The sequence below is a fragment of the Dipodomys merriami genome, unplaced genomic scaffold (genome assembly GCF_024711535.1).
Source record: "Dipodomys merriami isolate MVZ:Mamm:240054 unplaced genomic scaffold, mDipMer1.0.p SCAF_35, whole genome shotgun sequence".
Classification (NCBI taxonomy): Eukaryota; Metazoa; Chordata; class Mammalia; order Rodentia; family Heteromyidae; genus Dipodomys; species Dipodomys merriami.
The window spans coordinates 4,248,418-4,392,596 of record NW_027205048.1 but is presented as its reverse complement, the minus strand read 5'-3'; the positions used below and the strand labels follow the sequence as shown (position 1 = coordinate 4,392,596).

The window sequence follows — 144,179 nt, the reverse complement described above, 5'->3', positions numbered from 1 at the left end:
GGAAGCAACATTTGAGCTGTCTTACAGCCTCACCAAAAATAAAGTTGGCATTTTCTCACTCTCCTTGTTGCTTTTAGATGCTTTCCAGGAAGGAAGGGGAGAACAACTGATGTGCTGCTAAAATCTTTAGAGCAGGGGTTACCTATATTCTATGACCTTCAGACTTCTCTGTAAAATGGGATGCCATGAGCAGGCTAATGCATGTGAAGCACCTGGCTGGAGATCTAGCACAGCACTCACAGTTACTGAGTAATATCTATCACTACTACACAGCCAGATGACATAAATTGGAGGCCTGAGATTGGAGACTCAGAGGCAAAGAGAAAACCCCAGCCTAGGTCTGGAGGAGGTGCACTTCCCACAACCGAATGTGAAAATGCCAAGTACTTACTTTCCCAGAATCCTTTGCAGCTTGAACATGAACATGTGACCATAATGGTGATACCCTCAATTCTAATTCACTAATAAGGAATGACATCAGCAGTCACCGCCACTCTAGGACTGTCCAGTGTCCGCCAGTGGTGTTAGCTCTTCAAACGGTGCTCACATAGCCCTTGCAAAGATGGTTTGGAAACAGGATGGAAGGTATTGCTCCTAGCCGTGGTACACACAACCCAAACCATCATATTCCTTCTGCTTATTCTGTGAGGAACTTCTCTCCTTTTCAGTAAAATCCATAATGCCAAAAATAAAGCTTCTTACAATGATCAATAGGAGAAGCTTTCCAGCTCAGATTCATTTGCCTTATGGTTTTTCTTTAATTAATGAATTAAAATTGCATCAATTTATGCTGTAAAACATATTTTGATACATGTATATCTAGTGGAATGGCTGAGTCCAGCTAATTAAAATATACATTACCTCACATATTTATCTTTTATTTGTAGCGAGAACACTTAAAACCTGTTTACCTTTCTGGGCAATTTTCAAATCTCTACTACATTGATTTTATTTATTGTAGCCACGTGGCATAATAGAACTCTAGAACCTATTCGTTATGGTTGAAATTCTGTATCCTTTGACCAATATCTGCCCAATCCCATCTCTTCTCATCCTGGATATCCACCAATCCACTCTTCTGAAGTTCAACATCTTTTACATTTGCTATAGAAGTCAGAACATGAAGTATTTGTCTTTCTCTAGCTGATATTCTATTCAGTCCTATCCCTTCAAAAATATTTCTTTTCAGTTAAATCATCCAAACTCAGCTTCTAAGTCTTGCAAATAAGGAACCTGAAAGTAGATTCCATTTGTAAGAAAAATTACTGTGTCCCAAATATCATGTCAAATATTTGACTTGTCTTATTTAATCTTTCCATCAACCTGAAGGACGACACTCCTGTGTCTGTTTTACAAAAGCCAACCTTTGGGAATAGAAGGTAGAGTCGATTAGCCCATACTTAGACACACGTGGGGATGATCCTCTGCCTCTCTAAAAATCAGCCCTGATTTGAGCATAGAAAACAAAGCCAGGGATACTCACTGCCCACTTACCATAGACTTCTGATTCCACTAAGAAATCAACCAGAACAACCTGGAAACAGAAAATGTGAAGGTGCAGAGCAGAGTAGCCAAAAAGGCATAAAACCAACATAATCATTTTCTTTTCACACATCAAAGTACCTCATCATCAAAAGAACAGCCAACAGCCATAAGTCTAAACACACAGAACATTAAAAGTTAAACAACATTGACAAGTACTGATGAATACCAGTGCAGACACTGCTACACGTCCATTCTAAGCTGTTTACTTCCCCTGCTGGGTACAAAGCTAGACTACAAATCTTCCATCTCAAATAGGAGGGACCACCAGATTGAAGATTAACTCATAAAATATAGCATAAATTATCGATACAATCTATGTCTGTTCTAGTTCAGACTCCCAAAATCCATTGATTGCCCTTCCCTTTGCTTTCTCCTAAAAGGACACACTACTAAGGAGGAAGAGATGGTAGATAGAGTTGCAGGTAGGCACAGTCCAGAAGCCTAAATTGTCATTCAAACTAAACTTTTTTTTGGGGGGGGAACCTCTAACAAAAAATATTTAGTTGATGTTAGGTAAAATGAACCCCAAGATAAGGACTCAAATGGTTTTTCTTTCTTGCTATTATTTCTAACATATTTATAAGGTAATTCTTTGTTGCCTTATATGTACCTCCCCCATAGTATAACCCCTGTTTTCACTGTATTTGATGTTGGTATAATTTGGGGAGGGGAAGGGAAAAAACAAATTGTTTAAATAGGGATACAGGTATACCCATTGCAACAATGAGATGTATAAGTCGTTATGTTGAAAAACTAACTTTACAACTTTGGCTGGGGGCGGGGGAGAGGGGGGAATGGGAGGGCAGGGATGGTAAGGGGAAACAAAGGAGGAGGCAATAATGCTTGATAAGAAATGTACTCATTATCTTGCCCATGTAATTGTAACCCCTCTGTACAGTATTTTCACAATAAAAAAACTTATTTAAAGTATTTGTTTCAAACTATTGTATAAATAAGAAGCTTTTCTGTGTATTAATCCATTGAAACCAGTTATTTATTTTGTAACAGTGGTTAACCTACCTTACTTGATGCAACCATTGGGTCCAATGTTTACCTTTAAAGGAGTAGTTCCCTTCTCTTAGATCTAAGGACTCCTTACTCCAGAAAGTTTAAGAACCAAGGAACTCATGTTTGAGAGTTCCATTCCACAGAATATTAAAATATACTACCACCTTACATAAAAATCATTTTGCTTCCAAAAGTTATACAATATATTCAAGAGTTTAGTGGAATTTGGAGTTGCTTATACTGTAATATTTTAGTATTTGAATGGTTATTATTGATTTTGCAGGAATTTTTTTCTTATTTTGTATATAATAATTTTGCCATTATTCTTTCCTTCTGGATATAATACCAAAGGTCTGGAGAGGTAAGCAGGGTCTAAATCAAACTGTCTTTCCCTGCTTGTGGCACATACAATCACTTGCCTTGGTTCAGAAACTATTTCAAGAGGTCAGCTACTTCCAGTACAGTCTCTTAGGAGATGCTCTAGCAACTTGTTTGACAAATACTGAGTTTTAAACCACAGAGCTTCTCAGAGATTGCCTCTGTCTGGTTTGCTGTAATAGAAATACTGTAGATTAAGTGACCTGTAAACACGGAGATTGGATTCTCACGGCCCTGGAGTCTAGAAAGTCCAAATCAATGCACTGGCAGATTTTATTTCTGGTGACGAGAACACAGCCAATAGCGTACTATAGAGCAACAGCTATATATAAGGAGATCTGCATTAGGAACTGCTTCCGGTGACACCATCAATGTAGGCATATCATGCTGTCTACAAGCTAAATGGCCAGGGAAAACAGTAGAGTAATTCAGCATAGCATTTGTGTCCTGAGAACCAGAGGATCGGAAGGTTCAGGTCTCAGTTCAAGGCCAACTCTCAGAACCTGGTATGACTCTAGAGTCCAAAGAACCAATAACCTCCAAGTTCAGTTGTCTGAGTACAGAAAACTTCACTCTCCCTCCAAGCCCATAATACTGATCCCACATCTCCTGAGTGAAAATAATCTACAAAAGGCACAGTTTAGCTTGCCCAGCAATGGAGGAACTTCCTCTCCATCTTTGAGGTCTTCCTTTTTAACCTCTAGTAATTTGCCTTTCTTCATTGTATAAACAATGCATATTCATTGAAGTAAAACAAAACAAGACAAATAAGCAAAAAATGTAGAAAGGAGTACATAAAACTATACAAAGCAATGTAGTCAAAATCCCAATGGACACATTAACATGAAATACTAAAACATATTTAAATAATACAGAGGGGAAACAAGAAAGGGCAAAGAGAGAGAACCAAAATGATAGAAAAAAAAACAGAAACAAATATTAAACAATAGACCTAAATGTATACACAGTGATCATTACATTAAATCAAAAGGCTTAGCCACCAAGATTAAATGGCAAATACAAGGCTGAATTGCATGAAGGTTTCATAAATTCACCATTAATACATTAATATAAAGACATAGGTAGGATATATGTAAAAAGATAGGAAAAGCAAGCATTGCACAAACACAAATTGGGCTACTAATAGCTGACAAAGAAGACTTCAATAAAAGGAAAAAAAGTCACCAAAGATAGGGATAAATTACAAAATAATAAAAGCGTTGATTAAACAAGAGGACAATCTTAGATACGTATGATGCACCTAAAGTCAAAACTTCAAAATATGTGAACCAAAGCAAATAAACTGAAAGGAACAAATCCACAAATACAGTTGGAGATTTCAACAATTCTGCCACAGTAAGCACTAGAACAGGATAAAAGATAGTTAGCAAGGATAGAGAACTTAACACCATCAATCATTGGTATTATAATTCACTTTACATCAGCAAAATACATATTATTTTCAAGTATAGGTAGAAAGTTTGCTGTAGCAAACATTCTGGAGCATACAACAAACTTTAATAAGCTTAAAACAATTTAAAAATGCAAAGCATACCAGAAACCAGTGGCTCACACCTGTAATCCTAGCTACTTAGGAGGCTGAGACCTGAAGGATTATGATTTGAAACTAGCCAAAGTAGGAAAGTTTGCAAAGACTTCATCTCTGATTGACTAGCATAAAGCCAAACTAGAGGCATGACTCAAGTGGTAGAACACCAGCCATGAGTTAAGAAGGTTCAAGTCAAAGTACAAGGTCCTGAATTCAAGAACCCAGTATCAGCAATAGGTATATGTATGAAATATAAGTAAAACAGTGTTTGAGAGTATTTTATGATATTAAATGTGTATATTACAGAAGAAAGAAAAGACATTAATCTCTTATTATAGCTTCCACCTTAAGAAACAAGAACAAAATAAAGCAAATCGAAGAGGGGAAAGAACAGACAAGAGCAGGAATCAATAAACTAGAAAACAGAGAAGCAAAACAAAATTTAAAAACTATTTAAGATAAATTAAATGTAGTAAACTTCAACGTATGTGACAAAGTAGAAAAAAAAAGAAGACACAAAGTATAATATAAGGGCTGAGTACACTGTATTGGTACAAACACCACACATGGCAGAAGTTTGACAAAGGAATGTTACAAACAACTCTGTACACATACATTTGAAAACTTATTATTATTATTAAAACCCCCAAACTACCAAAAATCATCCAAAGGAAATGCACAACACACTGAATAGTTCTATAGCTATTAAAGAAATTGAATTCATAGTTTTACAAACATTTAAAAACAAAACTTCAAACCCAAATAGTTTCAGTGGAAAAAAATACCAAATACTTAAGGAAGCATTAGCACAACCTACACAATGTCTTATAAAAAATGGAAGAAGAAGGAGAAATCCCTAATATAGTTTATAAGCCCACATCACTACAACCAAACAATACAGAAAGCAAAGCTCTAGATGGATATACCTCAATGCAAGAATTCCCCAAGAAAATACTATCAGATTCAATCCAGCAACATATGGAAAGAAAAATAAATCAACGCCCACGACTATCAGTGTGTTCCAGAAATGTATGTCTCACTTGAAACTTAAAAATCAATTCATGTGGGGCTGGGAAGGTGGCTCAGTGGTAGAGCGCTTGCCTTGCATGCCTGAGGCTCTGGGTTCGATTCCTAAGCACCACATAAGCAAAAAGGAAAAAGCCGGGAGTGGCGTTGTGGCTCAAGTGGTAGAGCGCTAGCCTTGAGCTGAAGAGCTGAGGGACAGTGCCCAGGCCCAGAGTTCAGGCCCCACGACCGGACCAAAAAAAAAAAAAAATCAATTCATGTAATTCATCATGTTAACAAAATAAAACAAATCACATGATGAGAACCATTCCCAGGTGACCAACAGGCAAACCAAAGGTTTTTTGTTTGTTTTGTTTTTAAGTCAGCATTCGTTCACCATTTGAAAGAAGAAATAACTCTTGGGCTCACAGTGTATAGGTTAGTGATAAAATGCTTACCTAACAGGCACAAGGCCTTGAGTTTGATCTCCAACTCCACAGGGTGATAAACTAGGAATAGAAGAAAATGTCCTTATCCTCAAATAAGGTATCTCTAAAGATACACAGCCAACACCATATGAAAGGGTGAAAGACTTAACACTTTTCCTCCTGGGACTAGGGACTTTCTTCCTCACCTTCTCCATCCAACAGCATGTGGGAAGTCTTATCCAGGGTTAGAAGGCAACAGATATAAAGATTCAAAAAGAAGAAGCACATTGATTGGTCCCACTTACAATTCCAAAACTTTGTATTTAAAAAAAATTAAAAGTTTCTAGAAAAGCTCCAAAAAACATCAGTTTACAAGTAGTAATTGTATTTCTGGATACTAATCATGTACAAATAGAAACAGAAATTTAAATTTTTCAAGAAAATAATTTAATAAGTAGAAAAACTCAACAAAATAGTATTAGTTTCAAAGCAAAGTGCTTTGATATAAATCTAACACATTCGTGGTTTGTTTACTGAAGACTACATAGTACCAATGAAAGATGGCAAAGAAGGCTTGAATAGAGATACATATCAAATTCTGGGTCAAATATTTAATATAATTGTCAGTTTTCTCTAAATCTATCTTTAAATGTGTGCAATGCCAATTAAATTTCCCAGCAGAAAATGTTTGTAGATACAGACAGGCTTGACCTGCATGCAAAGGAAAAGGAGCTACCATGGGCAAACAATTTTGATGGAGGGGAACAGAATTGAAGGCCTGACACTATTGGCTTACGGGGCTTACTGTAAAGGCACAGTAATCAGTGTGAGATGCAGTCCAAGGACACATATGAAGGTCCAATGCAATGGAATAAGACAGTCTAGAAACAAACCCACAAAGACTTGTGAGTTTTTTGTTGGGGTTTTTGGTACCTTTTTATTGTAAAAAAAAATGCTGTACAGAGGGGTTACAGTTACATGAGCAAGGTAATGAGTATATTTCCTATTAAGCATTGTTACCTCCTCCTTTGTTTTCCACCTACCATCCCTTCCCTCCCACCTCCACAATTACCCCCGCCTCCTCCTGCTGAAGTTGTAAAGTTCTTTTTCAACATAGTGTTTTGTACATCTCATTGTTACAATTGTGAACCTGTATCCTTATTTAAACATTTTGTTTTTTCCCTTCCTCTCCCCAAATTAGAGAAGTGTATATACAAGATGCAGGGCACTGATATCAAATACAGTGACAACAGGCCCAAGATATGGACACAAATATCTTTTTTCTTTCTTGCTATTGTTTCTAACAAATTTTAATGTACCATGTGACCTGTGAGTTTCTTGAAAAAGGTATCAAGAAAACTCAGAGGAGAAAGGATAATACTTTAACATATGACATTAGGACAACTAGATATCAACATGTGAAACATAATCCTCACCTTCCACAAAAATGGATTATTATATAATTATATAATGTAAAATTATAACATTTTTAGAAAAAACTAAAAACAGGAGAAAAGTTTCCATGACTTTGGGCTTATGACACCAAAAAAAACTATCCATAAAGAAATGAATAAAGTAGACTTTATCAACACTGAAGCTTTCTACTTTTTGAAAGATAATTTAAATACAAAAATAATCCACAGACCAGAAAAAACTGCACATCATACGTAAGTTACATGCAGACTATCTAAAGTAATCCTATGATTCAAAGATATACACATACAGAAAGAGAGAAAGAGAGAGAATAATGAAGTAGGAGAGAATGCAGTCATAATATTCAATGTATATCCTTTGAAACTAAGAAAACTGAAGGGAGGAGTTGGGTTGGGAGAGATGAGGGAGAATATTGAAAGAGGTGACTTCAATTCAGCGGTATTGTACTTATAAACTGACATAATGAATGGTAACTCCTTTGTACAACTACTTAAAGATAATTTAAAAATACATAATTTGGGGGGTTAAAAGTTTTAATGTATATCTGGTTTTTTTTGTCAAATTTTTTACTGTGATTAAGTGGTTACATAATTTCCCAAATTTCACAGTATTGTGGGATAGTGAAGCTTAGTTAAAGTCACAAACACATTCTAACTTTCATGGGACAAATTGTCTATCACAGTCTATAACATTTATGAGTTCTATGAGCTTTGCAATACAGTTATTTCTTCCACATTGGGTGATGTGTACATTTCTTTTGTTTTGCATAGCATCAGCTGTTCCCTCTTTCCCACTTGTTCCCTCCCTCCCATCGCGGCCATTGAGTTGCTTAGTTCATTTTGGTCAATGTCTAGTGCAGCTGATGGGTCCTGCTGTTGTATGTTTTTCCCTGATTCCCTCTAGTTCTGTGTCATCCTCCTGGTTTCCCTCCGGTGTGCACATATATACCATACACGTGATCAGCAGCATGGAGGTTATTTAGTAGTGATTCGACCAGATGAGTGGAAGTCCTTTGTTTCTTAAATCCTGTTAATTTTGTCATATCACCTAACATTTTGGATTTAACACCCACTTATCAGGGAGACCATGTGCCATTTGTCTCTTTGCACCTGGTTTACCTCACTCAACATGATTTCTTCTAGCAAATGCCATTATTTTGTTGTTTCTAATGGCTGCATAATATTCCATTGTGTATAGATACCACAGTTTTTGGATCCATTCATCTGTGGTGGGACATCTGGGTTGTTTCCATATCCTGGCTATTGTGAACAGTGCTGCAATAAACATGAAGGTCATGTGTCCTCGTAAACTGGTTCCTGTTGTTGAGGATAGATGCCTAGAAGTGATATGACTGGGTCATAAAGGAGGTCAATATTTAGCTTTCTGAGGACCCTCCAGACTGCTTTCCAAAGTGGTTGTATAAGTGTACATTCCACCAGCAGTGTAATAGGATTCCTCTTTCTCCGCATCCCCTCCAAATTGGCTGACTTGAGGATGTGGGACATTCTGACTGGGGTAAGGTGTATCTCAGGGTTGTCTTTATTTGCATTATCTTCACAACCAGGGATGGTGAACATTTCCTTATGTGTTTCTTTGCCATTTTTATCTCTTCTTCTGAGAAGTCTCTCTTTAGTTCCCTTGCCCATTTAGTAATTGGTTTGTTAGGTTTGGGAGGGATTAGTTTCTTGAGTTCCCTGTATATACTAGATATTAACCCCTTGTCTGATATACTGCTGGTAAATATTTTTTCCCAATTAGTTGGTTGTCTTTCTAGCTTGGTTGCTGTAGCTTTAGCTGTGCAGAAACTTTTTATTTTAAGGTAGTCCCATTTGTCAAGTCTCTCTCCAATTTGTTGTGACCCTGGGATTCTGTTCAGGAAGTTCCTTCCTGTGTCTTTAAGTTCAAGTGTCTCTCCTATCTTTCCTGCAGTAGTTTCAGAGATTCAGGTTTGATGTTAAGGTTTTTAATCCATTTTGAATTGATGTTGGTGCATGGTGATAGGCTGGTGTCCACTTTTAGTCTTCTGCATGTGGCCACCCAGTTTTCCCAGCACCAGTGGTTGAAGAGGCTGTGTTTCTTCCACTGTATGTCTTTGGCTCCTTTGTCAAATATCAGCTGACTGTAGGCATGTGGTTTTATTTCTGGATATTCTATTCTATTACATTGGTCTTTGGGTCTGTTTTTGTGCCAGTACCATTATGGCTCTATAGTAGAGTTTGAAGTTTGACATCGAGATCCTTCCCATGTTGTCTTTTTTTCCTAGAATCGTTTTGGCTATTCTAGGTCTTTTGTTGTTCCATATAAATTTCTGGACTGTTTTCTGATTTCAGAAATGTACATCATTGGGATTTTAATAGGAATTGCATTGAATTTGTATAGTAATTTTGGCAGTATTGCCATTTTCACTATATTAAGTCTGCCTACCCAAGAGCATGGAAGGTCTTTCCATTTCCTAGTGTCTTCTGCAATTTCTTTCTTTAAGTTTCTATAGTTTTCGCTAAATAGTTCTTTTACATCTTTGGTTAGGTTAATTCCTAAATATTTTATTTTGGGGAGGTTATTGTGAATGGGGTAGCTTCCTTTATTTCCCTCTCTGCTTGTACATTGTCAGTGTACAGAAAGGCAACTGATTTTTGTGAGTTTATTTTGTATCCTGCTACTTTGCCGAAGTGATTTATGATTTCTAAGAGTTTGGGGGATGGAGTTTTTGGGATCATGAAGGTATAGTATCATGTCATCTGCAAAAAGGGATAGTTTAACTTCTTTCCCTATGCGGATCCCTTTAATGTCTTTTTCTTGCCTTAATGCCCTGGCTAAGGGTTCCAGGACTATATTGAAGAGGTAACAGTGGGCATCCTTGCTTTGTTACTGATTTGGGGAGAATTGGTTGTAGATTTTCCACATTAAGTATAATATTGGCTATTAGTCTGTCATATATGGCTTTTATTGTTTTAAGGAATGTTCCTTCTATTCCTATTTTCTCCAGAGCTTTTAACATGAATGAATGTTGAAAAATACATAATTTTTTAAAAAGAAAAAAATACTTAACTTTTTAAAGTGGGTAAACAAATTAAGCAGTCACTTCACCAAAGAAGATATACAGGTGGACAGATATGCACAGGGAAAGATGTTCATCATTCACTATTAGATTAGACAAATTAAAATCACGCTAATATCAAAAGTCAAATTGAAAGCACAAAATGATGACAATTCCAAGTGCTGTACAGGCTGTGGAGCGACAGGAACTCATGCATTGCTTCCTCAATGAATGAAAACCCACTTGGTAGTTTCTTGTAAAGCAAGGCATACACTTAACATGTGAAAAAGAGAATCCTGGCCCTAGATAAGTCCCCTAGAGGAATAGAATTATGTTCACACAAAAGCCCATGTAGGAAGGTTTATAGCAGAGATGTTCATGATTGACATCAACTTGAAACAATATGTCATTTGAATGAAGGACAATGCAAATGTCCTTCAATGGATAACTAGACTAAATCTGGTATACTTACAAATAAATATTACTTGGAAATAAAAAGAAATATATACAGCAGACGTGAATGTTCAAAGCACTCTTCTGAGTGAAAGTAATCTGTCTACTAATGTGATAACTGCTAAGATTTATAAAATAACATTAATTTTATCATGTGTTAATAGAAAAAATATAGAGCTGATATGGTATTCTTGAGATAATAGATATATATATGTGTATATATATACACACATATATATTATATATATACACACATACCCACAACTTCAAATACAGGAACATTTTTCTCTTATTTTTAAAAGTGAACATCAATATTTTATCTTGAGATTTTTAGAACACCAACTCTCAGAACTGGATGTTTCTATGAGGCCAAGATACTCTCCAATTTTTTTAATCTTTTTTTGGAACATACACTTCATTCTACTAGAGTTACCTGAGTATTCTGACTCACCACACAGAACCAAAAGACACACTGGGCTAGAACACCGTTATGTAGTATGAACCCCTAAGCCATGTGCTAGGTACTTGGCTAAATAGTCAAAAGCAGCATTTCTTCACTTTCTACTTTCTATCCAAATCCCAATTTTGTCCAAGGTAGGATTAAACTTCCAAAATTCTGGTTCTATTAGCAAAAAAAGCGAGAGAGACTTCTAAAACTTGATGTTAGAAAGAGTAACAAAATTAGTTTCGTGGCATTTTGCAAATACTAGTCATTTAACAAAACTATTAGACCACTGCTGAAAAATCCACTGAGAGGAGGCAGTAGTTACGGGCTCAAGCCTGTAATTCTCACTACTTGAGAGGCAGAAATAAGGAATCACAGTTTGAAGCCAGTCCAGGCAAAACTTTCATGAGACGTCAACTCAACAAAAAGCTGGGTGTGGAGCTCACACCTACTAGCCCAGCTATGGAAGAAGCACAGTGGCTGAGCACACTAGAACATACCTGCCATCCCGGTGACAGGCTGAAACTCGAGTCGGAGGAGTGCAGCCTAGGACAGCTGGGGCATAATTGAGCACCTACTTTGAAAATAACCAGTACAAAAGTCTAGAGACATGGTTCAAATGGTAGAGTACCTGCCTATCAAGTGCCCTAAGTTTAAGACCCACTATTGACAGAAAGGAAGCAAGAAAATAAAATCCATTAAGGGGATATAATAGCAGATTTAAGCTATATCATCTACATCATCCTTTTTCATACATTTAAAAGCCTTCCTTTTAGTAAATGACAGTTTTATAATGGATTTATCTCCTTGATAAATTTTCTAATTCCACTTTATTCTAACACATTAGCTTACAGATCTTAATGTTCATGACACTGATATTTTCTTACACTGGGGACTTACAAAGTCTCCCAGATTTTGAGTTCAAGCTGTTATTGTTCATTATTACTCTATAAGAGAAGAAATATTAAACGCTGTCGGAGCATCTTCTCATCATATGGAATCAGGACTTGTCAATCAATAGTTCCTTAGGTCACTGTCCTAAGGGATTGATTTCTACTTCCTTTTGACTCATGAGATTTGCTTCCCATCATTTTGTCTGGTGACCGGGCCTCCTGTCTTGGCTTCCTCTGAGATGGATGGAAGACAATGTAGATATTCAGGCCTCTCAAAGCAAATGCCAGGAGAAGGAAGATTGCATATATTCTCCCCAAGGATCTTAGGCTGCCCCAAGGGGCCAACCTCACCTGTGTCCCACTGACAGAGATTGGCGCCTGCCTGCCCCCAGCCATCTGATTTTCTCTGAACACTGGAAAGAGGAAAAGAGTAAGCCTCTAGATGGTTATCTGTTCTTCTTTTACCCTGGCTTGTTCACATCTGAATTATCCTGTTGGGTTTTCTTCCATGTTGAAAATTAGAACATGGAGGCCTCCTCCCTAGGCCTAATTTCTGCTTTAACATTCACCAAGATCATGTCTTGAGGCAAACATGTCTCCCTTCGTGGACCTCAGTCTCCCCATTGTAAATCAGGCACAAGCCAGCAGGACCCTAACTCCCTGTAGCTCTGAATTCATGAGCACTTTCCTTGTAATGCTCAAGGAAGTTACTACCTTATGGGACTCACAACAAATATATTCTTCCTCCTTCCATCTTCCACCTGTCAATCTTCCTTCCTTTTCTTTACCTTTCCTTTTTCTCCTATCCAGTCTGTCTCTCTTCTTCCCATTTTCTCCTCCTCTATCCCTTCCTTTTTCTTTTCCCTCTTCCTTCTATTACTTCATTGATTCATTATTCAACATACACCATATAAACCTAGTTAGTATTCTGTTCATAGGACCCTTGGATGCAGGATAAGAAGCCTCACTAAACTGGGTCCCTTGGAGAAGAGATGGGCTGATCTACAAAAGTCTAATCTCTAAGTGGTGTGTGGTCGGGCAGAAGGAGGAGAAAACCCATTCCACTAGGAATAACAAGGCTTGTGGGGTGACATAACTGGCATCAGGAAAGTCTCGGTTCCATTCAAAGCCAAAGTAAGCAATGAGGGGGATTGATAGTAAATCCCAAATCCAATATTAATCAGCTATGTGACTCAAGACATCAATTCTTTGAGGCTCCTTTCCTCATTTCTAAAACAGGGCAAAAGATATACTCTCTTGCTGCCTTATTAAAAAAGCTCAACTTTTATTTATTGGTATTTTTAATGCCAGTCACTGAGGTTGAACTCAGAGCCTTCTACTCTCATTCAGGTTTTTCTTTCATGGTTGATGCTCTATCCCTTGAGCTATGCTTCTAGTTCTGTCTTTTTACTGATTAGACATAGAGTTCTATGGGTTTCTATTCCTGGGCTGGCATCAATCTATGACTCTCAGACCTCAGCCTCCTGAGTAGGTAGAGCTATTGGAGTGAGCCACTGGCACTCAGCTAGATGAGTTAATCTTTCTAAAACCGCCAAGCACAGGGCTGGGCACACCCAATGGTAGTTTACAGTGCCAGAATACTCAAGGGACATGTAAACCAGCTGAAGACACAATACAAATACATACAATAAGAGGAGAGGGTTAAAGCCAAGATGCACAGGAGCCACACACAGGAGCCCCAAGAGTTCAGAGTGGGCTGGTGGATGAGAAGAAACTTGTAGGAAGGACACTGGAGCTGTGGAAATCATCATGACCAGTCTTCATGACTTCTTACCTGGAACATGTTTATTAGGATTCTGTTCACTGACAATCTCTGGACCACCTGTTCTCAATTAGGTATGTCATTTTTTAACTTAGGAAAATGAATATTGCTGTTTTATTATCATCTCTGATTCTGAGCTCTAGTCATTATTCAATAGATATCCTGAGCACAGAATACACATGATGTATCGTTCTGGGTCTATAGTCTTCAAAGAACATCATTGATACAAATCTGTTCTGCATATATTAGAATAGAGAAAGATGAAGCCCATAGAAAGGGGAGGGAGGGAGAAAGAAGGAGAAACCAAAGGAAACAAAAATTTAAAACAGAAAATACTACAATGAAAGGAAAAAGAGCCCTAATAAAGAAGAAAGTAAAAGGCTTTTAAAAGGAAGAAACTCTTTCTAGTTGATGGAAGGAAGAGAAGTATCATTTGAACTGAAATTTAAGGGAAAGAATATAAATCTGGAACCTTGATCTGAAAAGAGAAGGTTGTCTAGACAAAGGAAATAAGGCCTAAAGGCAAGAAGTAAATATGGAGAACAAATAGTTCAACTAGGTCATAACAAAAATGTGCTCAATAATAAAGATAAATGTGTGGGGTTGAACCAGACTATTGTAAGTGGAGCTTACAACTTGCATCCTTGAGTTAAATAACATTTCTCAATGCTTAAATTCCAAGACAATGCAGATTTTGTGTTACAGACTAGATTAGATCTGTTCTATAGCTGTAGAAAAAGAAAAAAGTTAGAAAGCCCCTAATAGCAGAGCTTTAAATGTATATACACAATGTTCATCCCCCAAAACTGACTGTGCTGAACTCAGAGTACAGTAGATTTTAACTAGTTCTAAAGCAGGCATAATTCAGCATCTCATCAGCAAGAAGAGAGCCATTCCTGAGTTATGAGCTACACACAGGATAGAAGCATATCCTACAATGTGAAAGTTCAAAGGAACTTTACAGTAATAAAGAATATAAACACACACATTCAAAAAAAGAAATAGCAACAATTAAAGACAAGCTTTAAAAACCTACCAGTCAATCACCATTGCTCATGCCTGTAATCCTACTTAGGAGGCTGAGATGTGAGGATTACAGTTAGAAGCCAGCCCAGGCAAGCTGGATGGAGACTCTTATCTCCAATTAACCACAAAAAAGCCAGAAGTGGAACTGTAGCTCAAATGGTATATCACTAGCCTACCACTAGTAACATAAAGCTCAGGAACAGAACCCATGCCTAAGTTCAAGCCCTAGTATTGGCACAAATAAAATAAAAGTCTCCACAACTCATTTTCTGGTCAGACAAACTCTAATTACAGAACCTGACAAAGACATTCTATTAAGAGAAAAGTATAGGCAAATAGCTCTCATAGTCACAGACAAGCCTCTAAATAAAATAGAAGCAAATGAAATTTAGCAATATCTAGAAGTGTTATATCATAATGTAGCAAAAATATCACAGGAAGGCATATTTACTTTACTATTTGAAAAAATCTATCACTGTATGTCACCCCAATAACAGAACAAAGGCGAACAACCAAATAATCTTTCAACAGAGGCAGAAACAGCATTTGATAAAATCCAACAATTATTCATGATAAAGGATAAAAACTCTTGCTATTTAGAAGAGAATTATTTAGTCTCTTAAAGAATATCTACAAAAATCTATAGTCAATATAATACTTCATGGTGAAACATGAAAAACATCTCTCCCTGAGGTTAAGAACAAGAGGAGGAGTCTTATTATGACCATGTCTTTGACATTATGTACGAGATTCCCTACAGTGCTGAAAAACAAGGGGAAAAAAGCACAAAGATAGAAAGTTAGAAGAAATATTGTTCACACATGATATGACTGTACACATACGAGCTATTGTTAACTGGATTTTCCAAAACTGCAAAACTCAAGGTCAATAACAAAAATAAATTATATACGTTAGCTTTGAAACCCTAGATAATAGTATTTAACATGTACTAATAGTATTTAAAACCAAATACATTGAAATAATTATGATTATAAAGGTGAATGTTCTCTAGAATGAAAATCCAACTAACCATAGTAAGAGAAATTTATAAAAACTTAAATAAATGGGAAATATCACATCTTAGTGGATTTATATTCTCAACAGGGATTGGAAAGTACAAATTCTCTCATATTGATCTGTAATTTAGTTTAACCCAAATCAAAAGCATATTACCATGTGCATGGGAAAGTGTAGCAATGTCTATTGAAGAGTCGATTATGAAATGTTTAGAGGGAAATTTGAAGGATGTATATGTAAAACAATCTTGAAGAAGAACAAAATGAGGGGAATTCCATTACCAAATATTAAGATTACTATAAAGTTGCCCTGGTGAAAGACAATGTCATATGGGTGCAAAGATGGGGCGGAATAGGAGGCCAGACACACCTTCACATATATACATATATATACATACATACATACATATATACATATATACACATACATACATACATACATATATACGTATGTATGCACGTACTATGTACATCCCATCACACTGATTGCATCTGAAAAAATTGCAAGAACAGGATACATTAATCTTTGATAACAGTAGTCAAAATAGTGGTTATGTCTTGGGGAAGAAAGAATTAAGTGGAAGAGAGCCAGGGATCCATTGCATGTGGAAAGACCCCAGGTTTCACGTAGATTATGCTGACCCGGGTCTTTCATATTCATTAGGAACAGTAAGTAAGAGGGTTAATCCAATCATAATACTGAGGATTCCTGTGTGAAATACCTCCATGAAAAGCTTTCTGAACTAAAACAACAACAAAAGACAGGAATGTAAAACGGGTCTTGTCTGTGATTGGGTACTAGTGGGAAGTGGAGGGAAAACAGAGAAGGTAAAGGAAAATGAATACACTCAAAATAGTTTTTATACATGTGTAAAATGGAACAAATGAATCTTGTTGAGAGTGGTTTGGGAAGAGGAGAAGGTAATGAGGAAGAGTGACAGAAGAGGTGCAACTGTGTACCAAATGAAACCCTCAGCTAGGCACAGGTGGCTCACACCTGTAACCCTAACTACTCAGAAGGCTAAGACCTAAGGATTTCAGTTTGAAGCCAGCCCAGACAGGAAAGTCCATGAGACTCTCCAATAAACTACTCAGAAAAAGGCAGTAGTGCTGTGGCTCAAGTGGTAGAGTGCTAGCCTTGAGAAAAAGAATCTCTGGAACAGTACCCAGTCCCTGAGTTCAAGCCCCAGGAATATTCCGCACCCCCCAAAAAAAGAAAGAAAGAAAAGAGAAAGAAAAAAGAAAAGCAACCATTTTGTACAACTAATTGATGGTATTCATATGCTATAGGTAGGATTTGTACACATAAACACTATGACAAAATTAAAATAACATAAATCAAGTACAACTCCATATTCTGATGCTGGCATCATAATTCTAACTAGATATAGTTCTCTTTGAATATAGTCCATGCCTCCTATGGCACACATTTAACTTAGGAAAGTTTAATTTTTTAGTTTCAAAGTGTATATTGAGATTTCTACCTAAATTCACCCATCTATCCTTCTGACAATCCAAGTGATTTATTTTCTAATCCTGTGCTTACAAAATAGTTCTCAACGCTTCTATGCCTCAGCCCTCCTTCTCTTCTGCTCCACACCTGGGAACGCTGATGAGAAAGTACAGGTGCTGGGGAGACATTCAAATCACACAGCTCTGCCCAAGTCTAGGACTTTCCCACAGCTCCACCCACTAGCCACCAGAAGAAATGCAAGGCAGTTTCCTTTCCCAGTGTTCTCCAGTGATTTTTTTGGAGCTGCTTGGGAATTTCACTGCTATTTCCAGAAAGTCTCTTTATGTGACTAACAAACCCCTTCAGATCGTTGCCCATATCCAATGCCATCACATGAAACCAACCTTCCACTGAGAGTCCAGGCCCCTTCTGCAAGTGGCCACAACATAAGATTGTCTTTGTCTTTGTTTTCTTGGTTTCTTTTTTTTTTTTTTTGCTGAATTCTTCTTATTTAAACCATGCCTGGTACTGTTAATAAAAATGTGTCAGATAAACAGAGCTATTTGGCAAGCAGAAGAATAGATGAGAAGATGTGGGTAGAAATCTCAATGTGCATCACTGCACTAAAAGTGAAGACACCTCACAAATCAAGCATGCACCCTAAAAGATATCAACCACAATGGAATTATACCGAAGGTCAAAGAAACTTACTAGTTAAGGGGGGTGAAAAGAGGAGCCATGTGGTAAAAGAATAAAATTGCACACATTCTAGGATAAAAATATCAGGTATTCCATTTCTCATTACACTAGCAGCAGGCAAGCAGGTCTCAGTGGAACTATCCCTCTCTCCAGTGAGCACAATGTGCCTTGTGCATGAAAGAGAAAACCAAAAAAAGTACCAAGCCCTCTGTCATCATTGCTACTGCCCAGCTATGAGATGTTTTAGTCTGGAACCTGAGGAGTAGAAGCTTGGGCAGCAGCATGGCCAAAAACACTATGAAGATGGGTGAACACATCTTTGATTGGGAATATCTTGTCAGAACTAGGGTTTCCTTGGGTTGCCCACCAATCCATTTGTGGTCTAGCATCAAAGCTTCTCTGTAAAAGCTTCTTCTTCATGTGCTCCAAGATTCAAAAGCTCAACCCACCCTGTGTTTGCCTGCACTTCCTCACCTGTGAATCATCACTCTCTATAGCTCTGTTTTCTTGGAACACTTTAGCCTTTTCTATGTCTAAGCAGTGTACATCTCTCTGCTAGTGCAAGTCACAAAGAATGTCCAGAGTCCCTAAGATCTGGCTGGCTATGAGCAGGGACAAAGTCCAGATCAACTGGCTTTGTGACATTGTCTTTGTATTTCTAGAAATCTGCCCCTGTGAGTTAAAAGTGCCCAAACTCACTGGGAGGTGTTCTTGAGAGGCATCTTACCTGGGACCCATGGAAACAGATAGGTCACAGATAACTATATTTGGCCACATATATAACTGTGGACTATTTTTAACAGTTAAAAATGAGGGTAAGGCTGGGCACCAGTGGCTCATGCCTGTAATCCTAGCTACTCGGGAAGCTGAGACCTGAAGACCATGGTTTAAAGCCAGCCCAGGCAGGAAAGTCCATGAAACTCTTATCTCCAGTGAACCACTAGAAAACCAGAAGTGGTGTTGTGGCCCAAGTGATAGAGCACTAGCCTTGAGCTGAAGAGCTCAGGAATGGTACCCAGGCCCAGAGTTCAAGACCCATTACTAACCAAAACAAAGTAGAGTAAGAACTTTTCCAACCTGGAGAAGGAAGGGGTTCCACTGTGACTTGTTCTTATTATCTTGGTTCCCATCTAAAGCTACGAGAAAGATTAGAACAAACAACCTCAGAACAATGGAGAATCATGTAGTAAGAAGGATCCCCAGAATGTATGCCACTCTTCTCAGGGTTTTCAATTTTGAACATTTTGTTTCAAGGTGGGACAAAAATTTAAAGATACCAGCTTCCAACATAAGTAATATGTAAGATGTGGGAGGAGGAGAATACACAAATGACATGGGCCCCATAAAAGTTTGCTTTCTGAGAAAAAACAAGCATTTCCTAAGATCCTCTTAATTAACAAGCACTGTGGAAAGCTCAGACTGCTGTGAGAGTCACTTCCTGAATGGGGCTTCTGGGATGTGAGAGAGTTCGCAGCGCTGGAGCTTTTCAGGATTTGCAATGATCTGAGTGAAGGTTTTCTTCATTAACTCTTAACTGGTCCACCAGAAAACAAGGGTTGGTATTGTCAGTCTGCATTGACTAGGCACTGAGCGTATATAGCACTATGTTAAGTATGCTGCATGCCTTCCCTTAGCTAAACCTCACAATCATCCTGTGTGCTAGACACAGAGGCACAGAAAGGGAGATGACCCGGTGAATAAGTTATGTCCCTGAGATATGAACACGGGACCCAGTGTCCTTACCACTCCTGAATCTCACAGGACCATCCTCCCATTACTTATGGCCACATTGTATAATACACACGTGCCACGTTGTGAAGGTGAGCTGAGGTTTCTGATCCTCACTATGAATAGTTCCCTAATCAATTGGCAATAGAGACCAATCTAGCCTGTAGAGAATGCAGGTTGGGAAAGATAAGGTGTATTTGCCAAGAATGTGTTGTCCCTAATCAAATTCATTTGTGATGTTTTACAAGCAATAAAATGAAGGCCACAGGAGGTAAGATGAACTACCTACAACCACATGAATAGGATATAGCCAAGCTCAACCACTGCTCAGATGTTCTTCAACTCAGGATGCATTCCATAAAGTGCCTCTGCCTTCTGCTCATAAAACAGCATGCTAAAACCCCATCACCACCCTTCCTTGACAGTGTTACTGGGAAGAACCAAAGGGCTAATGTTCTCAAGTCATCTTTCAAATCCATAAAGCCTGATTTCTAGCAAGGGGTTTTAAAGATCAGTAGAAACACCCCCAAGCCATTCCTTACTCACAAGTTTTATCTTTTAAGAACATTCGTTTTCAAGAGAATTATATAGCGAGAACATCCCAGGCCTTAGTCACCCCAGAGATCCTTGGTAATTATTCATATCAAGAGGCATCACTTGAAGTCATATGAACATTCAAGTGTCTACTTAGCAATGATGTCTTGGTGGCCAAAAGTTCATAATACAGCTTCCTGCGGTGTAAAAATCATCACAAGGAAACAGTTTGAACATTAGGAAAATCACCTCACTCAGAGAACCATCTAGCAATTCGAGTAAGGAAATCTATCAACTCTTCGGGTACCCAGGCATTTTTTTTTGTAATTTACCATTTGGGGCAGCAGCTAGCACTTGAATGCATCAAAAGAAAATGAGTATAATTTTGTTGTGTGTCCCATTTCTTTCTCCATCACCTAATGCAAGTTCAATTTCATCCCAAAGGATCGTATTAGAGGAAATATTTCCAAGAAAAGGACAGACAGGCACAAGAAAGAAGGAAACACATGTACCTTTGAATGGGAATTGGGAGTAGAGCTTCACAGCACCAAAAATAAATCATTGCAACACTGAAATTAGCCACTTGGAAGGACATCCAAGGAATAGTCAATGAACTCAGAACTTCCACAGACACTGGAGAAACTGCTCATATAGAGTTCTTCAGTCACAGTTTTAGTTTGAATTTATTATAACTATTAGAACTCTTTTCTCTGGCTTCCTGCTTCCTCAACAGAACAAGACAATAGTAGTAGCAAAAAACCTGGCATTATTTTTTCCAGGATAGACTCTGAAGCCCTATAGAAGTTAGTTTTGTGCACTATATAGTAGGTATTTAATAATTACTTGTTCGATTTCAATTGACATTGATTCTGTGCTAAGCATGGAATTAAGTCCTCACCCAAACTGTCTTACCTAACAACAGTGCCCATCCCGTGAGTGGCTAGGAAGATTGTAGTCATTTTGCAGAGAGCTTGTTGATGGTGAAGGCAAAACACCAAACCAATCTTGCCTGGTACCAGAGCATCGTAAGCTCCATGGTGTACTTCCAAAGTTTGACCAGAAGACTTAAAGAGAAACTTCTCTGAAGAGGAAAGGATGGCCAATATACACATGAAGAAATGCTCAACCTCTCTAGCCATAAAAGAAATGCAAATCAAAACAACATTAAGATACCACCTCACCCCAGTTAGAATGGCTAAAATCAAGAACTCTCATAACAACAGATGCTGGAGGGGATGTGGACAGAAGGGAACCTTACTACATTGTTGGTGGGAGTGTAAACTTGTTCAACCACTTTTTAAACAGTATGGAGGTTCCTCAAAAGACTCCACATAGAGCTCCCCCATGACCCAGCAATCCCACTTTTGGGCATTTACCCAAATGATCACAAACAAGACCATACTAAAGCTACCAGCACAACTATATTTATTTCAGCATTATTTACCATAGCTAAGATATGGAACCAACCCAGATGCCCCTCAGTAGATGAATGGATCAAGAAAATGTGGTATATATACACAATGGAATTCTATGCCTCCATCAGAAAAAATGACATTGCCCCATTTGTTAGGAAATGGAAAGACTTGGAAAAAATTATATTAAGTGAAGTAAGCCAGGTCCAAAGAAACATAGGTCCCATGGTTTCCCTTATTTGCAATAACCAGTGTATGTCTGAGTCAAGCAGAAAAGGTCAGATATGTTGATGTTAGCGAAATAAACCCCAAGATAAGTATTCAAATGTTTTTTCTTTCATGCAATTGTTTCTAACATATTTATAAGATGATTTCTTTGTTGTTTTGTATGTCCCTCCCCCATGGTATAACCCCTGCTTTTACTGTATTTGATGTTGGTATAATTTGTGGAAAGGAAGGGAAAAAACAAATCGTTTAACTAGGGATACAGTTGGACCCATTGCAACAATGAGATGTACAAGTCGTTATGTCAAAAAACGAACTTTACAAACCAGTTGTTTAAGGATACAGGTGGACCTGTTGCAACAATGAGAAGTACAAGTTGTCATGTCCAAAACGAGCTTTACAACGTCGGTGAGGCCGGGGGGGGGGGGGGGGGGGGGAGGATTGGGATTGTGGGGGAGGGGGGAGGCTGGGAAGGGATGTGAAGGGTAAACCAAAGGAGGAGGGTGCAATGCTTGGTAAGAAATGTACGCATTATCCTGCCCATGTAATTGTAACCCCTCTGTACAGTATGTTCACAAATAAAATTAAATTAAATTTTTAAAAAAACGAACTTTACAACTTTGCGGGGGGAGGGGGAGGATCGGGTGGGGGGGTGAGGGGGTATGGGAAAGGATGGGAAGGGGAAACAAAGGAGGAGGCAACAATGCTTGATAAGAAATGTACTCATTATCTTGCCCATGTAATTGTAACCCCTCTGTATGGTATTTTCACAATAAAAAAAAAAATGTTTGACCAATTCAGACAGTCTAATACTGGAGAAGACTTCATGAGAACTATGTCTAGTGAGATATGAAGGCTAGATGTAACACAACTAATGAATGATGTGTTTTTGCCTTGACATTTGAAACCAGCTTTATAAAGGAATATATGTTCTTTATTTTATAATTTTTCTCTTTTAATTTTATTTCTTTTACTTTTTGTTTATGTGGTACTGAGGAATGGAACCCAGGATTTCATGCATGCTAGGCAAGCACTCTATCACTAAGCCATATTCCAAGCCTATAACATGTTCTTGAAACATAATTTCTGCTCTTATTTGTGTCACATGAGAACCTGTACCTCTCAGACTACTCTGTGCTTTGGGGAGGGGAAAATAAGATTGAACATTTGAAACTAAACAGAGGATAAAATTAAAGAGACATAGATAGATAGATAGATAGATAGATAGATAGATAGATAGATAGATAGATAGATAGATAGATAGATAGATAGATAGATAGATCTCAACAGCTCTTCCAGGAGAGACATTCAGAAAACATTATCCTGGCCCAATAAATATGCATCTTTGGACTAGAGGGTTTCCTATATGTACTATGTTCTCCTTTCTTCCCATATCTGCTCACTTTGTGCTATGACTAAAATACCCAAGAGAATTTAAGGTTGAAGGCGTAATGACTGCTCAGATCTCTTCATCCCTACCAAAGCAGCAATTTCTTTCATTTTATCAGAGGTAATCAGGCCAATTTAATATGAGAATAGTGCTTCTGGAGAAAGACATTGAAGGGAAACCCATCTATTTCTCAATCATGTTCAGATTAGGTCAACCACCAGTGGATATGTTCACAAGAGACAGAAGGAGGCTGCCAACACCTCAGCCACCAATTGGTGCTAATAAAGGTATTTATAATCTTCAAATTAATAAGTGCCTAGGTAAAAATTAAGAATTTTAGATTCAGCTCAATACAAGAGTAAAATCCTAATCCAAGGTATTTGAAGGACATTAATAATACCATATCCTCTAAACACTGCTGACTAATATAAATCCTGAGAAACAAGCTGACAACTCTTTGCCAAAAGCAATGGAAGAGCTAGTTTTTTTTTTTCTCCAGAGGACTTTGACATGCTCTCTGCCTAGCATTATAAATAAAAACAAAAAAGAATAAAAAATTGCCTTGTAGCTTGGGTTCCTACTTATCTAAATCTCCATCCCTGGCATAAATGAATAAATAGCATTTTTAAGTCAAGCTAAAGAAGGGTAGAGGAGAAAATACAGCAATCATCCCTGACGTTATTAGGCCTCTGTTACCAATTTGTATCCTACTGGCTAAGACACACTTAACTCTGTGCTTAGAAATGAAAATAACTTAAAGATGATGATGAATATGTATATATATATATATATATATACATACACACAAACATATATATATATATATATATATATATATATATACATATATATATCCAAGCAGGTGATGTTGAGTCTCACACCTGTAACATGTTCCAGAAAAAAATTATTCAAGCCCCAAAACACTCATAAAGACAGAACCCATTCCAGAATCAATACTGTGCCACCCCATCCAGAACTAGTCACAAATGATAGGACAAATTATTTCTCCCATTACCCCTGAGAACCACTTCTCTTGGCCTCTCTCCAGCCTTTCCCTGCTGGAGCCAGAAATCACAAAACCCACAGTGTCTAGACTGCTTACCATTCAGAACAAACTACAGTCATACAGCTTACAGGAGGCCTGCAGATATAACACAAGGAAGTCAGTAGTTCTTCAACTTGCTATAAGTAAGCAAGAGAGTTTACAGAAGTCTTAAAACACGTGTTCAAGGGGAGACTTGTGGGCTATGTGTGTGTGTATACACACACACACACACACACACACACACACACACACACACACACACACACACACACACACACACACACATATATTACAGAGAGAGGGAGAGAGAGAGATGTAATATTTCTCCTGATGTTCAATCTTATGACCTTGCTTGTTAGAGCTAATCCAATTACAAAGGACCAAGCTTTCCTCAAGTTCATTTTAGCAGGGTCTGACTTGATCTCTACTCTTGGTCCTAAAGCTAAGGGACTCCTTCATGCCATTTCATCAGAACTGAAAGAAAGCACTGCCTATGACTCCATTTTTGTCAAACCTCCTCCTTTTTTTGTTATATCTATGTGACTGTGAACAACAAGTCCAGAAACTTCTTGCCTCAGAGCATACTCCTTGTCTTCTGCCTTGCTCTGTTAAAACAATGCCAAGCAAGATTTCCACCTTTCAACTCTTAACTGGAAATCAGCCAGTGAAGGCCATTGGGGATATCAAATGTTGGTGTTTGGCAATACCCTTTGCATATCCGGTCAATTTGTTTTGTGTCAGGAGGACATTTAATCGATATCTGTCTTACTCGTTTACACATGTATCATCCAAAAGTCATTCTGAAAGAACCACTTTGCTCCCAAGAAGAATTCATACATCTGGTTCTAGAGATATATCAGACACATCATAAATCTTGTTCTAAGACAACAAACATTCAAATTCCCATGTCGAAAGCTCCAGGAAACAGGTCTTAAGAGTGCTCTAAACGTAAAGCATCACAAAGATTCCCACAGCTCTAAAATGCATAAGTAATGGCCCACCTTTTCATGTTAATATAATGAAGGGAGGCCATTAGAAGGAGACAATGAGGGCAGGGACTAATTTCTAGCAACTTCACAAGCCCCAATACACAGAACTTTACAGTTGTCTCCTATCCCAAAGGAGGAACGATTCAGAGTATAAATAGATAGGAACAACCTCATTCCATTCCCCAAGACTATCTTAATTTTAAAGCTCTACAATTTTAGCACATTTTGCCCCAAATCAATCTACAAATATATCTGTCATGAAAAACTATGTATTCAGTGTGTGAAATGAAAGACATTAAAACTTAAAACAAAAAAGGCCCTTCAATATCATTTACTTCATCTTTTTCTAGTCATTAATGTGTGTTCATATAGTTAAATTCCTTATTTAAAAAGATAGTAATTAATATCTGTTGACAGAGTTCAATTAATCTATAACTGTAAGATTACTCTCTACCCATTATCTTATCTTTATAGTCATCTTATAAAATATAACCAATTGTCCCTTGTGGTCACAGAGGTCACACTACCATCACAGGGTCTCTAAGTGTCAATCTGGGATGCAAATACAGTTTCTGACACTCGGTCCTGACTCTTCCCATTTATACTGCCTCCAAACAGTAAGTTATTTCACCAATTTCAAAAATACAGAACAAAACACAACCTACAAATTCACCTGATCGTAATACTTTTGACATTTGATTCCTTTCTCCTATGAAGCTCTCATATGATTTGAAGATGATCAATGTTTTCTCTTTTTAAAATTAACATCATTTTCCATAATACTATAAATGTAGTCATTTTCTTTATCTGCTGCATAACATTTCACTGTGTAGGCAGATCATAATTTATTTCATTATTGTCCATTTAACAGTGAGGATTTTTTCATGCGTCAACTAATATTCAAAGTATCATTGAACATGTTCATGTATATAGTTTGTTTTGTTTTCTGAGACTATGCCTACTTAGAATTGACTTCCAGAAATTGACTCACTAGGTCACTTTGACTGTCCAGAATTGTATCCAAATATCTATTTGGATATGTCCTCATTAGCGTCAGAGGCATTATCTCCTAATGTGATTTTGTTGTTCCAATGAATAAAAGCAAAATCAGTGATCCAGTCATCTGTAAAGTTACATTTCTATTATTATGAATGAGATCCAAATCCTCTCCATAGTTAAATTTGTTGATGTGTTCTAATAGTCTCAAAAAAGTAAAGTTTTTCCAAGTTTAAATTAGTACATGTGTTTCTGTGAGGAAACAAAGTTCGATATAAGAAATACAACTAGCAATAAGGCAGGTTCTATAATCACTATATCTACTTGATATTTCTTAAGTGAATAGGTAAATGATGAATGAAGAAATAACCAGAAACCTCATCCCACTAGCCACATTGCCTTCCATATACTACTCTAGCTCTTCTAGATACTACATTTTTTCAAAAGCTGTCACAGTGAGCATCCCTCCCACTTCAGAGGAGCAATATATCCAACATTGTAAAGACAGTGTTACAATGAGCCAAATAAGCCAGACCAGGTCTGGCCCATATAGGGCTTTATGATACTGGTCAGGCACACACCACTGTTTCCCCCAGCTATGGGAAATGAGTGCTTGAGTGAATGGCTTCACATACTTTTTTCAACTTCAACTGCTAGTGTTGTAATGTAGAGAGCCAATTAGGCATCATCCCAGGTTACAGTTCTCCCTGAATCTGAATGACATGAAGCCATATCCAAGAACAGGAAACACTAAAACATTAACGAAGCCCAGGAAGATTCTACATCATGTCACTGTGGTGGACTGGAAAGTTTCTATCAATTGCCATTGTCAAACACAAAGTTCTTAACTATGTCAGGGCCCAGTAACACCTCTCCTTGAAGCTTTATATACTGGAGCCATGGCTTCCCTTTTGTGTAAAAGGAAAGGTTATAACTTAGAGAACATGGACTGGGTACTAGACAGGCCTGAGGTTGAATCCTTCCTTCCCATCTTCCCACCTCCAAAGCCCTGAGCAGGTGTCACTCCACATAAGCCTCAGTGCAAGGGCTACCATGTTACAAACACCTTCAACAAACACGTAACTACACCTTCACATACAGTGTTTTTCAAAGATTCAGGGAAATTGTGTATATAAAGTTCTTGGTACATGCAAAGTACTTTGTAGCATGCCCAATAAAGTTTAGTAATAACTTTCATCTTCCTCATCACTTCCATTAATGCATTCTCAGGAAGGAATTTCTGAGAATCACAAAAGGGAGCACCTCAGCTAATCTATTCAGAGGTGATTCAAATGTGCTGCTCACCCCACAATCTCTAGACAGTTTAGGAACAGCCAGTTATCTTGCCCTTTCGGAGGACTATATTTGAAAAACCCCGAGACTCTGTAGATTTAACTGACTTCCTGGAGCATGTTTTCTGGGGCTGAGGTGGCTGTTCTCTTTCCTACGACAAATGTGCAGTGTAAACGATGGAATATGAATCCCCGTGGCCCTTATGACTTTAAACAGAGCCCTGGGCCCTGAAGCCAATGTTGGCTCATTCACCTAAGCTAGAATCAGCCACTTAAACAGTCCTAGTCCTTACCGATCTATATAGACTCCACAAAGTAGCTGAAGAGATTGTCAGGTAAAAGTGAATTCTTCTGAGATCAACTGAGAAATCAAACCCAGAGTCAACTGAGGCTGATTCTAGATGTCCACAGCATAATTAAACACCAGAGATTCACAGAGAACCAGAGAAGCTTCAGGTCATAAATTGCCACAGGGACTATTTACATGGCATTTCACAGAATCTTCATTTCTATTTCAAGGAGGCAGCAGAATCTCTTTGTTAGCAAACATCCCTCAGCCACATTATTTCTTTGGATAATTGGATGACAGAATCGGAGAGAAACTTGAAGGTATGTACTGATTCATGATTAGCTACAGAGAACAGAAGGTCTTCAGCTCAATGGCAGAGGGCAAAGGAGGATTACAGCAGGAATCGTCCTCATTGGTCTCAGGATAATAGATGGCTGCAAAGGGACCAGTCAACAAGTGCTTTGTTTTTGTTTGTTTGGGTTTGTTTTAATTTGGTTTAGATTGACAAGAGTTGGTTTGACCTTTTGTTTTCTTTTCCTCTTGCCCATATGTAAGTACAGTGTCTACTTCAATTAGTCTCCTCGCTGCCTTTCTTCAAACATAGCTTAAGCACCACTACTTTGGGCCCTATGTCAGGCACATTTGCTCGTGTTAACTCTCAGCCTCGGCTTTTCTGATGGTGTTAAATGCAATATAACACCTGCCTGACAGGTTGCAGGGAAGGGGAAAGTAACTTGCCAAAGCAAGAAGGAACTTAAGATTCATATATACCTGGTGCCTCTTTTAACCACAACAGAATGGATGTTCTCACAGAAAAAGAAAAGGAATAAGAACACATTTCTACACTGCGAATATCCAAGTCATAGGACTCACATATCTGAAGCTAGTTAAGCAGGAGATTCTGCAAAGCCCCTGAGCAAAGACCAGATGTGATATGGGAAAATGTATAGTAGTCTAAAAGAGGATTTGTGAATCACCTGAAGTCCTCCAGCGAGGCTACCACAGAGTCTGTGCCCATGGATCCGTAGTCAAACCATTGGTAATGGTTTCTAGTAGAGAAGAGATTTATTCATGTCTGGCATGGGAAAAGGATGAGAAGACAGAAACAATTGGCCATCCATGGGAACCATTGCTATATGATGCTTCTAAAATGTTCTTAAGACACTATCAAGAGTGCTGAGAGACACCAATTCCCTCTTCTCTCTAATAAAACAGTCAACTCTTCTGGAAAACCTGCATCTACTTCTCAGCCTTATTCCTTCAATAAATTTCAACCTTTCTGGCCTTTCAACAAGTCCTTCAAGAATTTCACACACACACATCAAACAAAAAATCCCCATAATCTGTTCTTGTAGCTGAATTTCTAGAATGTTACCTGAAAATGGTAAACATCCTGGAAATGTGGAGAAGAAAATAGGAATTTTTTTTGAAATGTAATACACATAAAATATGACATTATATATAAAGTCCACTGTTAATTTTTTATGATTATAGCAACTCAAAGAGACTTGGTCCCTTAAATCAAATCATATAGATTGGATCATTGTGTGACAGGCATTCCTTCATTTAACAAACATCCACTGAAACTCTGTGTTTGCCTAATATTGATCTAGGAACTCAGGACTCAGAGATAGATATTGACTTGACAGTCCCTTTGCTTAAGGCACTCATGTCTTGTGATAAGGCAGCAATCACCAAAACAAATTCAATAAAACAAATGCACTGTGTAAAAGAATATAGTATGAAGCCGGGCACTGGTGGCTCATGCCTGTAATCCTAGCTATTCAGGAGGCTGAGATCTGAAGATCATGGTTCAAAGCCAGCCCAGGCAGGAAAGTCCATGAAACTCTATCTCCAATAAACCACCAGAAAACCGGAAGTGGTACTGTGGCTCAAGTGGTAGAGCGCTCGCCTTAAGCTGAAGAGCTGAGGGACAGCACCCAAGCCCAGATTTCAGGCCCCATGACCGACAAAAATAAAAAAGAATATACTGTGAAATATGCAACTTAGTCTGATGATTGAGTACACAGCAAGTTCCACAGAAAAAGAGGGAAAGATCTTAAGACTCAGGAGATAGAGCTTAAAAGATCCTCTACATTTTCTGAAAGAAGTAGAAGGGTAAACACCCTAAGAGAAAGAAATAGGACATATTCAGGCATGGAAAGAAGAAAGGACAGGATGGAAAAAAAGGTTGTGTGCACCATATATGATCTCACAAATCTGTAATTCTAGCAGTTGGAAGACTGAAGCAGGAGAATCTCAAGATCCTGTTTCAAAAAGGAAAAAGAAAGAAAGAAGAGAAGATGGGGAATTGGGAAAGAAGATATTCTTTTTCTGTATGATTGTACTCTGAGGAAAGGCAGGGGCAAGGAATCAAACTGGATTACTTTGGATGGCACTTAATGATCAATGAGCGAGAAAAATGCCAGCATGGATGGCTAAGTGCTCCATCATGAGCCCTCCTTCCTGGTTGCCCATTAGTAGAATCTAGAAATAAAAGTAAAATAGACAGATAGATAAACCTTTACACTCAGAGCAGATTCCTCAGGGAAATGATTGAGTGTTCTTTTCTAGCAACAGAAGTTGGAATAGGAACAGCCCAAAAAATGGAGCTAAAGAGAAGCATGAGAAATCAGGAAGGTGCTAGACCTCCCACACAAGAATGTGGAATTTCACCCGCTCTCGAAGCAGCACAGGGTGTCAGCTGACATCTGAGACACAGGCCTTACGCTGTGAAGCATGGAAAATATAATAAAGGTAGAAGCAGGACATTAAATCCGCATTCCTATTTCTCTCCAAAACCTTGCAAAAGGTCAGCTGCTCTAATGGACAAATGTCTATGGAATTGGGGCAGGCATCAACAAGTATCTTAAACAGCTGAGTGATTTCTACCCCAGTACTGTAGATGAATACAGGGGATAGTAGATGTCAGAAATAGTGATCACCTAAACAGTGTTACCAGAGATGTGTATCTGAGACAGTAAATAGTGCTTTAAAACAAGGACATTGGGCTGGGAAGGTGGCTCAGTGGTAGAGTGCTTGCCTTGCATGCATGAGGCCCTGGGTTCGATTCCTCAGTACCACATAAACAAAAAGAAAAAAGCCGGAAGTGGCACTGTAGCTCAAGTGCTAGAGCACTAGCCTTGAGCTGAGGGGCTGAGGGACAGCGCCCAGGCCCAGAGTTCAGGCCCCACGACCGGACCCAAAAAAGAAAAAAAAAAAAAAAAAACAAGGACATTTATGGTAAATTCCTACAGACAAGGTCCTATCAGGCTCCAGCCTGAGACACCTTTTCTTTCCCACAGAAGTGGGCTGATGTGTCCAGCCCACCTCACCAGTGTCAACTATAAGAACAAGTTCATTAAAAAGCAATAAAACAAACAACCACAAAGGCTGTCGTGATTAAAAGGTCTGCTGAGTTCTCTGGGTTGGCCCTGGCGTACGCTCGGGAGGCATGACCTAGAAGTAATGAGGATTTTTAAAGTCCTTTGCAAATTGCATCTGATCAAAGTACTTTATCTTAATCACCCTCAGTGCCAATTTGGGAACTTGGAATGACAAAGTGCTCTTTAAATGTTTTCTAAAAGTAAGAGCTGGTGGATGTCCGTGGCTCACATCTGTAATCCTAGCTACTCAGGAGGTTGAGAGTTGACCGTAGAGATTAGAAGCCAGAAAAGTCTATAAGCTCTTAACTCCAATTAAATAGCAAAAAGCCAGAGGTAGAGCTGTGGCTCAAGTGGTAGTGTAGCCTTGAGCAAAAAAGCTTAAAGTGACCTCCCTGCCCAAGTACTAATGCACACACACACACACACACACACACACACACACACACACACACACACACACACTCAAACACATATACACACACACACTGCAAAGGAAGTATTGCTTAAGGCAAATTACATATTTCTTAAAGCCATAGGCCATTATTTGGTGTTAGATTTCTGAAAGGACTATGAGGTGTTAGATTTTAGCCTTCACCCAGAAGATACATATTTTTCTTTTATCACCTTCCAGCTCAGCATAGACTGCCAGATTCATCCTCTTGCATACAAGTCTGTGTTCAGCAACCTCTGTGACTTCATCTCAAAGACCCATGATGAGATTAGTAAACATTCCTTGCCTGCCCTGTTTTATAGGAAACATACCCTTCCAAGGTACTTAGACTTGGGCCATGATTACTGGTTGCTACAGCTGTAATTTCACAGGCTAAAAAGGAAAAAGAAAAAGAAGAGTAAAAAGGTTGCTAGGAAAAGGAAGAGTAGTACAGGAAGGACTCATTAAAAAGCCTTAAGGGAATTGTGGTAAGATTCTACTGTGTTGGACAATATGATCCTCCTCCATATCCTCCCAAAAGTTCTTGACAGAAATCTCCATTTCTCACCACATATTTTTAATGATCACTCTGGAGCACCAGACAGATCTGCTTCAATGCAGGAATGGGCAGAAAAGAAAACCACTGACCCCATTGGGGGGCAGAAGAGGGGGATTCCTCACACATATATGCATCTCATCCACTGTAGACATATTATTTAAGGTAAAGCTCAGACCCTTCAAGTGCAATCAAATCTAGTCGCTACTCAGAGCCATTTGTACATGACCCAGAGGCAAAATTCTAAGCCCTTGTTATGATTTGGACATAAAATAGCCCCAAAGGATCATAGGTAAAATGCTTTGTCTCCAGGTGGTAGTGCCCCTGTTAAGTGTTTGGATCCTGAGGATTCTAATTTCATAATCTTCAGTAATCCACTGGTGAATCTGTGGATGAGTGGTTGGGTTAGAGGCAATAGGTCACTGGGAATGTGTCTTTGAATAGTACATACTCTCCCTCACTCTCTCTCTCTCTCTCGCTCGCTCTCTCTTGCCTCTTGCTTCTCATACCACTTGGCTCCACCACATGCTTCTCCACAATGTTCAGCTCCTTCTTGGCATGAGCCAAGCAGCAAAGGAGCCAAGTGACTATGGACTGAAACCTTTGAAACATCAGCCCAAATACATCTTCTCTCCCTTAGGTTGTTTATGTGAGGTGTTTGCCACCTTGATGGAAAGTGACTAACACAGATCTCTGTGAATGGCAGCCCTGAGCTGAAAGAGTCTCAGAGACCTCCCCTGTGCTGCTTCCTGCTTACCCTTCCAAAGGGACACCCTCAATCAAATCCTCTACTCCCTGACCTCAGCCATGCCTCTTACTCTTCTCTACCTTGCTTCAGGACCAGATTCCTTCCTTCCAGCTAAGATCAGACGTCTGTGTCTCATCTGTATGAGTAAAGCCTGTATTAGAAATCATATGATCACATCTTTTTCTATACCAACTTCTCTTCTTTGCTTCTGCTTGTGATACATCTTGGGTTATCCTCTGCTATATGTTGTTACCATGAATCATCTCCAACTTTTTAGACAAGCCTCAGCTCCAATCTTAGCCCCTAAGTCTTCTACTTACTAAGAAGGACAATAGCAAATCCTCAATAACCCTCTCCAACTCTACCTCCTGCTTCTCATTATCACTAAAAACGTGCACTCCTAGCCCCACTTTCCTTCCAATAAATCACAATCTTTTACTCTATCTATTCTATCTCACCAGCTGAAAAACACCCCTTTCCTTTCCTTTATCTATCAAAATCCTGTTTGTCCTCTGCAGTGCAGCTTAATCTTGACCTCCATCACAAATCATTTCACAATCACTCCATGTTCAGCCTACCGATGCTGACTTCTTAGGAAATGCATCCAAAACATGTCGCTTCCCATTAAGAAGCCAGTGGCTTCTAGACCTGGCACAGTGTTGGATTCCAGTCTACAGCAAACATTGCCCCCTTGAGTGGCTCATTGCCTACCCAAAGCAAGAAATGTGCATGTGCACAAAAGAACAAAAGATTTAAATAGCATCTGACACAGAACTGTGCAAAGCTTCTGTGATTTATTGATAAGGAGAAATATTTAGTCAGCATAAGAGCAAGGAATCACATCCTAGAGTGATGATTGCTTTTGGCAGATTTTTATCAAAAACTCACAGATAAGATAGATCCCAAACTTGGCTTCATTCAACCATTTTCTTCCCACTCCATGCCATGCAAGATTAAATCCCCTTTCTTGGATAGCTACACCGTTGGTAACGGCCTATTGAGCACTTCCTGATCATCTGCCCTCCTTACCAACTTGAGCTGAGCAGAGAAGTAATTCTAGACAGAGTTATGAGTCTGTCTTCCTCTCACATACCTCATATAAAAATGAAGTACTATGAGCTGGGTTCCATGGCTCAAGCCTATAATTTTAGCTACTTATGAAGGAGACAGAGATTTGGGAATCATGTTTTAAGAGCAGTCCTTGGCCAAAAAAACAAAAAAAAGTTCATAAGATGCTATCTCAATCAATGGCTAGGCACAGTGGTACATGCCTGTCATCCCTAGCAAAGAGAAGAAGCAAAAAAGGCCAGGCCAGCTTAGTATAAGGCAAGACCTACCTTGAAAGCAACCAGTGCAAGGAAAGGGGTTGAAAGTATGGCTAAAGAGGTAGAATACCTGCTAGTAAACGTGAGGCCCTGAGTTCTATCCCCAGTACCACTAAAAAAAAAAAAAAAAGAGAGAGGACCATAAGCAAAATTGTGCATCTATTCCAACAAGTGAACCTCTGTTTTCTTCAAAACTGGGTATCCGTGGCTCATGCCATAGCAATGCTGTCTAGTTGGAAGACTGAGATCAGGAAGATGGATGTTCCAGCAAGGGCAAAAAGTTTGTGGGACTCCCATCTCCACAGAAAAACCCTGGCATGGTGGCACTTACCTGTCATCCTAGCTCCGCAAGACATATAGATAAGAAGATTACACTGAAGGCCAGATCTAGCAAATAGGGATGTCTTAAAAGTAACCAGAGCAAAAATTCTGATAGAGTCAGTAGATCTCCCACCTAGTAAATATGAAGCCCTAAGTCCAAACCCTGATCCCACAAACAAAAAACCTTGTACCAATCCATGTGACAGTAGTTGGATTAATCATGTGGCACAAGAGTATTTCCAGCTTCTTTGGGGTTCATTGGGGATGAGAGTTTCATGCACTTTCCTACCCAGGCTGCCTTTGAACTGCAATCCTCATATCTTGGTCTCCTGAGTAGCTAGAATTACAGGTAAGAGTCACCTGTAATCATAGTCATTTTTACTTAATACTATCCTCTGAATCTTTGAGAATAATTCCTTCTCCGGAGTCTCTGTATCAGCCCCACCACCTTTCTTACAGCCTCTCAAACAAGCCAGGCACTGGAGTCTCAGAATAATTGAAGATGCTCTCTCTGCCTGGATGGAGCTAGCTCACTCATGACCTGTGCTGAGTATTTTCTGTTCTTGTCACTTCACATCTACCATACAGTTCCAAAAGGTTCACCTCCTTGGAGATACTTCTCTGCCTTCTGGTTTCTTGTAAGTTCTACCGATGGGAAACATTGGCAAGGATTAGAGCCAGGGGATGAAAAGAGTTGGGGCATTCTTTCCCAGTTCCCTTCCTTCAAATCACAGTTCAGCAGTGGCTATGGTCCTTCACAGAAGGTTATAGCCACTGCCGAGCAAATTCTGGCCCATAGTTACAACTATCATTGAGTACATCTTGAGATGTAGTTCTGTCCTACCAGTTATGATCTTTGATAGCTTCCCCATTACTGCTATGTTCCCTTTTCTGTATTCCCATTTTTATCAACTGTCATTCATTAAACTTTCTTCAGATACCCCAAGAGCTAGTCAACTGATTCATATAGCATCCCAGACTAATATAATATGTTCCAATAGTCATACAAATGTGACTTGTTCAAAATCTTCCCTTACCATTCTTTATAGTTAGTTCTTCTAGTTCTATAAGCTTTAGTCCTCCTATGAAATAGATGATAGAACCAGACTAAAAATTTGGGCTGGTATCTGCTGATGGAATAGTATCTACCCTAAGTCCTAAAATCAATTATTCCTGAACTGCCTAGTTACTTAAGTCAATTTGCCTTCTTGAATAGTTTACGAACTTCAGTATCCCTATGGCCAATCCTGTTTAAAGGAAGCAGAACAGGTTGCTAAGAGAAAACTACAGTTAGGGGTAGAGGATACATTATTTTAAGCAGCAGAAGCAAATCGCTGAAGGAAGGCTCTTAACATTGATTAGATGCCAGATAAAAGTTGTATCATGTCTCTAAACAATCACAGTTAAATTAAAATCAACTTTTCTGTTTTGTTTTCTTAGTCAGGGTCTCTTCCCTGTACCTGCCAATCTGCTATAATTTATTGGTTAATGGCTCTTTCTTATTTTCCTGCCATCTTTTCAGTTCACCAAATAGCAAGACTCAACACTCAACACTCTCCCTGGGTCATAAAGTTTATCACTTCAAGTGACCAGAAAAATGACCATGAAGCTGCCATGATGCCTGGGTGTTTACTTTCAGTTTAAGAGTCTCCAAGGAGATGGCTCTCAGCAGCTAGATAAGTTTTCAGAATCTTAAGAAAAGAAGAGTAAAGGAGAGAATGTCTGACCACTTCTATAGGTAGTAGTTGGCAAATGGAACACAGAGCTCCACCCCATGGCACCCTCTTAAAGCTACGAACATCTGGACCACAAGCATGTAGATGTTTCGTCTGCATCTATCCCAGATTTTCTCCAGGCAAAAGATGGATGGGTGGATGGATGTCCTCTTTATGTGTGTATACATACCTCCATCTTGCTCTTCTTCCTCCCATCTCCCTGCCTCTTATCTTCTTCCTCTTTCTTTTCCTACATTCACACACACACACACACACACACACACATACACACACACACACACACACACACACACACACACACACACACACACACACACACACACACACACACAAAACCCGATCCTTTACTTATCAGAGGAAATTTTCTATTAGAAAGCAAAGAAACTAGTTCCTGGCTCCCTTTATCAGTTGAAAAGCACCAAAATCAACTTAAATCAGAAAACCAATTCTGAACTAGTGGAAGGAGGCCCTTGCAGGATTTAGCACTTGCAAGACAAAGGATGCTGTCTCTTGCAGATCATCTACATGGTAGAGGTCTACACAGAGGCAGCTTTTTCCAGCTCAAAGACCCATTCTTGTTCTACTCAGAAACATGATCTCCTTTTCTTCTTATAAGGACTGCCAAGAAGCTGAATTCAGTTACAGACCAGGTGCTCAAGGCCCGAGTTCAACGTCAATTGGGGATGATGAGATTGCTCAGCTCAAGAAATTGCTCCCAAGTACCACTGGGATTCCTACGTGGCCCTTCTTCTTGGCAGAAACCCAATTCTCAGAGCACAGTGGTTACACCTGACTATCGATGGCTAGATGGAACTGCTCAGAGAAGAGTAAATAAAAGCTATTTTTAGTGGAAATTACCTCCTTTAAACATTTGTTTTCTGGCCAATCAAGGGTCAATTCCAGTATATTAATCTGCGCATTGCCAATACAGTATTACTCCCCCCTATCCGAGAAATAAAGATAAATGTCTCATTGGCACAGGTGGCAAATGAATCTTGCCAATGCCAGAGGTTTTGCCACCATCTAAGTTTCTTTCCAAACTGCTTTGGTCACAGCATCCCAAAAGGAACTGTCTTTTGCTTTCATCGTACATGTTCCTGATGAGCCTGACCTGTGACAAAAACCCCATTCTACTGTCTCTGACTTCAGGTATAGAATGGAGTTGAAAGGGCCTGCTTTGTGGATTGCTATGTGACTTAAATGACACATGCAGGCAACTGACAGAATCTGGCATGCATCAAGGATCCAATTAATGTTAGGCCTTCCCTCCACCTGTCTTCTCACAACAGACAATTGATGGGTCCACCAGTGTTTGAGACTGTGCTAACAATTAGCCTGGCTACACCTCCAGCTAAGCCTGTTCTAAACATAGCCAGATGTAATATATTTACTCACGAAATCCCTCTTTATCAAGAGATTCAGAAACTCTTCTGATCTCAGTCAGCTTAATGCTTAGCTTAAGCACTTTGTCTGATCCAAGCACATGGTATTACAGGCTGGACACTGTTTAAGGGGAAGCTGAAGCCCAACACAAGTACTCTGAAGAATGGACACCTTTTACCACTTCACACCAAGGCATTGTGTGGATCAGTGTCCATCTTGGTCCTGAATCCAGTCTTTACTCTGTCTTTCTCAGGACTTTGAGTCCACTCTTCCTGCTCTCTCACAAACCCTTACCAAAGGGCTTTAAGACTTCCAGAGTTCTTCGCTCACGTTGGCTTGGAAGCTGATATTATTTGTGCAACAAAGAACATATCACCATTGCACAAAACAAAGTCCTGCTGTGATCCCATCTCTGCCTTACCCCAGGGCCTTCACAGTCACTGTTTCTTCAGCCTACTATAAATGCTTCCTGGGGCTGAATCCATCTCACCTTCCAAATATGTGTTTGAACAGAATCCCTTCAGTGAAGCCTTCCCAGACACTCCACATGATTCCCTATCGTCTTATTACTCATGATAAGTACCATGGAATAAACAAAACTAGTTGGTTGTCTTGTTTTTATTATTTTCGTTTTATTTTATCTGTGGTAGGTGCTAAGCTCCTAGGGAAGTAGCTGCTCATGTTTTGACCACCAGTTAATACATTTCTAGCACATTTCCTAGCACAGCCCTCTTGTAGGCGTTGATGAATAAATGCTGAGATCACTTCCTCAAACTCTTTCCCTGCTACTCAATATCCACTTGCAAGGCAATCTACTCCCCTTGAAGGTAGGAGACTTGACTTTAACAAAAGACAAACTTCTGAAGAGCTCTCCCCACAGTGACAATCAGGCTCAGTTGGGAAACAAAGCTCTCCAGATCACTCGAAAAAATAAGAGTCCTATTAACAAAATTTGGGTCATGTGCAAATATGGGAATAGCTAGAAAGGGGGATATTCCAGAACAGGAAGTCAGAGAGTCAAAGCAATGGTTTCTAACCAATCAACCCACATTGAAGACAATGTCAGAGGTAGAGCGGCTGTTTTGGCAGATCAACCCCAGGAGTCCAGTGGTGGCCTTCGCACCAATACAGGTCAGAGGCACAAGCCATAAGTAAAATGAGATGAGCACACAGGAACCAACACAGCCAAGCCAGGACCTACCCACAGGGCAGCTGAGAGTCCATCTGACTCCATCAACGAGCACAACCACCTTCCAAAAGGACTGTTGGCTGTTTCATTTGAACTTCTAAATGCACAAAGCCCTCTTTAGGTCCATTTGGATCCAGAGATCTGTTGTAGAGAGGTAACATATAGCTGCCTTTAGTCAGGCTGACATGAAACTGACTGACATCACAAACTTACCCTGTCAGGGCTAACAGTTGTCTCTCTATAAGTCCTATTAATTCTCTCTAAGAAAACCAGTCCTGAATGTACCTTACAGTACCTCTGTGACCATGGTTCTGCTCATGTCCTCATGAAACCCAGGGAGTTAGCCTCACAAGGACAGGGGAGGCGTATTTCATCTCTGTGGATTGGAGGCAGGCGGAACAGCATCTGACAAAATTGCCTCCAGAAAGAAGGAAGAGACGTACTGAGTAGAAGGAAGCACCCATCGCTTCCTGTTTCCTATTCACAGCTGCACCTGAGCCCTACCAAGCGAGAAAGGATTAAAACTGTATGTGTGCTGATCAAAGAAACCACACTCAGCATTCCTTCTGATGTCTACCTCCCCCTCCTGACTTTCCTCTCACAAGGTCTGGCAGAATCCCAAGCAGAAAGGGCAGGATAAAGCAACCCCATGCACCTACTGGGGCCCTCTTTATCCCAATTGCACAGCATTTTTGAAACCTTGCATGGGATTTAATCACTTATTTTTCAGCCACTAAGCTCTGGTTCTCTGTTCTCCCCACTTGGCCTCCTCTAGGGTATGTGACAGCACCACTGATGCTCCGGAACAAATGAGAACTTCCAAGGGAGGCAGCAGAATCCTGCACTCCGCCTACCCTCTCGTTTCCCGGGCAGCTGTCATGTCCTCACTCATCTTCTCTGGAGGTGATGAGCTGTCTGGCTCAGCCATCATCTTGCTCCAGAATGTAAATCGCAGGAGGTTTCCTGCCTGAGAAAAACAATTAACACAAAATACCAGGATTACTGTCTGCCACGTTTACAAATCTCTGCAGCCCACATTCATCTCTCCTAACAATTTCTCTCTTCACAGTGTCAAGCTGTTCAAATGCCCTGTCTTTCCCCCAAATGGATTGACTTGCAATTCTTGGAATTGTTTGGACTGTTTGTTTTAAAAACAAAACAAAACCAGAGCTACCAGTAGCAATGCCCCCCATCAAAAGAGTCCATGCCAGAGAAAGGGCAGGCAAATCTATCTTCTATCATCCCTTCCCTCCAGCATGAAGACACATGACCTCTTTCCACAATCCAAGTCATGAAGATAAAAACCATCATCACAATGGATATGGGACAATAACCTACTGACCTTCAACAACATGACTTTTGGCAAAGTCTGAAGGGAGTAGGTTTGGGAGCAGAGGCTCTGCTAGTATCTAGTGGGTAGAGACTGGGGATGCTGTTGAGCATCTGACAAAGTATAGAACTTCTCTCTTCCTTCTACCATGAAGAAGTAGCTAGCACAGAGGGGTTGTTTAGGTTTGGTTTGCATGGGACTGGGGTTTGAATTCAGGGCCTTGATCTTACTAGTCAAGCACTCAACTGCATGAGCCATATCCCCAGCCAAAGTGTAAAGAATGCACTGATTGGGAATTGAACCCAGGTCTCTTGCATTGGACTCATAAACTGACATATTGGATTGAAACTTCTTTGGACAACTACTGAAAGATAATAAAATGGTTCTTTAAGTAAAGAATTAGCTAGCATAAAATTTCCACAGTACTGATGCTAAGAAATATTGGGAATAACCCAAAGCACACTGGCTTTTCTCACACTCACTTTTGTTTATTCCAATAGCATTGCCATAAAGCAAGGTGATATTTGGACAGGAAGTGAGAGAAGGGCCAAGTTAAGCATGTGATACTTCCCTATACCTCTAAACAACAGCCTTCTTAGAGGGTATGACAAAGAAGAAACAAGACCTTACTCATAGCAAGCTGTACACGTTTGGATATTCCTCCCTGGAGATTTAGTTTCCTTACCTGTAAAATATGGCCATGTTTCCTAAGATTATTGGGTCCCAGAGATTTGAATAAGTAGATAGGATCATAGACTGTGAAAAGGATGAAGTAAAAACTATTGTCTTAGCTACCAGCACAGAATTTCTTACACAAGAGACAATCCTTTCTTGCTTCTTTCCCTTCCTTCTGTCTTCTGTGGGGAGACATGATTTGTATACTCCAAGAAAAGAATCATAAAGCTTTCAGAGGAGGATTACTTATTCTACAGAAGATAGAAATACTCTATGTTGCTCTTCCAAAGATGAACCAAGCAAAACTAGATGGTGCAAAAGACTCCATGGCATAATAACCTAAAGCTATCTTAAGATCGTGATGTCAACTTTTCCACTTGAATTTGTTTGGAATAATGCAATAAAAAGCTATTCCTTCCCCAAATTTCCATTCTTGTGACTTCTTTGGGAGTACATGTGTATATGCATATATGCGTGCATGGGTACGTGTATGTAAATCAATGAGGATGTTAGTTTTGCATTGAATCAATACAAGATAAATAAATGTAAGATAAATGACCAAAGATCTCAAAGTCGTGGGCATATAAACCATCATTTACCCATAAACACACACCTATACACACGCACATGCACAAGGGTAGGAGGGTATTGATTCACATTTGATAAAAATCAAAGGAGTTGAACTAAAAAAATTTTGAGCCAGTGTTACCTAGATCTGAGGAGACAGTGACACTGCTCAACTCTGTGTTACTGGCACCTTTATAGGGCTTTCACTCATTCACAGGGACCTTCCTAGCCTAGTCATTGACACATGTTTGGTTTGCCAGCTCTACCATTAGTAATTTATGAGGGTTGCTTTCTACAGATATGTCTGTTTATCAGCTACAAAAGCTTCAAAGTGCATCCAACTGGGAATACAGCACTATTCACAATACTTAAGTAACGAAATAGCCAAGAGGCTCTACAACCAATGAATGGTTCAAGAAAATGTGGTATACACACACACACACACACACACACACACACACACACACACACACACACATTTTCAGCCTAGAATTAGCCCAAATGGCCCTCAATGGATGAATGGATCAAGAAAATGCTAGATAGATAGATAGATAGATAGATAGATAGATAGATAGATAGATACACGTATATGTATTCGTATATGTATATATAGCATTTTCTTGTATATATATGTATATGTGTATATATATGTATATATATATATGTATATATATTGTGTGTGTGTCTGTGTGTATTGAGGGGCATCTGGGCTGATTCCATGTCTTAGCTATGGTAAGTAGTACTGCAATGAATATGATTATACTGGTGGCTTTACTATAGCCTTGTTTGTGCTCTATTGGATAAATGCCCAGGAGTTTGACTGCCAGATCATAAGGTAGTTTTTTTAGGAACTTCCATAATGCTTTCCAGAATAGTTGGCCACGTTTACATTTCCATGAACAATGTAATAAAGTTCAGTTTGGGCCATAACCTTGCCAGCATTTGTTATTGTTAGTTTTCTTGATAATGGTCATTCTAACTGGGGTGAGGTAGAATCTCAGTGTTATTTTGATTCGCATTTCCTGTATGGCCTGAGATGTTGAACACTTCTTTGTGTGTCTATTGGCCATTGTGAAGTAAACCAGACCCAGAGAGAATAAAAGGTTGCATGGTTTCCCTCATTTCTGGTAGCTAGAATGTGCCTATAAATCTATAAATAAATAGACTGGGATTACAAATCCATGAACTGAAATATTATAGACTCTATGGAGAGCACCAATTGTATAATTCCTTAGAAAGATGAAGTCAAAACCTAACAAAATAAGGACCAAGAAATGGATATTTGCAAGAGGGGTGTGAGATCAAGGGTTGGGAGAAGGGTGAATGAATAAAGAGAGGAAGACAGCGAAAATGCAGTCAAGAATTCATTGTATATATCACAAAATTAAGAAAAATAAAGGAAGGGGTATGTCAAAGGGGAGAGAAAATGTTAACACAGATCAAGATGCATTGCATTCAAAACCACTTTTTTATATGGTAAAATAATGAATACATATCCTACAAAATTAAGAAAAATGAGGAAAGAGTTGGTTTGGGAGAGATGTGTGAATATGTTGAGACATTGATTAAGACGCACTATGCTCATAAACTTTGGCTTGTTAAATGGCAACTCTTTTATACAACTACTTAAAGATAATAAAACATTTTTAAAAAGAAAATGTGGTATACATACATATACAAAAACACACACATACACATGTGCATATACATATAGGATGGAATGTTATTTACCCATCAGGAAGAATGTCATGTCATTTGTTGATAAATGGATAGACTTGGGGGAAATACCACACTGAGTGAAGTCAAGCTCAAAGGAAAAAAGAGCACATGCTTTTTTCATACGTGGAAAATAGACCTAAAATATAAACATGCATTAAAAATACATATAGGGCCATATATACAATTACACATATTACACATTACACAATAGAAGTTACTGAAGTATGGTATATGAAGGAATGTGTGGGTTTCTATGGTATAAGCCTTTGAACAATTAACAGACAGTTTAAGAAAATGAATGCCAGGCAGCTTACACATGCCTCGTCTGAGAAGGGTTGGGCTAAGAGGAGGGAAGCAGATGAATGGAAAAAGGAGTGATGAGTGAATACAGCCCTCATACTCAGTGTACACCCATGAAAAATGAAACTAGGCAACTTTAGGGACAGGTGGGGCCGGAATAGATGAGAGTGTCGAGAATGATGGCCGGGGTGACCTCGATCAAGATGCACTATACATAGACATGGGCAGGTTAAATTGAAACTCTCTCCCTGGACAAGTAATGAAGACATTCTTAAACCTGAGGATTCTCTACCACCAACTTTGGATGCATTTGATACTTAGGATTTCATCTAAGGAGCCATTGTTGGTGTTCACTGGATGGCAGCCAAGATGGCTCTTAGAAAAAAAAATGTTTTTAAAAGGATCAACATTCATTAGTTTGGTTCTTCATTAGCTGAAGCACATGTGGGAAAGGGAATAATTAGTGAAGTTAATTGTGGCTTCGCAGAGAACTAAGGGGAATCCAGTGAAATGTCCTGACATTCACCAAGAGCAATATGTTCAGTGCAGCTACAACTAATTGCAATTAGCAAGTGAGGGAACATGCATACGGTCTCTGTGTGTAATTAATCGCTTGCCTTTATCACAGCAGACGCAGACTGCTGAGTGACACTTGCCTGTACTATGCCTCTACCTGCCTGGGCAATTCCGGTTGGTTCCCTGCTGTAAACTTGTCCTTTAATATCCATGCAGGATTGGTTCTAGAATCCAACTGGTTCTGTTAGTCAGTTTTTTACCCACTGGGACAAAATACTTCTGAGGGGGAGAAGGATTTATGTTATTCACTGTTTCAGAGGTATCAGTCCATGGCCACTTGGTTCCATTGTGTCTAGCTCATTATGTGATGAGATAGAACATCATGGTAGAATAATCTCATGGAACAAGGCTCACTTCATGATGGGCAGAAGGCACAGAGAGCCAGAGAGAAAAGGAGTCCACTGACAAGGTATAGCCTTCAAAGACTCATGTCCAATGATCTACTTCTTAAAATGGCATAGTATTTCATATAACCTACACATATTCCCCTGTGTACTTTAAATCACCTCTAGATTTAAAGTTGAAAGATGCAGGCACAGGCAAATTTTTCCTGAGCAAGACTTCAGATGCTCAGAGGATGAGCAGATCATCAGACAAACAGCACTACTATATATCAAATAAGGAATTTCTGTACAGTAAAAGAAACAACCACCAGAACAAAGACAATCCACAGAAAGGGGAAACAATCTCTACTAGCTAACTCAACAGATAAAAGACTAATGTCTAGAATATATAAAGAGCTCAAGAAATTAAATAGCCAGAGAACAATCGTATTAACAAATGGGCAAGAGAACTGAACGGACAGTTCTTGTAAGAATTACAAATGGCTGGTAGCTACATAAACAAGTGTTCATATCCTTAGCCAAAAATGAAATGCAAAATCAAAAGCACACTTATATGTGCAGCCTCTATGGAAATCAGTATGGAGATTTCTCAAAAGTCTAAAATTGATCTTTCTTTTGACCCCTCCATTGGGGTATATATTGGGTATATATCTGAAGGAGAGTAAATCAATACACCAGAAAGGTACCTGGTATGTCCATGTTCACTGTAACTCTGTTTACAATGATGAAATCAATTGATTTGCCCAACAACTGTCTCCCCATTCTAGTTAAATAGAGACACATGTAGTATGATAGCTACTTCTCTTTACTCTAAAGTCAGGTAGCATAATCTTAACATTCAAGAGATCTCTAAATGGTAGGATTTTTCAAAGAGCTCTTCTGTCAATTAATTGAAACCTAGTGTGGACCAACTCCCAAGAAGCCAGCAATGAATGTAGTTTTTTTATATTAATAAATAAACTTCAAATTAAAAATAAAGTCAGGTAGCATTTATACTTCAACTTTGATGTTCATTTCTGAAAGTGCTTCAAAAACATTTCACATCCCCATGTAAATTTTAGAACAACCTTTTGATTTTTATATAAAATGCTTGTACAATTTTGAATTCCCCTTGATGCTACAAATATGACAGATATATTGTGGGCCTTCCTCTGTGTGCAATGTAACATTGTACACTTTGTGATCACTTATTAGAATACTGCTAATAAAATGTCCGTTCATTCAAATGTCTCTCTCACAAGCCTCCTTGAAGTTCCCTTGGGTAGAGAGGAGACACCTGATATTTTTGTTGTTGTTGTTCGTCCTGGGGCTTGAACTCTGGGCCTGAGCGCTGTCTCTCAGCTCTTCAGCTCAAGGCTGGCACTCTACCACTTGAGCTACTGCACCACTTCCGGTTTTCTGGTAGTTTATTAGAGATAAGAGTTTCACGGACTTTCCTGCCCGGCTGGCTTTGAACTGTGATCCTCAGATCTCAGCCTCCTGAGATCTCAGCTAGGATTACAGGCGTGAGCCACCGGCGCCCGGCCACCCTGATTTAATATCAGTCTTTCCTACCTAATAAAAGCTTTCAGTCCTCAATCACTTAATGTCTAGATTCAACTCTCAAAGCTAGAGAGGTAAATCAGAGATAGCTTGAGAGATGGCAGTGAGAGATGTAGTATAGACACACGAGAAAAGAGGAGGCCAAAGTCTAGAACCCACAGAAGCGAAGATTAAGGCCTGAGGGAGGGTTGGGAACCAGGAAGAGAGACTGGGAAAGAGGAGATGTCAGAGGAGTAAGGATTGACATACAGGAAACAGGAAGCCCTAGGGATCCCCCTCCCTCCACCATTCCCCTTCCAGCCTCTCACAGGCTGCAGCAACTGCAGGAGGACAAGCTGGACCCTGTGGTACACATTCTCCTGGCACATCCTTCTGAGCCCAGGCGGGAGAGGACATCTCAGGGAGGCTTGGCAATATCTGTCCTGTGGCCACAGGACAGAACCACACTTTGAGCATCCAGTTCCCTCCTAGTCAGCGCCTCTCGTCTTCCTTAAGCTGGGAATCCAGAACAGGAAAAACTCCAAAGGCTGCATTCAAGGCCCAGGTGAGACTTCCCAGGCCTCACTAGTCGAGCCTTCGGGCGGGTGGGCAGCAGCTGGAACCCACAAGGACCCCTCACCCACCTCACTACCTGGTCATACACAGCTTTTTCCTCACAGTTTCCATGCAGCATGACATTGAGCAAAAAGAAGGTGGTATTTGTTCAGTATGCTGCAGCGGCCAAATCTTTTTGGGAGAAGAAAAGTAAATCTTGCTATGCTAGTTACTACAATATGGCACCAGTCACCCTGACTAAAACTCCATCCACATCCAACCCAACGCTAGTGCTTACCTGAGATGAGAGCCGAAGGAAACGCTCACCCAGGGCTTGCCTGATTTTCTATTAGGATAATAGTGTTCTAGTATCAACATTGTGTGACTCATACCTGCTCACTGCAGAAGACTCAAAGATACAGAGCCAAATAAAGATAATCCCTTACATTCTAAGAATGTAGGGCTTAAGGTTAATAGTTCTTTATTAAGTTATTTTTGTATCTCTCATATACATTTGTGTATATACACATATAAAGGCATGTTAATAGAAAACTATTTAAAATATTTCTGCATATAGAAACATAATTTGTGGGGCTGGGAAGGTGGCTCAGTGGTAGAGTGCTTGCCTTGCATGCCTGAGGCCCTGGGTTTGATTCCTCAGCACCACATAAGCAAAAAGAAAAAAGATGGAAGTGGCGCTGTGGCTCAAGTGGTAGAGCGCTAGCCTTGAGCTGAAGAGCTGAGGGACAGCGTACAGGCCCAGAGTTCAGGCCCCATGATCAGAGCCCCCCCCCAAAAAAAAGAAACATAATTTGTATATATGAGTAGCAGGATGTGTTTATTATGTATCTCAATGTATTCTTTCTCAATGTGTTGTGTTTGGAAAATGACTATGACTTTCTTTTCATAACAAACATGCTTTAGGGAGGGTTAAGAGCATAAGAATTCAAAATCAAACTGGCTCAGACCTTAAGCAGGTTATTTATCCTGCCTGAGTTTGCTTTTCCCATCTGTAAAAGCAGAGAAAAAAAATGAAGATAAAGCAAAATAAAGTATGATACAGGAACACACACCTGACATGCAATCAAAGGTAATTATCATCATCATTATGCATGGGATTGAAAAGAAGGTCAGGTGATTCCCAAAGGGAATAGAGAAGATATTAAGTGTCCTATAATCCTACTATCTAAAAGTAGAACAGCTAATCTTTTGTGAAATACAGTTCATGAGTTTCTCTATGTCTGCATTTCTCCCTCCACAGTCCCAACACGTTCATGTACTAAAACATGATTTTATATTCAACTTCCATTTCAAATTCTACTTCATTTCCTCTATTGAGTGGACGAAGTTGTTATGATTCAGGACAGAGAAAATCCTGTTGCCTTTTTTTAATGGCTTCACAGTCTGTAAATCGTGACAGTGTCTTCTCTATTCATTTTATTTCCTTTTCAATTGGAATTGGCAAATCTAAGGAGGATTTAAAAAAAAAACACTGCCAGATAATGGGTGTGACAGTGATCATTCTTCTCATGTTTGACTTTAATGAGAATTTTACCACTAAGCCTAGGGCTAGCCATGGATAATAAATGCATGTTTTATAATGCTCTGACCCTATTTATTGATATTTGATGGAAAGTTTTGTATCAGGAGTGGATGTTAACTTTTATCAAATGTTTTTATAGCATTATCAAGATGATTGCTTATAGTGCTTTTCTCCTATTGATAATAACTTACATTAATTAATTTCCTAGCATTAAATGATTACCGTCTTACTAGAATAAATCCCACCTTGCCATGGTAACACAATGTAACACAATGCTGAATTCTATCATCTATGATGATTGTACATAACCAGATCCCAAATAAAACAGCTATAAGACATATAATCTCTGTGTATGCCCTTTGGATTTGGATTTGAGTTATATTTGTGTTGAAAAGACTAAGTCTATATTTAGTCCATGAGAAGGATAAGAGTACTTTCAAGAAAAATAATACTTGAACAAATTTTTCAGTTTTCAACTCTACATCGTATTTCAGTTTCTAGTTTTCCTAGGGACATTTTCAGATCATTTGCATCGTTTCCCATTCAGAGGTGAAACAGTCAGTCCTGAAGCCCCAGGGTCCTGTAGGTGGTGGCATCAGCGTATTTCCCTCCACACAGAGCTTTGATCTAATAGTTCTCCTCATCCCCTGTGAAAGCGGCTATTCTAACCTCTTTCCTATTCACTAGAAGCTCTAGACTGAGGAATCACTACCCCACAACACCAAAGGAAAACCATCAGCTACAGGAAAGCTGTGCCAAACTAACCTATATAGTTAAGAGTGACTTCAGTTCTGACCTTCATCCCTCCAACTGATGCTTTCACAATGCAGAAAGAAGACTGGATACTGCCTACTTCCCTGGCCTTTCCTGGCCTCCAATCATTGATGCTTTAACCCCAGAGAATTAATTATTTCTTTGAATACCCTTATTACAAGGCCATACCCACAGACTCTACTTTACAGAGAAAACTGAATGAGGGCACATTTGTTTTCATCAAGTTGAATTCATTTAAGTAACTAGTAGTGTCAGGCCAGGATTTGAACCCAAGACAAAATCCCCTGGCCTTCCCACTGCCCCCACCAGCACACACTTGGGGATCTGGGCTCCAGTGATCCCATGTCGCTCTGTGCTAGTCAGCTTTCCACCACTATAATAAGTATCAAGAGAAAAGGTTTATTTAAACTCGGAATTATAGAGGTTTCAGTATGGGATTGGCTGGTTCCGTTGCTCTGGGGAAGGCAACACATCATGATAGGAAATTAGGATGGATCAAAACTGCCCATTTTATGGCCAGTGAGCAAAAAGAGAAAAAATAGGGAGAGAACACTCATTATCCACCACAGGGCATGTCCCCAAGACCTAAAAGCCTCTTGCTATGTATTTCTTCTTAGCTTCTATAATGGCTCAATAACACGATACAGAGACTAAGCTTTATCACATGGGCCTTTGATCCATAGGCCTTGGATAAAAACTATAGCACATTCGGTGTTTCCCGCAGAGTTGGGAACAGTGGCAGTAAGTGACAGAGTTAGGATTCTGTCATCTGCAACCATAAAAGACCCAACTAAAAAAGGCTGTTGAATCCAGCCTTGCCTAATTATAATTCCATTTCATGGCACACTGTTCTGTCCCCTAGGACCTGGATAGCTCAGAAACACCCATAGAGAAGCTCAGGCTCCATAAAAAAGGCAACACACAAAATCAAGTTCCAAGTCCAGAATCATTAAGTGTGTAGGATCTCTGGGCTCTAATGATGTCAGAGAAAAACTACTCTAGAGTGTACAACAAAAGTTAAACCTTAATTATTAGCATATACAAATGGGGAGAACGAACAAACTAAAAAATGGCAAACTGTTCATATTCCTCATGCTTATTGTATGGTCAGTCCTGACTATTTGAATTTTCTCTTTGGATGTTAATTTTCTTAGTTGAAATATCAATCACTGAGCTCATTCAGTATGAAATGTTTGGGATCCCTTGAGGATTAAGAACTGTGGAATGCAACAAAAAATAAAATAAAACTTTTGTAGGGACAAACAGACCCCAAACCTCAGATTCATTTGATGAGAGCAAGAACATGGTTATGAATCTATTATCTACATTTCTATTTCACAGATGGATAATCTGATTCTAGGCAACTTTGCCAAACTGGTTAAATTGGAAGGATACAAATAATAGATTAAGCAATTTCTGGATCCTATGGAGTGGCAGAACCTAAAACCCCCAGGAAAACTCCCTTTGTAATTATTTAGGGGTCTGAATTGGTCTAGATGTCATCTTCTCTGAGTGTGAAAAGCCAGTGCTGAGGAGACACTGAGATGGACCTGGAGTTCTGTCGTCTGTGGTAGAGGTATTTTCATGTTTAGAGTTCTCTGTCTTTGGGGCTGGGAAGGTGGCTCAGTGGTAGAGCGCTTGCCTTGCATGCCTGTGGCCCTGGGTTCAATTCCTCAGCACCACATAAGCAAGAAAAAAAAATGTAGAGTTCTCCGTCTTCTTTTGAGAAGGGAAAATCTCCTCTGTTGAAGGCAATCTACATTTTTTCACAGTTCTCATATAGCTGATGTGGCTAAACACTGTCATTTCCTTTAATGATATTATACATAAAAACAGCAATTGCTTCTAAAATGGCAAAATGCTCTGCTTTTCGCTGCCATGATAACAGCTCTCCTGAAATGCATCCACCTCCCAGCAATGGAAGGTGACCCTTCTCCACCCACCTGAGCATCAGCTGGAAGAGATTCAATACCACAGGATCACTGCTAACTAACAATGCCTCCACCAATTCATGAAACAGTCTTGTTTACTAGATTTACTCATCAAATATACATAACACCCACTTGAAAACTGAACAGCTATTTTTACTTCCTATCTCTAAGTATGAGAATAAATTATTTGCCTGCAAACAAAGTGGAGCTTCACGTGTTACCTGATAGGCTGGAAATTCATTATACAGCAATTTTTTTTTTTCTGTATGAGGGCTTTCTACAATCCTGAGATGTAAATGTTGTCTATATTTTTTAGAAAACATTAATAAACTCAGTTTTGATTTTGCAAATACCTACAAAAAAAGAGGATAAAAACATCTTTTCTTTAAAAAAATATATTAGTCTCCAAGGCCAACACTGTATGCTGATACCAACATTAACTAAGAAGATATACCAGGAAAATAATGAGGTAGTCTTTGCCCTTTAAAAAAAAAATCCCTCACCACAGTATGTTGAAAACAAACTTTACAACTTTGTGGGGGTTAGAGAGAGGAAATGGGGAGGTGAGGAGCAAAGGGATGGTAGGAGAAAAATAAAGGAAGGGGTAACAATGCTCGGTAGGAAATGGACTCATTACCTTGTTCATGTAACTGTAATCCCTCTGTACAGTATTTTTTTTGTGTGAACATACTGTACAGAGGGGTTACAATTACATGGGCAAGATAATGAGTGCATTTCTTATCAAGCATTGCAGCCTCCTCCTTTGTTTACCCTTCACATCTCTTCCCAGCCTCCCCCCCGCCCCCCCACCCAATCTCCCCTCCCCCCTGCACCAAAGTTGTAAAGTTCGTTTTCGACATGACAACTTGTACTTCTTATAGTTGCAACAGCGTATTTTTACAATAAAAAATATATACTAAGAAAAAATCCCTTACCAAACATAATCTTGAAGCTCCAAATTAAATGAATAGTAAAATGGGAGTCTAAACAGTGGGAATTGGGGAGTAGACAGAGAGTTTTCTATGCTCCTGTCTCTATTCCTGTCCTGGGTGATGGGAAACCCCACCGTTTTCCTCCAGCAATAGCCTAGCATTGGAGAGCCTCCTGGAATGAGAGGCCAAGCACTTTGTCTGCATGATGTCTAATTCCTCAAGACAGGTCTACTGAACACACAAGAAAACTGAAGTCAGCTGGCTCAGCCCTTTTTCCAAACCACTCAAAAGTCATAAGGAAAAAAGGCAGTTCCATAGATCAGAGAACTCATAGCTGGGCTGTGATGGAATTACAAACATATTGGATGCTGACAGAAAAATCCTGCTATTCTCTGGCTGATCACACACGTTTGCACAGAACATCTACTCCAACAGATCATTTCACAAAGCAAAACACCAGACATCTTCTTCCCCTAGGCTGAATAAAAGGGCTGCTAGTTCCTTACCTACTGCAACTTTATCTCACGCCACTCTACCCTATTTATAGATAAGATTTATTAAGATAGTCAATGATAAAATTGCAAAATCAATAAACAACCTCTACTTCCTTCAACTCTCCCAAAAATGTCCATCAAAGGCTCAAAGACTACAATGCATTCTTTCAAAGACCATGGCAGGAAAAAGCCCACGACTCCACACAGATGCCACTTTTTTGGCTATTGGCATCCTCCTGTGATCTAAAACCTGTGCTTTCTCATCACTCTGCTCCTCTCTTACCTAACTCTGTATTTGACTTTGCCTCTGTTTTCTCATTTGTAAAATGGCAATGATCAAAATATCTAACTAAGTCCTATGATGGTTGTGAGAATAAAATGTGCTCACTAGCTGTTAAGTCATTTAGCCATTCCCGCCACAACTGTAGTATTATGGTCCCATTCCTCCAGGATGTCCATGATCTTCCTCAGAAAGCCCTGTTCCAGAGCCTGATTTTACAGGAGTCCCCACTTCCTGATCTCACACAGGCTCAAAGCTCATGCTTCCGGCAAAACACTTTTTGGGTACCTCTCAGCATTTCTCTCAGCTCTAAACATCCAAAATTTGCAAGAATGGGGAGCCTTTGTTCTCTGCAAAAAAACATTTTACATGCTGCTGCTTTGTGTATTATTTCTATTTTATGTTCTTTGCTTGCAATAAAGATGGTTTCTGGAAGCTGTAACCCCTGTAGTTCCTAACATATTGCAAATGATCAATAAAATGGGCATCAACTGATAGATTGAAACAAAAGGTTAGTAGGACAGAAGTACAGAAGCACAAAGTGGCACAAAAAAAGCCCTGAGAATGATGAATGATCAATTCAGGACCTTTGGCCAAAGGCCTCTCTCCCTGTTTGTTTGTTTTTTTCCTTGCAGGGTTCCTGGTTTTGCAGGAATCAAAGTCAATAAGATTATAATGTCTTAAGGTCGGCTTGTCTTATGCTTAGAAAGAAGCATACAAAAAAAAAGATCTTTTCAAAGTCTTCTGTTTAAGGAATATATCTTTTATACTTCTTCCCACTATACTATTTTTTTTTCTTGCCCACTGCTAAGAAGTTTGTTACCAATTAAATTTCTTCAAAATCACTTACTTTTTTTTTTTTTTTGTCAGTCATGGGGCCAGAACTCTGGGCCTGGGTGCTGTCCCTCAGCTCTTCAGCTCAATGCTAGTGCTAGCTACCACGTGAGCCACAGCACCACTTCTGACTTTTTCTGTTTATGTGGTGCTGCAGAGTTGAACTCAGGGCCTCATGCATGCGAGGCAAGCACTCTACCACTGAGCCACCTTCCCAGCCCGCAAATCACTTACTTTTAAATACACAGTGTTGTTTTGTTTTGTTTTAATGATGGAAGGGCTTTCAATAGAATGTGAGCATTTCATTTGCTATCCACATCAAGCACTCTTTGTCCTGAGACTACTGTGATAGAATTTTTTCAGTTTTTCCTGGAGTATAAGGTAAAGAGACTCTTTTTTCCATTAGTAAATATATAATTTTCTCTGAAAATGACTGGGTTTTCATGACTAAGGAAATAATTATTTCCTTTAAAGCTAATGAGCAATGGGCTCAGACTGATTTTGAAACACCTTCATGATTGGGAGACACTGAGCAAAAATATTTAACAGTGTCACCACCATGACCCCATTCACAGAGCTAGACGTGCCTTCTTTCCCCCAACTCTCGGTATTGATTGCAAGGACAGTTCCCTCCCAACACACAGACATGTGCATTTCTTCCTCACTCAGACCTAGGGCAGAGGCGGGGAGAATGGCACCCATATTATGGCCTGCATACAGTCCTGCAGATCTTTACATGAATGCATTCAATCTTCATCTGAGCTTCAGTGTATGAGTTAGAGTTAAGTAGAGCAAGATACAAACATATGGATAGCACATTCCTACTCATGTAAATTTACAACCAAATTCCCTATACACATGTATAGATAGATGTTTATGTATAATTGTGGAGACTTGAGACAGGTGTATTATGGATGTATAGTAAACCTTACTTATATATAGTAAACCATATTGTTTATCTCCAGGGCCAGGAGACATAGAAGAAACCTAGGGAATAAAAAAAATCTATTGTCTTCTTACATATTTTTGGACAATTTTCTTTTCATAGAATAACGTGAATGACTTTTTAAAATAAAGAATAAAGTTAAAACTTCTTTGTATAATCACTTAAAGATAATTTTTAAGTAAAGAACGAGAAAATTACTAAGACATCTTTTAGGGCTTTGTGGCTCTTGGGATCATACCTGTCACATTCAGGGGCTCTTTCTTGTGAGAATCCTCAGCAGATCACATGGGATGTTCAAAAAGGACCTTGAGCTTGAAGGAGGAACACCTGTATCTGAGAAAATTTAGAGTAAGCAAAATGTATTACAGGATGGATCCAAAGGAAAAATATGCATTATTTTACTCATACTCTTTAGGATTATTTGATTGCATTCTCTCAGTCCCTTTGAGAAATTTAACAACTCTGTAAGTTGTAGATAAACAATAGCAATGAACATGGAATTGGGTGTTTTCCCTCAAGCTACTTTCCTGATCCTATATTGTTTGGATTTTCTGTTGAGTTGCTTTAAACATCTTCCAATCTTCCCATCAATGGTGAGCTAAATAAAATCTCTAATATATGCTTGTTTTATATTTGAACCAATCATCATGGTTTTTTTAATTGGTCCTGGGCTGGAATTGTAGCTGAGGGGTAGAGCACTGAGGGGTACATACAAAGTCCTGGTAGCTACTCATTTCTAGCCTTCTCTCTTTCACATTGTCTCTCTTGCTTACCCTCCTCTCTCCATGCAGAATCAGAAAGCTGTATTTATAGAATTGTCACTAGCTGTTTCTAGGTAGTTAAAGTAGGATATTCAGCCAGTGTTTGTGGCTCCTGCCTGTAATCCTAGCTACATGGGAGACTAAGATCTAAGGATAAAGGTTCAAAGCCAGTTGGGACAGAAATGTCTGTGGGACTTTTATTTCCAGTTAGCTACTGAAAACCCAGAAGTCAAGGTATTGCTCAAGTAGTAGAGTGCCAGCTTTGAAGGAAAAATAATCTAAGGACTAGTATTCAGGCCCTGAATTCAAGTCCCAATATAGGGCATGAAACAAACAAAGAAAAACTAAGATTTTCATAGATTATTTTTAGTTGTGTGTGTTGTTTAAAGGTTTTGTAAAGAGCATTTGCCATTTCATAAGTCAAAAAGAGCAGAGTTCTGGTACTTTTCAGAATTTGTCAAGTATTTCTTTCTCTCATTAAGTTTTATATCTTTGATCTTGTAAGCACCGGGGCAATAAAGAATTTAATATATCAAGGATCTGTGAACTTTAGCAAAGAATTAATTAAAAGTTGCACCAAGTTCAAAGTCGAATGTTTCTGGTCTGCTGCTGTAGATGTACAGAGGCCGCTGGCGTAGCACAATTGTTACAGAGCTCTGCACACCATCTCCAGGCTGGGTTCCTGCTGTTTCTAGGAGGTCTTTCCCAGGTAGTCCACAGTTGAGGGGCGGGGAAAGGGGAAAGCAAGCTTAAGTCCTTGATATATCCCCTGCTGCCCCACAGAAACCAGGAATGCATCCACCAGTGGCTTTTGGGGGGAATAAACCATTTGGATAGATGTGTTCAATTTGAACTCTGAGGTTTCTTGTTTTGTTTTGTTTTTATTGTGAAAATACCATATAGAGGGATTATAATTACATGGGCAAGATAATGAGTACATTTCCATCAAGCATTGTTGCCTCCTCCTTTGTTTCCCCTTCCCATCCCTTCCCATCTCCTCCCCCACTCCGCCCTCCAGCCCCCCCGCCCCTCCCCCCAGCCAAAGTTCTAAAGTTCATTTTTCGACATAACGACTTGTACATCTCATTGTTGCAATGGGTCCACCTGTATCCCTAGTTAAACAATTCATTTTTGCCCTTCCCCTCCACAAATTATACCAACATCAAATACAGGGAAAACAGGGGTTATACCGTGGGGGAGGGACATACAAAGCAACAAAGAAATAATCTTATAAATATGTTAGAAACAATAGCAAGAAAGAAAAACATTTGAATACTTATCTTGGGGTTCATTTCCCTAACATCAACTTATCTGACCTTTTCCGCTTGACTCATACATATACTAGATATTGCAAATAAGGGAAACCATGGGTCCTATGTTTCTTTGGGCCTGGCTTACTTCAGTTAATATAATTTTTTCCAAGTCTTTCCATTTCCTAACAAATGGGGCAATGTCTTTCTTTCTGATGGAGGCATAGAATTCCATTGTGTATATATAACACATTTTCTTAGCTACCAGCACAACTATTTTTATTGCAGCATTATTTACCATAGCTAAGATATGGAACTCTGAGGTTTCTAAAGGACCACGATGGCTCCCTGCCTCACCTAAACGAAGGAGGCAAAACAGGTGGTAGAACACTGTCCTTTACAGATGAGAGAGCAAGTACATGGGGTTCTGAGCCAGAAATCTCAGGGGCAAGTGTGAACTATATGTCCTAAAATGACCCCCTGTATGTTTCCCACTATGATATACAGGTTATGGGGGTTACTCTGCATAGTACTATTTTAAAATGCTTTAAATTTTGTGTTTAAGATTATAATTAATGTTATGAAATTCAATTTGGAGAAATTCCTCATAGGGAATTTTGTTTAAGTTTAATGATAATCTTCAGGGAGATATCATCCATCTATGAGCTCTATTCCAATTTCTTCTATTCAGGAAAAATCATTACAAAACACCAAACCTCCCTGAGTCTCAGTTTATACCTTCAGAGAGTTAGTTATGAAGGTTCAGAGGAATATTCATATAAATATGAAGCACAGATCTGGCCCCTAAAAATTATTCAATAGGTTATCTATTAATGAGGTCTGAATAGACATTAAATGGGAAACCAAGCCATGCTAACACTATATTAAAAACAAATAACAGACTATCTTTGGCAATTACCAAGCTTCTTTCTCTGTCTTCTTTCTCTGCAGGTCTGTCATATGCTCTCATTGTTTGGGGAGAAACTTTAGGCTTCATTTACCATTGGGGTAACTCTCACTCCTCCACCCAAAGGGGAATTGAGCATGCATCATTAGCACGATGTATACTTGAAAAACACCATTTCTTCCACATCCACTATCTTCTTCCATCATTCACTGCCCTCTGCCTACCTATTTCTCTACAGCTTTTGATGAGTCCTCTCTTTTGAAGATAGACTGATGGCCCATCAACATAGAAATTTTACAGTTCTGGGCTTCCAGAAGAGCAAATGGGCACCAACTATTTATCTATCCATTGCAGTGCTTCTCTCCACCACTGACACTGATGCTGTGGATCATATTGGGTTGGAGGGAGGTGCATTTTTTCACAGTGTCAGCATCCCTATCTCCACCCACTAGGTGCCAGCATCATACTCCCAGTTCCCCTGCTCTTCTCCCGACTTGTGACCATCAGAAAGCAGTTCAGCCAAAGCCAAATGTCTATACTGGAGAACAAAATGGACCTTGGTAGAGACAAGTCTCACATATTTAGGTGCTACTCGAGCAAGGCACTGTGCTAAATTCTTAACTTACACTGCTATTTACAACCCAGTGCCTGGGGAGAGGGGCAGTCATCTGGGGATAATGTACTTGCAGATTCTTGAAATGTGATTCTTACAGTCATGTTAGCTTAGAAACGCCATGCAGGATTTGTGTTCTATGGGACTCCCCTTGAAGACACTGCTCTAACAAGTGTTCCAAGGGGAAGGTAGGAGGGGAACTTGCAGGCAAAAAGAGAAAAGTCATTGCTGCAAATAGACACAGGTCTATTTTTCCCAATAACACTCCCTCCAATCTTCTCCTCTCATCCTTACATAAGGACAGACTTTAGAAATCTAGAAAGACAGTGTGGAAGTTCAGCTGAGAAAGTGACTGCCAACATTTTATTACTCAAGTTGAACTGGTGTACACGTGGGCTCTTAATTAACTGAAGTATTAGTTCTTAAATCATTTGTCAACTCTCTCCATCTTAAGTTATCCAAGAACTCAAAAATGGTGGCAATTAACTCAGAAGATTAGATATCAGTAGAAGAGACTTTTGAAGCGGAATTCAAAAAGGTGCTAGCTATAGGTGAGACTTTTATTAGCATCTTCCTTTTGCCTATAAATACACTTTGTACTAATACAGAAAATAACCCAATTACAGAGCTTGCATTGATATTGGGTCATTTATTGAACGCTGGCAAGTCAAGAGAGAGAAAGAGGCTGCCGTGACCTTGCCAGCTCTGGTTTCCCTGTGTACAACTGCACCCCCTGAGGAGCTGCTCCTTCTTTGGCAGCCACACACAATTATGGTCCTGAAGCTTATTCTTTCTCACACACCCCCAACGCCTGCCCTTGATGTCCTCCAGAGCAATAGCACACAACCTTCTGAGATGACTGTGGGAGGTTTTATGAAACAAAATTCCATAACCAAGGTGGGATGTGAGTTAAAGGATGAGGAAAAAAATGATGGTTTACCTCTAAAGCTCGAGTTTAAAACAGAGATGGGTTTTCTCTTCCATGAGTCTATATGCACTAATCTATCTTCATTTCCAGCAGATGCAGACTTTAAGTTGCCATCAGGAACTAAAGTAGAACATGAATCAGAAACTAGAATGAGTATACCCATTTGCTAAATCCCACAGGAAATACAAATGCTAACTTTCTAATAGAATTGAAAGGTTGTTTTTTTTAATCAGTGAACCAGCTCAGACTGGAACTGAATTTACATCATTTCTTAAACTACTAAATGAAAAAAATAAACCCATCTGCAAAAAAAAGGGGGAACAAGAATTCTCATAGTAACATTGTTCAGAAGTCAAAAACTGATTTAAAAAATTCAAATATCTACCAATTGCTGAAAATATAAACAAAATGTATTCTATCAATAAAATAGAGTGTTAGCCAACAATGAAGAAGCACTGATACATGCTAGCACATTCTGAACTGTAAAAATATTTTATTAAATGAAAATATCACTTATGGTATGGGTCAAGTTATATGAAATATCCCAAAAAGGTAACATATAGAAAGGAAATAGATTCATAGTTGCCCAGTGCTGGGAGGGAACAATGGGGAAAAATGGGCACAAGAGTTTTATTTTTATTCTTAATTCTTAAATGAGCATTAATATCTTTGTGTCTAAAACTTGTTATCTATCTATCTATTTATCATCTATAAAGTTTCTTCCTCACAAACTTCTCTTTCCCCAGTTCTGTGTGATAGTTTTTTTATTGTGAAAATACCGTACAGAGGAGTTACAATTACATGGGCAAGATAACGAGTACATTTCTTATCAAGCATTGTAGCCTTCTCTTTGTTTCCCTTTCCCATCCCTTCACATACTCATCCCCTCCCCCCACCCAATCCTCACCACCACCACCAAAGTTGTAAAGTTCGTTTTTCGACATAATGACTTGTACATCTCATTGTTTCATTGGGTCCACCTGTATCCCTATTTAAACGATATGTTTTTGCCCTTCCCCTCCACAAATTATACCAATATCAAACACAGTGAAAGCAGGGGTTATACCGTGGTGGAGGTACATACAAAGCAACAAAAAAATCATCTTATAAATATGTAGAAACAATTGCATAAAAGAAAAAAAATTTGAATATTTACCTTGGGGTTCATTCCCCTAACATCAACTTATCTGAACTTTTCTTTACAGAGGGGTTACAATTACATGGGCAAGATAATGAGTACATTTCTTATCAAGCATTGTAGCCTCCTCCTTTGTTTCCCCTTCCCATCCCTTCCCATCCTCCCCCCTGTCCCCCCCACCCAATCTTCCCTGGCTTCTCCCCACCAAAGTTGTAAAGTTCGTTTGTTGACATAACAACTTGTACATCTCATTGTTGCAATGGGTCCACCTGTATCCCTAGTTAAACGATTTATTTTTCCCCTGTCCCTCCATAAATTATACCAACATCAAATACAGTGAAAGCAGGGGTTACACTGTGGGGGAGGGACATACAAAGCAACAAAGAAATAATCTTATAAATGTGTTAGAAACAATAGCATGAAAGAAAAAAAAAACATTTGAATACATATCTTAGGGTTCATTTTCCTAACATCACCTTATCTGACCTTTTCTGCTTGACTCAGACATATACTAGTTATTACAAATAAGGGAAACCATGGGAACCTATGTTTCTTTGGGCCTGGCTTACTTCACTTAATATAATTTTTTCCAAGTCTTTCCATTTCCTAACAAATGGGACAATGTCATTCTTTCTGATGGAGGCATAGAATTCCATTGTGTATATATACCACTTTTTCTTGATCCATTCATCTACTGAGGGGCATCTGGGTTGGTTCCATATCTTAGCTATGGTAAATAATGCTGTGATAAACATAGTTATGCTGGTAGCTTTAGTATGGTCTTGTTTGTGATCATTTGGGTAAATGCCCAAAAGTGGGATTGCTGAGTCATAGGGGAGCTCTATGTGGAGTCTTTTGAAGAACCTCCATACTGCTTTCCAAAGTAGTTGAACAAGTTTACACTCCCACCAACAATGTAGTAAGGTTCCCTTCTGCCCACATTCCCTCCAGCATCTGTTGTTATTAGAGTTCTTGATTATAGCCATTCTAACTGGGGTGAGGTGGTATCGCAGTGATGTTTTGATTTGCATTTCTTTTATGGCTAGAGAGGTTGAGCATTTCTTCGTGTGTCTATTGGCCATCCTTCTTTCCTCTTCAGAGAAGTTTCTCTTTAAATCTTTAGCCCACTTATTTATTTGGCAGTTGTTTCTTTGAAGATTTGTTGTTGGGGGATTTAATTTTTTGAGTTCCAGGTATATTTTAGATATGATACCCTTGTCTGTTGTATGGCTAGTAAGGGTCTTCTCCCAATCCATGGGCTTTCTATTGATCTTGCTAGCTATGTCCTTTGCCATGCAGAAGCTCTGCAGCTTCATGCAATCCCATTTGTCCAACCTTTCTTTGATTTCTTGTGTTTCTGGGTCTCTATTAAGAAAATTCCGGCCTGTGCCAAGGAGACCTAGGGTTTCTCCTATTCCATCCTGTAATGTTTTCAGAGTGTCTGCTTTGACTCCGAGGTCTTTGTTGGAGTTGATTTTTGTGCAGGGTGATATATAAGGATCTAGTTTTAGTTTTCTACAAGTAGTTAACCAATTTTGCCAGTACCATTTACTGAAGAGGCTGTCTTTCTTCCATTCTATTTTTTTAGCTCCCTTATCAAAGATTAGATGGCTATAGGTCTGTAGGTTCATTTCTGGGTTTTCAATTCTATTCCATTGGTCCTGAGGTCTGTTCTTGAGCCAGTACCAAGCTGTTTTGATTACTATGGCTTTGTAGTAGAGTTTGAAATTTGATATTGATATTCCTCTAGCACTGTTCTTTCTGTTGAGGATCATATTGTTCCAAATGAATTTTTGAATTGCCTCTTCTATTTCCTTGAAGAATGAGGTTGGAATATTGATAGGTATCACATTGAATTTGTAGATAGTCTTGGGAAGGATTGCCATTTTCACGATGTTGATCTTTCCAATTCAGGAGCATGGGAGTTTTTGCCACTTTCTAAGTTCTGTTTTGATTTCCTTTTTCAGGTTTTTAACGTTTGCATCATAGAGGTCCTTCACTTTTTTTGGTTAAGTTAATTCCTAGGTATTTTATTTTTTGTGGGGCTCTTACAAATGGAGCTGCTTTCCTAATTTCAGCCACACTTTTCTCATTGTTGGTATACAGAAAAGCCATTGATTTTTGAGGGTTAACTTTATGCCCTGCTACTTTGCCAAAGTTTTGAATCACCTTGAGTAATTTGGGATGGAGTCCATGGGATTCTTTAAATACAAGATCATGTCATCTGCAAAGAGAGAGAGTTTTACTTCATCCTTCCCTATTTGGATCCCTTTTATTTTGCATCTTGTCTTATTGCTGTACTAGGCATTCTAATACTAGATTGAAGAGAAGTGGAGACAGTGGACATCCTTGTCTCATTCCTGAGTTTAGAGGAAATGGCTTTAGTTTTTCACCATTAAGTATAATGCTGGCTGTAGGTTTGTCATATACAGCCTTTATTGTATTGAGGAATGTTTCATGGATTCCTAATATTTCCATAACCTTCATCATAAAGGGGTGTTGGATTTTTTCTGCATCTATTGAGATAACCATGTGGTTCTTATCCTTGCTCTTGTTGATGTGGTGAATTATGTTAATTGATTTGCATATATTGAACCAGCTTTACCTCCCTGAAATGAATCCTGTTTGATCGTGGTGTATGATTTTTTGGATGAATTGTTGAAGTCGATTGGCCAAAATTTTGTTGAGAAGTTTTGCATCAATGTTCATCAAAGAAATGGGTCTATAGTTCTCTTTCTTTGATGAGTCCCTGCCTGGTTTTGGGATGTGGGTTATGGTGCCTTCATCATAGAATGAGTTCAGTAGTTAACTTTTTCTTTTAATTTCATTGAAGAGTTGGAGGAGTATTGGTGTGAGCTCTGCTGTGAAGGCCTTGTAGAATTCCACTGTAAAACCATCTGGTCCTGGGCTTTTCTTAGATGGAGGTCTCTTATTGCTGTTTCTATTTCAATGCTTGACATGGGCCTGTTAAGATGATTTAACTCATCTTGGTTTAGTTTCGGCATGTTATTTGCTAGGAAAAGTCCATTTCTGCCAAGTTCTCAAACTTATTAGCATAAAGGTTTGAGAAGTATTCCCTTATAATGCTTTGAATCTTAGTTGTTTCTATGGTGATGTTTCCATTCTCATCTCTGAGTTTATTTAGTTGGGTGTGTTCTCTTCTTTTTCTGGTAAGATTTGCTAAGGGTCTGTCAATTTTGTTAATTTTTTTGAAGAACCAACTCTTTGTTTTGTTGTTTCTTTCTATGGTTTTTTTGGATTCCAATTCATTTAATTCTGATTAATTTTGATTATTTCTTTTCATCTACTGGATTGGGGTTTATCTTGCTGCTGTTTTTCAAGGAGGCTCAGATGTCTCATTAAATTGTTGGTTTCAGATCTCTCCAATTTGTTGATGTAGGAACTCAGAGCTATAAACTTGCCCCTGAGTACTGCCTTTGCTGTGTCCCAGAGGAGCTGGTAGTTTGTGTGTTCATTTTTGTTGAATATTATGAACACTTGAATTTTGTTTCTAATCTCTTCCATGACCCACTGGTGGTTCAACAGTGTGTTGTTCAGCCTCCATGTGTTACAGGACTTTCTTTGGTGGCTTTTGGTGCTGAGTTCTAATTTTATTCCCTTGTGGTCTGAGAAAATGCAAGGTATAACTTCAATGTTTCTGAATTTGGACAAGTTTGTTTTGTGACCTAAAATGTGGTCTATTTTGGAAAATGTTCCATGTGCTGCTGGGTGAAATATTCGGTAGATATCTGCTAACTCTAGTTGATCTATGCAGTTGGTTTAGGTCTGTGGTTTCTCTGTTGAGTTTTTGCCGAGTTGATCTATCTAGTGGGGATAGTGGTGTGTTAAAGTCCCCAACAATTAATGTCTTTGGATCTATGTGAGATTTGAGAGAAAGTAGTGTTTCTTGGATAAATTTGGTGCTCCGTTGTTTGGCCAATAGAGATTTAGAATTGTAATACCCTCCTGAAGGAGAGATCCCTTCTTTATCTCTTCTAACTAATTTTAATTTGAATTCTATTTTATCTGACATTAGGATTTCAACTCCTGCCTGTTTATGGGGACCATTTGCTTGGTAGATTTTGTTCCAGCCTTTCACTTTCAAAATGTGTCTGTTTTTATGGGCAAGGTGTGACTCCTGAAGGCAGCAGATAGAAGGATCTTGCTTTTTAATCCAACTGGACAGTCTATGTCACTTAATTGGAGAGTTAAGTCTGTTAATGTTAAGAGATAGGACTGAGAGGTATTTTGGAGTTCCTGCCATTTTATCCACCTTCTTGGGGGCTGTGGCAACTGGGTTATTCCTATGGCTCTTGGATTCTCAGTTTGGGTGCGGTTTCTTGGCCTTTATTGTGGTCTTGTAGGTTTTCTATGTGTAGGACATCTTTAAGTATCTTTTGTAGGACTGGTTTGGCGGAGATATATTGTTTCAATTTTTCTTTGCTATGGAAGGTTTTTATTTGACCTTTGTTATGAAGGACAGTTTAGCTGGGTTGATAGTTTTTTGTCTTTAGGGCATGGCATACATCATTTCAGGCTCTTCTTACTTTGATTGTCTCTGCTGAGAAATCTGAGGTGATTCTAATTGGTTTCCCTTTATAGGTGATTGATCTTTTCTCCTTGACAGCTTTAAGGATCTTTTCCTTGGTCTGAATTGATCCTGTGTGGATTATAATGTGACAGTGGGATGTCCTGTTCTGGTCTGGTCTATTTGGACCATCTCTGCTAGGATCCTGTTAAACAAATTTCCTAGACCATTAACTTCTTTCTCTAGGTGCTCCTCTACACCCATTATCCTCAGATTAGGCCTTCTGATGGTGTCTTCCAAGTGTTGAATAGATCTATCATATTTCTTGGATTTGTCTTGGATGGTTGTATGTTCTTTCTCTATAATATCTAGGCTGTCTTCAATCCCCGAGATTCAATCTTCTGCACGGTCTAACCTACTGTCAAGACTTTCTACTTTGTCTTTTATTTCTTTTCCTTCTAATTGGTTGGCTTTGATGGCTTCAAATTCTTTGTTGGAGCTTTGTTTTAGATCTTGTATGAACTTCTTTACTTCCTTAATTTGGTGTTCAGTGTTTATTCTCAAATCACTTAGTTGATTGGTTATGGTTTCCTTGGGCTGCTATTCCTTCTGTTGGGCTCCATTCAGCATTCCCTTTGTGGTCTCCCTGAATTCTTTCAGCTCTCTGTTTATGGATTCCATGAATGCCTCTATTGATCTTTGTCTATTCTCATCCCGCTCTCTCAATTCCTGTATTACTCTTTAATTAGCTTCCTCACGTTCATGCAATTCCTGTAGTTCTCTTTGAGTGTTCTCAGCCTGCTCACGCCATTCCTGACTTTCTCTTTGTCTGTTCTCAGCCAGCTCATGAAATTCCTGTCTATCTCTTTGACTGATCTCAGCCTGCTCACACAATTCCTGTCTATCTCTTTGACTGATACAACAGTTTTTATAGGTGAGGAAAATACCTTAGAATTACATTGTGGCAATGCTCACACAACTCCAAATTTACTTTTAAAAAAATCAATTAATTATTTAATACATAAGATTCAGAGAGTCTTTTTTGAAGTTACAGATTTCATCACCTATTTGCAAATGTGTAGCCATGGTACATTGTATCTGCACATTGATTCTATGAATGCCAGCCATACATAAGACACATTGCAGAGGCAGCTAACAAGAGTTTCCTCCAGGGTGGGATAGGGCAGAGTGGGAAGGAGTGGGGGAGGTGGGGGAGGGAAGGGATAGTGGGACAACAACAAGGAAGGGAAGGGGTAATAATGATTGACAAATAATGTACTTATTGCCTTACTCACATAACCCCTCTGTACAGCATCTTTACATTAAAATTTAAAAATAAAAGTTTCCTCCAAAGGACTCATCTTCTGGCAAGATGTCTGTCCCTCCCACTGCCAAAGTAGACATTTTAAGCAATACCAGGCTATCATAATAATTCTCATGTCTGGTTTCCACCCTTGATTGAGTGTAGAACCTAAATCCAGCCAATTCTAGTCCTGTCCTATGTTTTTGTTTATTAAAATATAGCTTCATTATCTTTGAGTACAAAGGAGTTGCCATTCAAAGCAGTCTATTAATATAGTGAATATTGATCAATGTCAGCTCTTTCAACATTCTCACCTACCTCTCCCAATCCATATACCCTTCCCTTACTTATCTTAAATTTAGGTTATGTATAGAACCTTTTGCAATTTAGCATAGCAGTTCACCTGTATGATGCATCTTGGTCTGTGTCACCACTTCAGCATCTTCACCCCCCCTTCTATCCACCCCTTCCCTTACATTTCTCAATTTTGTGGTATATACAATGAATTCTTGCATGAATTCTCCCATTTCCCCGGTTCATCCTTCTACCCCTCTCCTTTTGGCCCCACTGTCCCCTCTTGCAAGTACCCATTTCCTGATAGTTTGTTGGCCTTTGACTTCATCTTTGTAAAGAATTATACTATTTGTGCTCTCCATAGAGACTATTACACTTTAGTTAACTAATTTCTAACCCCTTGCTTACCACCCAGAGTGTTTAATTATAGATTAAAGGCACATTCTAGCTACCACAAGTGAGGGGAAACCATGCAACCTATGTTTCTCTGAGCCTGGCTTACTTCACTTAACATAATTTTTCTAAGATTTCCATTTCCTTACAAATGATACAATATCATTCTGATGTATGAGTTGAATTCCATTACATAATATATAGTCATATATAATCATATATGTACCATAATTTCTTGATCCATACATCCATTGAGAAGCATCTATACATCAGACAAGGGTCTAATATCCAAAATATACTTACAACTCAAAAATTACCCCTACCAAAATAAACTCCAAAGAAACAACAACCCAATTAATAAATGAGCTAATAACATAAAGAGAAAATTCCCAGAAGTAAAACTAGCCAAAAGACACATGAAGAAATGTCAACATCTCTGGACATAAAGGAAATGCAAACCAAAACAACAATGAGATTCTAACTCAACCATTAGAATAGCCAAAGGGGGACTCATACTCCCACCATGTTGGTAGGAATGTAAACTTGTTCAACTACTTTGGAAAGCAGTATGAAGGTTCATCCAAAAACTAAACATAGATCTATCCTATTACCCAGCAATTCTAGCACAATTTATCCAATAGACCACAAACAACACCACACTAAAGCAACCAACACAACCATGTTTGTTGCAGTATTGTTTCTTTTTATTGGAAACTAGAAGAGTTCTTTTTTCCTCTAATCCCAAAGCTGGAATATATGAGTTCAGATCTACAAGGTGCCATTTCCCCTATCTCATACTGAAAGTCTATTTGCAGTTAGAAACTGAAGCAAGCCAGAGAGGAAAAACTGCATGAATCTCAAGAGAACAGAGCTGAGTGCCTCCAGGAAACACATTGTCCCTCAAACCAGTTCTGCCTCTGCCTTCCCTGAAATGTAGTCACATTTGCCAACAAATTCCTTCTAAACTTCTGTTAGTTTAATCTAGGATTCTGTTTCTAATAACTAATACACCAGAGCAAAGACACAGGTTCAAACTGACCTTGGGAAGCTTGCTTGATTAATTGCTCTCACCAGATGCACCACTTTAGCCCAAGCCATTGGAGGGTCAAGGTTTTCATGTGCCAACTGCATGGCTGGCATCCATCCCTCACCACACTCATATGCTATGGGTCAGGTCACAAACATTTTATGTAAAAGGGTTAGAGAAAATGTTGTTGTCAGCTGTAGTCATTACCACAATGTCTCAATTCCACAAAACTACCATAGTTGACACAAAAATCTTAGCAGGGCTGTATGGTAGTAAAATATTATTTACATAACAGATGTTGGGCTATATTTGATTCCTCAAGTCTTAGTTTACCATTCCCTCTCTGTATGATTCTATTTATTTGTTTATTTAACCTCAGACGTTTCTGGAATTAGATCAGTCATAAATTAAGTGCACTTTATCACTGTGGGTTGGTGATTTGCTCATTTTGATTTATCTATTATTTTTAGTAATATAATGAATAGTAGTGAAATCACTATCCCAAGACATGGAATATAATTAACAAAACTGACATAGAGCTGGTGAACTAGCAGATGTCACTTTCTAGGCAAAGAAAATAGTATGACCTTTGGCATGAATGCAGTAACATCATTGTTCACTTTTGAATATGGTGTGGCTATGTACAATGAAGAATGGAAAACTATTAGAATATAAACAATGAGTCCAGATTATCAACTTTCTTGTGTAAACATTCAGATAGTTATACCAAATAGCTTGATCTAAGTGTAGGTGTATTTCAATGTACATGCACACACAAACACACACATATACATATAATCAGATTATTCACTGGAGAAGTAGTGAGAGGCCAGCCCAACAATAAAACCTCTTAGAGGTCCTATTTCTCCATAGGAGAAGTAGTAAGTAAAGAAATTTAGACAAGTTAATGCATTCAGTTGTAGGCTAACTCACTCTCAAATTTTAATGGATCCTGGAAACTGATGGATGTCGGGCAAGCCTTTGTATGAGTAAGACCTGAGCAGGGAACCACTCTAAGCACTAAGGAAGCAGTAAGGATGTTGACTTCAGCCAGACTTGGAGATGAGCTTTCCTAAGGATCCTGAATAAAAAAGGGTAGGAAGGGCAGAAAAGGTGGTTCCATGGTAAAGTGCTTACCTCACATGCATGAGGTCCTGGATTCGATTCCTCAGCACAACATAAGCAGAAAGAAAATGTCAGAAGTGGCACTGTGGCTCTAGTGGTAGAGCACTAGCCTTGAGCTAAAGAGATAAGGGACAGTGCCTAGGCCCAGAGTTCAGGCCCCACAACCAACCCCCCCAAAAAAGGGGGGGCCAGGAAGAAAGTATTGCCCCTCTGTTGGAACAAGAGGATGCAAGTATTTTTGTGGATGTTGGTTTTCCCAGCTGAGGTAGTCCCTGTCCCTTTGCAATTAGATGAGACTCTGTGACTCATACTGCCCAGTGAGAAGTAAGTAGAATTGACATTTGTCATTTCCAGATAGAAAGTTTGAACGTTGATGATCCATTCAACCTCCTTCTTCATCCCACTAGGATGACTGGAGATGCATTGTTAATTTAGATTAGCGTTCTGTTAGCCTGACTGTACCAATAATTACTCTTTTAGAAACTTCTCTGAAGAAGAAAGAAGGATGGCCAATAGACACATGAAGAAATGTTCAACATCCCTAGCCATAAAAGAAATGCAAATCAAAACAACATTGAGATATCACCTCACTCCAGTTAGAACGGCAAAAATCAAGAACTCTAACAACAACAGATGCTGGAGGGGATGTGGACAAAAAGGAACCTTACTTCATTGTTGGTGGGAATGTAAACTTGTTCAACCACTTTGGAAAGCAGTATGGAGGTTCTTCAAAAGACTTCACATAGAACTCCCCTATGACCCAGCAATCCCACTTTTGGGCATTTACCCAAATGTTTACAAACAAGATCACACTAAAGCTACTAGCACAACTATGTTTATTGCAGCATTATTTACCATAGCTAAGATATGGAACCAACCCAGATGCCCCTCAGTAGATGAATGGATCAAGAAAATGTGGTATATATACACAATGGAATTCTATGCCTCCATCAGAAAGAATGACATTGCCCCATTTGTTAGGAAATGGAAAGGCTTGGAAAAAATTATATTAAGTGAAGTAAGCCAGGCCCAAAGAAGCATAGGTCCCATGGTTTCCCTTATTTGTAATATCTAGTATATGTATGAGTCAAGCGGAAAAGGTCAGATAATGTGATGTCAGGAAAATGAACCCTTAGATGTGTATTTTAAGGTTTTTTTCTTTCATGCATGTGTTTCTAACACATTTATAAGATTATCTCTTTGTTGCTTTGTATGTCCCTCCCCCACAGTATAACCCCTGCTTTAACTATATTTGATGTCAGTATAACTTGTGGAGGAGATGGGGAAAATCCAGTTGTTTAAGGATACAGGTGGACCTGTTGCAACAATGAGAAGTACAAGTTGTCATGTCTAAAACGAGCTCTACAACGTCAGTGCGGGGGGGGCGGGGAAGGGGGGGGAAGGAGAAGGATTGGGATTGGGGGGTAGGGGGGAGGCTGGGAAGGGATGTGAAGGGTAAACACAGGAGGAGGCTGCAATGCTTGGTAAGAAATGTACGCATTATCCTGCCCATGTAATTGTAACTCCTCTGTACAGTATGTTCACAAATAAAATAAAATTTAAAAAAAAATTACTCTTTTGACTCATATCAGATATGAAGTATGGCAGAAATAATCCTTTTGGGGATATTTTGTGAGACATGAACTTTGCTTTCTTTTTGAGTAGAGAATAACCAAGATTGTACTCAACCAACTACTGATAGAAGGCCAAATTCAGACTAAATAAAGTTTTATTGGAACACAGCCATGAGCATTAATTTGTACACGTCTGTGGCTGCTTGAACCAAACAAGGGAAGGTATTGAATAACTACAACAGAGACCATGTAGTCCATATGACCTAAAATAGTCATTCTTTTGCTCTTCAATGATTTAAAGACCCCTCACTCAGACAATCCTAACTGAAACACTGTTTGAACCAGAAGGCCAGGTGGGATGAGCCCCATCAGTTGGGGAACTTGCTGAAGGCTCAGTGTGACTCCTTCCAATAATTAGGCCAGGCTTTTAAGGCCTTCAGCCCACTATAAAAGAACTAGTAAAAGGTAAAGATATTTTTTGATGAGGGAGAAGTCTGGGGGTGGAGGTGGGGTCCTCCAGGGTTCCCTGAAATTGCTTCAAGCACAAAAAGGCAGATGGCTGCTTTCTTTACTTCTGTAGTCACAAGCCATCCTAAGGATAAGCTACTAATAGCTGTTGTTCAAAATCCCACCAAACTGCCAGGCACTGGTGGCTCACACCTGTAATCCTAGATATTCAGGAGGCTGAAATCTGGGAATCGTGGTTCAAAGCCAGCCCAGGTGGGAAAGTCCGTGAGACTCTTCTCTCTAACTACCAGAAAACTGGAAGTGGCACTGTGGTTTAAGTGGTAGAACACTCACCTTGAGCTGATAAGCTCAGGGACAGTACCCAGGCCCAGAATTCAAGCCCCACAACCAAAAAAAAATTTAAAAAAACACAAAATCACAATCTTCCCTCCAAAATCATTGCATTGTTCCTAAGAGTTTTGACCATCAACAGTATAGCCCAGAACCAGGAAGTAAACCAAAAGGACTTCAGGGAAGCAAAAACATAAATATTACCAATTCCTAAAACAGAGGTTAAGAGTTCACATCTATACAGTTTGTTTACATATAATTCTAATTTAAGGATCAATCTTATAAGACCTAATCAAAACACATTCATTAACTACACCCATTCATTTATCATATATGCAGTTCTGCATTCATTCATTCAGTCCAGTAAAATGTATCCATTGATGCTGTATTTTAAAACACCACTCAATGCATATGGAATAGTTTACAATCTATTTGAGCCAGCTTCTGTGGGAAACACAAAAGTAAATGAGACTGTGGCCCAACTCCCAAGATAATGGTGGTCTATTGGAAACACAGAAAGGGCAACTTCTGACCCTGACTCAAAGCAAGACAGAAAGGTTGTTTATAATCAAGGGGGAAAGAGTTCCATGGGAAAGTAGAGAAGGAATGAGTCTCATTTATAGATCAGAGCAGAGTCTCGCCAGGCAGATACCCTCTCAGCTCAGGAGCAAAAAGAAGGGGGAACAGGTGGAAGAGCAGGAAGGCATTTGGTGCATCCTCCAGATAGGATCATCCTCTGAGCTCAAAACCTCTTCCTCCTCACTTACAGCAGTGATCTTCTGAACTATAAACTACCTAAATTACCCTGATGCTTCAAATCCTTCAGTGGTTCTCTGTGTCAGTGAGTTCAGTCCAAGCTCTGCAGCCTTAAGGACCTGTGAGGTGCCACTCCTTCTGGTCTGTGGTCAGCAAACATGCACTGGTTCACTGGCTGGGCACAGGGATCCTTCAGCTCTCCTCCATGACCTCTTCACTCTAGCTTTGAGCCTTGGGGCTCATAAGAAGCAGTAGGATGAAGCTTCCTGCCCTGGATAAGCCCCCACAGCATCAATGACTCTACAATGTAGCACGTCCATGTTCAGACCGTTAACATCTAGGGTTCAGGATTGTTTTCTCTGTCAATTCATGAGTTAGAGAGCAGGAAAGTGTTTAAAGTAGACAGAGCAGGGTTATTTGAAAGCAAAATAGATTCCATGTGCAGGGAGGGATTCCAGAGCTGGGTGTCTCCAGTCTTTCTTCTTGTCCTCACTATGGTCCTGTGCCTCCTCTCTCTTAGGGCATGCTCCTAGTCTGATTGGTCAAGGGCTGGACATGTGCTGAGGGGAGTCTCCTGATTGGTTTCCTCATCTCAGAGTTCTGAGTGTGGAAATTTCCCTGTGATTGGAAACCCATCCTTGCAAATGACTACAGAATGGGCTCCTGATTGGCTGGAGGCTAGGAGGTCACTCACTATGCTCCAGCCTCAAAGGGGCCAGAGTCCATGACTGGGTTGCTCTGTATCAATCCTCCTCTCTGCCATGTTGGAGCTGATCCCAGTCACAATTTTTTACCTAATCAACCAGGGAGACATCAGCCTCTGTGCTCCCAAACCTCTTTTTTGAAGACAAAATAAAAGACTTTATACATTCCATATATTTAAATCTGGGGCACAAGGAAAAATAATTGCATTTGACAAAGACATTTTAACCAAAACAGCTTTATCATTTTAGGTCCTGCTGTTTAACAGAATATCTATTGATTTGAACATTTTGGCCAAGGACACTCGTTACACAATGCAACCTCCTCATGGTCTCTCATAGATGCTGGATGTCCCAGCAATCTTGCTTATATGCACCATGCCTCCCCAGTCCTGTCCCCAACTCCTGTCCCATAATGTCTCCCCTCATGTCACCAACATTGCTGAGCAAAGCATCTCTTTCAGCACAGGCAGAAGAGTGTTGGCTCAGGTAGGAAATGAATTGTGAGAACAGATGTTCTCTGTACCAAATATCTGGTTTCATGCAAATATTGTCAGAAATAGACAATGAGAGAACCACAGAGGAAGTGCAGTTGACACATAAACCTTGTTTCGAAAACAAATTTCTAAACCACCCACAGGTCTGAAGTGAGCCTCCAGGAGTGTGATTCAGAGATAGTCTGCCACACAAGCAAAACACTCTACTGCACACTTTTAGGTGTAGCAAGATATGGTCCCCATTTTCAAATGGTTAGATTACTCCAGGACCCAGACACCAAGGATTCACAATTAGAAATTCACTCTTTCAGATCTATTTTCTACTTCATTTTCCAAAGATAAGGGTCAGTGTTCCATGCCTGAGAATTTTCTAAATTAATTAAAATTAAAATCACATGAAATAAAAGACAGTAGTAACAATAACATTTTATGTTGACAGAGCATGTGTCTGTCCCCCAAATCCCTAGCGATGTTTTGATACGTACCATTCATTCCTATTTTACAGGTCAATAGGAAATTGAAGTCTACAGAAGTAGTAACTTGTTCAAGGGCATAAGATTAGTGAGAGCTGACAGAGAGAGAGCAGGTACCTTCACACCAGCACAGTGGTGGCAGCCACAAAAGAATCAAAAGGAGTTGGGGCAATGGATTAGGTCTTGGGGCCATGAAATAGAATAGCTCTTTAACTCCCATATAATGTCCAGCAAACCTTAAGCTTTTCTAAAATATCTTTGCACACTGACCCAATCAAAATCCCATACCTACCTCCAGTTTCTCCATGCAGATTATACCTGCCTGAGCCAGGGCATAAAGGAATCACTAAATACCAGCTGCACAGGGCCACTGAAAGGAGACAGAGGCCAGCATGGAGGGCAGCAAGACTAGCCAGGGAAAGGAAAGGATTTAACAAATGTCAGACATGCATTAAGTGATTTCAAATCTATGATAAAATTTATAAAAGAAAACATGAAAGAGAAAAGGATTATAAATATGGGTTAGCACATACATAGTCTATTTCCTCAAAGCCATGACAGCCACAAAGCTACATGGCTATTTCTCCTAGTTGGAAATGTTGTTTTATCCACCTACCAAAACCAAGGAGCCTTCAATGTCCACCTATTGTTGCCTCAAAAATGTATACCATAGCTTTTCTTACTCAAGGATTAACCAGCCACTTACACAGAACACCTCTATGTTTCTCTGTCGGCAGAGACTCACATCAAGCTCTCCAGTGGATCCTGCTAAAGCCCAGGTCCTTTGACAGAGGTTACTCAGAGAAGCTCTCAACAAAGAAATCACCTTCATAAATGATCATCAAGAATCTCATTCTCCATTCTTGATAGATGTGCCAAAAACATACATTAGAAAAAAGGCAATCTCTCCAACAAATTGTGCTGGGAAAACTGGATGTCCACATGTAGAAGACTGAAACATAATCCTTATCTCCTCTTTACAAAAATCAACTCACAATGGATCAGAGATATTAACATAAGACATGAAACTTTGAAACTACTAGAAGAAAGCACAGGGGGACTGTTAGGGAAAGAACAAGTGGAAGAAAGGAGAGAAAGAAGGTAAAGACCTCAATATCTCAGAAGAGGCTTTAATCATTGCTACAGAGGGACTCCATGTAACACCCAGCGGGGTCAGAGAAACAAGGAGAGGGGTGTGTTGGAGGAGTCTAGCTTTTTATAAATTCAAGGGTGAGATCTTCTTTGGAATTTCTTTGTCCTGTCCTGTTGGGAATTTATGGTATAAACTATCCACTTTGGGATAGTAAACTGTCCTGTTGGGGTTTTATAGTAAGAGTATCCTTCTGACACCAATGGTCCTGCATTTTCAGATAAGATCAAGGGTAAAGTTTTCCTGAGAACCAGGAGAGTCCCTGGGATAAGGGCGGTCAGTGGGCAATGGGAGCATCATTGAGTTATTAGAACAAAGCAGATTCCTATCAGAACACCCCTAGAATATAGGCATGAGAAATTATTTTCTGAAAAAGACAACAATGACTTAAGAATAGTTGCAAGAATTAACAAATGGAACTGTATCAGATTTAAAAACTTCTGTACAACAAAGGAAGCAATTTCCAGAATCAAAAGAAAATCTACATAACAGTAGGAAATTCTTGCCAACTATTCCTCAGATAAAGGATTCCTATCCAAAATATATAAAGAACTCCAAACTTTAAAGACTAAAAGAACAAGTGAATGAGCAACAGATGGTTGTCAAAAGAGGAAGTACAAGTGGTCAATAAGTACATGAAGAAATGTTCTGTATTCTTAGGCATAAAGAAAATACAAATTAATAGATGAATAGATAAAGAAAATGTGCTATGGACAGACAATGGAGTATTATTCATCCATTAAGAAATGAAATTACATCATTTCCAGAAAAATGGATGGACTGAAAATCATGTTGGGCAAAAGAAGTGAGACCAAAACAGACACATATAGATATATAGTACATGCCTTCTCTTATATGAGGGATATAGATCTTAAGATAGATAGATAGATAGATAGGTAGATAGATAGATAGATAGATAGATAGATAGATAGATAGATAGATAGATAGATAGATAGATAGATAGATAGATAGATAGATAGATAGATAGATGAGGGATTATTGATTAAGGGAGGAAGTGAGAAGGGGTGAATAGGAGGACAGTATATTTTATACATTTATGAAAATATTCTAATGGCCTCCATTGTTTTATATAATCAATCATTTACAAAGGAAAATGGAGCTCCTCACTATTTACAATGGCTAAGCATGGAATTAGCCTAGGTATTTATCAATGGCTGAAAAATATGTGCTCTACATATACATGAGGAAATACTATCCAGCCATAAAGATTGAAATCCTGTTATTTCCAGTAGCACAGATAAGGATATTATGAAAGATATTATCCTAAGACAAATTAGTCAGGCCCACAAAGACAACTAATACTTTTTCCTACTTTTAACAAGTTCAGATTACAGGAATAAAGAGAAAAACCAGTAGTTATCAGAGCCTTGTCAGGGTATAGATGAAGGAGACATGGAGAGAGAATGGATAACACATACAAGTAGGAGAGCAAACTCCCAATGGTAATAATAACGGGTAATAATAACCAATAATCTATTTCCAAAAACCTAGTAGAGATGATTTTGAATGTTTACAATGCAAAGAAATAATAAATGCCTGAAGTGATGGACAGGCTAAATTATCATGTTCTTATCATTTCATTGTACATTATTGTATTGAAACATTAAACTGTACCCCTTAAATATATATAATTATTATATATCATTTAAATTTATAGGGCTGTCTGTATAAACATCCTGCTTTCCAACAAAAATGAAGTTCACACAAAAACATTATGCAAATATTTCAAAACTAAGCATGAACCCATCTAGCCGGGCTGTATTGGCTCACATCTATCATACTCAAGAGGCTGAGGAGCTGGGTGCTGGAGGCTGAGATCTGAGGATCACAGTTCAAAGCCAGCCTGGGAAGGAAAGACCATGAGACTCTTACCTCCAATAAACCATTAGAAAACTGGAAGTGGTACTGTAGCTCAAGTGGTAAAGTGCTTGCCTTGAGCTGAAGAGTGCAGGAACAGTGCCCAAGCCCAGAGGTCAAGCCCCACGACCGACCAAAAAAAAAAAAAAAAAAGAGTCTGAGGTCCAGCCCATGTATCATTGTCTGTGAAACTCCATCTCTAAAATAACCAGGTTTAAAGTTGGGCTGGAAACACAGCTTAGGTGGTAGAGCATCCTCCAAGCAAACCAGCTGAATAACCAGGGGGACATGAGTTCAAATCCCAGTACCTGGGGGGCAAGGGAAAGGAGCGAATAAATGATGAATAGAAAACCACATTCTTCCCATGGGAGACCACTCTGCTAGAAAGAAAGGCACTGCAGATGCAGATAATGTGGGAAACACTCGGATATGCAGCACCAGGGGAATGAAGCTATACTGGAAAGACTGGCTGGAAATCCTCAGAGATGGGCTCCATCTGGACAAATATGGGCATAGATAGATTAACCACTCCTTAGAGCGTGGCTGCATCTTCAAGAGGACCAGCTGCAAAGCATACAGCTTGGCAGGGAAAGACAATATGCAAAATCAGCCCAAGATCGAAGTAAAACAAGGCCAGGCACCTTCCTCCCCAGGCTCTCATACAACAGCAGAAGCTGTCTTGCATGGCAGCTGCCCAGAGAGGGCTCTGCACGCCTAACCCAGCATCCGGCCAGACGATAGGCCCACAGCTTCGCCCTGACTTCCAACTGTGACTTAACATGGTCTGTAATGAACACCAAGAAAATCTGCTGAGCACATAGATTTCCCTTTTCATTTCAAGGTGACTGAAGCTATTTTTTATTTGAAGCGACTTGAATTCAAAGTCAGCATTAAGAATGGAAATGGAAAGATTCAGTTATAATACAAATCATCTTTAAATGTAGCAGAAATTAGAAAAGTTGGGGATCAGGAGGGGAAAAAGTGGGAGAAAATGAGGGAATGGGTAACACTATTCAAAAAGAAATGTACTCATTATCTGACTTATGTAACCATAACCCCTGTAGACATCACCTGCACAATAAAACTTTTTTTTTTAAAGAAAAAGCAATTAGAGAAGTTACTCAACCATTTTGGCAAAACTAAGGCTAAGCTAGACCTTGGCCACTGCCCAGTATGCCCGCTGCCCTGTAAAAATCCCCTTTTACGAGGAATCTTTGTTCTTGGCATCATGAGATTTGTGCCAGTCCCTTGACCTGGCTTCAGTCCAGCACTTTCCAAATACACAGCCTCCAAGGGAAACTGGACATTGGTTCTTCTACAGTTGCATTATAACCTGTCAAAACAGCTTCCATGTGGGTGTGGTAAGGTCCTCACTTCATATATATCTTTTTTCCTGTATGGATTGACATTCTCCAAAGAGTATGAGGAGGGAAAATATAAGCCCCAAAGCTAACATTTCTATCAAGATCAGAATATCGTATTTAAAACGAATAGTTCTCAAGCTTTATTGAATTTCAGAATGACCTGAGCTATTGGTTACAAATTCAGATACTTGGGCCCTACCCACAGAGGTTCTCCATCCTGAGTCTAATCTAGAACCTCCCCCAGAAATTCTAATGCTTGTCATCATCTCCAGGCAATCCTCTTGGCCCTTCACAAAGCAGTGTTTCCACAAACAACAGTGCAGCTGCCAAGAAAGATCAGGGAAGGCCAAGCAGAAAGGTCACCCACCATACGGATAAGTTAGAAGTGTTTCTTTTATGAAATCAAGTGAAACAAACCAGAGGGACATGAAGGAAATGTGCGTGCATCCCCTCCTCTCTCATTTCCACCAGTTTTGAACATTCACATCCCTGGTATCATCTCTTTGCTGAAGAGGTCCTGTGAGATGGGAAAGGTCAGTATCTGGGCCTGTAGTTAAGAAAATATTTGCACTAGGAACATGATGACCAACAAAGAGGCCAAGTGGGAGCCCCGAAGGGCAGGTCTGTGGTTAACAGATGCCACTGTTGGTTCTCTGCTGAGCAGAGAGCCCCTTGGGTTTTGACTTCGAATAAGGGAAGTCCCCAGGAGGCCCGGGTAATTGTGGGAATGACTCCTGAGGTTTCTCCAAGGCTCTGGGAGAGGCAGAGAAGGTTAAAGGGATGCTGAAATGGCTCCCAAGAATATGAGCCACCATTTTCTAGGTTTAATTCAAGTCACTAGGTTATAAAGCTTCCTCTTCTCAGTCCCTAGCAACTAATCCCTGAAAATGGCTGTATTGCAGCTTTTCCAAGAGAGCTGTTCCAAAAGATTTCCACACAAAGTGCAGAAAGGGGAAATCAAGAAAACAATTCTTGAACAAGTTAAAAACAAATGAAGCATGACAATGCTGTCTTTTGCCCCAGCATAGGGAACTTGAGCATATGTAATTTTACTTAGGAATATTTGGAGAACATTTTAGTTTCTGGCTATGCAAACTTGCAATGAAAATGGATAACAATTATATATGCAATATATACACACACATGTGCACACAACACTAAATACAACTTACATCATAAAGCAAAGCAAAGCCTCACAGATGAGTGGGTTTCAACCTCCGCTGCACAGGGCAATGACCTGGAAACTTTAAAATTTCTCATACTGGGGTTCTACCTCCGGAGTCTGATTTAACCAATCTGGGAAAATGGTCTTCACATCAGGGGGCAGGGGAAAGTTTCTATTATTTCATTCAGTGTATATAACAGTCTAAGTATTATAAATTGTAGGTGCAGGGGAGAAAGCAGCAGGTAGATTTGTCTGAAGTTATTTGCCTACTATTTGAGTGACATAAAAATGATTCTCTGCCCTCAAATCTCTATCTCCTATAGATATACATAGATTCTGTTTGCATTATTGCTCAAGAACCTTCTCAGTAGATGTGGGCCTCAGTTTCCACTTCTGCTACCTTAAGGACTTTGTGATGGCAAAGACTGGCCTTAAGCACCCCTTCAGCTCTAACCCTCCATCTGTTGCAGTCTCTTGTGAAGAATTAGGCCAGTCTCAGGTTATAATTTTCCTTCTAAAATGAATACACTCCTAAATGCTGTATCTGGGGCCTTTGAGAGAGGCGTGGAGTATCTTCTGAGGCCTGCTTCCACCAAGGAAATCACCTAATAGTGGGATTTTTTTAAGTCTTCTAATTAAACAACTCTTAAGCCAATTCATTTGCATATGACTGACTTTGTTAATAAAAATGTATTAAATTATTTTTCTTCCAGAGCTATGGCACATCACTGAAACTGAAACACCAGCAGAGGAAAAGAAATGAAGTGATTACAAGCACTCTGTTAACATGATGTGGGATGGCAAGCACTATCCACAACATGGGCAGAGGGGGTGGACTTACATTCCAGGACTGGAAAAGGGAAATTCAAGTTCAAGCCCACTTCCTGGGAGCCATAAACTCAGTGCAACTTCCTAGTTAGTCTTCCTACTCTCATGCATACAGGTTATTTCTTTCTGGAGATTATCATAGGCAACCCTGGCTTTGTTCTAACACTGGGATGGATAAGCAGAGACACTTAGCCTCAACATCAGATTCTAAAGTCTAAGTTCAACTTAGGTAACTGATCATCATTTAAAAGTGTGAATAGTCTAGCTCTCACATCAGTAGATATTTCATCAACTCATACCAAAGGCGGACACAGTGTTGCATGCTTTATGAACATCACTTCATTAGATCCCTCTCCACAGGATCCCCAAGGTGGTCTGGTGCAGAACTAAAAGCTCACCCCAGGAGTTCGAACTCCTGAGTGTACACCCTGGTTCCACAGCTTTCCAGTCCTGTGACATTAGGTAAACTAGTTCACCTCTTAGTCCTTCGGTTTGCTCGCTGAGAAAATGGGGACAGATACAATTACAACTCTCCAAATGCTGTTGGGAGAATTAAACTACTAAACATAAACAGCATGAATACGCAGTAAAGTGCCCAATAAAAATGAGCCATTGTTAGTAACTTCCGATTACACACCTGGCCTAAGAAAGTGTAGAGAATTTGCCCAACACCTCTCTCAGCCAGTAAATAGAAACCTAAGACATAGGCATGCTCAGGGAAAACTAACATGACATCTTTGTCCCTACTGTTGTGGTGCCTTAATATTGTATTTGCATGCCCATTTTTCCCTTTATTAATGATAATCATAGCTATTGATACTCTCCAAGTAGTCTGGAATTCATGTCAGAAGTTCAGATGGTAGAGAAGTGCTTCTTTAAGGAGCTAGGTACTGGGCATAGATCTCCATGGTTATGCATACATTCTGTACAGCATCTTTTCCAACGTTCTGCTTATGTCTGAGTGGATGGATTTAGAAGAGCTCTGTGGTGCCATTAACAATAAATTTTTTAAAAGAAAGAAAGAAGATTCTCAACTCTGGAGAGAAAAAAAAACGGAGGTATAATAAATGTTCTGCCAAGCATGTGATGGATGTTGGTGCAGAGCATAAGACAGCCAAACAAACCAAGGCTATGGCTTCCTCCAGCTCAGAAGGAAAACAAGAGGAAATTGATATAGCAGAAGGGGGAAGTAAATTTTCTGGAGCACAGGGAAGAGCTGGGTCAATCTTGGTTTTGCTGAATCTTAAATGAACCAAATAAACAACGATCACCCCAAATTATATTTTCCTTGCAGGGTTTTTTCCCCTCTGTATCTCTATTTCCTAGTGAGTGAAGCAACATGCAAGAATCTGAAATGCCCTCTAGGGGATTTCTCTGTTTCATTAAAAGAAGAAGAAAAATACAGGGAAAGCAGCTGCTTAAATCTACTCAGCACACAGTGCTTCTGGCCTGAAATCTGGGCTGAAGTTTGCATGGTTTCAGTTAGTCTTTCAAAGAGGTCTAGGTGACTTGCTTGTTACTGGTACCCTCTGCATCCCATTCCATCCCATGTCTCTACAATGGCAACTCAGAGAGCAAATAAGCACAGCCTGGCTCCATGATTGCATTTATTTTATCACTTCTTTCCCAAATTACTTCCTAGTTAACCCCAGACTACTTCAGCCCAAACCAAGGGCCACACATCTCTCTCCTCAACCATCTCTGTCCCAAAGACACAAGACAGGTGACAGAACACCAGTAAAACTGCTCCAAAAATAGATGTCAAACATCTCTCGTTTCTATAATGAATAATTTGGTTCTTTACCAAATTATTTTCATAGAAAATTGGGTGCTGATGTCTTCCTCTCGTAAGGCATGCTCCCATGAGGTTCACATAGTCAAAAGATGATCTTTCCAGAGTTTTTAACTAAATGGAGACCACTATTTAAGGTCACCACTGCTGTATCTTCTAGGGGCCACACGGCGTCACTGTTGGGCACAGTCTGTGTACAGTTCTGTGCTTGCTCAAGCCATTGAGGTACTTGCTATGGCAGACATTCCCAGACTGGTGTCTATGGTTCTTCCAGGGAGGCAAAATCCTTCTCGCAGTGCTGAACGTGGCCAAAGGTACTAGGGATGTAGATCTTTCTGTTCAATTCTGTCAATACCTGCAAAGAGGATCAGCCATCCTAGAAGTGCAGAATCAGCCCATGACCAGTGGTGGGCACTACAAAGTTAGCTGGTAAGGTTTTTTGAAAATAGAGAGGGGCAAGGGATTAGGACCTAGTAATACAACCTATCACAACACCAAAATAAACCATTACACCAATGATGCAGCTAGAAAATGCAATCACACCAATGATGTAGCCTACTATATAACCAGAATGAACCATCTCACAATGAAGCACCCTACCACAACACCAGAGTAAACCATCACACTAATAATTCAGCATATCAAAGCACCACAATAAACCATCACACCAATAATGCAGCCTATCAAAGCACCACAATAAACCATCACACCAATAATGCAACCTACAACATCACCAGAATAGACCATCACGCTTCCATCCTGTGTGAGCATTATAGAAAAGAGACCTCTAACTATCCACAGTTCAACTTTATATATTAATGCAAATCTATACTTGACTTTACATACCAAGATTAAAATGACAACTTTTTCCATTTTCCACTTAGTTCTAAAAATGATTTGAAACCATCAGAAAACAATCTCAATCATAATCAAAACTGAGATTCTTAGGGCAGCTCTCAGACATGGAGATGTTACATTCAATTTGGTTCACCAAACTATGCTATTTCTTCAAGAGATGGTCTCCAAACTTAAGTATAAATTTAAGAAACAACTGTTGTGCTTCCTATAAAAAACATGTTAAGAACTTACCTCATAAGACAGAAGTTTTATTTGCTTTTAAAGAGTCATTTTGCCAGGCATCAGTGGCTTACACCTGTAATCCTAGCTATTCAGGAGGCTGAGATCTGAGGATCGCAGTTCAAAGCCAGCCTGGGCAGGAAACTCAATGAGACTCTTATCTCCAATAAACCACTCAGAAAACCAGATGTGACGCTGTGGCTCAAGTGGTAGAGCACTTTCCTTGAGCTGAAGAGCTGAGGGATAATGCCTAGGCCCAGAGTCCAAGCCCCACAACCGACAAAAAATAAATTAATTAAATAAACTAAAAAATATAGAGTCATTTTAAGTATATGGACACTTATCCAAGAGCCTATAAAAATCTCTGTATTTTAATTTAGAGTAGGAAATTCTTGGACTTTTCTCAACTGCTATTCAATTTTCAAGAAATGTGAATAAAATTTCTCCATGCTTAAAGCCCTGCATTAACAGCAACTATATCTGGTCTCTTGGAATATCTGACCTGCTAATAAATCAATTCTGAAAGTCATATTACAGTCTACTCCAGAAAATTAGAGACTGCCTTAAGGTTTATGAATTAGATTTAAAATCCCAGGATTCTTGTCTGCTTCTGACAGCTGCAATGAACTGCACGGGTGTATCCACCACATATCGAAACCCGAACTCCCGAAGTGTAATAAGATGAGGTTCTTTGGGAGCAGTATTGATTATGAAGGCAGAGCCCTAATGAATGGGATTAGTGAAAGGAACTCCACAAGCTGAGCACTGGTGGTTTACACCTATATTCCTAGCTACTCAGAGGGCTGGGTTCTGAGGGCTGTAGTTCAAACCAAATCCAGGCCAGACTCCCTGCAATAAAAACCAGGCATGGAGATGTGGCTCAAGTGGTAAAGAACCAGCCTAACTGGCATAAGGCTCTAAGTTCAAATCTCAATAGGAAGGAAGGAAAGAAGGAAGGAAGGAAGGAAGGAAGGAAGGAAGGAAGGAAGGAAGGAAGGAAGGAAGGAAGGAAGGAAGGAAGGAAGGGAGGGAGGGAGGGAGGGAGGGAGGGAGGGAGGGAGGAGGAAGGGGGGATTTTAAACCAGAGAGCTATCTTGCTATCTTTTCACAGCTGCATCCTCAAAGTTTTCATCCCGTAGCCCAGCAGGGAGCTCTCGTCATAATCTACTTGTATTGGTACTTGACCTCAGTGCCCAGTCTTCAGAACCGTGGGGAATAAATTTCTACTGTTTATAATCCACCAAGCCTAGCATACTTTGTTATAGTAACCTAAGCTGAGTAAGACACAGTACATCAACCTACCTAGAGAAAACAATTGCATTTAACTAAATTAGACAAATACTGTTTAATAATGTATGGGATGTAGTACACACTTACCATGGTCCAGTGCCCAGGACTTCATGCCTATTTTCTTGTTTAATTCTCACTGCGATCATAGGCTATATTGTTATCCCCATGTCTCAGATGAGAAGATTGAAGGCCCCAGAAGCTATGCACATTGCACATTGTTGTATGACTACTAAATGGCAAAGCTAGGATTCAAACCTACATCTGTCTAATTCCAGAGTGCAAACTCTAATGACATCGTTAAGAGTTCCCCAGTCACCTTTTATCCCTTCTTATGCAAGTAACACAGAAAAAAAATATTCAAAGGAAACATAACTCACCCTATGGGTGCATGTTCCTCTGTCTTCCTGAAAGGAGGCCCCAAAGAGGACCAAAAGAAGACCTCAGTATCAGCATCACAGGTACCACACAGGAACACCTTAGTAACCTGGTCCAGGAAAATCTTTCTTATTTCTTCCAGCACCAGGATCACATCCTAGGTAACATCCAGGGCCTTAGCCTTAGAAATATTTATTGTTTATGAGTTGGACCAAAGAAACGCTTTGGGGAGGTAATGTGGTTAGAGGATTCAATTACAGAATACTGAAAAGGTCAAGTTCTTAGGAAGAGGTTTGCCAAGATAATTGGATAATGGCATTCTACAAGAAACAAAGGCAGGTTTGCAGATGAAAAGGTATGGGATGGGTCCAGTGGACTATCGGCAACAAACGATCATCATCTCTGCTTTTGATTATTAGGGACTGCAGAGTTTGCTTTGCATTTCTGAAGCAAAGGAGTCTACTGTCTCCAAAGACCACCAACCTCTCTTGAATCTATTTATTCTGAAAAGATGACCCCAGAGGAATAAAGGGACAAGAATTGATTTGCAGAGAGCCTTTTGAGATCAGGTCGTATTTGTTCATTGTCATAAAATGTTAATACAAAATGGTTAACAAGGCTACGGATTCTGTCATACTGCTGACACAGATGCTTTGGGAATGTCTCCCAAACTTTAAAAGTGCAAACTTTAAAAGTCATTGCAGAGAGCGGCCAAAGGAAATAGTGTGTGTGTGTGTGTGTGTGTGTGTGTGTGTGTGTGTGTGTGTGTGTGTGTGTGTGTGTGTGTGTGTGTGTGTGTGTGTGTGTGTGTGTGTGTGTGTGTACATCATGCTGCCATGGTGCTGTTCAAAATTTCATGTTTCCCAGGATGTTGTGAGCTGGGCTCTCAGAGTCCTCTAGTTTCCAGAATGCTGGTGTGAGGAAGTTTCTAATGCATTCAGCCTCTGTACTGGTGGGGGGGGGAGGGAAGAAAGGGGAGAGAGAGAGAGACAGACAGAGACAGAGACAGACAGACAGAGACAGAGAGAGAGAGGGAGGTAGGGAGGTAGGGAGGGAGAAAGAGAAAGGACTGCTGGGTCTGTGTTCATAATTAATTTAAACTTCATAGATCTCTACTTCCACCCTTCATCCACTGTCCTGGAGACACAAACAAAGGGAAAGTAATCAGCATCTATCGAGCCAGTGTCCTGGAGAAAGTGTGACAGAAATTCAACGGAAACTAGATTAGTGGGGAAGAAGCGGGATTGGCTAGCATGAGGAGCAAGCCTGGTACTGCCTTAGGGACCCGAATCCTTTCTGAGCCCTCCGCGCTCCCTCGTTCCCGCCTCTCTGTAGATGTCAGTTCCATTCCCATCACTGCCTTTCCATCTCCATCACTTCCACAAGGCTGGAGCTACAGCTGCTAATAAATAACTCTTGGTCTCCAATGTTTACTTTCCCCAGCTTCAGTAATGTGGCAAATGTCTGTGGTGGTGCTGTTCCTCTATCAAGAGGTAAGGTACATTCCCCTTTGTTTTAAGGCGAGACTAGTCTTCTCGTTTATTTTGATTAAAACACAATGGACGCCATGTAGTTTGATGCCTAACCATTAACATGAAAGGACCTAAGCTTCCATTTTTTTTACCCCCTCAGGAAAGGCTGAGGTAAACACATCTGGAGAAACTGGTCCGGACAACAGCCAACACCAAGGCCCTAGCTGTACAGCTCCAAATGCTTCAGATGCTCCAGAAGCCGAGACAACATGAAAACCAGTGAGACCAGCATAAGAACCACACGAGCAGCTCCCAAACATCATAGCCATAGATGAAGTCACTACTTTAGGATGATTTGATACCTAGCAATCATTAATTGATATTGATAAAATACTTCTTTATATACCAATCTCTGTGCCCCAAAGAGAGGGGTTGTCATCCAGTGGCCGTATTGAGCCACTTGGCAAATAAGAGAAGGCTAATGGTACTTCCAAGTGGGTCAGGGTTGGGGTGGGGACAAATAATGGCCTACAGTCATATCAAACCTTTCTCACTTAGCAAGCATCATGGGTAGATTTTCATAGTGCTCCAGTATTACAAGATCAAGTGCTATTCTGCTCAGAGAGGTTTTAAGTCTTTCCCAAGGTTATAGAGCTATGGTGTGCCCAGACCATAGTTTAGATACAGCATTTCCAAATCTATGTCCAGGGATGCTTCTCTTAAAGACAGTCCTGAGGGGATAATGCATCTATTCCACTTAATATTAGTTATTCCATCCAAAACCAGTCAACAGCCTCTCATCCAATGATAATGCCTGTGTGTGGCCTGCCCATCCTCCCCACCCCCATTCACATTAACGGATGGGATCCACTGACCTAATGTATTAATAGAGCCACTGCCATTGGTCACACTGAGGAGAAAGCAAACAGCAAGAAGGCAAGATTATAAATCACAAATATGGGGAACTGCATTAGATTAAGGTACAAGACCACTGCTACATCCAAAAGAAAAATGATTTTAATTTAGAGTGAAAATCGAAGCTCTTTCAGAAAGAGCCACTAGGAGGAATCCATTCAGTGATGTTGCCTGGCACCCCTAAGTGACCGGGGGCGGGGGGGGGGAAGGGGGGAGGAGGAGGGGTGAAAGCAGAACAAACAGCCGCAGCTTGTCTTAATATATTAATGAGATTCTTCCATTGTTTTCTTCCATGAACACCAGGCTTTGAGCACTGGGACTTCCAAATGTCCTACAATTATTAATTAACAATTGATTTCCTGGGTCTGATTTCAAGTTCAACAATATAACCAGCATGAGATAAAGTGTCACCGAACTGAATTTCAATAGTTTCAGTTTACAAAGCAAGATTAAAAAATTTATGTTTTTTTCTAATCCAGGACTAAATTTCACAGATTATTTTTCTTCCAATCTTTAACATATTGAAGAGATTTGAAGGACTTTCATTAACATTTTGTATGATTTATAAGCGTCTAAGCTATTCAAAAGAAAAAAGTAAAGCAAGGCACTGGTAGCTCATGCCTGTAATCCAAGCTACCCAAGAGGCTGAGATCTGAGGATCATGGTTCAAAGCCAGCCCAGACAGGAAAGTCCATGAAATTCTTATCTCCAATTAACCATTAGAAAACCAGTGGTGTTGTAGCTCAAATGGTAGAGTGCTAGCCTTGAATACAAAAGCTCAGAGTTAGCACCAAGGCCCTGAGTTCAAGCCCCAGAACCAGCACCCAAAAAAAAGTTTTTTTAATGAATAGAAAAAAAACAGTAAATTCACTAAATACAAATTTTGAAAGCGTAAGAAAAAAATTAATCAAAACCCATGACTAGCCAGGTACTAGTGGCTCATACCTGTAATCCTAGATATTTAGGAAGCTGATATCTGAGGATCCCAATGTAAAGCCAGCCCTAGCAGACTAATTGAAGAGACTCATGCCTCCAATTATCTAGCAAAATCTGCAAGTAGAGGTGTGAGCTATGGCTCAAGTGATAGAGCGTCAGCCTGGAGCAGAAAAATTTAAGCAAGAAAGAGTGAGTCCCTGAATTCAAGCTCCATATTAGCACATGTGCATGTGTACACATGTGCATGCATGTGCGAGCACACGCATGTGCGCACACACACACAATGTGATAGCTTTGATCAAGCAATAAATTAAAATTGGATCTTCCTGGAAACCAAGGCAAAATATATAAGAATAGGAAGGAAATTTCTACAGAATGAAGCATATTGCTCCATTAAGAAGAACATGATAATTCTGGTTGTTTTTTTTTTAAAAAGAGCTTTGTTATATATTTGATAACAGTGAGTATCTAAAGTGAGTTTGTAGCCTTTGTTTAAAAGTCTTATAAAATGACCAAAGAAATCTAGAAAAGTCATCAGAGTAAACATCTTTTAGTCAGCAATCAGCCACAAACCTTGTTTTGCTTCAGCCTCTTTCCTATGCATATGATGCTACTAAGCTCCATTTAAATTCCAGTGCTAAGTAATTTTATGTTCTAGTTCTTTATATTATAACCATTACTCTATTTTATTGAATATTATTGCTTTCAGGAACAATGACTGCAGAATATTCTACTGCATTAATAGTCCTCGTTTTACTCAAATATTGCCTAATTATTACATATTTTAATCTGGTGTCACAATTATGAATAAAACCACCAGACTAACTTAGGATATAAGATCTTTCTTTGTATAAGCAATCCTCTTAGGATAAACTTCATGAGTGGTATCACTATAAACAAATATATATATATATATATATATATTACTGTGTGTGTGTGTGTGTGTGTGTGTGTGTGTGCGTGCGTGTGTGCGTGTGCATGTATGTATGCCAGTACTGGGACTTAAACTCAAGGTTGGCACTTTATCACTTGAGTCTTAATTCCACTTTGCCGGTTATTTGGAGATAAGATTCTCATAGAGTTTCCTACCCAGGCTGAATTCAACCCTCTGTCTTCAGATCTCAGCCTCCTGAGTAGCTAGAGTTATCAGCATGAGCCACCTGTGCCCAGTAACAAATACATTTTACTGACTTTATTTCTGATTTAAAAGAAAGTTGTTATTTATTGTGGACAACTTAGAAAAGTTTTTTTAAGTATGAGAAGTAGAGTTATACTTAATGCATAGGCTTTTGGCCACTTTTCTGTCTTTTAGGCTCAGTTTTGTAGGGCTGGGGATTCAGAGTGTTATCAAAAACATGATATGTGCTTCTTCGTATACTAATTAGATCTAAACTGTGGTCCCATCTCAGTAAACTGTTCTTACTGGCATGACAACTTTATAGCACTAGGCTAATCAAAACTGACTGCACCAAAGAAATCTTTAAACCGGACCTCATAAGGAACATGACTCAAGTTCAATGAACCTTCGGAACAGAGATCTTCCTTTGGATGCCAGGTGCCATCTTGGCCCCATAGCCATTTTTTGTTCAGCTAGCACAGTGCTTTTGTTTTATGCTTTTGTTTGATTTTTTTTTAATTACCAACATTTTGAAAGTGAGTCACTCCATTTAAACCCCTGATTCACCCTTACACAATTAAACAGTCGACAGATACAGAGTGTCACTGACATGGGTAGTGACAGGCCAGAGCTGAGAAGATGTCTTCATCGGACCCACACAATCTGTGGGTCCTGTTTTCTACCAGATCTCAGGTCAAGAATTTGTGTTGGTGGAAAGTATGCTCCAGTGCCCAGCAGAGGGTAAGAAAAAGCCACACCTGCGGAAAGCTGCCTTTGCGGTCTGGAATACAACTGTTCTCAGAGCAGTAAATTTGGGAAATAGTGAAATGAACTGGATTAGCCAAGTGAGTGTTGCTGGGTAAGCTTAGGTCCTGAACAACCTCTCCCAATGGCAGAGATTAGACAGATTTTATGGTTCCTAAATACCCATCCTGCATATCAAGGCATTAGTAAAATAAATCAAGTCCCTGGTTCATGGTGTCTGTTAAACTTCTGTTTGTCTTGCTAGGCCAGCAGGCTCATGAACAAGACCACCATGGGTTATCTGCATACCTTTCCCACAGGACCGCGGCCTGCAAAGGGATCTTCTCCACATGCTGGCAGGCCTGAGTTCTGTGGACCTCAGGAGACTGAGGAAACATGACCGTATAATATAGATCCCATTGCCACAGCCTGGAAACTCTGTGTGAAACATACCCAAACCAGCTGGCATCGGAGCCCTTCTTGTCTAGACTGAACATAGACTTACCATAGATACTGTGAGTGCAAATATATGCCAAGCGATATCAAAGAATTCAGGCTATCCAACATTTATTCAAATATAGAAAGCTCAAAACATACTTTAATGTTTCCAAAACTAACGCACATCTTCCCTTCAATACATATCCTCAATTCATGTCTATTCTGTCTAACACCACTTCAGAATCGAGGAAATATGGAACATTATTTCCTTTTAAATGCCAAAGTTGCCAATGGTCTTTTCTCAAGAGAAACTATCTTTTATTTTGAATTTCTATCCTTTGTTTTTTTAGTTTTGTTAGTGTGTGTGTGTGTGTGTGTGTGTGTGTGTGTGTGTGTGTGTGTGTGTGTTTCAGTGTACTAAGGCTTGAACTAAGGGCCTGATGCTTTCACTTGGCTTTGGCACTCACAGTTGGTGCCCTACCACTTGAGCCATACTTTCATGTCTGGCTTTTTGATAACTAATTGAAAAATAAAAATCTCCGTTTTGTCTGTCCTGGCTTGCTTTGAACCTTGTTTCTCAGGTCTCAGCCCCCTAAGTAGCTAAGATTATAAACATGTGCCACTAGTGCTCAGCCCTTGTCATTTCTGTAATGCTAACTATTCTCCTACTTAAGAAACACAAGTGTTGATAAAAAAAAAAAAATGCTTTGTAAAAATAGCCTCCCCAGCAAAGTAAAAGTTGTCAGTGTTCTCAGCCCAAATCTTTCTTGAACAGGTTTGTGAAATCAAAATAACTGGGAAGGACAGAACTGCATGATCGACTCCCCCAAACTCATCCCTCATGGATGGTATGTTACGTGGTGTTCTTCCTGTGACCTCAGGTTTTATGTGAGGAGCACTCTCTCAAGCTTTTACTTTATCGGTGTCACCCAAGAACTTCCTTTATTAACCAAAACAGGTCCATCCCAGTAGCTCATCATGACTTGACTCGACTCCCATGAATGAATGGAGCTCCCCAAGGCCTTGGAATGCTCATGACCACAGACCACACAAGATGTCTCTCTCTTACACTTCCCCTCACTCACCATCTCTGTTTACATGGAAATGCCTTAGCAGACTTCTCAAGAAAATGCTTTCTTTTGCAGCTCAGCGGGAGGTTTTGAGATGCCATAAATATATTGATTCAAGTCTCAACCCTGCCAGTTACATAACCTGTCCACAGAGACAGATCTCTCAGACTCATCTGGACAACTAACAGTAACATTGGGCCCTACCTCAGAAGACCAACAAGAAGGATCAAATAAGCAATCGTAACCAGACTGTTTAGAAGAGTATTCGGCACATAGTAAACTCAAATGTTTGGAAGAAAAAAAAAAAAGGATTAACTTCTGTGACAAATGGTTATGACTGATAAGTCTATTGGTTCTGTTCCTCCAAGGTACCACAAGGTTTGCCATTATCTCCTAAGCTGGCTTTCTGATACTACTAGTCACAGCTCCACATCTGCTCCACCAACATGAACAGCAGACCAAGAAGTAGCTGGTGAAAATCAACTGAAATGACCCCCTCAGGAAGAATGAAGGGTGTATAGATAGTTCTTACAGGCCATTCTTTCCTCAACAGGTACTGATTTTTTTTCTTCCATTCAGTCACTCAATCCACAAACAGGGAGTGGGTGTCTATCAAGCTCTAAGAGCTGAGCTGGGTGCCGGGGCTATAAAGAGCTAGGCAAAAACACTGTCCCAAGAATCTCCCAGCACAGTGGAAAGAGGCATTGCCCAGTCCTATTTGAAGGCACACTACATAGTCCTGACCAAAACATTGGACAACTTCAGTAGACACATTTCCCCACAAGGACAATTTCAGTGAAAACATTCACATGCTCTCCTTTCAGGGAATGTGGACATTATTTCCTTTCTCCATCTTCTTTCTTGGCATCCAGAAAGCAGTACCCTGTGGTAGGAAGGCTTTTACTCCTGGGGGAGCATTTATAACGAGGTAGCATGGTACTGCTTCTGCTCAAAAGTATTTATTATAGCTGTAACTCTGTCAATGTGCAAACTTTCAGACTTTTATTTATTCCTACTCTGATCACAGAGACGACCAGATCGTTTACCATTCTGCATCTTCTGTGAGGCATTTTTCCCCCAGATATAAGGCAAAGGGTGCAAATGGTTTCATAATAGTGGATTTATGCAGCTTGTAAAACTTGGAAAGGGATCAAAGAAACAAGGTTACAGAGTGGCCGTGTAAAGCAAAAATTACACCAGCAAGATGACCATTGGCTGAGACAACAGGAACAAGAGAGCCTGGGTGGAATGGCCAATAAAGAACAATCATTTCTCTGTTCTCCAGCCAGCTATAGACAACACAAACTGACCACTCCTCCTCACATGCTCCCTGCCCAGTCTTCACATCCAGCATCTCCAACAGGACGGCCCTGGTGATAGCCAAAAATAACATCAAAGCATCCGTGGGACTGCCAGGTCAACTTGTGCATCCTCTCTATGGTCCTTGGAAGCCTCATTTTGGACATTCTGGGTTTGCCTTTGTGATCCCTGCAGTATCACACATCTGAGACCTCGGCTGGGCTATAAGACTGGCTTATTGAGGCTGTTCACAAGTGTGCCTGTATTTGGCTAGCCATCACTAGATGGCCAGCAATCTCAAAGTGGGACTCTTCTAAGGCAGCCAGGGTTTATGACACAAGAAGGAACCTGAATCATTTTTTAAGTTACTATTATCCTTAAGTAGTTGTACAAAGGGATATCAATTCAACATGTCAATTTGTGAGTACAATGTGTCAGGATCAATGTCACCCTTGCATCTTTCTCTCCCATGAATGGATGTTTATGATTTAGCCTAAGAAACCATTACTTCTTCTGGTCTCTATTTTTTCAAAGCAGTCACAATGGGAAAAGTAACCAAAAAATTTCAGCCATTTTTTTTCTCCAGTCCTGAGGCTTAAACTCTAGGCTTGGGCACTGTCCCTGAGCTCCTTTTGCTCAAGACTAGCACTCTACCACTTGAGCCACAGTGTTACTTCTGGCTTTTTCTGTGATTTCATTGGAGATGAGTCTCATAGCCTTTCCTGCCTGGCCTGCCTTTGAACCACGATCCTTAGATCTCATCCTCCTGAGTAGCTAGGATTACAGATGTGAGCCACCAGGGCCTGGCTAATTTCATCCATTTTAAATCATTGAAATCTTTAGACACAAACCATTTACTTTCTTCCCACAAGCAAAGTTTACTCAGCCCTCCTTGTAGGACCCACTAAAATAATTTTCCATGTACTAGTACTAGACTCAAGCTCAACATTCTGATTATTATTTTCAAGTTGAGGGCCAGGTATGAATGAGACTCTTCAAGTGTCATGTACTCTTACTCTGAAAATCCATTTAATGAAAGTAATTGGTTACGTGGGTTTGATTACAGAAACTAATAAAGTATTCTCTAAATAAAAATAAAGAAAGTAATTGGCTAGGGATTTAATTTAGTGATAGAACTTCTGCCTAACATGCACAAAGCCTTGGGTATGATCTCCAACACCATAAAAGAATTTTTTTTAATTCCTGCACACACACTCAGATAATACAAACACAACTCACAGTGGTAGAATGGGCAAAGGCCAACGAATGTCATCATTCTGTTCAAAGAGAAGAGAAACTAGAGATACAAGCAGTCCCTGTAACATAGCAGTCCAGAAATCTAGCTAGTCTTTCCTTGTTTTCCAGTTCCCCTTGCTCTTTCAGGAGTGATTTTCCAGACTCTTGACTCTGCCCTCTAAGTCACCCTTACTTTCCATTAAAGCAGCATTCATCTATAGCTGAGTAGTTTCTCTACCTGACTCCTGCCCATACAACTCTGATCCAAAAGCTTCTTTTCATTTTGTACTTCCCTTTCCCACTTAACCCAGTCTGATGTAATTTATTTAACAACTATGGGACTATTAAGATTAATTTGAAATCTACTCCCATCCACAGACCACCATAGGTTAGCGATCTCTTCAAGATGAGCCCATCTCTTTCCTGAGGCCATTAAGATTCTTAGGGTCTTTGAAGTCCTCAAGAGCCTGAAAGCATCTATGAAGCATCATCTTAAATCGTTCCAAGGTCTTGCCCAGAGAGTGAGGAGCCAGCATAGTCATAATCACACTTGTATCATCCTCATTACACATTTTTCTGATCATGGTTTGGATTACATTTTTCTCTTTAGGCACCTTGCTAACTTGAGAGCATCTGATGATGTGAAAGACTGCCCAAAGGCCTTTACCTCTAAATTCCCTTCAAAAAAAACTGAACAGTTTATTCTTTGGAGCATCTTTCTCAACCCACATTTGATCAGACTCATTGAAGAAGCCAAGTAGCTATTTGAACACAGGATATGATGGAGTCATCTCACTACAGGTCACAGCATTGGCTAGCTTCCCAGTACTACATAGCAATGCTCTCTCCTTCCCTTTAGTTTCCAACACATTGTCTTTCCTTCCAACCCTCACCAGTCTTCTCAAGGCCCATCAAGCAAAGCCAACATTAGCTTTGAGTTTTCATTATGATGACCCTCATTTCTAGATACCACATACATTCTAAATATTGTGTGCAAAAAATACCCTAAAGCTCAGTGATATAACCCTATCTTTATGCTTATGGATGCTGGGGGCAGGGAATCCTTAGTTGAGATGACTGGGAAGAAAAGGTTAGAACAGATGGCTTGAGGACCAATTCCAAGAGTATGCCTTCACAAAAAAAAAACTGGAGCCCAGGATAGAAAGAAGGAATAAGGCCAGGTGTGGACTGCCTGCTAGAAACCCGACTGTGGCCTCTCCAGCATGAAGTCTCAAAGCTATACCTTTCCCATGCAGCCTAGGACTCCAGGAATGAGTTCTCTGTGACTTACGGTCTTTTTATGACCTAATCATGAAAGTTCTCTGGCTATGGTCCAGTGTATTCTTATCATCCAAGCAGGCACAAACCAAATCTCAATAAGACACATGTTGGAGAATGAACAAGTATGTACATTTTGCAGCCTTTATTGCCAAACATGTAGTCAGCAACAGAGATGCAGAAGCTGGAATGAAAACCCTCCTTGAACAGTTTATGGAAACTAAAAAGTTCACTATTGCCCATCTGCAGAGATATGGGACCAAATCCAAGGAACATAAAAGGTAAAATAAACACTCATCCCATGCAAGCAAAGCTCAAAAGAAAGCCATGGGGGGGAAAAATCACAACATAAGTTGGATTTCCAAAAAAAAAATTAAGGCTACCTCTCCCAAAAGAAGGAGAACCATGCAGAAAAGCCAGTGTCATGCAATGCATTTAGCCTTACATCCTCATCTTTAAAAAGAAAAAAAAAACTATGACCAGAAACAGCTGGCTTATTTGTTTGTATGGTTCTATACAGGAAAGATTTAACCCTTTAATCCTAGAGGAAATATTTGCTAAGATTTAAGTGATTGGCTAACAAGAATCTTCTTGTCAGGAAGGGTGATGGAGGGGCCTGTGCCCCTCTCTCAGGTCAGACACCTGACACTTATATGACAGGCACTGAACTGCCAGTCGGGGAACTCCTGGTTCAAATCCTGCTCCACCCTGATATGGCTGACCACACTAGAGCTCAGACAGAAATTAATTGCTTAAGGTGATCCCAAGAATCAGAGCTTCTCAAGCTAGGGCTCCTGGAATACTAGCATTCCATGAGTACATAGCAATCTTCCCCTTCTAAAGTCAAATGGCAGTATTCCAAATTGCATAAGATGACATCAGTGTATGGTCTTGTCTTAGTTAATAAAATTTTCCCATAAATGGTTCCTTAGCCGTGGGCACATTTTGTCCCTTTACGATATCTCAATTATTAAGCTTGATATGTTACAAAATAATATATTTCACTGTGGTCCAAAGAGCACCATAAATTCCAAAGACTTCACTGCTGAGGCTAGCTTTTGAGTGATCTCAACATTGGTGTGCTATGTTTTGGGTGGGATGTCTTCTCGGCCTTTCACTTTTCCAGAAGTGGAATCTGCCACAAGCCTCCCACATAGGCCCTTGTCAAGAGAATAAGGAAAGCAGGAGAAGGGCCTGGCTTCCTCTCAGGGGGCATGCTGGACACTTTGTAATGACATTTACAAATTTAAAAACAAGATAATCTAGATGGGGAAATTTCAGAGATTTTTTTCTTCATCATTTTGGCTTACCCATTTCATCTCATTTTCCAGCAATAAACATGTATTTCTTGTTCATAGATGAAAAGAAAAAAACATAATCTGAGCAATGGCTCTTTTCCCTCAATATCTTTTTTAAAACATTTTTACAGCCCCAGTGGGATTGATGGTAGGACAAACAAGATCAGAAGTCACATCCAGCCAGCCTTGAGTGAGCAGGGAGAGCCCTGGCGGAGAGCCCTGGCTCCCACAAGGGCTCCAACATAGCTGGGCCAGACCAGCCAGATAGAGAGCTTGCTTGTCTGTTTTCTGACTGTGGTATCCTTTAAGCACCACAAGGCTCCATGCCCTGGCTATGTAGTCATTACTGGAATAGCTCCTCAATATAAAGAGATTTGTAATGTTCTGGAGAAGCAGACAAAGAGCTATCTCAAACAAGAGCCTCATTCTCTACCCTCCCTATCCTCAATTAAAACAGATACGCCATCTTCTCAGTCTCAGAAGCTGGTTCCCAGCTAGCTGGCTTTATCTACATAATAGCATTATGGTTGAGCATATTGCTTTCTAACCCAAAATATGAAAATAACTTTGAAGTTGAATAAACTCTCCAAATTTCCTCTTGTTATAATTGGTTCATGAGTGATAAAACCTAGCCCAGCCAAGGGACATCGGTACATAGAGTCTGGTGCTATGGTCCCTGACACCAAGGAATATGCTAACTGTTGAGTCCTAATGGGAAAGGAATAGACAAATGACAGGAGGAAGGGGCAAGAGAATGCAGTGAAGAATTCATTGTATATACCACAAAAGCAAGAAAAGTAAGGAAAGGGGTGAGTTGAAGTGGACTGAGAATGTTGAAGGGGTGATGCTGATCAAGATGCTTTGCATTCAGAAGCTGTTTTGTTAAATAGCACCTCCCTCATGCAACCATTTGAAGATAATTTTCAAAAGAAAAGACTTGGGTTTGCATTGACTGTTATTTTCTGGCTGTTAGTCTTGAGTAAATCAACACACTACTCAGCTTCTTCCACTCTCTGAAGTGGGGATTACAGCACTAGTTTACAAAGAAATGGTGTACAGGGGAAGTCACTTAGAAAATTCTAAATCAACCCTGAAAGCTACTTCAAACCCTTCAAAAAGCTCAAGTACCTTCATTTCTGAAGAGTCACCCTAACAGTACATCAAACATATCATATCTTAGCTACACCCTACAATAAATGCAAATGTACGTGTCAATGCAAATAAAAAATATTTTGAAGAAGATTTTTATAGCTTGGCTTTTGAGATCTGGCTCCGAATCATTTTGCAATTGACTGTGACTCCTTAGTCCTCGTTATAGTATGTGATTCTTGTGAAGTAGGAGAAAGAATCTAGCCTACAAATTGTTTCCAAATATAATTTAAAAAAACTTTTATAAATAGGAAGTTTAATGGCGTTGGCATATTTGGAAGACACTTTTGAACATGTGATTGTCATCGTTTAGTGCCAACACAACTTTCTTCAAGATTCAAATGCTTCTGTTAGTCCCCTAAAAACATGTAGGCCCCAAGTACTGTGACTAGCATGCCTAGTAGGTCAGTTTCCAAACGCTCACGAGTGCCCCCTAGTGGTGGTGCAAGCAGGGCCCACTAGAGATGCCGCCTCAGATGCTGGTTCCCAGGTGTAAGCTCAGTTTACCCAAGTGAACTGAAATTTCTGAAAGGACAAACTGAGGAATCCATATTTTTAAGCAGCTCTCAGGTTTTCAGAGGATAGTTTGCATAACCACATTTGTGGGAGGATGATTTGGGGTGCATGGGCAGTAAAAGCAGGATGGGCTGAAAGAAGTGAATGAGCATGTCCCGTGTCAGTCTCCTCTACATGAGGATCCTGGGCAGGCGGAGCTACTGGGCAGACACGCGTGACTCCGTGGAATCTGAATTTCACTTCTGGAGAAGCAGCATTAGCAAGCTACATGCTACATTCAGCTCCCAGATGTTGAGTTCCTTTTTTTCCCCAGCTAGAAATGAATAATTTATAATTCCATTGTGTTAAATCCAAAATAATAAGGCTGTCTGTTGAAGCAATGCTGAAGTCCATGCTTTGAGGACACCCTCATAAATCCTTAAGTGCTTTTCTAACTAGTTGAAGACAATTTATGAAGTGGCTTTTGAGAAGTTCTGCAAAGTATGATCTGAAGAGCATCTGCAATAGAATGGCTCGATGCTTGCTAAAATGCAGACTCCTGGACACAGCCTCCAACCTGACCATTGAAAATGGGAGCAGGTAGGATCTAGAAAATTGATTTTGACCTTTTGGCAATACTAGCGTGCAAATCCGGTGTTTCACACATGCTAAGCAAGTACTTTACCATCTGAGACATAGTCCCAATGCATCCTCTTTGTTTATTTCCGTTATTTTTCAGATAGACCCTCCCCCCACTTTCTGCATAGCTGGGATTACCAACACACACTACCACATCCAGATTGTTCTTTGAGCACAGGGTCTCAGAGAACTGCCTGGGCTAACCTCAAATTGGGATCCTTCTGTCTCTGTTTTCCAAGTAGTTGGTATTACAGGCATGAGTCACTGTGCCTGTCTACACTTTTAATGAGGGTCCCAAGTGACTCTTAATAGATGTGTAAAACTGAAAATTGCAGCTTTTAGATTGACTGACAGCTTCGCATTCTCTGTATCTGAGCTGACCCCTGAACATGGATTTACTGCCTGAGTCCATTTTGTCTTCTGAATAGAGGTGGGCTACCAGAAAGAAGTCAGTATATTCCCAGGATTACAAACATTAACTTCAGGGGACAGGGCCTTCTTTGCTCCCTTCCAGAAAACTCTGAAGGTAAAGAATTGGTCAGCTGATTGCATAGAGTTTGGGGAAATGCTCAGGCATCCCTAAAAAGCGTAACTACCCCGTTCCCAGATTTTTCCAAAGACTGAAGCCACCACCTTTTGCTTCGGCTGCCTGACTTTTGGTCCCCCATTGGGCTAACTTCACCTCATTTGGCTGCTGTCCTCTCTCTACCAGAAAGCAATTTTCACCACGTTGGTCAAGATTGTGACTTCCCGGGTGAGAATGAAGGAAAAGTTATCCCCAAGGCTTATCCCCTCCCAAGGTGGCTGAATACATCCAAAGAGGAGATGCACCTTGAGAAATTCATCACCGTGTGTACAGGACAGCTATGGGGGGGGGGGGGGAGGAGAGGGGCTCACAGGGTGAACGTCTCTGCAATAGGAGGGTCTTGTTGCAGAATCCAGAAGACATTTTGGGGGCCCACCACACAACTTCTTCATCCCAAGGGCCACAATGTTTGGCACAGAGATGCTGATGGGGTGAGCGAGGTGTAGAAAGAGGACAGCCAGCCTGACCCGGTGCCATTAGCAACAGTAATGAAGTGCCTGTCTCCAGGTCTTTTGCTGGAGCTGAGTCATGATTAAAAGAGAGATAATGGCATTTCTTCCAAGAAGTTCCTCCCGATGAGGATAGCAATAAAAGCACTCTTTACAATGGCACTGCCTCGCTCCAAAAGCCTATTTGCAAATCTAGAAAGCAAAGGGCTCCACAATCTGAGCCGGGAGGCTGCCAGTCAGACTCCTCCATCAAAGCAGGCAGTGAAGGACAGCCAAACCCAGCCCATAAACTCAGATGCCCACAGCAGCCAGACAGTGGTGCTCTTCTCTTTCTCCCCAAAACTGCAAGCTCCATTCCTCGAAATCACTACCCTCTCATCTAACTATATCTTAGTTCTTGCTCCTGATAGACACTTAGATTAAAAGGAATCCTTCTCTTTTATAAGAAATATTGCTAGTGACTTCGCAGGGCAGTCACTGTCAAGGGCAGCGGGACCCTTGCCGGGGCATGGAGGGGAAGAGGGGTGGGCAGGGTCCAGGGTTCAAGACAGTGATCCTCTTGGCTCAAGAGACTGTTAGCATACAAGAACACGGGCAGGCCCTTGCAATATTTCCCCAGCATGCAAAAGCAGCCAAGAATTCAGTCTACAATGTATTAAACCATTTATTTTGGCAGTACTAGAGGTTAAACTCTTAAATTCCACTGCTTCAGCCATGCCCCCATCCACTCTGCCACTTTGGTTTATTTTTCAGATAAGGTCTCTCGCTTTTGCTTTTGCTACGGTTGGCCTTGGATCTCATTCCTCCTCCCTCTGCCTCTCAAGTAGCTAGACCACAGACATGTCATTTCACCTAGCCTTTAGGTTTTGATGATCAACTATGCTTTACTAGTTAAAGACTTAAATGAGTACCATCTCTGCTCTAGAGTCTTAGGGCTGAAGCTGGTGCTCCTTGGGCCTTGACGTCTGTCACAGCTTGGTTCTCTCAAGGTTCACAGGCAGTTCTGGAGTCTGTCCTGTCTGAGACACCAAAGCTGGTGTTGGGTTTGAACCAGCTCATGTAGTAGAGGGTCAGCCTACAACAGTCAGGCCCTCCTATATCAGATCCCATGAGTGGGACTTTCTTCACCTCCCTCCAGATAAGCTATAAAACCCCTGAACAACGCTGGAAGAGGAGTCCTTCCTCCTTCCTTCTTAGTAGGCTCCTAATCATGCTCAGACCAGCTCAAATATCACCTCCCCTGGGGCACTTTGTCCAGTGTTTTCTACTACAGCTGATCCTTCCCACCCTCCCTCTTTTGTATCCAGAGCAGGCCTGATGGAGCTACCAACAACAATGCCTAAGGATACATGATAATGCAAAGCCCAGGAGCTGGAGAGTGGAGGTCAGGATGGGGTCACGGCGCCTGCACAATTATTATGGGCCAAGAATATCATTACCATTGTCTTAATTGTTTTCACACACACAGAGGTTTGTGTCATTACGCTCCCTATTTTAAAAAAAAGAGAGTAAAGTTTGGGGAGTGGGAGATCACCTGTCCAAGGTCATGCAGTTAGAATAAGACAAGGCTGAATCAGACCTGGCTATCCACAACCATGTTCTTCTACACTCAAGAGCCAAGCTCCATGCTGTAGAACTTGAAGAAAAGCTCTGTGTACAACACTTGTTTGGAAAATGAGCCATGACGCTCTTCACGGTTGAAGTGTGTGTGTGTGTGTGTGTGTTCTAAAATAGTTCTCTGAACAAATCAACATTATACTGACATAAAACAACCTCCATGATACTTGTTAGTTACAGAAAGGAACACATGGAAGGGAAGAAGGGGAGCAAGTACTTCCCCCGGGACAGACTTGTAGGTTAAGCTGGGGTTCACCCCCAAATAGCTGACCGCGAAGCAAAGAGGAAATCTAGAAGGCCACACTTAAGGCATGTGGAAGTGAAGCAGAGAAGAAAGTGTATTTGTGAGCCAGTGTGCAATGTGGGCAGCAGAGGAGATTGAGCACATCTCAAACACCAGGAGAGCCATCCAAGCTCCTACGCCCCATTCACACACATGCCCTGCAGTTGAACACCCAGTATGGAGTAGATGAAGGTCTCTGAAACACCAAGACCATTGGATTCTTATAGCTGGAAGTTTCTTCCTGGGCTTGCCTGTCCTCTCTTCCATCCTACAGCTCAGGACTCACACTTGCGAACACGCAGCCTTGTACCAACACAACCCACAGCCTGATGTGCAACACAAGGCAAAATAAAGCACAAAACCTAGATAGCACACCACCTCCCGAAGCTCAACATTAATGGAATATTCTAGACTGTTTTTAGCTATGAAAAATTACATATTTGGAGTGGCTGGACATTTGTGATTGGCTGTCTCTGGTGCCTAAACTCAGGAAGCAGGCTCCACTCCAGGCCAAGCTGGTGAGGAAAGGTATTAAGACTCACTATGTTGTTACTTTAAACAGTTTACTACATACACCTCTCTGTTTAATCTATACTGAGAGCCTCCAGAGACCAAGAAACACAACTGATTTGTTATCATGTTCTCAAATCTCCACTCACTGACTAGAATAGAGTAGCTACTCACTAAGTAAGGGGTGAGTTAAAAAGAGTCTATATGAACCCAGGAAGGAATCTAGCTGGGGGCCCACTAGATACCAGATTTGACTGATATTATATATATATATATATATATATATATATATATATATATATATCAGCTGTTATAAAATTTTTTGGCTGAACTCAGAAGGGCCTACGCTCCCTCTTTTTGCTTGCTCATAGCTAGCACTCTACTACTTGAACCATACTTCCAGTCCAGTATTTTGCTGGTCAATTAGAGATGGAGTCGTGTAGACTTTTCTGCATAGGCTGGCTTCAAATCAAAATCCTCTAGGTCTCCTGTGCAGCTAGGATTACAGGCATGATCCACTACACTCAGTTCTTTATATCAGCTTCCTGATCAGCACTAGCCACTTTTTACAGAGAAGAAATCAGAGACACAGAATGGATATGTGGTACAGGCAGGACTCAAACTCACACGTGACAGCCAAGACAACCATGCTTCTTCTAAAGACGCACCCATTTAAGATGTATTGTACTCATAAACTGATGTGTTGGATTGACACCCCTTTGTACAAAGACTTAAAGATAATAATTTTTAAAAGGAAAAAAATATTAATTACCATTGGAAATTATTGTGACCTCACGGACATTACATGCTATAAAGCGTTCCTCGGTCCAGAAGCATCTGAGTTTTCATGTAATGTGCGAGGTTAAATAATGAAAAGCTTTGGTGGTTCATTAACAAAAAATGTAGGGCACCTGAACCAAAGACTGCTAAGGAGACTGTTTAGCCAGCTCTAGTTTGGGTGACGGATGGGCAGTCCATCCAGGGCAGCCCCAGGTAGGAGAGCTTGCATGCATACTTGCACTTTGACTAAGAATCCTCACACAATGCCAGACGCCCCTGTACATGAATTATGGCTCAAGCAATAAACACAACAAAGCAATTTGCCTCTGTAACTAATTCCTCTTGTCTGCAGCACTGAAGGACCCATACTTTAGCAGGCAGTGAGTTGGATAATTGGAAATAAAGGCAACTCTCTGAGCAGGCCAAGGAAGGCTGAAGAAAGCTGGTTTTTATCAACCTTGGGGCTATTTTTTATCATCAGTGCTATGTGCAAAAAAAAATTAAATAAATACAGAAGGGAGAAATAAGATAGCCTCCTTCATCTACTAGCACAGGAAAATTCTTTTTTACTTTTTAATACTACCTCAAAACTTTATTAAATAATAGTGAAATTCAACTCCTTGGGCTTTGGAAAGTATCTTGGAGGTGATTACCTAACTAACATTTTGGCAGATTGAGCAAAAATTTTGCCAGAATTAATGTTCTTTCTAACACGAAGAGACACCAAAACCATGACTTCTCTGTAAGGATTTTTGCTTTCTGATTGTTAAGCCAGACAAAAGCTATCCTGCATTTACAATCACTCTTGCTTTTGCAGTCACTCTTACTAACTGGACATGCTGGGAGATCTATGTGCCCAGAGACCAAACAATCATTTATACATGGACATGAACACACACACATACCCATACACACACACATGTACACGTACACAAACACATGCACGTGATTGCACAAGTACACCTGCTAAACTCAGCCCCTTCTCCATTTACTGCCTACTACTTTTGCAATATCAACCAACTCAGACCTCAGACCTCACCTATGCCCTAGAAAGTACCAGAAAGCCCCATGGTAAGAATCTGGCAAAAGGCCCAAAGAAACATAGGTTCCATGGTTTCCCTTATTTGCAATAACTAGTATATGTCTGGGAAACGCAGAAAAGCTCAGATAAGATGATGTAAAGTGAAATGAACCCCAAGATAGGGACACAAGTGGTGTTTTCTTCCTTGCTATTGTTTCTAACATATCTAAGGTATCATGTGATTTTTTTTATTGCTTTGTATGTCCCTCCCCCACGGTATAACCCCTGTTTTCACTGTATTTGATGTTGGTATAATTTGGGGAGGGGAGGGGAAAAAAAAACAAAATGTTTAAATAGGGATACAGATTGACCCATTGCAACAATGAGATGTACAAGACACTATGTCGAAAACTGAACGTTACAAGTTATGTGGGGAGTGGGGGGTAGGGGGTGTAGTTGAAGAGGTGGGAAAGACAGGATGGTAGGAGGAAAACAAAGGAGGAGGCAACAATGCTGGATAAGAAATGTACTCATTACCTTCCTCATGTAACTGTAACCCCTCTGTACAGTATTTTCACGATAAATAAATATTTCTAACTTCTGTGGCCAAAGATTGTAACCTTTTTAATGGCAAAACTATAGTTTTTCTATTATTATAGTTTGCCAAAATTATAGTTTTATTAAGAAAAACCAGTACTGGAGTAAGGATCTTTTTCTGTAAGGGATTTTATAAACAGTACAACAATTTAGGCATACTTCTTTCGTGCTGGATAAGAGACAGAGAAAAAGAGAGGGATTTTTTTCAATTCACCAAATCTTTGTGCAGCTAACACAGCATTAACCTATTGAAATGCTTTTCGAAATCACTGAGGGGAAGGTTATAAGAGTAAGCTCTAGTCAGAAATGTGATCCAAAAATCACTCTGCATTAGAAAGGAATATGAAATTTATACTTCCCCAGGGGAAATCCTAAGACAGGGAGAGAAGTTGAAGCTACCTGGCAGAAAGGAAGGTGCACAAAGAAAATTGTCTGAAGTTAGGGCAATCATGCTGAATCTTTGAAGCAGAAAAGTGTACAAAGTAGAACTTTCAACACTGATTGTCACTTATTCTGGTGATATGGGAGCTTGCAAGCAGAACTTCACACTTGGAAGGCAGATGCTCTACCACTGGAACCAAACCTCCAGTCCTTTCTGTTTTGGATATTTTGAAGATAGGATCTTGCTTTGGGCCCAGGCCAGCATGGATTGTGATCCTCTATTTATACTTCTCACTGTAATTAGAATGACAGGCATGTTCCTCCATGACTATCTCATTCTGCTGAGATGAGGATCTCACAAATTTAGTGCTGGAGCTGTCCTCAAACTCTGGTCCTCTCAATCCCAGCCTCTCAAGAAGGTAGAATTATAGACTTGAGCCACTGCATCCAACTCGACTTATTCTTAGTACTGAATCACTATCAGAACATAGCTCCAAGTCCATAAGCTCTGTTATATAATAGAGGCTTCCAGATAGCTCTAAGATGCAATTCTAAAGCCACTTCAACTCAGGCCAGCTGCTAGCTTACTACATGGCTGAAGGGAATGTAGGCTAGAAGACATTGGACAAGGGCATCCAGCCCTGGTGCAGACTCCTCTCCCTCTACAATTCGCAACGGCTCCGTTTCTCCCATGTCAAGGGTGAGGGTTGTGTCAGCTGACCTTGGAAGCTCTTTCTTCTCCATACTCTGGACCAGAAGTGATCTTTTTATGAACCTTCTAGTTTCATGATTCTTCTTTCTTGTGACTAAATCTTCACTTTGGCTCCCTCAAATGGCTCCACTCCCTTCTTACTTCTTCTGCTTCCAGTTTCCCCATCCTTTGAGTCCCAGCAGGAGTCATGCCAACTCAATCCCCCATGCTCCAGGCACAGGTGCCAGGCCCTTCCACAGACCTACTGAAACCCACATCTGCTCTCTCCGCTTCCTCCTCTGTCCACCATGCCTGCACCATTGCTCAACTCTGCCAGTCTTTCTCCACTCGGCTTCTAGAACATACATCCTCTGAAGCTTAAAACCTTCTTTATTATCATTACTATTTTTGTATTACCAACAAACTCTGCTATGGTTCTGAGCACTGAAGACTGAATAAACAAATGAGCAAAGTCAGTTCGCTGGGCCTCTCTATCACACTTGGATTCTTGAGCTGAGAGCCACAGTTTTCCAGAACTCTACTTGCTGGAGAAACACTTTGTTGCATCCCCCACTCCACACCCCTGCACTAGTTTTTCCTAGATCTGGAGTGGAGAGGACTGGTACACACATTCAAGTTAAAACTCTTAAGAGAGGAAAGGTCCATCCTAGGTTGCCACTATAGCTGGGATCTAAGGCCTTGTCTATCAAGGGGCAGAGTAAACACTGGGTAACGGTGGCTTCACGCCACATCCTCATTTGGGAAGCTGTTTACCACCACGTCCCCTGTACCAGCAAGAGTTCTGGGTACAGACAAATAGTCCATGTGTGAAGAGAAGGGATGAAAAGTTAATGAACAAACACAAGAACACTGAGAACCCTCGGAGGATGCCCACGGCCTTCCCTCTGACTGACAAGCCTGCAGCTCTGGTCAGATGGCAGCTTCGGTCAGGGGCCTCTCATAACAAACAGGCTACGGGGACAGTTCAGGTACAGCCCTGGAGGAGGCTCACATTCTGCCCCTTCCATTTCCTCATTAGCAAAATGCCACTAATCATTTCTGCCTTGCAAGACTAGGGAGATATGGGCACTGCCTCATGTAAGCCCCATGCCAAGCTGCACGAGGTGCTGGCTCTGAGCTCCCGGTATTCAGAGAGCAGATGACCCGATGCCCATCCTGAAGACTCAAATGTATGCAGAGGAGACACACAGCTTCCCTCAGACCTGGAGAGCGGTTCCCAGGCCCTCAGAGCCCCCTTGCCTAGAGGAGCCCATGGCACCTATACAATCAAACCCAGGGTTTGACAGCTCAGTTCTCAGCCTCTCACTCAGAGCCTACAAGGAGCATATACAGCAAATGAAGCTGGGAGAATCTGGGCCATGCATCCACCATGGTTCCAAGCACGGACACAGCCAGAATGACACCACCACCACCCCTAGATGTGTGACGGGGCAAGGTACCTCACCTCGCTGTCTTACTTTCCTCATCTGGATTGGTTACAGCTTTCCTGGGTCTTGGGCCAGATCATACACCACTCAAAGTATTTAGCCAGCGGGGTTGAGTAATAAAAGTTGTCACGAGCATGAAATAACACAATGCTGGGCATGTTCGTTTTAATTACCTTCTACTATGTAACAAACTACCTCCCCCAAAGCAGTGGATTCAAATAATAGTGATTGATTTGCTCATAATTTTAGAGTCTAGGAAGGCCACAGCATGGATGATTTGATTTTACTGTGTGCTGTGTCCACTGCTATGGCCCTGTGAAGCCAGAGAATCAAAGATGGCTTCATCGACAGGTCTGATACGCAAGCTGGGAAAAGTTAAAATGACTTGGGGCTGGCTAGGTTTCTCTTCTTTTTTTCACAGTTTCTCACCCTCCCAAGTAGTCAGACTCCTTTGCTTGGCTTCCAAGAAGGCAGATACAGAAGCTGTGGGGCCTCTTAAGGACAAGGCTGGAAACTGGCACAGCATCAAGTGGATCACATCCAATTGGTCAAAGCCAAGCCCAGGGCCAACCAGAAGGGGTGGGGAGGGGCAGAGACTCCATCCCTCCATGGAAGGCATGGCTTAGGCATCCACGAAGGGCTAGGATTATTGGAGACTGCATATGCAGACAGTCACCAGCATACTATGTGCTCACTGGCATGAAGACAACATCAAGTCTAAACACTTGCATGTGGGAGTGCAGAGGAACAATGTTTCAGGCCTGAATGATCTGAAGTGATTATAGGAGAGTCAAAAAACACCAAACTAAACCAGATCAAATTGCAGGATTCTTGCTGACCAGCTATGTTATGTAGAGTGAGTCATCTCATACTTAAATACCTACAATGTCCCATGCTCTTCTGGGAAGGGAAACAAACATCACCCCACAGCACATGGTAGACACCCATTTATAGATACTCAGTTAACAGTTCTAGGATTAGTAAATTCTAACCATTGTTGGAGTGGATGAACAGAAGACTTAGAGAAGGGGATTAGTTAATGACGTCCCTCTGCACTGATAAACAGCATCCCCAGAGGATTAGTTTACATCAAGGGCTGTATTGGCCTTTGTGGTCCCCAGGCCCCTTTGCCAGCTGTGCAACTTTGAGCAAGGTAAATATCTTGTTTGACAGAAGTTAAATAAAGACTTGTGAAACTCATCAGTTCCAAACTGTGTGCTAGACCATTGAATACATGGATAAATAAAGCATTCTACCAACACCATCCCAGTCACACACCCGTGCTGGTGAAACTCGGCTCCTGAAAGTTCTTCCTTGGCTAGAAACAGCACTTCATGGAAGAGTTCTAGGCATGTTGTACAATGCTTATGTAATACACGGGTGTATCTGCTAACACTGCTACCATGCCAGGGTTGCTACTAATAACACGAAGCCTTAGGGATGATACTATGATGGCTATCATATGCCAAAATGTAGAGCCACTATCTTCTTGAATCCTTTCTACAAAAGAGACAAAACTTATCATCCCAGATTTAAAGATGAGGTTCAGAGAGAGGTTAAGTAACTTCTCCAAATAGCCAAGTTGAGGTTTTCAGCCCAGTTGATCTGTCCTCAGGAGTGAGTTGTCACTTTATAACACAATGTTCTCATTTCTTTGTGACTCCCACTCCCTGGGACCTCCTGGAGGGCTAAGAGTCATTCCTGTGCATTCCTGGGGACCCAGTGTCTAGCATGACATTGGTAGTAGAGAAGGTATCCTGTAGAATATGTTAACAGAATGAATGAGAGCTGTGCGCCCTCACACCCTGACCATTAGCCAACAGCAAGAGTCAGTGGAGAGAATATCCAATCCATCAATCAGACCTGACTGCTCAGGTGGAAAGGCATTCTAAATCTTGGCCCAAAGACAGAGCTCCCCTTTGGCTTAAGGAGATAGTCAATTCATCATGCTGGCCAGCAGAAGTAAGATGGGCTAAGACTCAACAAGATAGATTCAGTCCCTGAAAGCTACCTTCACAGTTTTTAATGTTTTCCTTCTCATCTTCCCCTTTCTTTCCCTCCCTCTCTCCTTCTCTCTCTTTCTCTCCTCCTCCTCCTCCTCCTCCTCTCTCTCTCTATCTATCTATCTGTCTCTCTCTTGTATATGCACATACACACACACACATACACACACATATACTCAGGCACTTTCCCCCCTTTTGCTCATAGTATACAATACATACGTGTCAAATCCTTCAACTTGTCTCATTGAAATAAACAATACAACCACCACTGGAACACTTCCACAACAACCACCTTTTTAGCATTTGCCTGTGAGCATTCCTGCAGGAAATTCCTACATATACCAGAAGCAACTCTCCCCAACTTTTCTCTTTCCCTCCTTCACCCACTATCTAGGACTACCTGGATGACCTAAACAGATCCAGAAGGGACACCGGTAGCCCAGGCACATCTTCTCTGTGAAGCTCAACCCGCAGGCAATGGCAGCATGTGGCAGGTCATGGTAGACAGTCTGGGACACCTGGAGTTCCTCAGGTAAGTCTCCCCATGTTCCATGTTCTTTATGTCACAATTCCACATGGATTGTGTATCTACCCAAAACAGGTCCAGGAATAATCAACTATTTGTTCACAGATACTGGAGCTGAGGCCAGGGATTCTTAACTCTGAACATTTAAGTACTGGAGCTTTCATAAACTGCCTTTGCCTGCAGCCTCATTTCTCCTTACTGCTAAGAGGTAGACATTTCTGCAAATGTGGAAATAGGCACAAAACTAGGGCAAAGTAATAAGGAAGAGAAGCAAGTTAGTCACCTTGGGAAATTGATCTTATCTCTGGCACAGCTAGTTCCTATGAGAAAGGAGGAATTTGTTTTCATGTGGGAAATCTACCAAGTCTCAGGTTTAACCTGTGAATGACCTTGGGAGCTGGTTGGAATATTGATCCCTAGGTCCTAATGCAGAAAGAATGAATCCAGACCCCTGGGGCCTGGAAAAACACACTGATAAAGAGTCTTTTCCACTTCCAGGGATTCTAACCTCCATCCTGTGGCCACTTTCAGGTGGAGGAAAGCACTACCACACACCTGGCCACCCAGATGTTCTCTGAGCTACTGCAGAAGGCCCTGGAGGTGGACCCAGGGAGCTTTTCTCTCAATCATCCCTCCCCTCTGCTTTGTGAGAAACACCGGCCTGACCTTTCTACACCAACACCTGCAACCCACCACTTTCCAGCACAGGAAGTAGAAGATCAGAATCTCTAGAAATTTAACTCATATTGCCTTGAATTAGAAGATTCTTGTAAGTTGAATTTTCTAGGGCTCACTGATTTCTTCTAATTCCGCTTGCTATACAGGAAGGCAATTTAGGACAAGGGCAAAATGTTAATACATGGGCAAACAATTGTTTACAGTCTCAGGGATCTATGGTCTTGTCTCTTCCATCAGAAGGTTCTCAGTGAGGCATGCTAGCTGTATGGGTGTGCTCACAGAAGCAAGGAACAAATTTCCTCTAAATTTTCTGGTAGAATGTAGCAAACCATAGGACAATAACTAAGAAGTCATTTTTTAACTCAAAAATTCAGTTCTCTTCTTAGCACCTAATTTACTCACTGTTTCCATTCTTCCAGTCTCTGCCATCTTCATGGACACCTGCTTATCTGATATCAAACCTGGGCAGAAAGCATGTTGGTTGAAAGTAGTTACCTTTATTCCTCCCTTTATTTTTCATTTGTCAGGAGAATGCAAAGGCTCAACTTATAAAATGTCCCCCAAGTTGAAAAGGGGGCCACCTCAGTTCTCAGGGAAGTGAAATTTGCCTTCGTGCAGCTTTATCTGTTTTTTACAATTTGTGGGAAGGGTGGGGAAAAATACTGGACTTCATGTTATTTTTATCATGCCATAAAGCGAAAAGCCACTTTGCATTTATAAGAGAAGCTCTGACAGCTTCTGAATCTCCTAGAAGACAGAAGCCAAAGAGCTCAGAACAGGACCAGGCATTCCTAGACTCACCTGAGACTCCTCTGAGATGCTTTATTGTCTCTTAGAGAAAGGAGACTGTGAGAAAATAATTTCCCTCCCAGAGTGAATCACCACATGGTATCCAAACAAGGCACACCCTTTGCTCTAAAAATTATGTCTTACAGGTTGTCAGCTGACTTGTGATGGTGATGCTGGATTGTGTGTGTGTGTGTGTGTGTGTGTGTGTGTGTGTGTGTTCCCATGGGTATATGAATTCCACTGTGAGAGGATTTCTTCAGCTAATCTTGGAGCTGGGTCAGGATCCTCTGACTTTCATAAATTGAGCCAATTCACCTCGTTGTCAGGTGTCAGGGCCTTAATGGGGAAAATGAGCAACTCTCTGAGCTCTGGAGCCAGGCTCTGTTGGCATGGTCTGGTTGCTTTGAGGAAAGAACTCCTACTGTGCTTATGGGCTTGTTTCTATGACAATGGTAGTCAAGGTTTGGGCCAAGGTTATGGACATAGGGAGTTCCCATAGGGAAAAAGAGAGTGCTTTGCTTGGAGAGTCCCAGGAACTATTTCGTCTCTTACAGTTCAAGGTTTTTTATAGTCACTGACAATGTAGTATAATCCTCGTGTTCTGCTAAATGAGTATATCCTACACATTCCAGCTTCACACGATTGTATGTTGCAAATGACACTTCATCCAAGCACAACAGGACACAAAGATGACAGGCTTTATCTGACTTAAGGTTTTCCTGCCCTAGGTTTCCACTTATATTATCATTAGCTGCTACTTGGTAATTCTCTATGATATACCACAAACTGCTACAATATACTACAGATTGTATTTATTCAGCATATACAAGTTTACTCTTCGGTTATCATTGCTATAATGATATCCCAGATTGCATTGTTATAATCCCCATTTCATAGAAGATGAAACTAAGGGCCAACAAAGGGAGGTACCAGGATAGATCATCCATAGCTACAGATGGCAGAGCCAAGATCTCATCAGAGCCAGCTCTTCATCTTTCTTCCTAGTAGTCTTAATAACTTTTCAAAAGTCTTTGTGTCATATTCAAGCTTTTTCTCCATGCTCTAAACTATCACACCATCATTAAACATTTCTATTGTTTCAGTCTTTCTCTATCATCCCTTACTAAACCATCTTATCTTTTCTACCTTTCTCATGGTAAATGGGAAATAACACCTTAATACAAGCAATAGCCCATCGCAACTTTGTACTTTTCAAAGCCATGCTATATTAGGATTGTGGCCTTTGAAGTGCTTTGTGCAGACTTTGCGAGTTACATTTATCCTGACAATTATCTTCGGGGCTTCAATCTTCTCAGGAAAGCAGCACTGAGAGAGAACTGAAGAAATATGGGCAAAAGAACAGAGAGAAATTGTCTGGAATAATTAAACAATCTGATATATCAAGATGTAGTGGAAATAATGGGTCTCTATCTTATAAAAAATACTTTAAAGCAATGGATGAAGAGTGCTCAACTGAATATTATAATTCAATGCTAATCTATCATTTGGGATGAAGGCTGACATTTTTATCCACTTGCAAAATTTTCCCCAAGTGCTAGCCTCACAAGCTAATGGTCACAGCAAGTGGGCTGTCTCCTAAGGAAAATTCCCATCTGCAAACTCTATTATTGCATTTTTCAGTCATTGATGTGTAAAAGGACTGGGAGATATTGCAGCCATCTCTCAGTACACAGGTTGAAGTGACAAGGACAGAGCCAGATTCCAGGTTTTCTCCCTCTTAAATGCTTTTTCTATATAAAGTTTACCTTTCTCTAGGCTGTGGCTTTATTTATTAGTCCATCCTCCTTTTATTGGGTTTTGGGTTTTTTGCTTTTGCTTGCAGCTTGGCCCCCATTGACTGGATTTCAGCAAATGCCCTTCTAGATCTAAACAATGATCTAAGTCCTCCAGAGAAATGATTCAGTGCTAGGCATAAAAACAAGAACACACTGCCAGCTGCCAGTGGCACCTAGCTCTTCAGGAGATTGAGATCTGAGAATTACAGTTCAAAGCCAGTATGGGCAGGAAAGTCCATGACACTCTAATCTCCAATTAACTAGCTAAAATCCAGTAGTTGAGGTGTGACTTACATGGTAGAGCACCAGCCTTGAGAGAAAAAAAAAGCTAAGGAACAACACCCAAGCCCTGAGTTTAAGTCTCAGTACTGGCATTTAATTTTTTTTTTAAAAAAGCAAGAATACAGGAATTACCTAGTAGCTTGGGACAGTCCTATAGGCCTGTACTTCTACAGGGTGTCAACTCTTCAATTTACAGTGAGCAAGGAATGACACCAACTCAGCAGCAATTTAATCTGAGCACCATTATTATCTTGTCAGAGTCACTAAACTTTAGGGAAACATTCAGAAGCCCTCCTCTCCCTCCAAAGCACAGAGCATTCTGAGCCTGTCCCATCTCCCCCTGTTCTTCCCACTCTACATGAAAGAGCCGCTTTGCTTTGATGTAACAACAACTAATTTTTATTGAACCTTACTGTGCCAGACTCCAAGCACAAAGTCTTTCGTGTATCTTATCTCAAGTGAAGCCTGGCTGTCATGGAGGACATTAAGGCACAGAGAGGCCTACTTAGGAGCATGCAGCTTCCCAGTGAACCCAGGAGTCTGATCCTGAAGGCTGACCTCCATCTAGCCATGCCCCTCTGCCCCTCAAGTCACCAAAGACGTACCATCCTTTCCCTCCAGACACCCAAACTTAGATGACTTGAAGGCCCTGCCCACACCCCCACTGTTTCCTGACACCTTCTTGGACCACCCAAGGCCAGAGTGAGTCGTCTCTATTTGATCTCCTACACACTGATTCTGGTTGTTGTCCTTTGCTGCTTCTCATAGGTGACCGTGGGAGACAGTGGAAGGAGTTGCTCTTCAATCTTCATTCCAAACCCACTTCCAGCACTTTCCATCTATGAGACTATATTTTCAATCATCCATCAAGTAAGGAACCCATGTGGTATGAACTCTGGGGTTGGTGAGTTGAGCCCATCACAACCTTGCTCTCTCCCTCACCCTGAGAATTTGTATGGATCCTGAGCCAGTGATCTCTTTTTTTTTTTTGAGCTTCAGTTTTCTCATCTGTAGAATGGGAATACTATTATCCATCTCACATGCTCAGCTTATAATAACCAGAAACTACAAAAAGTGCCTGCATGAACATGTAGCATAAAAGGGTGGTCAATAGATGGAATTATTCCAATGGCTATTAAAACAATCCTCTTTCTTAATGTCACTTTTCCTGTTCTAACTGGCCTGTGCACACCCTGGTATTGATGAGTCACTAGTCACAACATTAACTTTAAGAGCAAATGGCCAGATAGGGAGTCTTGGGCCCTTGGAACCTATCTGTAAGGGCTGAGTATATGTTCACATGTGCAGGAACACCAGCCTTCCTCCTTCCTTCTCCTGATGTCGGGGTCAGGAGGTGGTGAACAGGAAGAGACTCACAGAGGCCATCACTGTAGTGGGGCTCCTACAGCTTCCACCAGACACGTGACTGCAGTTCATCAAGGTTTCCCGGTGTCAGACTGGAGCTGTTCTTCTTACAGATCAGACTGGCCCAGAACCCAAACTCTGAGGCCAATCCAAGCCCACTGGCATTTCCCATCTGCTTCTGTTGAGCTGTGACTATCATGCCTTGACTAATGAGGATCAAACTCAAAAGGAAGCCTCTTAGAGAGTAACCAGTTCTAGTGTACCCCTACCTCCAAGTTCCCCCTGTCAGTCACCCTTCCATGCTATGATCTAGCAGTTCTCTTCAGCCACAGCTAAAAAGCTGAGAACTGATACTGCCTCTTCCATCTCCAGAACCAAAAATGCTCACAACCATCCCAGGCCTGGTCATCTCATAGCATCCAGGACTGCTCCATACAGAACTGGAAGAAGGAGACAAATCATTCATTTCAAGTCTATTGCCACCATCAACCTACCTACTATATCAGTAGTGACTTGCTTGGTCGAAGGCTGCCCACACTGGGGAACCTTTATGTATGGGTACTGCTTTTCCTGCTGGTCCCTACCTTCCCTTCCATAAGCCTTTCCTGCCAGCTCCTTCCACATCACACTCTGCACTCGTCATTCCAAATCTCTCTCCATCTCTCAACTGTACTGTGTACAGTTTGTACTGTGTACTGTGTACCTTTGTCATTCTCCTTCTTCTTCCTCTTCCTCTTGCCCTCCTGTCTTGGTAAAACCTCTGTCCATGTAAGCTTACCTGGCACATGAAGCCCGTCCATACTTAGCCAGAGACAGATGATAATCATTTGTCTGCCTGGTCCTTGCTCTGTCCCTGCATGGCATTTATGTAGGAAAAGGAAAGCTGTCTGGGCACATGTTGCATGTCTACAGTATAGACAATTGACACTTAGCAAAACTGGGTTGTCTGGTGGATAGCTTTTCCTGATAGAGTATAAGAAAACCAAAAGCAAGAAAGTCTTTCATCACAAGTCCCCAGCGACTGTTCATAAATGCAAATGAAACTCATGAAAATCTGACCACTGAACGATCAATAACTACTGCAAAAAAGCATTCATAGTTAACCTTTCATGCAGCAAGACTAGCAACGGAGGGTTATGATGGCTTCACCCTCAAACAGGGCCCAGAAAGACTACTTGTAAGGTGATCTTTCATGGATACAAATAATAATAAGGTACAGAAGAACAAGGAACAGCAAGAGGAGGAGGAGAGGAAAGAGAATGTGAGGGGAGGGAACAGGAGGAGATAATGTCACTTATGGAAGTAAACAAATATCAACTGCCAAAAAAGGACAAGAGATAAGAAAATGATGTAAAGATTATCATGAGTCCTGGAGAATTCTATCCAGGCAACTTTGCAACTGTACTCTCTCCTGGCTGGATGGGAAGAATATAATTTATATGCCTCAACTTCATCATCCTGATTTTTTTAAGGTGATAAGTTGTTTTAATCAATCTGGCTTATTCTCTTTTTTTCCCTCTTGTCTGATATAGTTGAAAGCTAGAAGGTGGTGTTGTTCAATTCTTCTTTCTATGTGGTTGATATATTATGCTCCCTTCCAAATTTTTCTCTTGAGAGCATCCCTTTTTTATTACTTTTCTTCTCCATTCTTATAATGAAAGTTTTGCAAAGCATGAATACTGTTTTCTTTCCTGATCTAAAAAGGAGATATCATGGAACAGCAAGAATATAAATATTTTATTGAGTGAGACATTATGCTCTTAAAGAAATACATCATTCCAGGCACTGGTGGCTCACACCTGTAATCCTAGCTACTCAGGAGGCTGAGATCTGAGGATTGCAGTTCAAAGCCAGCTGGGGCACAAAAGTCCCTGTAAGACTTTTATCTCCAATTAGCCACTCAAAAACCAGAACTGGAGCTGTGGCTCTAAGTGGTAGAGCATTAGCCTTTGGCAAGAGAGCTCAGAGACAGCAACCAGGCCCTTAGTTCAAGCCCCACAATCGCCAAAAAAAAAAGAAAAAGAGATATATCATGCCAAATATAGAAGCTAAGGGTCTTTGCAATAGTAAAAGCCTCTGTCAATGACGGAAGAAAAAAAACTTCTATCAATCCATAAAAGGTTGTGAAGAGAAATGAAATGGAACAAGGAGGCTACGTGCCCTTCCTGGCTTAGGCAAATCTATCTTCTGAAACCACGTGGGTCCCTGCTCTCCTTCCTTCCTCCATTCTCTCCTCTCTTCCTCCTTCTCTCCTTCCTTCTCCCTTTTCCATCCTATCCTCCTTTCTTTCTTTCTCATCTTTCTTTTTTTTGTGCCAGTATCAGGGCTTGAACTCAGAGCCTTGAGCTTGTACTCTACTTGACTAACCTGTTCACGCCTGGTGTTCTCACACTAGACCAGCATTTTGCAGATTCATTGGAGATGGGTTGTTGCAGACTTTTCTCTTACCTGGGCTAGCTTAGAACCACAATCCTTCAGTTCTCTTCCTCCTGAGTAGGCAGGATTACAGGTGTGAGCCACAGACACCTGGCTAGTCCCTGTCTTTCTTCAACAAAACTGCATCTAAATCTATGTTTAGCACTGTGCTAGCTATATTGTCAGCACACAATAAGTTCTATCATGATTAACAGCAATAATAATTATGCAGAGCAAGAAAGTTTCAATTTCTCACAGCTTCATTTACCAACTGCTTTGAACCTCTCTGGAGTTATAAAAAAGAAAAAGGCTTCATTTGCACATACATATGCCCTGTGCCTAGACCAGCCCACTTTCTTCACATGCCAGGTGGATTTCCAGGCCTACAAGGTACCAGAGATGGATGTCCTACAGCTCTGTGAAAACACTTTTCTGACCCAGTTGCATGTTATTGAACAAGTTCCCCTAAAATGTCCCTGAGATGGCTTTGCCTCATTGTCTGCCAAAATCTGGGAACCATCCATGGCTTGTCTGCCATATCAAATAACATTATTTGGGGCTGGGAAGTTGGCTCAGTGGTAGAGTACTTGCCTTGTATGCAAGAGGCCCTGGGTTTGATTCCTCAGTACCATATAAGCAGAAAAAAGCAAGAAGTAGCTTGTGGCTCATGTGGTAGGATGCTAGCCTTGAGCTAAAGAGCTGAGAGACAGCACTCAGGCCCAGAGTTCAGCCCCCACGACGGACCAAAAAAAAATATTATGTGAACCAACTACACTGAAGAGTAATATAATGCTGCCCTTCACCAGCAACCAAAAGGCTTCTTGTCTTCTCTCTTATACAGAGTAATTTTGTGGTAAGATGTGGCAATAAAACGTGTGTCCTGTTGGCTGGACAAGTAATTGAATGACTGAAGTGAAATGAATGGAGCATCTATTCCTCACTCAGTTTAAGTTACCTTCTCCAGGAAGCCCCTATTGTAAGACTACTTCTCTTCCAGGAAGCCTTCATCATAAGAACTCCTCGCTTCCATAGATGCAGTCCACACAGAGGATATACCATCTGTGCTGTCAGTGTTTTGCCTGATTTTAACACATCCTCCTGCTTATCCTTCGCTTATAGAAATCATATTGTACTCATTTCTCATGTCCATAAGCATGTTTACTCCATAGAGACACAGAGGTGTTAGCAAGAACCAAATATTACTGAGTTTGAGGGAATATTAATCAAATAAGGTAACGAAAAACCCTCAAAAATTAAATTTGAGTAGACAATCTCAGAATATATTAGTATTGTACACTCTCTAAAACTATTTATTTCCTACTTCAGACTAACAAAGGGGTGTAGATGCAATGACAACATGAAGCAATGAGCAATTCACGGGTCAGGCTGGGCCCTCTATCACTTCCAACAGAAAGACACTGCGACTCCACATAGAAAAAAATGAGTCTATAACTAAGGTATATCAAATGATTCTGAGATATCTCATGCCAAGACAGCAAGGAAGTTATTGAAGACAAATAAAGTCATATTAATATGACACAAGTTCCAAGTCAAAGGCATAGAATGTCCACAATTGACCTAATGTATGGAAAAAATCCTAGCTGTAGTGGATCAAAGTAGATCAAATACAATGATGTACCACATAATACACTTCCAGTCAATAATCAATTGTACATGCAATCGAGCTAAAAAAAAATCTCTCTGGACCAGTGACATCCTATCCATCATAATATCATGACATAATGCATTCTTCATGTTTTAGTTATGATGCTGATCTAAACAAATCTATCTCGCTACCAGTTGTATAAAGAAATACCACATGCAGTTATTTACTGTTTATGATACTTGACAATAAACAAGTATGGTAGTGGTTTGTGTGTCTACTATACCTTATCTATCAGTATTTTAGAGTGTCCTTCTGCCTACTGTTAGATGGTCTGCTGTGTTATACCTGCAGCAGACTCTTATACCTCACATCTCTTGGTAGCATCAAGCATTTGCATGCGCACATAGGATTGTGTAAGTATAGTCTCCAATACTCCTGCAAAGACAAAAACACTGAACAGTGCATTTCTCAGAACACATCCATGCTGTTGAGTGTTATGTAACTGTATGTAAAAATTCACAAATCAATCATGATAGTTTAAAAAAAATTAGTCATTACCACTGGAGGTTGCTAAGGTACCAACTTGTTACACCAAACTGTGATACCATGCATTAGAATCTGCACCTGTATGAATTCAATTTCACAGTGATAAAAAAAAGATTGTGTATTACATGAAAAAAGCCCAGTTAATAAAGCAGGAATAGTGGAAATAGAACATCATCCTTTGGCAACCCTAGAGAAACAACTGATTTAGTTGAGCACTATAATGAAATAATAAAATCATGAGTCAAAAAGTTGAGGGAGGGGCTGGGAAGGTGGCTCAGTGGTAGAGCGCTTGCCTTGCATGCATGAGGCCCTGGGTTCGATTCCTTAGTACCACATAAGCAAAAAGAAAAAAGCCAGAAGTGGCGCTGTGGCTCAAGTGGTAGAGTGCTAGCCTTGAGCTGAAGAGCTGAGGGACAGCGCCCAGGCCCAGAGTTCAGGCCCCATGACCGGACCAAAAAAAAAAAAAAAAAGTTGAGGGAGCCAAGCACCAGTAGCTTACATCTGTAATCCTAGCTATTCAGGAGGCTGAGATCTAAGGATCCTGGTTCAAAAAGCCAGCCAAGTCAGACAAACCTGAGAGACTCTTATTTCCAATTAACCAACAAAATGTCAAAAGTATAGATGTTTCTCAAGTGGTGGAGTATCATTCTTGAGCATAAAGGCTAAGCAAGAGTGGGAAGCCATGAATTCGAGCCCCACCCTTAGCACAAAATGAAAAGGTTGACAGAACATTTGGATGGAAAGATATTCTGACACTACTTGATCACCTGAATCCATTCCATGTACTTTGCACTAACCATTGAAAAACCACATATCACCGGACTCTTGATGTATTATGATATAAAGTACAGAGCTCCATAGTGAACTTCTGAAGTTCATTAGCAGCTTCAAAATTATAGGAAACACTAGGGAAACAGCAACAAGCTAAATGACATAAAAAGTAAAACATAAACTCAATGTGAAGCCTTCTGCAGTTAAATATACTAGGGCCTCAAACAATCAGAACAGAACAAAAGAAAAAAGGAAATATATCGTAGATCGAGTCTGTGTTAGCTCCTCATGATGTCACTGCTCATTTACATTCTCATGATGTCACTACTCATTTGCATTCTCATGATGTCACTGCTCATTTACACTCTCACCAGTCTTGTGAAAGGGTTCTCTCTCCTCTGCTTCCTTGCCCATAGTTTATCTTCCATCTTTTGGATCAAAGTCCAAAAGGGAGTCACATCACTTTAGATGTGAGGCGGCACTTCATGGCAACTTCCTTTCGTATTTCTCTAGATTACTGGCAATGCTGAGAATTTTCTTCATGAACTTAAAATGTAGTATACATACATAAGGATATACCATGCAGCTTAAAAAAAAAAACAGAAAAAAGAGCCTGTCATTTGGGACAATACAGCTGAATCTAGAGGACATTGTGCTAAATGAATTAAGCCAGGCATAGAAAGAGAAATACTTTTTGTTTCACTTATGTGTGGAATTTTAGACAAAAGTTGAATTTATCATTACCATAGACTGGGAGTTGGTTGGGAAAAGAGGAAGAGGATGAAGATACTGGTCAGGAAGAACTGGAAGAACAAGTTTTTGAGGTCTACTGAATATCAGGTTGATAGTAGTCAGTCATATGAATATCTCAAAAGAACAAAGGGTGAATTTCAAAGATATGACAATAAAAAATGTTGAGTAAATAAGATGATAGATGAGTTCATTGGAGTAATGGAATCATTCCACATTGTATACAGATATCAAAACATCACATTGAGCCAAGCACTGACCATGCTATCAATCCTCCCTGTTCAAGGGGCTGAGATCTAAAGATTGTGATTTAAAGTCAGCCCAGGCAGAAACGTCAGTGAGACTCTCATCTCCAATGAGTCAGCAAAAAGATAGAAGTGGAGGTATGGCTCAAATGGTAGAGTACTAGCCTTTAGTGAAAAAGACAAGGGAGAGCACAAGACCCTGAGTTCAAGCCCCAATGTTGGCGCATGCACGCACGCGCACACACACACACACACAAAACCCCTGTCACATTGTTATTCATAAATATAATTTACTCTCAAGACCACACTAAAGCTACCAGCACAACTATGTTTATTGCAGCATTATTTACCATAGCTAAGATATGGAACCAACCCAGATGCCCCTCAGTAGATGAATGGATCAAGAAAATGTGGTATATATACACAATGGAATTCTATGCCTCCATCAGAAAGAATGACATTACCCCATTTGTTAGGAAATGGAAAGGCTTGGAAAAAATTATATTAAGTGAAGTAAGCCAGGCCCAAAGAAACACAGGTCCCATGGTTTCCCTTATTTGCAATATTTAGTATATGTCTGAGTCAAGCAGAAAAGTTCATATAAGGTGATGTTAGGGAAATGAACCTAAGATATGTACTCAACTGTTTTTTTTTTCTTTCATGCAATTGTTTCTAATGCATTTATAAGATTATTTCTTTGTTGCTTTGTATGTCCCTGCCCCACAGTATAACCTGTGCTTTCACTGTATTTGATGTCGGTATAATTTGGGGAGGGGAAGGGGAAAAACAAGTCATTTAAGTAGGGATACAGGTGGACCCATTGCAACAATGAGATGTACAAGTCGTTATGTCAAAAATGAGCTTTACAACTTTGGTGGGGGGGGAGGAGGATTGGGTGGGGGGACAGGTAGAGGATGGGAAGGGATGGGAAGGGGAAACAAAGGAGGAGGCTACAATGCTTGATAAGAAATGTACTCATTATCTTGCCCATGTAATTGTAACCCCTCTGTACAGTATTTTCACAATAAAAAAAGAAAGAAAAGATGAAGAAAAATAAATAAATAAATATAATTTATTTATGGTTTATAAACATAAAGCTATAAGGAGGAAGTGAGACTGATAAAGGCATAAAAATGATATTCAGTAGGAGGAGCATATTTAAATCATATAAAACTAACTACAAAAGGCATCTGAGAAAATAAGACCTTACCACTTATCAGTTTCTTAGCTAGTAAAGGAAAAGTTAAACATTTACTTACTCCAATGACCCAGAAATTCAACCCCTAGTTATTTATACAAAAAAATTGAAAACATACCCACAGAAAGACATGTGCAGAAAGTTCACAGTGCTCTTTCCCACAAGAGCCAAAACGTAGGGAAATAAAAAATGGCCATTATTTGGAGAATGGATGACATAAGCTGTGTATACTCCTCCAACAGAATATCTACTCTTTTTATGTATTGTTATTATTATTGTAAAGGTGATGTACACCGGGGTTAAAGTTACGTAAGTCAGGTAAATAGTACATTTTCCTTGGGCCAATTCACTCCTCCCTCACTCTCTCCCAGATTTTCCCTTCTGTCCCTATGCACAAGTTGTATTTTCAATAGTGCCTAGTGAGTACCATTGTTGCATTTGTTCACCCTTTGTCCCTCCATTTCTGTGCCCCCTACCCTCCCAAAGACAGATAAACAAGACAAAAAGAAAACAACAAAGGAAAAACTCTAGTTTCCATTCCCTGCAGTTGATTTCCATAAATATTATTCTATATGATCAGATGCACATAGGCAGAATACCATTCCTAATGGAAAAAAATAAACTGCCATATTCTCAGTAGGGATGGATCTCAGAGGCATTGATTGTGCTAAGTAAAAGTATCCAAACACAAAATAATAGTCTGATCCTATTTATATGAAGTTCTAGCTCAGGCAAAAGGTAGCTATGTTAGAAACAAACAGTAATCAGCTCTGGAAAGGTGGTGACTGGGAAAAGGAACAAGAGGATTTTCTAAGGTGATTAAACGTTCTACCTGGAGAGGGATGTGGATAACCAGACTGAATACATTTGTCAAAAACAATTGAAATATACACTCAGAATCGCACACGTCACTCTTAGTTAGTTTTAACCTTAAAATGTGCATAAGCAGATATGGAATCCTATTCTGTAGGCTCTCTTTTTTTTAGAGTAATGTGGGTGAACAATTCTGAAATCACTTTCTATGTATTCTAGCCTTGAGAAATTGAGTAAACACATTAAGAACTACAGAGGCTAAGTTTCTCAGCATTACATGGTAGATATACCAGAATGATCAGGAGGTGACTAGAACAAATTGGGTTAGGATTCATTAACAAAAAGGGGAGGGGGATCAGTGAGCACACTAGGTGCCTGGATATTGATTTCTATTGTTCACTAGAAAGAATTTCCACCCTTTGGAAAAGTTGAGCCCAAAGCTGAAACCAGAAAGCACAGAACAGCCTGGAACACCTTGTTGGACAGAAATCAAGGAAGAGCTCCAAGAACAATGGAGCATGGGAAAAGGCCACAGGATCAGTCTCAACAGGACTCTGACTGGACAAATATGGGAAATCTTGAGCCTCAAAAGTAAATAATGGATGATGACACACTAAGTAAACCAAAAACTCCACAAATCCAGAATAATATAAATAATCTGATTAATAATCAGAGAGTAAAGCTCTTGTTTACAGTAGAATGCCAGCTAATAAATATGGACAATAGAGTTAAAAATCACAACGGAGGCTAAAACTTGTGAGTGAAATTTTGATAAGAGCAAGGCTGTTTACCAAATAGTCTTCAAGAACTCCAGATTAATTATAATTAATAATACAAGAAAACCACGAGGTCCAAAAGACAAAATTCCATATCACCAATATCATCTCTGCATAGGATGCACTGATATCAGCACATAGCATCTTTTGTGTATCTGTCAAAGGCACAACTTCAATTGAATCCATAAAGCAACTTGAGACAAATTGAATGAAGAAACGTTCTACCAAATAGCTGGCCTGTGCCTCTGAAAATGGTAAGGCCAACAAAGACAAAAGCTAAGATTAAAAAGTAACAACAAGTAAAGGCATGACTGTGCATTGGATCTGGATTGAGAAAAAATACATAACTATAAAAATAATCATTGGGGAAATTGCCAAACTTTAAATGTGGATAAGAACAGAAAATAATACAGCAATGCTAAATTGTTCTCTTTCCATAAGTATAATATGGTTATATAAAAATGTTTTTACTTTCAAAAATGACACAATAAAATATTTACCTGTAAAAGATATAACTCTACTGTAGTCTCTTGTAAGTCAAGAAACATATATAAAAATAAGTCTATTGCTGAGCACCAGTGGCTCTCACCTATAATCCTGACTACACAGGAGATCTGAGGATCACAATTCAAAGCTTGCCCAGGCAGAAAAATCCATGAGATTCTTATTTCTAATTAATCACCAAAAAGCTGGAAGTGAAGCTGTGACTTACATAGTAGAGTGGTAGCTTTGAGGGGGCGGGGGGAAGCTCAAGGACAGCACTCAGACTGAGTTCAAGCCCTAGGAATGGCACACACACACACACACACACACACACACACACACACACACACACACACACACACACACACACAAATCTACATCAGATATGGTGGTTCATGCCTATAAGTACAGCACTCAGGAAGATGAGATAAGAGAATCATGAGTTTGGGTCCTGAGTTACAGAGCAAGTTCCAAAATGACCAAAGATAGTAATACTGTCCCAAAGACAGTAAGACTGTCCCAAAGCTTAATATTAACTGGGTGAAGGAGCTAAGGAGAGACTTCTCAGAAAGAGAAGAGTAGCAAAGAAACACATGAGGAAATGCTCATCATCACTGGCCATATAGGAAATGCAAATCAAAACAACTCTGAGATTCCATCTCACCCCAGTTAGATTGGCCACCTTTAAGAATTTGAACAATAAATGTTGGCAGGGGTGTAGGAGAAAAGGAATCTATTGCACTGTTACTAAGAATGTAAACTAGTACAACCATTCTGGACAATAGTCTGGAGCTTTCGATAAACAAACAAACATAGATCTTCCCTGGATGCTACCATACCACTCCTGGGCATCTACCCAGAACATCACAAGCTAGGATACCATAAAGACACTTGCACACCCATGTTCATTGATTCACTGTTCAAAATATCCAAGTGTGGAAACAGCCCAGATGCCCTATAGTAGATGAGTGGATTTAAAAACGATGGTACTTATGCACAATGGAATTTTACACAGACATTAGAAAGAACAATATTATGTTATCTGCAGTGAAATGAATGGACTTAAATCATGTGAAGTGAGGTAAGGCAAGCTCAGAGAGACAAATGTCACGTGTTCTCTCTCATATGCAGAAGTTAAATCTAAAATACACTGAAACATGATAAATCATACAGGCTTCTAGGCCTTCATACACAGTGAGACCAAAGGAGGATACTCTTAGGAGAGGAACACAAAGAGGACACCTATGTACATCTGATCATATCAAATAACATTTACCAAAAATGAACTCCAGGAAATGGAAACAAGAGGTTTTATCTTTATTACTGTTTTTGTTTTCTTTTCTTTTTGCCAGAGGAGGGCACAAAATTGGAGGGACAAAGGGTGAACAAATGCAGCAGTGGAACTCACCAAACGAACCCTATAACTTGGTAGGGGCAGGAAAGAAAAATTGGGAGAGAGTGAGGGAAGGGGTGACATTGTCTGAAAAGAATTGTACTATTTACCTGTCTTATGTAACTATAACCCCTCCGTACATCACCTTTATAATAACAATAAAAATTAAAATACAAAGAGGTGGAGCCTAATGGGGGAAGTTAGGTCATGGGGGGGGGGAGTGTCCTTGAATGGACCCTGCCTCCTTTCAGTCCTCTCTTTGCTTCCTCTCTTCGCTTCCCAGATGCCAGTATGAGCAGTTTCTTCTACCCTGTAGGTTTACCATGATGTTCTGCCTTACCACAGACCCCAGAGCAATGAGGTCTAACAACCATGAACTTGAACACCTGAACCTGTGAACCAAATCATCTTTCCTCCTTGTAAGCTGCTTAACAGAAAGCTGACTAATGTATCTACTGAGAACAAAAATAAAAAAGTAAAACAACAAGAAGAGGGGATAGATTCAAGAAGAATGGTTGAGTCATAATAATGGTAGACCTAAGTAATGAGAAAGGGAACTCCAACACATTGCTTCTTTCTTGTTACATATAATGGGAGCTTTGCATTTACATATGAGAAGGACAATTCTCCAAAAGTTAGGGAGAAAGACATTTGCCGCTCAAGTCTGCGTTCCCTCTTCATTGCGGCCTCAGCACCTGACATAGGCAGATAACACCTGCTGGAATTGGCCTGGCTATCTGTAAAACAGGTCAAGGAAGCATCTTTGTCTGTCTTGTGGTCAGGGCTAGAAGGTGGTCATGCATGAGATAGTATGGCTTATATACACTAAGCAAGCAGAGCCCAAGTGGCAGAAAGCTGTCCCATATGGCTAGCCAAGCAGCTCATTGACTAGATGTTGATGTTGTGGTTTGGACAGGAAGGATTCCTTCCCTAAAGTGCTCATGGGTTGAAGCCTTGGTCCTAGCTAGTTGTGCTATTGAAAGATAATGGGATCGTGAGCGTGCCAACTCCATCCATCCAAAGATAGATTCATCCGTTGAGGTCACAGCTACATGGGCTCTTAGGAGATAGGGCCTGGTTGAAGGAAGCAAGACACTGGATGCATGTCTTTGAAGGTTTCGTCTTCTCCATAGCCCTTTCTACCTTTCCCCTCTCCCTCCCCTTCCCCCTTACCAACCACCATAAGATAAGCAGCTATGTTCATCATACCCTCTCCACCATGATGTTCTAACTCGCCCTAGGCCCAAAGTCATGACTGAAATTCCAAAATCAACCTTTCTCCTTGTAGATGCTTATATCAGCTATCTTGTCTCAGTGAGTAACACATGGGCTGAACCACTAGCCTTCATAGTCCCCCAGTAGGAGGACTGTATTCTGTATACATCCCTTTTGTTCTTCCAAGTACTTTGTCTGCAGCAGACCTCAGTAGGGGTGGTGGGAGGGGTGGTGGGAGGGCGAGCTAGAATAAACCAGCCTCATAGCAGAGGAAATAAATGTAACACGGAGTTTTCCCTCTCAGGAAGAAATTACTTTCCAAATGCAATCATGAGTTTCCTGAGAGTCATTTCCAGAGGCTCAAGGCCTCGGCATTTGACCACTTCTTCTCTCTGCTCACCCCTCCACAGGCTGATTAATTGTCTCTGCTATGTCTGTAGATTCATGTCTCTGTCCCTGGCAGAGCTCACCCTGGAGATGTGTGAGGCCCTTCTTGGTCCTGAGAATGGGATAATGAGACAGTGGATGATGTTTGGTGAGCCAGACTCTAGCAGACACCAACCAGCTAGCAGGCAAGGTCCTTCAACAACCTGGGGAGAAGAGACAGATTATGGACTGTAGCCTCAAGGGTTACCTGCCTTTCATGTACCGGAGCAGGAGCTCGGGACATATGCGGCTGTAAGACTAATGACATAGCCCCCAGCAGGTGAAAGCAAAGACCCTGAGCTTCCCTCCTAACGGAAGCTGGTGAGTAGACACCTTGCTGCTATATCTTCTATTACCAAGCTTCCAGATTGTTGCTGGCACAGCCAACAGTTCCAGATGGCATAGCATAGGGAAGGTATCTCTCATCCAGGGCAGAAAAAGTCCCCAGCCTCTACCCTTCAAAGCAACTATAGAGATATAAGAGCAGCATCTTGTGATAAAGAATAGTGACAGAGCTAGGCATGGTGGGGCACATCTGTAATCTCAGCACTTAGGAATCTAAGGCTAATCTGGACTATATAAATTGCAATGATCATATACCATTCATCAAGGGCTAAGAGTTCAGAGTACATTACTCACCTAATTCCCCTTAAAATATGTACCATGTACTTTCATTATCTCTACTTTTATTATCACATATTATCGTGTTATTATACCATATATGTTACAGCTTGTATTGTAAAACATAAATACTTTTGAGAAATCTAGAACTGTATTCCAGGTGGCTTCCTGAAGCTACAAAACAACAAGTGGGAAGTGGGATCTGACCCTAGGACAAGGTAGAGTCTTCAGTCACTGCTCTTAAAGACCTCAGTGCTCTCCAGAGAACCTTCAGCTCTGGAAATGGAAGTCTCAGTCCAGGAAAGCCAATAGTTTAAGGGGGAAAAATGCCAATCTTGGTACAAAGATGACATCCAGGTACTAGGAAGTCCATGGGACAAAGATGCAGGGAGGGAGAAAGGAGGAAATCTAACCCGGGAACAGATGCCTAGGGCAGCCATTAAACCAGAAAGTAACATATGCTGAGGCTGAGGAGAAAAAACTTGATGAAGAATTCATTAAAGATTAATTAGGATAACTTCTAATGTTCTAAATCACATCAAAATAACTGTAAGTTGGCAATGCTTAACTGTATATTGCAGAATAGCTACTAGAGAAGATTCTGAATGTTCTCATCGGAAAGAAATGACAAGTGTCCAAGGTGATGCATATGCTACATAAATTTCAACATACATACATATGCTAATTTCCATGATCTGACCATCATTTTAACATTGGTTATACAGTGTTCCTTATAAACATGCAGAACTGCTATATACTGATTAAAAATAATAGATTGTTAAGAAAGATGAATTGAAGCTGCTATGGATTCAATTGACATTTGGGGGGAAGGAGTAATATCTCTGTGAACTCAGACAGTCACAGCAGACTTCCTGGAGGAGGGGGCCAGCCAACAGCCCTCTAATGGTATGCAGGATTAGAACAGAAGAAGAGGAAGTTCCACTAGCCGAAAGGATGAACAGAGCAAGGATAAGTTTAGTAATTTCCTCCTTTGGCCCAAGCGAGTCTCTCATTTTCCTTCTTTCTTTAGATAAAACTACTCCTAACAGAAGCCTTTATGGAGAACAGCATTTTATAAGCAACATAACATATAGTCCTCTTCACCCATCATCCCTGTCACTTCCCTGTGAGGACAGGTGGGCATCATCCACCACTTCACAGTAAAGACCTTAAGCTACTTCAAGTGGAAATGATGATGGGGTGAGGGCTTTGCTTGTGAGTTTCAAATGCAGGTATTCAGAGATGGTTGCCTCTGCTTCCACAGTATAGGTGGAAGAAAACCTTGCACTGATGGACATGAAGAGACTGCAGTAGCTGCTATGGAGGAGAAGACTGGGCTTCCAAAACTTCTGCTTCATCTCAAACGTGCAGAACATCACAAAGCACAAGGTCAGCATCTCTGGTTGATGGACAGGAGACGGGTACAGGGGAAGAAGGCAGCAATAGCAAAAACGAATGCATTGACTATTAGTGTACCCATAGATTCATCCCTTATCTGCCACATGCATACCCTGTGCCATACCTGTTCTTAGAAAATACAGTCCTGCTGCTATGAAGCATGCAGTTTGACAGAGGTGAAAGGTACTGATCGAGTAATAGCACAATAAGATAGATACATGACAGATAGAGAGAGAGAGAGAAAGATACATACATATATAATGCATGTATAGATATATACATGCACTCATACATAGAGATACATATATGTGTGTACATACATACATACATACATACATACATACATACATACATACATACATACATACATACATACATAGACAGGCAGATAGACAGACAGAAAATTCCTGGATAGATGTTATGGAAGAAAAGAACAGGGGATGCCATGGTTTGAATGTGTCCCTTCCAAACTTCAAGTGCTGCCAAAGTGCTAAGAAATGAGGCCTTGAAGACATGATTAGGCCACAAGAGCTCCTCTTCCATGATTAGGATTGAGGCTCTTCTAGCATGGCCTTCTGCCTTCCACCATGTGAAGACCCAGCCTTCCTGCCATCCAGATGATGCAGGAATAAGATACCGTCTTGGAAGCAGAAAGCATCCCTCATCAAACAACCCTGCTGCTACACAGACATTGAGCTGTCCAATATCCAGAACTGTAAGAAAATGAACTTCTGCTCTAAAAAATTACCCAGTGTGTGATATTCTATCCTAACAGCACACAGGAAAGCAAGACAGGGGTTACAACTGTGTCCTCATCTAACCTGGGAGAAGGTGTAGCTAGGAAATGGCATGGAAGACAAAATCTCCACTGATATCCAAGAACAAACTAACTAGAGAAAGAATGGCTTGAAGAGCATTCCCTGAAGACAAGGCCCCAGGGCCAAAGCCATGAGAGGCATCAGCTAAGCACTGGGAAGTAAATCTAAGTGCCACTGGGAAATGGAGAAAAGTCAGGGTCAAATGATGTGGGATAGGGCCTTTTTCTGAAGGTACAGGGAAGGTATCAGAGGGCATTAAAGTTGGAGCTACTTGATTAACACTGTATTTTAAATGTTAGTGCAACTGCCATATGGATAAGGATTAGATGGGAATAAAAGCAGAAACAGGATATTTAGAAAATTAATGCGTCGGAATGGGTGATATGTAAATGATTTCTGCTTGGATATGGATTAGAGGATGATGGGTTCCAGAGAGAAAGGAAGCGTTATCACCAGAAGACAGACAATTCAATAGGAAATAGAATGATGGACAAAGAGTTGAAAACATTGTTCACAACAGAGATGAACAGTACTCAATTCATCAGGCCATTTGAAAAATGTAAATGACACTCATAATAGTTTTATATTATTATTGCTGATATTGTTGCTATCATTGGGATGGCCAGACTGGCCATCTGACTGGCCTCTGACTGCGATCCTCCCAGACTGGCCTCTGACTGCGATCCTCCTGATTTTGGCCTCCTGAATGGTAAGGAACACAGGCCTAAGCCACTTCACCCAGCCAAGCAGCACCATTCTGAATATCCCCCCCAAAAAAGTACCCAGACACCAATCAATAACGGAATACCTATATAAATGAGATGCACTGTGGCTGATTGTACTGCACTAAGGGTAAAAGATTTACAATCAATAACAACCTGGATGAAACTTTCAAACATATATTGGACAAAAGAAGCCAAATGCTTATTTTATTATTTCACTTACATAATGTATGAAAGCAGACAAATTTAATTTGTGTCTGTAAGAGTCAGGATATAGGAAAGAAGCAGTATGACAGGAAGGGGGTGTGGCATGACAGGAGGAGTTTCTAAGACTGTCATGTTCTATTTCTTGATCTGAGTGTCGGCTTTCTGAGTGTATTCAATCAGTAAAATGTGTCCAAATATTCATAAGTTTTGTGGTTTTCTGGATGCATATTATGTGATAATAAATAGTAAAAAAAAAAAATACCAAGATTTCTATAGTTGTATGGCCTTAGAAACATTATTTCCTTAGAAGAATCATCACCACAGCCTGGAGGTTGTTAGTATCAGTTGACCTATCAGAGAGCTCAGCCATGCCCAGACTGCACCAATCACAAACATGCAATGGCTGCCAGGTGCTAATAGCTTGTGAAATTTCCAGCAACATCTGTTCATGTTCTGACTGTTTATGTTCTGACTTTATAAAGCTGATAGAAGCCAAGAACATTACCCATGGCCAGTGTCTAATAATAAAATAATAAGATTCTACCTGTTGCTAATATGTCTATGACTGGGAGAGCACATGATAAGGGCAGACAATCAAATCAGGATGTGCAATAAGTTGATCCTGGGAGGCTCAGGAAGAATAACACTTGGCCTCAGCTGTGACAGTCCCCAGCAGCCGCGAGAGTCTCTCCAAAGCACCTCTGACTGCAGGAGCCTCAGGAACGATGCCGTTGGCCATTCTGCCACTGCAGACTGCTTCACATGGACTGTGTCACCGCTCCTGGCCTCGTGGCTCTCCCATGATCCCATCTGACACTTGTGAGTGCTCACATGCCCAGCCTCCCAAATGCTATGCTGACCCATTCTGCATCGTCTCATGTGCATCTGCACACCACCTCGAGTGGCTCCGAAAGGGAAGGACTGTTTCTGTGCCCATTTAAAGATGACAGAGCAAACACAGGCTTGCAATGTGTGATTGTCTTGCAGTTACACACACACACACACACACACACACACACACACACACACACACACACACATATAATACACATAAATAGATGAGTAGATTTGATATAGGAATTGGCTCTCAGAGTATAGAAGCCAAGAAGCCCCACGATCTTCTCTCTGCAACCTGAAGAACCAGGAAAGCCTACAACATAATCCATCCAGGTCCAAAGGCCTAAGAACCAGGAACTTCAGTATTCAAGGGTAGGAGAAAATGGATAGCCCAACAAAGGAAAAGAAACAGAGAATGTGCCTTCTTCTACTTTGTTCCATTCCAGCCTTCAGATTGGACGAGGCCCACATGCATGGCTGAAGATAGACCTTCTTTGTCCATCTACTGAGGCTAATCTCTTCCCAAAATGTCTTTGCAGACACATTCAGAAAATAATATTTTATCAACTAGCTGGTCATCTTTTAGCCTAGCCAAATTACTGCACAGAATTAGCCATCACATGGAGCTTCCCAATTGGCCCCCAGCAGGGTCTTGGGACCCTGCTAAGGAAATAAGACTCAAAACAACAAACTCAAGAGTTGCTGTCCGGAAGCTCAGCTATCATTAATTCACCTGCTGCTGGTCAGACAGAGAACCAGGGCTCAGGGTATATGGCCCACAAATGTTCATTGACAGGAAGAAGGTGACGAAGAAGGAATGGTTCCCTTGGCAGAAGGTCATGGAACAGTCTAGAAATCACCACTACTGTCTAAAGCTCTCAGCAAGAAGAGTAACAGTCCCCACCTAAATAGACAAACTTGAAGGCTGAGTTTAAAAGTGGGGTGTGGCTACTCCGATTTTGTCTCTCTAAAGACTTAATCTTCATTAACTGAGTCCTGGGTACAACCTCACTCTTTTGACCTAACCTAGAGCTGTATGCTTTTTACCCATGAAGAAGCAAAAGTCACACGCGGCACACAATCTTGTAAATTCACAAGCTCACAAGCACAGAGTCCAGACCCAGAACGTTCAGCTCTGACATCCTGGAGAAGAAAGGCATTTGTTGGCAACTCCTCACCAGACTTGAACAATGTTTCAGTGCTTAATTAAATTCCAAGAACACCTGTTTCATCAGCTTCTAAATTCCAACTGAATGCTAAGCAGCTTCTGTTTGGCATGCAGAGTTTTCATTTTCTAGGCTGTAACCACAGCAACATTTCCCCTGAATATCCCTATCCTTCACTCCCGCCACGCACCTCCTCCGCCCCCTTTGCCTTTTGCCAACATAGAGAGTTCTGTGGCCCAGCTTTCGGATGCCCCATTCAGCCTCTGGCTGTCAAAGTAGCAGCACAATAGCATGTTGTGTTGTTTTCACTTTTCTTGGCAGTTCACTCCCAGTTTAGACATTTGTACAAGAGATCCATGTGATAAACAGAACTTCCTTTACTGCCTAACATCTAGCGACTGATGTGAATGCATCTCTAGTCTATAGGCCGAGGCTAAGGGTTCCACATACATTTGCTCTCTCCTGTGTCTGTTATAGGAATGGTCAAGAGTAATTCTCTGCCCACAGCATGACTGTCAGGATTAAGCAACTCTCCCTGAGGCCTCCACAGCTAAGCAGGGAAGAGTAGAGACTGGGGACCAGGCCTTGCAGACTCTAAATCCCACCTGCCTCACTGATGTCAGGTTCTATGACCCAATAAGGGCCTCCAAGGCCCTCAGCACCAAATAAATGTCCAATGTGGAAGTGGTTGATGGATACATTAGCTTACATGAAGGTTGGAGAGTGGCCAAATAGGGTGTGGTTAAACCATTCCCCTAACCTTAGTTTAGTTCCCCTAAACTAAGTTTAAGCCCAGAGACGGGTGTGGAATGAAGCATCTGGAGACAGACTATGTGACAGAAAGGACTGGAGGCTCCGAAGTCAACTCTACACTGGCATGTCTTCTTTGGGCCTTACTTTCCTCTTGGAAGCAACTCTGCCTTGTGGGTCTGATGTTTGAATTGAAAGAATTCCTTATTGACACTAGAGTCTGATATAGTCAGAGACTTCCAACCATCTCTAAGATGAATGTCAAACTCACTGGCTACAGTTCAGAATCCAGTGAAGAGGTTGATAATAAACAGGCTAGTCAAGAAGCAACTATGTATTTATAAATTGTGATCAATACAGTAAAAGATTGGTAAGAACCATCTATCAACATCCATTTAACTGAGGCCCCGGCCCCTCTGTCTAATGATCTCTTGACTTGGCACATCTCAAGCTGCCATCTCTAAGCCCCAAATCCTCTTACATCAAGGCAGGAAAAGACCAAATGGGCCTTCCTAACGTTTCTTTTCCTTGGCAAAGAGACGGCTTGTTGCACGGTCTAGAATCTCCTGGGCCCAGCTCTGAGGCAATGCTGGTTTGGCATTTGCCTTGGGCTTGCCTCTGAGCCTAGGAGGGAAATAGCTCATTTGGATTCCACAAAGATCTTTGGGACACAATGCCCTTAGACTCGTTTTCACTTAACTTTTTTTCCTCCCAAATACAAGCAATAGTTGGGTTGTTGTTTTGTTTTTGTTTTTGTTTTAAAAATAAGACACAAAACTAGGAGTGCTAGGAATAGCAAGATACTGTAAACAGAAAAATGACATCTAGGCTCGTGCCTGGGGACGAGCTGGCAAAGAGCTCACAAATTCCAGTTCCAGCTCTGAAGGGAGTTTTCCCAGCACTTGCAGGGGATTGTGGGATTTCATCTTTCTGTTCCAATGAGAGCACTCTGGTGGCAGGCAGCCCACTTCCTCTCACCTTTGCTCTGCAGCCGGACTTGCCATCTACTTGTTCATTCTGACTGCTGTTCTTGGGACTGTAGCTGCTTTATTTGTGGAAGCCACGACTGACCCTCCTCTCACAAACGAGCCCTGGCTCTACAGAGGACTTGTTTTTCCCAAAAGCCAGTCCGCCCCATGATAAACCCAGCTGAGCCAGGCTGCAGCTGCAGACCCTGAGCTCACTCAAGTTCGGCCCTCCCCAGTTAGTGTAGGACCCAAGCACACAGCCTCCAGTATGGCCAGTTGAGCTATGGCCCTGCTGCCTTCTCCTGAACCTTGAACCACAGCGTTCTTCCCTAGATCCATTGTACCTGCTGCTGCCCTGCCTGAGCTGCTCCTTGGACTTTATTCCAGCTGTTCCTTTTTGCACAATGCAGTACAGTGTGTGGAGCCAGCTGTGCTCCAGGTGATGGCTACGGAGTACACCTGAGGGAAGATGCTCTCTGAAATCAGATAGCCTTACTTCTCTGTCCCTCTATAAATACAAGATGCATAAAGATTATATTATTTGACACAATGAAAGTATCCTTAATGACAATGTATATATTTGCCTGTACTTGCAGCTACAATGGCTATTCTACAGGTCCACAGATTACCCTAAGGAATAAATGGGTTCATACATATTAAGTGCCTGAATTCCATCTGGGGTCATAGAGAAGTCTCAGCAAACATTTGGTCCTCTCTCAATAGCCCAAACCAGCTCTTTTCCCACTACAACAACATGTGTCCAGTCACCAATACGTCTTTCCTTCCCTTTTGCGCCCTGCTACATCATCCTGATTATATCACTCAGCCTTTCTACATGATGATCTGTCAGAAATACCCATTCACTTGAGGGTGAGTGAAATCAAGTCTGGCTGTTGTCATTTTTTTTGTCCTGTCTTTTGGATTCTCATAGAGCCTAGGAATTGTACAAAAGTATATCTTGGCAGAAGCAACTATCTGATGTTAAAATTAAAAAGTCAAGATGCTTATTTATTTCACAGAAGTCCAAGTCTCTGGCAACAACCTGTACTTTGTCTATTAGAAGAAATGAGTGGGTCTACACATGACTGAGACTGCTGCGGAGGTTTGGTGTAGATCGTCACTAACGATACAGAAGAAGAAGGCACATTTTCCCAAGCCCCAGAATTCATCAACATCACCTACATCTGTGAACCAGCCATGCATGTAGATTGTACATTACTTTTTTAATATACATCTATAATTTTATTGTTATTATTGAGGTGTTTTACAGAAAGGGGTTGCCATTTCATAAGTCAGGTAATGAGTACCTTAGTCTTTTGTTTTGGAAAATGTCACCCCCTACTTTGCTTTCCCCCAGTTTCTTTACATTACTTTAAAAAACCTCCTTTATAACTAGAACTTTTCTTTGATTGATCGAGGGCTTTGGGATGAATTATTTTGAGGATGTTGGAGAAAGCTTATTATGAAGGTATGGTAATGATTGCTTTCCAGAGGAAGTGACTAAATACATCCCAGTCTTGTTTAAGAATGCACATTTGATGAAATATACATATGTGATTTCAATAGGAGGGCAGCTCAAACTTGCTTAGGTTTTAAAACAAGCTAGCTAACCACTCTTCCTCATAATAGAAAGCTCAAAGCTATTTTAATGGTTTGCTTCCTAAAGGCAAGATGTGTATACATCTGTGCCTAAACTCATCTACATAGACCAGTGTTGTCCACAGGGAGCCATTTTAAACATCTACTTTTCTCTCCTTGGGACCAAGAGAAACCACCAGGGTATGGATTGCAGGCAGTAACATAGTAAAGGCCATTGAAAGGGGTGGCATCGATCAAGATGCATTGTATTCGTAAGCTGCTTTGTTAAATGGCAACTCCTTTGCACAACTACTTAGAGATCATTTTTGATAACAAAAGCCACACAATTCTGCCCCCAGCTTCTCTACCAAAATTCTAGAATTAGCTTCCACAAGGAGAAGAGATACATTAGCATTCTGCAAGTTGCTCATCTCAGATCCCCTTTTTCTCTTCTTTTATTTTTTATTTTTTTATTGTGAAAATACTATACAGAGGGGTTACAATTACATGTGCAAGGTAATGAGTACAATTCTTATCAAGCATTATTGCCTCCTCCTTTGTTTTCCCCCTACCATCCCTTCCCAACTCCCCTCCACACCCCCTCAGATCCCCTTTTTCATGAATCAGTTCATAGAACTACTTTGTACTTCATAGAACTACATTTGAGAATCATTGCTTCAAAGGAGCTTTGTCTAACCAAATAATGTAGAAGAAAATGGTGTTGGGGGGGGGGCTTTTATCCCAATATGTTCTTAGTATTTTTTTCTATCGGAAAACTTGTTTGACTCTAGGTTTTTGACCAGAAAGCAGAGACATAGAGATGTTATTGGAAAATAACTCCAGGACCAAATGCCTCCCAGGTCTAGAGGTTGGAACACACTCTCACATTGGGCCCCGTACAAAGGACACAGCACCATACAACAGTAGATGTCCCTGTACGTGTTGGACACTTGAGAGTGGACAACTCACTGGTAAGACAAAAACCCATCGGCAATTTTCTCTCCACAAGAGGGCTCAGGAAGACACTCATCTCTCCACCTGGAGAGACAGTACTCACTTCTCTTCTATTGCCCAGAAGTGACCCAGAACGGGCTACCCAGAACCACTTGTTCCAGCCCCTGCCTCAGGGATAACTTTGGCACTGGGAGAAATTCTGTCAGGAAACATAGCACCTTTCTGACCCTCAGAGAATTAGTGATGAAACACCAAAGAGGAGGTTGGCGATTCTACAGGTGTCTCTAACTATGCTAGGTGCTAACTTCTCTCTTTCACATGAAGTCTCAGCTTAACTTAAATTTTACTTTCACCTTTTTTTGGCCTCAAACCTCAAGAACAGGCCTCAAACTCCAGGATGAGGACTACCCAGTATCAACTGAATCCATTTGTGTTTTCTTTCCCCTTTCAAGGTTGAAGGTTAAATGTAGTATTCAGGGGATTGCCATTCAATTAAAAAGAAAATGCACTCATGGATGAAACTATCAAGTCCATCCAAAGAAATCTGACAACAATAAAAAGAAGTTTGCCAAATTTGAAGTCTAGAAAATATCTGTAAAGTTCATAGTGAGATTTAAAATAGATGATAAACATCAACCTGAAAATAAAATAATCCTGTAGCAATTTTACTCAATTAACTGGTACAGCTCCATCAAAGATTCTTTTTTGGTGTTAGGCTGAGCTAACGGAAAGCATAGCTATTTAATTTAAAACTACAAGCTAACAATATTAGCAAGTTAACTTTGAGAACCTTTTCTTTGGACAAAGACCTTCACAAAGCCCTTTCTATGGAGCCTTTAATTAATGATCACAACAACCAAACACAGTCTATGGCATTTTACCTATTCTGCAGGTGAACATCTGGAACTTACAGAAAATGAGACCTTTCTAAGATCACTTTGCTAACTAATAAGGCAGGAATTTTAGCTCAAAATCAACATTTGCAGCAGTACATTCAAGGCATAGGCTATAATATCCCCCTGAGGGTGTTGCATTTAGTAAGAACCAACCCAAGATTTAGTCTCCTTTCTACATAGCTAGTAATTAGTATGTGCCTGCTGTGTTGTGCTCACTTCCTTTGGGGAGACCTACAGTCAGTAATGCTGAGACTCTATAGTAGTATTTTAATGTGGGCCATATTTCCATTTTATACACGAATAACAGATTCAGAGATGTTAGACGTTTATGGCACCTTGTTAGGAAGTGCTGAAGCCAGTAGTGCTTGGCAAATTACATCGCATACTTTTGACCTCCAGACTCCCAACTCAAAGAGCAGGAATTCCTAAGGATGAATTCAGGAAGACGTGCTGAACCTACTGAGAACTATGATAACATTTTGTACATGTCCACCATAATCTCCTTGAGGGTCTTGAAGGGGAGGTAGCTGTCCCCAAGAAACCAACATCAATTCCACCTGAAGGCCATCATACTGAAATGTTTTTGAAGAGTGCATTGGTGGTTAATGTTTTGCAAGTTAAAAAATAAATCCCACTAACACCATGGCAGAACATGGAGGTTTTTATGTGAGTCTGGGCCTCTCTCCAGCTCTTCCTCGGGCTCCTCCCTGGGCTCCTTCGTGTATGGGGTTGTTGGCTGAGAGAAGGACTAAAGAAGCCCTTCAGGGGCTGTGATAGCAAATACCAGTGTCTAAGCAGCTAACAGATGTGTGCCTTCATCTCTTCCCACTTCCTTCACCAACCAAACACCATGGATTCCTTTCTACGTTCTAGGTGTCTTTCTGGTTTGTTTTTTTCTGGTCTTTTTTAAAGGCAGTATCTCCCTATGTAACCCAGGCTGACCTTAATCTCCCCATCCTCCTGCCTCAGTCTCCAAAGTACTAGGATGACAGGCAAGCATCACCATGCCTAGTTTCTAGCATAGAGGTTGTTCCGGATCCAATCCTGAGACCCAAATGAATGCCTTGCACAGATTTTGGCTAGTTTTCTAAGAATCTCCCCTCTGGTCTCCAAGGCTGGCTTCATTTGCATGCCAGAAAATTTCCCATAACTCTCACCACAGTGATCCCCAGGCTCTCATCTGGGAGCACAGCATCAAGACAGAGTCAACCCAGCCCATTTACTGTCCTATGCGATTGTCATGATCAACTATCTGACTGGATCTGATGAGTGCCTGGTACCTCCCTTGAACATAGGAGTCTTGAAGAAATTAAACCACCAGAGCCTGCTGACTTAAGGGAATTAATCTAGTCTTGGAGAAAAGTAGTTTTCTATTTACTCCAGTTTCCTGTGCCCACCTAAAATGATAGGCATACCATTACACTGCCTCTGTGTGTGTGTGTGTGTATGTGTGTGTGTGTGCGTGTGTGTGTGTGTGTGTGTGTGTGTGTTTCTTTCCACAGGAGAAAGAGACACATTTTCTAAGCCTTGGAGACAAAAATGCTAGAATTCAAATTTGTTTTCCTTAGGGTATCTACAAAATACCTGCTACATATTCTTGAGTTCTGTATAGTCAGCAATTCCTACAATGGCTTCATTTATTTTTTTTATGCTGATCAGGACTATAGTTTGATTTTTTTTACAGCTCCCACCCTACCTCCCTTGAAACCTTGCATTTAGCAGAGAATATTAGATGTGGGGAACAACCCATTGGACGGAGTCTAGAATGATTTCGGGAAATAGTCAACATTATGGAGCACATCTCAGTGATTTTTCTCCATTTCTGTTCCTGGAGTTCCCCAGATAGAGCAACTCCCTGAGTGGGCCTGGGGCGGGAGCTCTGGGCATCTGCTTGTAATGCTTCATCAACATCTCCAGCACCGGCTAACGACTGTACCAGGAAGAAAGCCCGATGTGGGGCGGGATGGAGACACATTCTAAAGTGACACAGGAGACCCGCCAGCAAGGGGAAACAAAAAGAGAGCTATGCCAATGCTATAGTCAGATGCTCTGTCTTCAAAACTATACAACCATTCATAGTCCTAAAGCAAAAACTATTTGGAATCATAAAGACAAGAATAAGTCATATACTACACTCTCAAACCACAGTCCCAAACTAACCACGAACCCAGAAGAATAGTTTGCCTTCTCTCAGACCTTGCTGGATGCAGCTCTGTGGTGATGAAATTTTACTCTGCCAGTCAGCTTCCGCCTTTTACCTGCCCTAGCATCAAAGAGCTTCAACAAGGTCAAGTCTGAAGCTGCTCACATACAAAAGGGGGGAAGTGGCTACAATGGGACTGAAGCATTGGAGCTGTCCCTGGTGCTGCCCTCAATGGTGTCTATGGTCCAAGCCCCTCAAAGTCTTTCCCAGTGTTCCACCCTGTCCCAGATCCAACTCTTCATGGTTCTTTCTTCTGGCAATATATTCCCTTTATACATAACTTTATATCTCTTCATGACCCCATCCCTTCTGCTTAAGAATGCAGGAATTCCTGCATGTTCTACAACATTCCCCAAACTCTGTGGACTGAACTTCATCTCTTGATCCAAATCTCCTAAACATAAGCCAACCAACCACTCCCTCAGATCACCAAATACAATACCAACACCTTCATACTCCAACCTGAAAGGAATGTGAAGCCACTGAAAGATTTTAAGCAGAGGTGCAATGACAACATATTCGGCTACAGGAAAAATTGTGCTGCCCTCAGTCCAAGGAATGGAAGAGGAAACAGGAGACTGGTAAGCAGCTGATCCATGAACACAAGCAAACTATAATAGACTACAGAAGCACAATGGCAGAGGAACCTGAGAGAAAACAATGGCTTCAAGGAACAGTTAGGCGCTGGAATAAGTCAGATATGGCTTAGAAAGATGTAGCTCACTCATATAGAGGGAAAATAAGCAAATGTTGGAGATGACCCCAGTGTTTCTGGCTGAGCAGTAGGCAGGATGGTGAAGCCAAATGTCAAGCTAGTAACACCAAATAGTAAGTGAATTTGAAAGAAAAAACACCAAATTCAATTTTACATATATAGAGCCTAGGAAATATGTAGAAAATCCATCTGTAAATGCAAAGTAGATCTGGATCTAGATCTCATTACAGAGACTTTGGAGTGATCAGATGTGGGTAGTGAACAAAGGTAGGTGGCTGGATGTGCATACTTTCATGTTAGAAGAGACCCAGGAAAGAAATCCAATAGTTGGTGCATTGTTGCATGGGTCTTTGCAGTGATTGACGACATTTGGTGGTAGCACATAAGAAGACTGTATCAAGAAAGGCTAAATAAAGACCAATTTTTCAGAGTGATCCATTGTGTCACTAAAATCACTAAGAATAGACTTGAAAAGTGTCCATAGGACTTAAGGAGAGAGAGGGGGGAGGGAGGGAGAGGGAGAGGGAGAGGGAGAGGGAAGGAGGGAGGGAGGGAGGGAGGGAAGGAGGGAGGGAGGGAGGGAGAGAGGGATCAGTTTGAGGCAGCTGAGGAGAGACTTGAAGGTGAAGAATTAGAACAGGGAACAGCTATAGTTCTTTGGGAAGTTTGGCTGTGAAGAGGAAGGGAAAGCCAGAGGAGTAGGCTGGGGACTCTGTAAAGAGTTTTATTTTTGTTGTGAAGATGGAAATGTTTAAATATACTTAAAAAGCTGAGTGCACTGAGCAAATTGGGAAGGAGATGCTAAGGATGAGAATGGACAGGACTAGTGGACAGAGATACTCAAAGATACTGGGGTGGAGCTAGGACCTGGGGTGCAACATTCCCTTCCCTAGAGAGAGGTACAGAGGGCAGAATGGCGCCGATCTGTCCAGGCACTGCGGGAATGGTGAGAAGTTTGATGCGGGAATGGTGAGAAGTTTGAGAGTTTCTCCAACCCAGCCTTAGATGCCAACAAGACAAGTTCGCCCCCACTATTTTATCATCCCAGAGCAGAAATCGATTTGTTCTATCAGGAAACTGGAAACATACTGGTGGGTGTTAGAAAGAGGCAGGTTTTGTTCCAGGGAGAACTTTTGTGGCAACCGGAGCTGCAGGGACAGGATGGCAGCTGGAGCCGACCCTTCAGAGCAGAGCTCAAATAGAGAACAGAACCCCACCGCCGTCCCCGCCAGGCTCTGCGAATCCGGCACAAGAAAGAAACTGAAGCTAGAGGTGTTTCAATATTGTCTCAACCACATTGTAGGTAGGCCCTCATCCTTCCCCAGGAATCTGGTGCCTGCATCTGGGCTTCCAGACCACCACTAATTCCTGGGGCTAAAACCGCCATTGGTACCTTGGAAGGTGTTCAGGAGAAATACTTGGCTCTCCAAAACAATTCCACTCTGTCCTATTTCACTGTTGTTATTGCCAGGGGCTGGTGGCTCATACCTGTAATCCTAGCTACTCAGGAGGCTGAGATCTGAGGATCAGAGTTCAAAGCTAGCCCAGGTAGGAACATCTGTGAGACTCTGATCTCTAATGAACCACCACAAAACTGGAAGTGGTGCTGTGGCTCAAGTGGTAGAGCACTTGCCTTGAGCTGAAAAGCTCAGGGACAGCCTCACAACTGACCAAAAAAAAAAACAAAGGACAATTACTAATTATCCTCCATCAAAGTTTAATTTGAGATTAATGCGTTTCCCTAATCTTTTAAAACATAGACTTTTCCATGTCATTAGCTGACAAGAAAACAATGATAAACATACCTCTGGAAATGCACACAGCTCAGAGCTGTAAAGAGTCACTGGGGAGGGGGTTTAGGCTCCTCTTCCTTCTGCCCCAAGGGGGTCAGCTGAGGATGTGACACCCATTTCCACTCAGATCCTGTGAGTAACTGACACTTACTTTTGAGCCATCAAGTTTAATTATATGTATTCTCGGTAGTCCTCATGAAAATGTTAGGCCTCCTTCTAACCTCCTTGGGGTATTGTGAATTAAGGAAAGTGATGATACCATGCATCCCATGATGACTTCCTGTACTCGGTGACATCCTATGCTCAATGATGATGTCATGACCTTGACCGCAGTTAGAAAGCTCAACAAGAATGGTATGTGTGCTATGTCTGCAAAGATGAGAAATGCTTGGCCAATAAAGAAAGCAGGAAGACAGGGCAGGGCTGGGGTGTTAGGGCAGATCAGTAAAGGACTATGTGTCTAAGAGACTGGGACTATTTTGGAGACCACAGGAAGGGATTTAAGCCATAGAGAGATGAGCTCCATATTTAGCCTGAGAAAAGGTAGCTCTGGGCTAGGTGGAGAATGGATGAAGAGAGAAAAGGGTTAGAAGACATGGGGATGCTGGTGTGCTGAGTTAAGGGTGTAGAGTTGTATGTGTCTGATGGAGAAATCTTGTTTCAGAAAAGTTACCACAGCTTTTCTAAAGTCACACCGCTTGTAAGTAATAGAAGCAGCACTGGAATTTGATTTAATCTGACCACCAAGCTCTGTGTGCAACTACACTCCATTTCTTTTTCTCCATTAAAGAACCTACTCAGTGGCAAGCTTCTTGCAAGAAGAGAAATACCTTTGCATCCCTGCACTGCCTGGACCAATCACACCAAAAGGGTTTTTAGTAAATGCTAATTTAACTCCCAAGTATACAATAAGAGTTTAATACATTCCAGGTCGGGAGCTTTTGTTGCGGTTCTGGGTCTTAATTTTTTTACTAATTTAAGTCTGCTAAATAAAAACATAAATAAAGTCCTAAAGACTTCATTCTCATTTCAAAAAAAAAAAACAAAACTCCTAGACAACTGAGAGCGTTAAGTCATTCAGTGCCCACTTTCCACTCTCTCGGAGAATCTAACACAGAGTAACTAGCAGTGGAAATTTACCCATTGTGTGATTCAAATGGGATCAAGGAAAGCCAAGATGGAAAGCCACCCACCTGGCTACATCAGATAATCCTGCTTTTGCTTACAGCCAGAATATCCTAGACTCTTTCCCACTCAGGCTTTCCTGTCCCAAGATCTCTAACTGTCCCATCAGAAAGCTTTACAACCTGCCCACCCCTCCCCTGCCCCAAACACACAGCCATTCCTCCTCTATGTAGCTGCCATGCCCCTCTTCCCACTACTGCGTCGATAACTACTAATGCTTTGCCTGACTGCACTAGCTCCATGTAATCTTTGTCTCTCTCTCTTAAACCCAAAGCCTAGACATACACAAGCACAAGCTCTCACTCATCACTAGGTGCCTGTATTTCAGGCCTTCTCTAGTAGACTGACCAGCCTGTGCAAGCAAGTGAGGCTTTTCACTGCGCACTTTCCTACCCCAGAAGTGGGTCAATG

The 144,179-nt window shown here is 40.6% G+C and overlaps 1 long non-coding RNA gene across 1 annotated transcript; it reads right to left on the bottom strand.

Moving 5' to 3' along the window:
• Positions 1-54,691: 54,691 nt before the first annotated feature.
• LOC138803813 (uncharacterized) lies at positions 54,692-109,417 on the bottom strand. The gene is made up of 3 exons (XR_011365055.1): positions 109,285-109,417; positions 58,919-59,026; positions 54,692-54,780 (listed from the first exon to the last, which is right to left on the bottom strand). It is a non-coding gene; the product is annotated as an uncharacterized lncRNA (long non-coding RNA).
• Positions 109,418-144,179: the final 34,762 nt, after the last annotated feature.